The sequence below is a fragment of the Phacochoerus africanus genome, chromosome 4 (assembly GCF_016906955.1).
Source record: "Phacochoerus africanus isolate WHEZ1 chromosome 4, ROS_Pafr_v1, whole genome shotgun sequence".
In the NCBI taxonomy this organism is placed as follows: domain Eukaryota; kingdom Metazoa; phylum Chordata; class Mammalia; order Artiodactyla; family Suidae; genus Phacochoerus; species Phacochoerus africanus.
Genome location: NC_062547.1, coordinates 77,620,486 through 77,745,930, shown reverse-complemented (window position 1 = coordinate 77,745,930; position 125,445 = coordinate 77,620,486). Strand labels below are relative to the sequence as shown.

At 54.4% G+C, this 125,445-nt stretch overlaps 8 protein-coding genes, 2 long non-coding RNA genes and 1 other non-coding gene across 19 annotated transcripts; 6 read left to right on the top strand and 5 right to left on the bottom strand.

The window, feature by feature from the left end:
• Positions 1-31,065: 31,065 nt before the first annotated feature.
• Positions 31,066-33,876, bottom strand: LOC125124305 (uncharacterized). The gene is made up of 2 exons (XR_007134258.1): positions 32,402-33,876; positions 31,066-31,857 (listed from the first exon to the last, which is right to left on the bottom strand). It is a non-coding gene; the product is annotated as an uncharacterized LOC125124305 (long non-coding RNA).
• Positions 33,877-37,434: 3,558 nt separating this feature from the next.
• Positions 37,435-41,637, bottom strand: LOC125125983 (uncharacterized). Its single transcript, XR_007134491.1, has 3 exons — positions 41,089-41,637; positions 39,738-39,851; positions 37,435-37,700 (listed from the first exon to the last, which is right to left on the bottom strand). It is a non-coding gene; the product is annotated as an uncharacterized LOC125125983 (long non-coding RNA).
• A 131-nt stretch (positions 41,638-41,768) lies between these two features.
• PTBP1 (polypyrimidine tract binding protein 1) lies at positions 41,769-53,393 on the top strand. 6 transcript variants are annotated; one of them, XM_047777807.1, is made up of 15 exons: positions 41,770-41,891; positions 44,280-44,310; positions 47,300-47,375; positions 47,581-47,753; positions 47,833-47,979; positions 48,067-48,237; positions 48,317-48,427; positions 48,495-48,669; positions 48,809-48,886; positions 49,519-49,667; positions 50,702-50,735; positions 51,137-51,229; positions 51,355-51,571; positions 51,680-51,757; positions 51,850-53,393. In XM_047777807.1, the coding sequence occupies exons 1-15, from the start codon at positions 41,884-41,886 to the stop codon at positions 51,980-51,982; spliced, it is 1,674 nt and encodes a 557-aa protein (XP_047633763.1). In that variant the 5' UTR covers positions 41,770-41,883; the 3' UTR covers positions 51,983-53,393. The 6 variants fall into 6 exon arrangements, with proteins under 6 accessions (XP_047633766.1, XP_047633763.1, XP_047633765.1 ...); XM_047777805.1 differs by lacking the exon at positions 41,770-41,891 and adding an exon at positions 42,483-42,603; XM_047777810.1 differs by lacking the exon at positions 48,809-48,886 and having other exon boundaries at positions 41,769-41,891.
• Positions 53,394-53,641: 248 nt separating this feature from the next.
• Positions 53,642-66,318, bottom strand: PLPPR3 (phospholipid phosphatase related 3). The gene is made up of 8 exons (XM_047777804.1): positions 66,116-66,318; positions 65,674-65,786; positions 56,199-56,384; positions 55,982-56,123; positions 55,693-55,888; positions 55,538-55,595; positions 55,277-55,450; positions 53,642-55,013 (listed from the first exon to the last, which is right to left on the bottom strand). Exons 2-8 carry the CDS (start codon positions 65,746-65,748, stop codon positions 53,646-53,648), a joined length of 2,199 nt encoding a protein of 732 aa, XP_047633760.1. The 5' UTR covers positions 65,749-65,786; positions 66,116-66,318; the 3' UTR covers positions 53,642-53,645.
• A 5,295-nt stretch (positions 66,319-71,613) lies between these two features.
• Positions 71,614-74,552, top strand: AZU1 (azurocidin 1). The gene is made up of 5 exons (XM_047777803.1): positions 71,614-71,763; positions 71,999-72,155; positions 72,584-72,725; positions 73,361-73,591; positions 74,250-74,552. Exons 1-5 carry the CDS (start codon positions 71,706-71,708, stop codon positions 74,400-74,402), a joined length of 741 nt encoding a protein of 246 aa, XP_047633759.1. The 5' UTR covers positions 71,614-71,705; the 3' UTR covers positions 74,403-74,552.
• Positions 74,553-81,269: 6,717 nt separating this feature from the next.
• Positions 81,270-84,360, top strand: PRTN3 (proteinase 3). The gene is made up of 5 exons (XM_047777801.1): positions 81,270-81,336; positions 82,073-82,238; positions 82,585-82,726; positions 83,365-83,595; positions 84,048-84,360. Exons 1-5 carry the CDS (start codon positions 81,270-81,272, stop codon positions 84,246-84,248), a joined length of 807 nt encoding a protein of 268 aa, XP_047633757.1. The 3' UTR covers positions 84,249-84,360.
• Positions 84,361-88,659: 4,299 nt separating this feature from the next.
• Positions 88,660-90,861, top strand: ELANE (elastase, neutrophil expressed). 2 transcript variants are annotated; one of them, XM_047777800.1, is made up of 5 exons: positions 88,660-88,757; positions 89,090-89,246; positions 89,384-89,525; positions 90,174-90,404; positions 90,561-90,861. In XM_047777800.1, the coding sequence occupies exons 1-5, from the start codon at positions 88,691-88,693 to the stop codon at positions 90,765-90,767; spliced, it is 804 nt and encodes a 267-aa protein (XP_047633756.1). In that variant the 5' UTR covers positions 88,660-88,690; the 3' UTR covers positions 90,768-90,861. The 2 variants fall into 2 exon arrangements, with proteins under 2 accessions (XP_047633756.1, XP_047633755.1); XM_047777799.1 differs by lacking the exon at positions 88,660-88,757 and having other exon boundaries at positions 88,904-89,525.
• Positions 90,862-92,662: 1,801 nt separating this feature from the next.
• On the top strand, positions 92,663-94,861 carry CFD (complement factor D). Its single transcript, XM_047777802.1, has 5 exons — positions 92,663-92,995; positions 93,504-93,660; positions 93,747-93,891; positions 93,974-94,231; positions 94,638-94,861. The coding sequence occupies exons 1-5, from the start codon at positions 92,938-92,940 to the stop codon at positions 94,797-94,799; spliced, it is 780 nt and encodes a 259-aa protein (XP_047633758.1). The 5' UTR covers positions 92,663-92,937; the 3' UTR covers positions 94,800-94,861.
• A 1,804-nt stretch (positions 94,862-96,665) lies between these two features.
• MED16 (mediator complex subunit 16) lies at positions 96,666-113,122 on the bottom strand. 2 transcript variants are annotated; one of them, XM_047777796.1, is made up of 16 exons: positions 113,007-113,122; positions 111,436-111,613; positions 110,764-110,871; positions 110,337-110,506; positions 109,335-109,766; positions 108,611-108,716; positions 106,686-106,841; positions 105,794-106,005; positions 104,980-105,186; positions 103,979-104,189; positions 103,447-103,580; positions 103,115-103,307; positions 102,001-102,217; positions 100,737-100,820; positions 100,240-100,383; positions 96,666-99,153 (listed from the first exon to the last, which is right to left on the bottom strand). In XM_047777796.1, the coding sequence occupies exons 2-15, from the start codon at positions 111,566-111,568 to the stop codon at positions 100,257-100,259; spliced, it is 2,490 nt and encodes an 829-aa protein (XP_047633752.1). In that variant the 5' UTR covers positions 111,569-111,613; positions 113,007-113,122; the 3' UTR covers positions 96,666-99,153; positions 100,240-100,256. The 2 variants fall into 2 exon arrangements, with proteins under 2 accessions (XP_047633752.1, XP_047633753.1); XM_047777797.1 differs by lacking the exon at positions 104,980-105,186.
• Positions 113,123-113,407: 285 nt separating this feature from the next.
• LOC125126631 (U6 spliceosomal RNA) lies at positions 113,408-113,514 on the top strand. The gene has a single exon (XR_007134726.1). It is a non-coding gene; the product is annotated as a U6 spliceosomal RNA (small nuclear RNA).
• A 1,767-nt stretch (positions 113,515-115,281) lies between these two features.
• R3HDM4 (R3H domain containing 4) lies at positions 115,282-125,102 on the bottom strand. Of its 2 annotated transcripts, none has more exons than XM_047777795.1 (8): positions 124,968-125,102; positions 119,230-119,384; positions 118,723-118,847; positions 118,266-118,389; positions 118,021-118,106; positions 117,470-117,555; positions 117,340-117,395; positions 115,282-116,238 (listed from the first exon to the last, which is right to left on the bottom strand). In XM_047777795.1, exons 1-8 carry the CDS (start codon positions 125,045-125,047, stop codon positions 116,135-116,137), a joined length of 816 nt encoding a protein of 271 aa, XP_047633751.1. In that variant the 5' UTR covers positions 125,048-125,102; the 3' UTR covers positions 115,282-116,134. The 2 variants fall into 2 exon arrangements, with proteins under 2 accessions (XP_047633751.1, XP_047633750.1); XM_047777794.1 differs by lacking the exon at positions 124,968-125,102 and adding an exon at positions 122,127-124,810.
• Between the last annotated feature and the right edge of the window lie 343 nt (positions 125,103-125,445).

Sequence of the window (125,445 nt, the reverse complement as noted above, 5' to 3'; positions counted from 1 at the left end):
CTCAGAAGGCCCTTGGGAATGATCCAGGGAGTCTACCATCTACTGGCTTAAAAACATGAGGAGTGTCCCCAAAAGTGCAGTGTCCTTGAAATTCCTGATTCATACCGACTTTCGGTGAGACCAGTGGAAACCTCTTGTTTTGATGACTCACTTTTTGCTGGATTCTACTCCCAGGGCTGTGCCCTTAGAGATTGGAAAGAGAACTCTATCCACCTGCCAGGCTGGCATCCCAGAAGCCGCCGGAGGGAGAGAGGTTTAGATGAATTCTTAGCATGATTCTCAAAGGTGGGAGGGCCGAAGGGTCTGTCTGAACAGAGGGACTTCGGGGCTGTCTCCAAGGACAAAGTGGAGACAGCCACGTTGGCAGGTCCCAAGGCCACTCATTCTTTCCTGGTTTCCTCCCAGATCGGGGTATTATGATCTGGGAGGACAAGGAATTCTTTCGAAGGCCATTAGAAAGGCTGAAATATAAAACGAGTTTCCAGCGGAAAAGCCAGAACCCTTCCTCTCTCTCAGCATCTTTCCCCTACTCCTCTGGCGGCATCGCTCCTACTTAGTTAACTCCTGCAGGACCAGGTAGGGGCCAAAGTCCCAGAGCCAGGCCACCGCTCTGGGCTCTGGTGCTCACGACCTGAGCATATCTGTCATCTTCCTCCATGTGACAACCAGCCCAGCCCTCAGTGTTCCAACTGTACCTGCCAGGAGCTGTGGTCATCCATGGGGATGCTGCTAGCTCTGGGGGACCCCCACTCACTCACACATCTGGATTCAGGGCTGCCATCAGCTGTGGTGGCAGGGGGAGGGTTGTGAGATAAAACTCAGACACCTGGTTACATTTGAAAATCAGGTCATCTGTGAATAATTTTTTCAGTGTTTAAGTATACCCCATGCAATATTTAGGACATACTTAGGCTTTAAAAAAATCTCTCATTGTTGGAGTTCAGGTGGCCTAGTGGCTAGGGATCCACTGTTGTCCCTGCCATGGCACGGGTTCGATCCCTGGCCCGGGAGCTTCTGCCTGCCATGGACGCAGCCCCTAAAAAATCACTCATTGTTTATCTGAAGGACAAAGGTAAGTGGGTGTCCTGCATTTGTGTCTGCTGAGTCTGACTGCCCTGGATGGGGTGCCATGGCCGGGTCTTGGCCAGGCTGGCCGGCTCTTCTGGGAGGAGCTTACAGGAGTCCTGGGCACAGCAGGAGAGGCGGGTTCCAAGCACAGCCTTTTCAGATGCTTGCATCTCACATCATCTTTGCTGCTGTCCCTCCAGCCAGCACCAGGTGTGTGACCAGCCCTGAGTCAGGACAGACAAGGGACTGAGAGGCTGGGCAGCGATGGGCTCAACCTCCAGCTGCAGGGCAGGTGGACCGTGTGTCGTCCTACTCCCTGGAGGCAATGGGCAACATGGAAGACGTTCGGACACCCAGCCCAGAGGCTGCAGGTCCAGCTGTGACGCTTGGGGACATGCCGGTGCTCCTGGACAAGGAGCCTCAGGTGTGAGGGAGAAAAAGGGCAACACCTCCCTGCCTGGTATCAACTCCTCCCTGAGCTTGGGGCACCCAGGCCTTTTGGAAAAGGAGGAGGTCCACCCTGCTGCAGGAGGAATCGTCCTAAGGCCCTGATTGCAGAGGGAAGAGGTCCAGGGCGTGAGTCACAGAGAACTCCACCCACTGTCGTTGGTCACAGCTGGTGATCCTGTTCATAAAGACAGGTCAAGAGTAGTGCTCGTGAGCTCAGCGCAGTTGTGAGCCTGGATGGAGGGATGTGTTCACGTGTAGCTTAAAGATGGGACACCGATTATTGCAGAAAAGAACCTTTGAACAGATTGGCTGAATTAGCGTTTGCTGCAACACAGATGAACCCATCTGGCTGCTTTGAAAACACCCATTTATTTTCCCTTTTCTTTTCAGCCACACCCATGGTATGTGGAAGTTCCTGGGCCAGAGATCATTCTGGTGCCACAGCAGTGACAATGCTGTCGCCCCTCCCTATTTTCCCACAGTTTCTGATGGGTGGAAGGCAAGTACAGTGTGCCTGGGTCCTCTGCTCAGGGTCCTCCGCTCAGTGTCCTCCAGGCTACAATTAAGATATTTGCTGGAGAGTTCCCTGGTGGCACAGTGGATTAAGGATCTGGCATTATCACTGCAGTGGCTTAGGTTGCTGCTGTGGCACAGATTCAATCCCTGGGCCAGGAACTGCCACATGACTCAGGCATGGCCAAGAGAAAAAAAAAAAGATGTTGGCTGGGCTGCCTTCTCATCTGAAGACAGTTGCTTCCAGGCTCTTTCATGGGTTAGCAGAATTATTTTCTTACATTTGTAGGACTAAGGTCCCAGTTACCTTGCTGGCCACCCCCCAGGTCTTTGCCGCAAAGTCCCCTCCACAAGCAGTTCAGCACATGGCTATTTGCCTTAATAAAAGACCTCATCTGATTAGGCCAGGCCCATCCATAATGTTCTCTCTTTTGATCAACTCAAAGTCAGCTGATGTGAGGGCCCTAACTACATCGGAAAAAGCCCTTCACCTTTACTAGGTCCCACCCACACTCAAGGGGGTTACACAAAGTGTGCACAATCCAGAATTATGGCCATTTAGGGGGGACCTAGAGTGGGGTTTAGAGCATGGGTTCTGGTGTGAGCAGTTGGGTCTGAACTTTGTCCCCAGCTCCTTCTCGTCAGGTTATCATGAGTTAAACAGCCGCTGTCTCCCTTCCAATAAAGAAAAAGTAACCTGTTCACCCACAGGCTGGGGGCAGATGAGACAAAAGGTTTGACAATTCTTCGCCCTTGACGTCTCAACAGGCGGCAGGGGGCCAGATTCAGAACACAGGCTCCTCTTGGCCGTCCATGTTTCATTTTTTCTCACTTTTAAGGAATTTGCCAACATTTAAAAATCAGGAAATTCTTATAAAAGTCTGGATCACTCGCTTTTCTTGAGGAAGCCACACACAGCTGAGGATGGGGCAGCTCTGAGCAGATCCTTCAGGGAGAAGCCCTCCCACTGTGTTTCCCCACACGTCCCTGCCCCAAGAGAAGTGGAGAAACTGTAATCGAATAAAAATTAGTGTGGACCTGGAGTTCCCGTCATGACTCAGTGGTTAATGAATCCGACTAGGAACCATAGGGTTGTGGGTTTGATCCCTGGCCTCGCTCAGTGGGTTAAGGATCCGACGTTGCTGTGAGCTAGGGTGTAGTTTGCAGATGCGGCTTGGATCTCACGTTGCTGTGTCTCTGGCATAGGCTGGCAGCTACAGCTCCGATTAGACCCCTGGCCTGGGAACCTCCATATGCTGCGGGTGTGGCCTTAGGGGGGAAAAAAAAAAATTAGTGTGGACTTTGGTGAGAGAAGTTAAAAAAGAAAGAAAAAGGAAATCCTCCTTTACATCTTTTTTAACACTCCAATCCCTGCCACGCTCCCTCCCCACATCTGCCTCTCAGTCTCAGATGGGGCAAGACCTGGACCCAGCAGCAAATTTCCAGCCCGGGCTTTCCAGCAGGACTGAATTCCAGGGTAAAAATCAGGCCTGAGCTCTGAGATTGCAGGGCCCCTGCATCCCACCTTTCTTTTCTTTTTTTTCTTTCTTTCTTTTTTCTTTTTTGCTATTTGGGGCCGCACCCGCGGCATATGGAGGTTCCCAGGCTGGGGTCAAATCGCAGCTGTAGCTGCTGGCCTACACGGCAACCACAGCAAAGCAGGATCCAAGCCACATTGGCAACCTATACCATAGCTCACAGCAATGCCAGATCCTTAACCCATTTATCAAGGCCAGGGATCGAACCCGAGTCCTCATGGATAATAGATTCATTTCTGCTGCACCACAACAGGAACTCCTGCACCACAACAGGAACTCCTGCACCCCACTTTTCAAAGGCAGTTGCTGTTATGGGTTAAATAAGCCCCCACCACAAATTCACCTCCACTAGAAGCTCAGAATGTGACCTCATCCAGAAACAGTGTTTCTGCAGGTGCAATTCATTACACCAGACTCAGTCACTCGTTTGGGTGCGGCCCATGGAAGTTCCCAGGGCTGTAACCGCCGGGCTATGCCATAGCCATAGCAACACCAGATCTGATCCAAGTCTGCGACCTACACCACAGCTCATGGCAATGCCAGATCCTTAACCCAATGAACAGGCCAGGGATCAAACAACGCCTCCACATGGATACTAGTCAGGTTCATTACCACTGAGCCACGATGGTAACTGCAGTCACTCTTTTTGTCTGTGTGTTTGTTTTGTTTTGTCTTGTTTTGGGCTGTGGTGCAGCATGTGGAAGTTCCTGGGCCAGGGATCAAAACCTTGACACAGCAGCAACCTGAGCCGCACCAGTGACAATGCCAGGTCCTCAATCCACTGCACCACCAGGGAACTCCACAAAAACCCTGCAAAGTAACAGTTACAGGCTCCAGAGATTAAATTCTAATATCTTGGGGGCCAGCATTCAGCCTATCATGGTTGTATATGAGGAAAGACACCAAATCCAGCTGTGTGGTAACATTCAACATCCAGGAGTTCCCGTCATGGCTCAGTGGTTAACGAACTTGGCGAGCATCCATGAAGATGCAGGTTCGATCCCTGGCCTTGTTCAGTGGGTTAAGGATCCAGCGTTGACATGAGCTGTGGTGTAGGTCTCAGACACTGCTCCGATCTGGCGTTGCTGAGGCCGTGGCAAAAGCCAGTGACTACAGCTCCAATTCAACACCTAGCCTGGGAACCTCCATAGGCCGTGGGTTCAGCCCTAAAAAGACAAAAGACAAAAAAAAAATTCTAAATCCAAATAAACACAGAAGAGCTTTGTCTGCCCTCGGGATTTAAGTGATAAAGGAGTTCCCGTCGTGGAGCAGTGGTTAACGAATCCGACTGGGAACCATGAGGTTGCAGGTTCGATCCCTGCCCTTGCTCAGTGGGTTAAGGATCCGGTGTTGCCGTGAGCTGTGGTGTAGGTTGCAGACGCGGCTCGGATCCCACGTTGCTGTGGCTCTGGCGTAGGCTGGTGGCTATGGCTCCAATTGGACCCCTAGCTTGGGAACCTCCATATGCTGCAGGAGCGGCCCAAGAAATAGCAAAAAGACAAAAAAAAAGTAAAAGGATTTAAGTGATAAGAAAGCACTTCAGGGAGTTGCCGCTGTGCCACAACAGGTTAAGATCTGGCTTTGTCTCTATGGTTGGATCCCCGGCCCAGTGCAGTGGATTAAAGGATGTGGCCTTGTCTCACCTGCGGTGTAGGTCGCAGGTGAGGCTCGGATTTAATTCCTGGCCCAGGAACTTCCATATGCCAGGGGTGTGGCCATTAAAAAAAAAAAAGGCACTGCATCTAGAGATTAAAATCACAGTGGGTCTTATAATCAGTGACATCTCGGCTTTGGGGAAGTTGGACATCTTGTGTAATCTCTTCAGTCCACAAGGCATTTTTCTGATATGGCCAGGAGAAATCAAGAGAGGTTCAATAACTCTCACAGAGTCAACACCAGTCATTGGCGGCTGTGTTTAGGGCTGAAGATGAACTTGGCAGCGGTCAAGGGCCTTGGGATTGCAAGGAAAAAAAAAAAAAAAAAAAAAAGCAGGCGTTCCCATCGTGGCACAGAGGAAACGAATCTGACTAGGAACTATGAGGTTTCGGGTTCGATCCCTGGCCTCACTCAGTGGGTTGAGGATCTGGTGTTGCTGTGGTGTAGGTCAGCAGCTGTAGCTCTGATTGGACCCTTGACCTGGGAAGCTCTATATGCCATAAGTGCGGCCCTAAAAAAAAAAAAAAGGTGAAGAAAACTCAATTCAAATTGGCAATAGTAGGATATACTGGCTCACATAACTGAATAAAGTAGGACAGCTTCAGGCTCAGCTGGTTCCAGACCCCAAACAGCATTCAAGTCCCAGCTCAAATCTCCTCATCTGGAAGGAGAGGTAGGTAGTCTCAGTGACCCCCCCGCCAAGGTGGGAATGGTTATGAGGGTTAGCAGACCCAGAGCACACAGTCAGTGCTACCTTAATGTTGGTTTCTGTGGCCATTGACCAAGGGCATAAATGAATCCTTGCCAATTGGAGTCAGATGCTGATTTGAGGCTGAAGGGAGCAAATGCATGCTGCCACCAGAGGGCGGCAAAGCATCAACAATGCAGCACCAGGTGTAACCCAGCACAAAAGAAACCTGCCTCTCTCCCCTATAATTGGCAGGCTTTTTCCCAGAGTGCCTTGAGGGCCCAGACTGGAGTAAACACAGCCCCTGAACCAGAGAACGCCCCTAGCATAGTGGAGGTAAGAAAGAGGGGAGCAGTGTGGACAGAGCTGCACTGAGCCATATTAGACAGAGAAAAATTATTGCTTTCTATACGCATGTGTTTTATGTTTTGTTTTGTTTTCTTTTTCAGCTGCACCCATGGCATATGGAAATTCCTGCACTAGGGTTCAAATCTGAGCTGCTTTTGCCAAGTATGCCAGATCACTAACACACTGTGCCATAGCGGGAACTCCATTTTCATTTATTTATTTATTTATTTATTTATTTTGTTGTTGTTGTTGTTGCTATTTCTTGGGCCGCTCCCTCGGCATATGGAGGTTCCCAGGCTAGGGGTTGAATCGAAGCTGTAGCCACCAGCCTATGCCAGAGCCACAGCAACGCGGGATCCGAGCCGCGTCTGCAACCTACACCACAGCTCACGGCAACACCGGATCCTTAACCCACTGAGCAGGGACCGAACCCGCAACCTCATGGTTCCTAGTCGGATTCGTTAACCACTGCGCCACAACGGGAATTCCCTCATTTATTTTTAAATCTCTTTTTTTTTTTTGCTTTTTAGAGCCGCACCCGCGGCATGCGGAGGTTCCCAGGCTAGGGGTCAAATCGGAGCTACAGCTGCCAGCCTATACCACAGCTACAGCAACGCGGGATCTGAGCCGTGTCTGCAATCTACACCACAGCTCACGGGCAATGCCAGATCCTTAACTCACTGAGTGAGGCAAGGGATCAAACCTGAAACCTCATGGTTCCTAGTCAGATTCGTTTCCACTGCACCACAACAGGAACTCCATTTTTAAATCTTTTAATGTTGCTTTTTCCCAGAACACTGAAGTAGCTGAAAAAAAATTAAGAATTGAAAAATAGGAGAGTTCCCATTGTGGCTCAGTGGGTTAAGAACCAGACATAGTGTCCATGAGGATGCAGCAGGTTGGATTCCTGGCCTCCCTCAGTGGGTTAAGGATCCAGAGTTGCCACAAAGCTGTGGTGGAGGTGGCAGATGTGGCTCGGATCTGGTGTTGCGTTGCTGTGCCATAGGCCAGCAACTGGCCATTTGCATTTGACCCCTAGTCTGGGAGCTTCCATGTGCTGCAGGTACGACCATAAAAGTGAAAAAAAGTTGAAAAGTAGGAGTATTAAAGCTCAGCGTTATTTCAAGCTCCCCCCCCCCAATAGTTTAGGCTTAAGTATGCATATTTTATTTCTACTCTAAACAATGTACACTTTTATCCACAGTCCTGCTCCTGCAAAGTGCATTTCCCATCTTGGTTTCCTGCTTGGGATCTGCTAAGTGTCTAGAGAGAAAGCTCATCTGGCAAAGAACCTCTGGCCTCTCCAGAGAATTCAAGGGATGTCAAGGTAATATTTGGAGGGCTCCTGCACAGGTCAACACTGTGGGAACGTTGTCACACGGGGTTCAGAGGGAGGCAGGGTAGGGCTGATCAGGGAGCTTCTGAGAGAGAACCCATGCATCCCTCTCTCCCTCCACAACCTCTAGGGCTCCCTGGGGGCTGGAAGCCAAAGTCCACAAGCAGCACAGCCACCAGGCCATTCATTCATTCGCTTCTTCATTCATTCAAGCCTCCAAGGGCTGGACCAGCGGCAGGAAGTCATAGCAGCTGATCTTTGTGTGTCCTTAAGGGAACCCTTCTAAGACATTGTGATGTTGAGGCCTCAGAAACACAACCCATCCAGTGTTTGCCCCTCTGTAACCCCCAAACAGGATGGATTCCAACACCCCACCCGACCATCGACCCCACCATCCCTCCCCCCCATACCCCCACCATACCCCACCCCCCCGACATTCCTTCCCTTCCACCACTCCCCCAACCCCCACCCTTCCCTGACCAGCGCAGTCAGCTCCTTCCTGCTCTGCCGCTCCGCCCACGGCCTATTCTCCCCCAGAGACACCAGAGGGCGCCCTTGAGCCCTGAGTGGGCTCGTCCAGCACCCCTGGCTCCTGCACTGCTTGCCCTGCGCTCCAAACACGTTCTCCTTCTCCTTCTAGCCCCAAAGCACCTGACCCCGGTGCCTTGCACGTGCTGGGCCCTCCCACTGCACCCTCGTCCTCAAATGCCCCCCTCCACTCAGTTCCTCACTATTATGTGGTAGTTGCCCAGCAGATACTGTTTGAACGACTGAGCCCATGGAGGCCCCACCCTGAGCCAGGGGTGCCCAGGTCTGGTGGGAAGTGCTATAGGACTCCCGTGCACAATCTGGGTGCCCACCCCTAGCTATGTGTCCAGGAGGCCCCCCGGGCGTGAAGGCCCCACTCTGGGCTCAGGTCCTCCCTGCACTGAGCTCCTGGAGTAAAATGAGGCCACTGGTCTCGTTTCACCTCATTTGTCTGTGGCTGTGCCTGTTCTGGACGTTTCCCATCCATGGAATCCCACACTGTGTGTCCTTCTGTGTCTGCTTCTCTCAGTGGGCATCGTGGTCTTGAGTTCTGTCCACATGGCGGAGAGTGTTGGTGCTTCCCACCTCTTCACAGTGATGCTTGCATGTGTGGAGGGTCCTCACTGCTTATTCATCACCCACTGATGGGCATCTGGATTGTGTCCACTCTGGCTGTTGTGAACAGGCGTGGATGAGGGTTTTCCGACATACCTGTTCCAGCCCTTTTGGCCACCTACCCAAGAATGGAAGTGTTAGATCACATGGTAACAGAATTCTTTGAAGAATCTCCAGACTGCTTTCCTCTGTTCGATTTTACAGGTGAGGAAACTCTGCAGCTCAGAGAACTTACAAGCTGCACAGTTGGGACCCCAGACCCTCCTTCTCCATTTTGGTGTCATTTCTGCCTTGTCAACTAGATGGCAGATGCCAAGCACGCAGATAGGGTACAATGGAATATTATTTGGCTATTAAAAAAAAAAAAGTAGGAGTTCCCCTTGTGGCTCAGTAGTTAACGAATCCGATTAGGAACCATGAGGTTGCAGGTTGGATCCCTGGCCTTGCTCAGTGGGTTAAGGATCCAGGGTTGCCGTGAGCTGTTGGTGTAGGTCGCGGTCGCAGCTCAGATCCCGAGTTGCTATGGCCGAGGTGTAGGCTGGCGGCTACAGCTGATTGGCCCCCTAGCCCGGGAACCTCCATATGCTGCGGGTGCGTCCCTAGAAAAGACAAAAAAAAAGAAAAAAGAAAAATTAAAAAAAAGAGTAAGAGGATTTCCCACTGTGGTTCAGCAGTAACAAACCCAACTAGGATCCATGAGGATGCAGATTTGATACCTGGCCTCACTCAATGGGTCGGGAATCAGGCATTGCTGTGAGCCGTGGTGGGGGTCATAGACACGGCTGGGATCCCACATTTCTGTGTTGTAGGCCGGAAGCTGTAGCTCCAATTCTACCCCTAGCCTGGGAAGTTCCACATGCCTCAACTGCCACCCTAAAAAGCAAAAAAAAAAAAAAAAAAAAGAGTAAAGAGTTCCTGCTGTGACACAATGGGATTGGCAGGGTCTTGGAAACACAGGGACACAGGTTCAATCCCCAACCGGGCACAGTGAGTTAAGGATCTGGCATTGCTATAGCTGCGGCTTAGGTCAAGTCTGTGGCTTGGATCTGATCCCTGGCCCAGGAACTCCATATGCCTTGGGGCAGCCTAAAAAGAAAAAAAGAGTGAAACTGATTCTTGTTACCATATGGGTGAACCTTGAAAACATCATGTTGCGTGAAAGAAGCCAGGCACAGAAGGACAAATATTATATGAATCTTTTTTTTCATTTATATTGATTTTTATTTTTTTCCATTATAGCTGGTTTATAGTGTGCTGTCAATTTTCTACTGTACACCAAGGTGACCCAGCTACACATACATGTATAGATTTTTTTTTCCTCACATTATTGTGCTCCAATCATAAGTGACTAGACATAGTTCCCCGTGCTATACACAGGATATCATTGCTAATCCATTCCAAAGGCAACAATTCACATCTATTAACCCCAAATTCCCAATCCATCCCACTCGCTCCCCTGCCCCCTTGGTAACTACAAGTCTGTTCTTTATGTCCATGATTTTCTTTTCAGTAGAAAAATTCATTTGTGCTGTATATTAGAGTCCAGATATAAGTGAAATCGTATGGTACTTGTCTTTCTCTTTCTGACTTACTTCACTTAGTATGAGAGTCTCTAGTTCCATCCATGTTGCTGCAAATGGCATTTTTTTCATGGCTGAGTAGTATTCCATTGTGCATATATACCACACCTTCCTAATCCAATCATCTGTCAATGGACATTGTATGAATCATTTTATTTATTTTTTTAAATTTTTGCATCTTTATTTATTTATTACTCAATGAATTTATCACATCTGTAGTTGTATAATGATCATAACAATCTAATTTCACAGGATTTCCATCCCACAGCCCAGGCACATCCCCTCACCCCCCAAACTGTCTCCTCCGGAGACCATAAGTTTTTCAATGTCTGTGAGTCAGCGTCTGTTCTGCAAAGAAGTTCGGCCTGTCCTTTTTTCAGATTCCACATGTCAGTGAAAGCATTTGATGTTGGTGTCTCATTTTATGGCTGACTTTACTTAGCATGATAATTTCTAGGTCCATCCATGTTGTTAAAAATGCTGGTATTTCGTTCATTTTAATGGCTGAGTAATATTCCATTGTGTATATGTACCACATCTTCCTTAACCACTCTTCTGTCAATGGACATTTAGGTCATTTCCATGTCTTGGCTATTGTAAATAGTGCTGCAATGAACATTGTGGTACATGTGTCTTTGTGAGTCATGGTTTTCTCTGGATAGATGCCCAGGAGTGGGATTGTTGGATCAAATGGTAGTTCTATTTTTAGTTTTCTGAGGAATCTCCACACTGTTTTCCACAGTAGTTGCACCAATTTATAATCCCACCAACAGTGTACTAGGGTTCCTTTTTCTCCACACCCTCTCCAGCACTTATTGTTTGTAGACTTTTGTATGATGGCCATTCTGGCTGGTATAAGGTGGTACCTCAGAGTGGTTTTGATTTGCATTTCTCTAATAATGTGTGATGTTGAACATCTTTTCATGTGTTTTTTGGCCATCTGTATGTCTTCTTTGGAGAACTGTTTAGATCTTCTGCCCATTTTTTGATGTGGTTACTTGTTTTTTTGGTATGGAGCTGCAGAAGGTGTTTATAAATTTGGGAGATTAATCCCTTGTCAGTTGATTCATTTGTAAAGATTTTCTCCCATTCTATGGATTGTCTTTTAGTTTTGTTTAGGGTTTCCTTTGCTGTGCAGAAACTTTTAAGTTTGATTAGGTCTCATTTGTTTATTTTTTGTTTTTACTGTCATTATTCTAAGAGGTAGATCTGAGAAGATGTTGCTGTCATTTACGTCACAGAGTGTTAGGCATATGTTTTCCTCTAAGAGTTTTATAGTGTCTGGTCTTTTTTTTTTTTTTTTTTTGTCTTTTTGCTATTTCTTTGGGCCGCTCCCACAGCATATGGAGGTTCCCAGGCTAGGAGTTGAATCGGAGCTGTAGCCACTGGCCTACGCCAGAGCCACAACAACGCAGGATCCGAGCCGCGTCTGCAACCTACACCACAGCTCACGGCAATGCAGGATCGTTAACCCTCTGAGCAAGGGCAGGGACCGAACCCGCAACCTCATGTTTCCTAGTCGGATTCGTTAACCACTGCGCCACGACGGGAACTCCTATAGTGTCTGGTCTTATATCTAGGTCTTTAATCCATTTTGAGTTTATTTTTGTGTATGGTGTTAGGGAGTAATCTAATTTCATTTTTTTACATGTGGCTGTCCAGTTTTCCCAGCACCATTTATGAACAAGCTGTCTTTTCTCCATTGTATATTCTTGCCTCCTTTGTCATAGATTAGTTGGCTGTAGGTGCGTGGGTGTAATTCTGGGCTTTCTATCCTATTCCACTGATCTACATTTCTGTCTTTGTGCCAGTACCATACAGTTTTGATGACTGTTGCTTTGTAGTATAGTCTGAAGTCCAAGAGCCTGATTCCTCCAGCTCCATTTTGCTTTTTCAGGATGTCTTTGGCTATTCTGGGACTTTTGTGCTTCCAAACAAACTTTATTATTATTTTTTTTGTCTTTTTGCTATTTCTTGGGCTGCTCCCGCGGCATATGGAGGTTCCCAGGCTAGGGGTCGAATCAGAGCTGTAGCCACCGGCCTATGCCAGAGCCACAGCAATGCAGGATCCGAGCTGCATCTGCAACCTACACCACAGCTCACAGCAACGCCGGATCGTTAACCCACTGAGTAAGGGCAGGGACCGAACCCGCAACCTCATAGTTCCTAGTTGGATTCGTTAACCACTGTGCCACGACGGGAACTCCAAACAAACTTTATTTTATTTCTTTATTTATTTATTTTTTGTCTTTCTGCCATTTTTTGGGCCACTCCCGTGGCATATGGAGGATCCCAGGCTTGGGGTCTAATCGGAGCTGTAGCTGCCAGCCTACACCAGAGCCACAGCAACACGGGATCTGAGCCCCGTCTGCAACCTATACCACAGCTCACGGCAATGCTGGATCCTTAACCCACTGAGCAAGGGGCAGGGATCGAACCTGCAACCTCATGGTTCCTAGTCGGATTTGTTAACCACTGCGCCATGATGGGAACTCCCCAAACAAACTTTAAAATATTTTTTTCAAGTTCTGTGAAAAATGTCCTTGGTAATTTGATAGGGATTTCATTGACTCTGTATATTGCCTTAGGTAGTATAGTCATTTTGATAATATTAACTCTTCCAATCCAAGAGCATGGTATGTCTTTCCATCTATTTGTGTCATCTTTGATTTCTTTCATCAGTGGCTTATAGTTTTCAGAGTACAGGTCTTTTGTCTCTTTGGGTAGGTTTACTCCTAGGTATTTTATTCTTTTGGATGCAATGGTAAACAGGATTGCTTCCCTAATTTCTCTTTCTGATCTTCATTGTTAGTGTATAGAAATGCTGTCGATTTCTGTGTATTAATTTTGTATCCTGCAACTTTGCCAAATTCATGGATGAGCTCTAATAGTTTTCTGGTAGAGTCTTTAGGATTCTCTAGGTATAGTATCATGTCATCTGCAAATAGTGATAGTTTTACTTCCTTTCCAATTTGGATTCCATTGTGTGAATTATTTTATATGAAGTTCCTTGAATAGACAGATTCACAGAGGAAGAAAGTAAATAGGGGTCTCCAGGGACAGCAGGAGGGGCAGGGGTGACTGCTTATGGAGATGGGCTTCCTTTTTGGTGGTGGAAATGACCTAGAATCAGACAATGGTAATGGTTGATCTGAATAGACTTAAAACCCCTGGATGATCCACTTTAAAATAACGAGTTTTATTGGGAGTTCCCTTGAGGCTCATCAGGTTAAGGATCCAGTGCTGTCACCGCTGTGGTGCATGACCCAGGAAATTCCTCATGCTGTAATTGTGGCCAAAAAAAAAAAAAAAAAAATATATATATATATATATATATATATATATATATATATATATATATATATATATGGAATGTGATTATATCTTACATCTCAGTTAAAAGACGACACTTTCAAGAGTTCCTGCTGTGGTGCAACAGGATTGGGGCATCTCTGCAGTGCTGGGATGAAGTTTCAATCCCCAGCCTGACACAATGTGTTAAGGATATGGCATTGCCACAACTGTGGCATAGGTCACAACTCTGACTCTGCTCTGATCGCTGGCCTGTGAACTTCATGTGCCATGGGGCCGCCAAAAATGGGAAAAAGAAGAAGAGGAAGGTGCTTCTAGATGTTTGGGTTTTTTTTTTTTTTCTTTTTAGGGCCACAGCTGAGACATGTGGAAGTTCCCAGGCTAGGGGTCTAATTGGAGCTACAGTTGCCTGCCTACACCTACGCCACAGCAATGCCAGATTGGAGCTGGGCCTACACCACAGCTCATGGCAATGCTGGATCCTTAACCCAACTGAGCAAGGCCAGGGATTGAACCCATAACCTCATGTTTCCTAGTCAGATTTGTTTCTGCTTCGCCATGACAGGAACTCCTAGATCTTCTTCTTCTTCTGTTCTTTTAGTTTGTTTGTTTAGGGCTGCACCCGCAGCATATGGAGGTTCCTAGGCTAGGGTCAAATCAAAGCTACGGCTGCTGGCCTACACCACAGCCATAGCAACTCACCAGATCTGAGCCGTGTCTGTGACCTACATCCAGCTCACAGCAACACTGGATCCTTAACCCGCTGAGCGAGGCCAGGGATTGAACCTGCAACCTCATGGTTCCTAGTCGGATTTGTTTCCGCTGCGCCACGACGGGAACTGCCACATTCTTTTTCTTATATTCTTTTCCATCTATCCCAAGAGATTGGATGTGGCTCCCTGTGCTGTATGGTAGGATCTCACTGCTTATCCATTCTAAGTGTAATAGTTTGCATCTATTAACCCCAAACTCCTAGTCCATCCCAATCCTTCTCCCCTCCCTCTTGGAAGCCACAGGTCTGTCCTCTATGTTTGTGAGTCTGTTTCTCTTCTGTAGATAGATTCATTTCTGCCATATTTTAGATTCCACACATTAGTGATCTCATATGATATTTGTCTTTCTGTCTGACTTACTTCACTTAGTATGAGAATCTCTATGTGCATCCATGTTGCTGCAAATGACATTATTTTGGTTTTTGATGGCTGAGTAGTATTTCATTGTGTATATGTACCACACTTCTTAATCCATTCATCTGTTAATGGACATTTATTTTTTTATTTTTATTTTTTTGTCTTTTTGCCTTTTCTAGGGCTGCTCCCGCAGCATATGGAGGTTCCCAGGCTAGGGGTCTGTCTAATCGGAGCTGTAGCCACCGGCCTACGCCAGAGCCACAGCAATGAGGGATCCGAGCCGCGTCTGCGACCTACACCACAGCTCACAGCAACACCGGATCCTTAACCCACTGATCAAGGCCAGGGATCGAACCCACAACCTCGTGGTCCCTAGTCGGATTCATTAACCACTGCGCCATGACAGGAACTTCTGTTAATGGACATTTAGTTTGTTTCCATGTCTTAGCTATTGTTTATAGTGCTGCTATGAATATAAGAGCACATGTATCTTTTCAAATTATGGTTTCGTGTAGATATAGGCCCAGGAGTGGGATTGCTGGATCATATGATGGCTTTTTTTTTTTTTGGTCTTTTTAGGGCCACACCAAGGCATATGGAAATTCCCAGGCTAGGGGTTGAATCAGAGCTGCAGCTACTGGCCTATACTACATCCACAGCAATATGGGATATGAACTGCATCTGCAACCTACACCACAGCTCACGGCAACACCAGATCCTTAACCCACTCAGTGAGGCCAGGGATCGAACCTATATCGTCATGGATACTAGTCAGGTTTGTTACCACTGAGCCATGACCGGAATGCCCATATGGTAGTTCTATATTTAGTTTTTTGAGGCATCTCCATGCTGTTTTCCACAGTGGTTGTACCAATTTACATTCCCACCAACAGTGTAGGAGGGTTCCCTTTTCTCCACACCCTCTCCAGCATTTGTTATTTGTAGACTTGTTAATGATGGCCATTCTGGCCTGTGTGAGGTGGTACCTCATTGTAGTTTTGATTTGCATTTCTCTAATATTCAGTGATGTTGAGCATTTTTTCATGCGCCTCTTGGCTTTTCGTATATCTTCTTTGGAGAAATGTCTGTTTAGATTCCAGACCTTTTTCCAAAGTGGCTTCCCCCTTTCACATTCCCATCCATGACATTAGGAAGTTCCTATTGCTCTGGGTGCTGCCCAGCACTTGGTGTTGTCCATGTTTTTGGTTTCAATGGTCACGGAGTGAGGTGGCCCCTCAGTGGGCTTTTACCCAAGTACGAGTTCATTAGCCATTTGGGTGTCTTCAGGACCTGCCAGGTCAGGTCCTTGGCCCCTTTTGTTCAGTCAGGTTGTTTGGTTTTTTGTCATTGATTAGTGAGAGTTCTTTACATATTCTGGACCCCAGACCTCCATTGGTTTATGCATTTCGAGTATCTTCTCCCAGTCTGTGCTTTGCATTTTGACTCTCCTTGTGGTCTGTTTGGACAAACTAACTTGTTTAAAATTTAAAAAAAAAAACCTAAATGTTTTAATTAGAAATAAATTTTACAGGCAGGGAGGCTCAGCTTGTGAGTCACCAGGGAGAGAGAATGCCAACAGTAGCATCGGCTTTTCCACAAGGGGGCAGAGGGAGTGAGATGGTTCCATTCACAGATAAAGAGACCAGGGTTCCCAGAAGCAACCTGACTGGTCCTGGGTCACCTGGGGCAGCCCCAGCCCTGCACTTCTGCCCCTGATTTGGAAGGGATATTCCCGGACAATACAGATTAGGGGTTTTTTTCTGAGCAGATCTGTAGGTTTGGCATGAAATCCTCAATTTTGAGTCACAAAACCTCATTTCCTGCCAAGTCAGATGGAAAAGGCTGTGGACAGGGAGGCCAGTGTTTATGTCTCGTCCCGTCTGGACAGCAGCCTTGAAAGGTCAGTCATGTAACCACACAGTGTGGAGGGAGGACGTGGCCACCCGCAGGGGGCTCCTGGAGGACCGGGGTGGCCTGGCCTGAACCGGATGCTGCAGCTGGGCCCTAACCCCCACATGGGGCTCCTGTGTCCACTCTGGGTCCTCAGCTCTTCTCATGGGGGTGGTGGGTGCTGGGAGGAGCTGGAGTGGTCAGCCAGGAGCAGGGTGTCCACTTGGTGATCAGTGCCCACCTTCCAGGGCATTAAATAGTGGGGGTCTTGAAGCTCTGTTCCTAGATATTTACCCCGAAATCATTGAAAAGAGGTATTTGAACAAAAGCTGGTACACTCATGTTCATAACAGCAAGATTCATAGCAGCCGAAAGGCAGAAGCAACCCAAATGTCCATCAATAGATGATGGATAGGAGTTCCTGTTGTGGCGCAGTGGTTAACGAATCCGACTAGGAACCATGAGGTTGCGGGTTCCATCTCTGGCCTTGCTCAGTGGGTTAAGGATCCAGCGTTGCTGCGAGCTGTGGTGTAAGTTGCAGACACGGCTCGGATCCCACGTTGCTGTGGCTCTGGTGTAGGCCGGCGGCTACAGCTCCAATTAGACCCCTAACCTGGGAATCTACATATGCTGGGGAAGCAGCCCTAGAAAAGGCACAAAGACCAAAAAAAAAAAAAAAAAAAGATGACGGATAAACAGTGTGAACAGTGTGGTCCCTCCGCACATGGGTGCACCACTCAGCCTGAAGAGGAGAGAGGCACTGACACTCGCTACCACGTGCTTGGACCTGGAGACCACGATGCTCAGTGAGAGAGGCAGACACAGAAGGACATACAGTGTGGGATTCCATGGGTGGGAAACGTCCAGAACAGGCTCATCCACAGACACAGAGAGTGGGTTCCTGGTTGTCACGGGCTGGGGACAGGATGGAGGTAACTGCTGATGAGAACAGGGTTTCCTTTGGGGAGATGGAATGTTCTGGAATTAGAGGTGATGGTTGCACAACGATGTGAATACATTAACTGCCACTGAAATAAACACTTTTATTTATTTATTTATTTATTTATGTATTTATTTATTTATTTATTTATTTTGCTTTGTAGGGGCTGCACCAGTGACATATGGAAGTTCCCAGGCTAGGCGTCAAATCGGAGCTGCTATTGCCGGCCTACACTACAGCGACAGCAACACAGGATCTGAGCCCGGTCTGCAAACTACACCCCAGCTCATCATAACTCCAGATACTTTAACCCACTGAGTGAGGCCAGGGATCAAACCTGCATCCTCATGGATACTACTCAGATTCGTTTTTGCGGTGCCACAATGGGAATACCTAAACCATAGACTTTAAGTGTACTGTTTTATATTATGTGAATTTCATCTCCAATTTTTTTTTTGCTTTTTCTGATTGCTCCACCGACCACTGACAAAGAGAGTCTGGGAGGGTGGCCTGGATCCCCACCCAAGCCTCAGCCCACGTGCTTCCCCACCAGACACATCCCCAGGCCCACCCAGGGCTACGATTTTTCCTTTTTTTTCCTTTTCTTCTTTCTTGCTTTTTTTTAGGGGGGAGGGGGAATTCATATACATTTTTTTTTGCCACCCCTGCAGCATGCAGAAGTTCCCAGGCCCAGGGATCTAACTTGAGCCACTGCAGTGACAACAAGAGCTCCTTAACCTGATGAGCTGCCAGGGAACTCTGAAAATCAGAAAAAATTTTTTGTCTTTTTAGGGCAGCACTCGAGGCACATGGAGGTTCCCAGGCTGGGGTTGAATCAGAGCAGAAGCTGCTGGCCTACACCATAGCCACAGCAACATCAGATCTGAGCCACATCTGCAACCTACTCCACAGCTCATGGCAATGCCGGATCCTTAACCCACTGAGCAAGGCCAGGGATCAAACCTCCATCCTCAAGTGTGCTAGTCAGATTCATTTCCACTGAGCGACAATAGGAATTCCTGAGAATCAGAATTATTATTATTTTTTTTTAGGGCCATATCCGAGGTATATGGTGGTTCCCCGGCTAGGGGTCAAATCAGAGCTACTGCTGCTGGCCTACACCACAACCACAGCAACGCCAGATCTGAGTTGTATCTGTGACCTACTCCACAGCTCATAGCAACGCTGGATCCTTAACCCACTGAGAGAGGCCAGGGATCGAACCAGCATCCTCATGGTTACTAGTCCGGTTTGTTACCTCTGAGCCACAATTGTAACTCCCTCCCTGGATTTTTAAAAATTGTTTAGTTGATTTACAATCTTGTGTTAGTTTCAGGTGTATGACAAAGTGGTTCAGTTATATGTATGTGTAAAAAAAATATCCCTATTCAGGCTATTTTCCATTATAGGTTATTACAAGATATTGAGTATAGTTCTCTGTGCTTAGAATCAGAATTTTGAAATTTCCCTTAGGATTAAATGGCTATGCAAAATGGCTTAACCAACCTCCAGAAAGGCGCAAACTGCAGTGTCCCCCTACCCCCTACTCTCCTGGAGGCCCTGGTCCAGAACCCACCCTTGATCTCACTGCTGATCCTTCCAGAAGAAAGTATGCATGGGCAGAGTTTCTGTCGTGGCACAGAGGAAATGAATCCGACTAGGAACCATGAGGTTGCAGATTGGATCCCTGGACTCGCTCAGTGGGTTAAGGATCCGGCATTGCTGTGAGCTGTGGTGTAGGTCTCAGATGCAGTTCGGGTCCCCTGTTGCTGTGGCTGTGGTGTAGGCTGGTGGCTACAGCTCTGATTAGACCCATAGTCTGGGAACTCCATATGCTGCGGGTGCGGCCCTAAAGAGACAAAAAGACCAAAAAAGAGGAAGAAAGTATGCATGGATGGATATAACACAACTCTAGCTATGACCTGGTTTGGTCCTGATGGCTCTGCTAGCTATCTCTGGCCTCAGAGTCCTGCTGGAACTGGACCATCACCTGCCCTTCCCACAGACATGCCCCTGGGAAGCCAAGGTGAGGGCTGCGATGGGGCAGGTTCAAGGGTCTGGAAGATGCCTAAGTCCATACAAGACCATCTGTGTAGGGTGGTGTGTGACAGCCTGACCCTTGGCAGACTGGTAGAGGGGATTCCGGGTGTCCAGAGTCACTCCTCAGCAGCCATGAATGTTATTGGGCCCCTTCAGGCACCCCTGCTGTGTGGCATCAATGCCACCCACCACCCTGGGCCACTCCAGACCATGGGGCTGTCCCCTCTGCATGCCCGCCTGGCTTCTTGGAGGGCTACCCCATTACCCCAAGGACTTGCTGGCTGCTACCTGAGAATGTGGGGGAGAGGCAAGTCTCCCTGGGGAACCCCCCTCTGCCTGACCCCCCACAGTTACCCCCTATGTTGCCTCCCCCCACCCCCAGTGGCCTCAGTTGGTCTGCCCGTGAAATGGATGAGGTGGAGATGACCTGGGATCACACTATGGCTGCTCTGACAGGGGCCAGGAGGGAAGAAACGGGGATAGGGAGGGGGGACACAGGGGAAATGGGGTCCTGCATCCTCATGGATACTAGTTAGATTTGTTACTACTGACTCACAATGGCAACTCCCTCTATTTTTGACCACTGCATGCAATGGCTTGATGTGGAATCTCAGTTCCCAGACCAGGTATTGAACCCAGGCCACTGCTTTGAAAGCATCAAGTCCTAACCCCTACACCACCAGGGAACTCTCTGATGGTGGCCATACTGACAGGTGGGAGGTGCCATCTCATTGTGGTTTTGATTTGCATTTCTCTAAGGATTAATGATGAGAATGATTTTTTTTTTTTTTGTCTTTTTGCTATTTCTAGGGCCACTCCCGTGTGGCATATGGAGGCTCCCAGGCTAGGGGTCCAGTCGGAGCTGCAGCCGACAGCCTACGCCAGAGCCACAGCAACGCTGGATCCGAGCCGCATCTGCAACCTACACCACAGCTCACGGCAACGCCGGATCCCCAACCCACTGAGCAAGGGCAGGGACCGAACCCGCAACCTCATGGTTCCTAGTCGGATTCGTTAACCACTGCGCCACGACGGGAACTCCATAATTTTTTTTTTTTTTTGAGAATGATTTTAAATACCAGCTGTGTGTCTTCTTTGGGAAAATGTCTACTCAGATCCTCTCCCTATGTTTTAAAAATTGAAGTTTCCGGAGTTCCCGTTGTGGCGCAGTGGTTAACGAATCCGACTAGGAACCATGAGGTTGCGGGTTCCGTCCCTGCCCTTGCTCAGTGGGTTAACGATCCGGCGTTGCCGTGAGCTGTGGTGTAGGTTGCAGACGCGGCTCGGATCCCGCGTTGCTGTGGCTCTGGCGTAGGCCGGTGGCTACAGCTCCGATTCAACCCCTAGCCTGGGAACCTCCATATGCCGCAGGAGCGGCCCAAAAAATAGCAACAACAACAAAAAGACAAAAAAAAAATTTGAAGTTTTCGTGTTTTGGTTTCTTTTTTTTTTTTGGTCTTTTTGCCATTTTTTGGGCTGCTGCCGTGGCATATGGAGGTTCCCAGGCTAGGAATCCAATTGGAGCTGTAGCTGCCAAGCCTACACCAGAGCCACAGCAACATGGGATCCGAGCCGCGTCTGCAACCTACACCACAGCTCAGGGCAACGCCGGATCCTTAACCCACTGAGCAAGGGCAGAGATGGAACCCGCAACCTCATGGTTCCTAGTCGGATTCGTTAACCACTGAGCCATGACAGGAACTCCTGTTTTGGTTTCTTTTGGCCATACCCATGACATGTGGGGGTGTCTGGGCCAGGGATCGAACCCTTGCCACTGCAGCGACTCAAATCACAGTAGTGACAATGCCAGATCCTTAATCCCCTGAGCCATAAGGGAAATCCTGTTTATTGTTTTGTTGTCACATCTGGACCTCCCTTGACCTGCCCTTCCTAGCATCCGCTCCTTTTTTAAAAATAGATTTCAGGAGTTCCCGTCGTGGCACAGGATCGGCCCAAGAAATAGCAAAAAAGACAAAATAAATAAATAAAATAAAATAAAGTATATTTGAAAAAAAATAAAAATAAAAATAGATTTCAGTTTTTGAACTGTTTTAGGTTTACAGAAATATTGAGCAGAAATTGCAGAAAGTTCCCATATACACACGCTCACACTTGTTTCTCTGCTGTTTCCTCCATCCCTTTCACTGCTGTGGCCCAGGTTCAATCCCTGTTCTGGGAACTGAGATCCCACATCAAGCCACTGCATGTCTCTGCCAAAAACAAATAAAATACAAATTGGAGTTCCCTGGTGGCTCAGGGGGTTAAGGATCCAGCATTGTCATTGCAGGGGCTCAGGTCACTGCTGTGGTGTGAGCTCTATCCCTGCCCCTCGAAGCATGTTGTCGTGTAGCCACAAAAAATACAAAAAAACAAACAACAACAACAAAAAAAAACAGTTGCAATCGGTGGGCAACATGGAAACTTTATCATTAACTAAAGCTGTAGCGACACTCAGGTCACTCTTGGTGTCTATGGATTTGGACAAATGTGTACTGACAGCTCTCCACCATTACAGTGTCATACAGAATGCTTTCCTTGCCCTAAACCCATCTGCTCTCTACCTCTTCATTCTCTCCTCACAACTGCGGCACTGCTGATCCTTCTGCTGTCCCTGAGACAGGCTGGGACCTGGGACCTGGCACCGCCCGCCCCTGCCCCCCGCAGTGCTTGCACCTGAACAAACATCTCTTCCAGTGACAAAAGTCAAACTCTAAGGGATTCAAAATAACTGGCCACATGTGCAGTTGATGCAAATTATGGACACAAAGATACAAAGAAACTAAAAAAGCCAGCAGCCACTTCTGAACCGTCAAGAGCAGAAGCAGGAGTTCCTGCCCTAGCGCAGCAGAAACGAATCTGACTGGGACCCATGAGGTTTCATGTTCGATCCCTGACCTCGCTCAGTGGGTTAAGGATCTGGCGTTGCCATGAGCTGTGGTGTAGGTCGCAGACGTGGCTTGGACCGGGTGTGGCTGTGGCTGTGGCTGTGGCGTAGGCTGGTGGCTGTAGCTCTGTAGCTTCGGTTAGACCCCTAGTCTGGGAATCTCCATATGCTGTGGGTGCAGTCCACAGAAGCAAGGTGTGGAAAACAAAGCAGGTATTACGCATGCCCAAAGCGGGTGGGGGAGACCATCTCAGCCACCCCTCTGGACCCACCCTGCCCTCACCACATATAAAGAACCAGCTCCCCTTCCCTTGGGAGCAATGGAGCAAGGGAACATGTTACTTGTTTTGGCTCCCCCCATCACCTCTCCCCCGGCTGCAGGAGGGGACCAAATAAAGCCTCACCTGAGTTTCTTGTCAATTTCTACTGACCTCTTGTCAATTTCTACTGAAGGAAGCCAAGAGCCCTGGAGGTAACATCTCCCGACTTCTGCCTTTCCCAGAATGCCCTGGAGCTGGGTCATAGGGGAACATTCCTTCGTCTGCATGTCCACCAGTTATCTGTCCATCTACCCACTGGAGGGCATCTGGGCTGCCGCCAGTCCAGGCATTTATGGATGAAGCTGCAGGAACCATGTGCAGGTTTCTGTGTGGAAGGCATTGTCACCTTTGCATCCTCAGAGCTCAAGCCATGCTGCAAGGGTCTCCTTGATTTCTGGCGCCCACTGATGTCCACCCCACCAATGCCAAAGTGAGGGGGGGTGGGGAACCTTGGCCTTGCTGCTTCTGTGAGGCCCAGAACTGGAGGCTGGGGTTGGACAACCCTGCTCCGGTTCCCGCCATGGTGAGTGACCTCAGATGCTGCCCTGAGCCTCAGTTTCCCGGCTTCCTGAGGCCTGGAGGGAAGGTCATAGAGGGGTGGCAGGCACCAGCCTCCCCCGCTCCTGTCTCCCCTCCCCTCTCCCTCCGCCTCTTCTCTTGCTCCAGGCAGGAAATGCTGGACAGAAGCCAGTAGGGCAGCCACAGGTGAAGGGACCTCGCCCCCTAGAATCCTCGCTTCTCCAGGATGTGAGCCTCCGGGTTCGGGAAAGTGGGGCGCCCAGCATTCTCCAGCAGGTTTTTCTGGCCCACAGAATCCAAGGTGGTAACTCATCATCAGGCTGCCCGAACTTGTCCCATTTCTCGCCTGTGCACAGAGCTCTCGAATGAGGAAGACTCCTGTGTGGTCTACCTGTACCTTCCCACGCATGCCCAAAGTGGGTGGGGAAGACACGGCCCCAGTGCAGTCTTGGGGCCACCAGGAAAGGCCAAGGTCCAAGGGTCTCATGTTCCTTCCCAAGAGGCAGACTCCTGTTCATTGGTGGGAATGGAGTAAAATGGGGCAGCCGCTGCAGAAAGGAGTCAGCCACCTGTCCCAGTCATGCCATCCCTTGGCCTGTCCCCCAAATAACTGAAAACAGGGGTTCAAACAAAGATGTGGTTCGACTGTTCACAGCAGCAGGCTTAACAGTGGCCCCAAGGTGGGAACAACCCAAGTGCCCATTGATGAGTGAACAGATACACATGCCATGTCCCTCCACCCACAGGAGCATCACTCGGCCATGAAGAGAAGAGAAGCCCCGACACTCCTACCACGTGGACGGACCTGGAGACCGCGATGCTCAGTGAGAGAAGCAGACACAGAAGGACACACGGTGTGGGATTCCATGGATGGGGAATGTCCAGAACAGGCACATCCACAGGGACAGAGAGTAAGTTTGTGGTTGTCAGGGGCTGGTGAGGGGGATGGGCGTGTCACTAAAGGGGATGGGATTTCGTTTTGGGGAAATAAGAATCTTCTGGAATTAGTGGTGATGGTTGCACAGCATTGCAGACGTACTCCACTGAATTGTGCACTTAAAAATGGAATTCTTGGAGTTCCTGTCGTGGCTCAGCAGAAAAGAATCTAGCATCCATGAAGATGCAGGTTCAATCCCTGGCCTTGCTCAGTGGGTTAAGGATCTAGCATTGCTGTGGTTGTGGTGTAGTTCTGACTCTACCCCTAGCCTAGGAACTTCCATCTGCCTCAAGTGTGACCCTAAAAAAAAAAGGCAAAATAAAATAAAATCTCCCTCAATTTTAGGGAGTTTCTACTGTGGTGCAGTAGGTGAAGAATCTGACTGCAGCTGCTTGGGTTGCTGTGGAGGTACGGGTTCAATCCCTGGCCCAACACAGTGGGTTAAAGGTCCAGCATTGCCACCACTGTGGCCTAGGTCTCAGCTGTGGCTTGGATTCACTCCTTGGCCCAGGAACTTCCATATGCTCATTTAAAAAAAAAAAAAATTTCAATTCTAGGAGTTCTCTCATGGCCCAGTGGGTTAAGGATCTAGCATTGTCACTACTCTGTTGTGGGTTTCATCCCTGGTCAGGAAACTTCTGCATGCTGCAGAAGTGGCAAAAAAAAAAAAAAAAAAGTCAATTTTTCATTATGTGAAGTTTATCCCCATTTTTTTTTCTTTTTTTATGGCTAAACCTGGGGCATATGGAAGTTCCCAGACTAGGGGTCTATTTGGAGCTGCAGCTGCCAGCCTATGCCACCATCACAGCAACTTGGAATCCAAGCCACATCTGCAACCTATACCACAGATCAAGGCAATGCCTGATACTTAACCCACTGAGCAAGGCCGGAGATTCAACCCACATCCTCATGGGTACTAGTCGGGTTCTTAATGCACTGAGCCACATTGGGAATGCCCTTAATTTTTTATTTTTATTTATTTTTATTTTTTATGTCTTTTCTAGGGCTGCACCCGCGGCATATGGAGGTTCCCAGGCTAGGGGTCTAATCGGAGCTGTAGCCGCCAGCCTATGCCAGAGCCACAGCAACGCCAGATCCAAGCCACATCTGCGACCTACACCATAGCCCACAGCAACACTGGATCCTTAACCCACTGAGCACAGCCAGGGATGGAACCCCCAACCTCATGGTTCCTAGTCGGATTCGTTAACCACTGCGCCACTATGGGAACGCCAAGGGATGCACTTAATTTTTTTAAAAAAGAAATCTTGGAGTTCCCTAGTGGCCCAGAGGGTTTAGGAGTCAGTGTTGTCACTGCTGTGGCTCAGGTGTGTGTGATCCCTGGCTCTGGAACTTCTGCACGCTGTTGGTATAAATAAATAAGGGATCATTCTCAAAACAACTTCATGTCACTGATCATAAAGTTGATCTTAAAACTAAAACAACTGGTTATTTTACCAGCAAAATGGGTTTGTTTGGAACACAGGTGAGAACAACAGGCAAGTCAGGAAAACAAAGCAGAGGAAATTCTTTTAAAGAGAAGAGGGAGTGGGAAGGAGCTGTTGTAAATTCAGAGCCCACTGGAGGAAAGTGGGAGTTGAGATTTTGGTGGCTTTTCATTGGCTGAGCTGTGAGGGCCTCTCATTGGCTAAACTGGGATGGTCTCTCATTGGCTGGGCTGTTCCTGGGCAGAGAGAAACGCTTCCGCCTCCTTCTGGGTGATGAGCCACCTTGTTCTCAGAGATGCAGAGATAGGTCTCTTCCTGTCTGGGGTTTGCAGCCCACCTGACAGTGAGTGGTAGGGGTGAGGCTCCCATTCGGCCTCCGGACTCCACTTTAAGTGAGGTTTCCTTTGTTCGGTGTCACAGTTCGCTAACTGTGATAGCCCCACTTTGTGCCCGCTCTGGGCCCAGCCGAGTTCGGGGCCCAGGACAGTCATAAAGACACCAAGCAGGGGCACCTTTTACTGTGTGTCCCTGAAGCTGAGCCGAATGCTGAGCCGAAACAGCCCCATTTCAGTTGGGGCCTAGCAGGGCTTATCTGGTTTGGTCTTACTTTTCCTTCCACGAGGAGGTCAAGGCCATATAGACGGGGCTTCTGTCCTCTGCCCCAAGGGCAGCACCTCCCTAAGGTCGAGGGCTTTGCAGACCAGACAACTCTGCTCCACAAGGGGTGAACCTTGCCCCTGTTTTAGAGGCACCACCGCTGAGGTTCAGGGCAATGAAACAGCTGTCAATATCGCCTGTCACCTCCTGGGATCCCACTGTAGCCATCCTGTCATTGTTTGAGCTGCCCACTCTGTGCCAGGTGCTGGAGACAGAATCCTGGACTCAGTTGCAACAGTGAAGGGGCTGCGAGAGCGCCGGGCTGGGTGTGATGTCAGCTAACTGGCATCTGGTCCCCTCCCCAGGTCCGGGCATTGGTGTCTACCACTACTCAGCCTGGCCTGAAAGTGGCTAATCTCCTTTCTACCTGCCTCCCCACGATGGCCAAGTAGGGGTGCCACAGAGGTCCTGGCTGGAGGGCTGGTTCTGATGGTCAGTGGGGTGCAAAGGCGGGTGCCTGGGGTCCTCTGTGCCCTGGGCACACTCAGCTGTAAAATGGCCCACATTGTGGGTATCTGGGGGTGGGGTGGGGTGTTTGGGAGGGTCCTGGAAGGTTCTGCAGTTAGGCCAGGCTGGGGTCTAGTACATATTAAAAGTTCCAGCAGAGGAGTTCCCTTCATGGCTTAGTGATTAATGAACTTAACTAGGAACCATGAAGATGTGGGTTCGATCCCTGGCCTTGCTCAGTGGGTTAAGGATCTGGCAGTTGCTGTGAGCTGTGGTGTAGGTTGCAGATGTGGCTTGGATCCTATGTGGCTGTGGTGTAGGCCGGCAGCTGTAGCTCAGATTCTACCCCTAGCTTGTGAACCTCCATATGCTGCAGGTGCGGCCCTAAAAAAAAAAAAAAAAAGGCAAAAAAAAAGTTCCAGCAGAATCCAGGAGGAGAAAGAAATTCCTGGTGGCCTCTAATTTTTTTAATTAAAATTTTTGGGGGGCATCTAATTTAAAACAAACAAACAAACAATGTGGGAAACAGAGGAGGAATGTTAGGAATGCGGCCAGCCCCCTCCTGGGTGGGGGGATGGGGCCCTGGCCTGACGGCCCATGGACAGAGGCCACCCTGGGGCCCACCGGGGCTCCCCCAGCCTCTGCGCTCCAGGAGCGAACAAAGACAATTATTAACAGACTTGGAAAAGCAATTACAACTGCCCCAAACCCTCCCTCTGTTTTTCTCTCATTCTTGGATTTAATACCTCATTCCCTGCGGAAGTGAAAAGGGAGAAAGTATCAGACAGTCTGGAACCCAAAGGAATTTTCCTTCCTTGACTGGGGTCAGGATCTCAGTACCACTGGCCTCCCTGTAAGGGGACCTGGGCAGAGAGCCCTGGTGGTTTGAATTCTTGAAGGTCTAGGCATGGAAGATTTCAGGGAGAAATAACTATGAACTTTGTGGGCTGTCAAAGGAAGACAAGAATTTAAAAGCTGTATTTCTAAAGCTTTGGCCTGGTCTGTCCCGGCTGTGTCCCTACCACTCTGCCGGAACCCTATACAATATCTGGAAATGACACAAGAACATTCCGGAGCCCAGAGGCCGTGCTTTGGAGATAAATACAAGCCTCTCGGTACGTTTGTTTTTTATTATTGGGACCTGTTTTATCTTCAGCAGAAAAGGAAGTTGCCAAGAAAACAGGGGTGATGGATGTTGGTGGGGCTTTCCTCTGCCCAACGGATTCTAGAATGTTCCTCCAGGAAATGCCCAGGAATTTAAACCCTATTGGCTCCACAGAGAAGCTAAGAGTGGGGGTGCAAAATGTGGTTTCTTTAAAAAAAAAAAAAAGTTGTGGAGAAGGAAAGTCGATCTCTCCAGGCTTTCTGGGTTTTTCTGGTTGTTCGTCCAGCTCTGCTGTTCTGATAGGAAGGCCCATGGCAATGGGCTGGCTGGAGGGTCCTGGTGTGAGGACCTGCAGGAAGTGGTGGCTTGTGCCAGTTCAGAGGGACTGGGGTGGGCCTCCCAGTGGTCAAATGCTGGGACTGGGCTCCAGAGAGCTGGTGTGCTCCCAGCTCCCAGCAGGTCCCAGATGAGTTCAAGGAGACCAGGTCAGTTGCTCACTTGAGGGGCTCGGCCAGGGGCTTCCACTTGTGCAAGTGTGATCCAGCTCTATTTAAAGATGATGTTTATGGAAAGTCCTGTGGATAGACAGCAGGGTTGGCTGTAGAACAATGCTTGACACCATTGAGCTGGGCACTTAAAAGTGATTAAGAGCATTTAGGAGTTCCTGTCGTGGCGCAGTGGAAACGAATCCAACTAGAAACCATGTGGTTGAGGGTTCGATCCCTGGCCTCGTTTAGTGGGTTAAGGATCTGGCGTTGCCGTGAGCAGTGGTGTAGGTTGCAGATGTGGCTTGGATCCTGCATTGCTATGGCTGTAGTGTATAGGCCAGCAGCTACAGCTCTGATTCGACCCCTAGCCTGGGAATTTCCATATGCTGCGGGCGCAGCCCTAAAAAGCAAAAAAAAAAAAGAAAGAAAGAAAGAAAAAGAAAAAAAGAGTGTGCATTTTATGTGATGTCTATTTTACCACCATTAAAATAACAAAAATGATATTACGGGGAGTTCCCTGGTGGCTCAGTGGGTTAAGGGTCTGGTGTCACTACTGTGGTTCATTTTCTATCACTGGCCCAGGAACTTCCACATGCTATGGGAATGGCCAAAAAAACAAAACAAAAACAAACAAAAAAGATGTTTCAAAAGAAATGTTACTATCATCTGGAAAGTCTTAGGGTATAAAATGAGTGAAATAAAAACAGCTCATCTAAACAAGGAAACCTGGGAGTTCCTTTTGTGGCTCAGTGGTTAATGAACCCTACTAGGAACCACAAGGATGCAGGTTCGATCCCTGGCCTTGCTCAGTAGGTTAAGGTCTGGTGTTGCCATGAGCTGTGGTGTAGGTTGCAGACTCTGGCTCGGATCCCGCATTGCTGTGGCTGTGGTGTAGGCTGGCAGCTGTAGCTCCACTTCAACTCTTAGCCTGGGAACTTCCATATGCCGAGGGTGTGGCACAAAAAAAAAAAAAGAAAAAGAAAAAGAAAAAAAAACCCCAAAAAATAAAAAAACAAAAAAATCCCCAAAGAAACCTATCTCTCTGTGGTTAACAGGATAAAGCTATAAAATAATAATTTCAGGAGTTCCCGTCGTGGCGCAGTGGTTAACGAATCCGACTAGGAACCATGAGGTTGCGGGTTCGGTCCCTGCCCTTGCTCAGTGGGTTAACGATCCGGCGTTACCGTGAGCTGTGGTGTAGGTTGCAGACGCGGCTCGGATCCTGCGTTGTTGTGGCTCTGGCGTAGGCCGGTGGCTGCAGCTCTGATTCAACCCCTAGCCTGGGAACCTCCATATGCCGCGGGAGTGGCCCAAGAAATAGCAAAAAAAAAAAAAAAAAAAAAAAAAAGACAAAAAATAAAATAATAATTTCAAAACCTGTTCAATGGTGTTTTTTTTTTGTTGTTGTTGTTTTCTATTTTTGGCCCATGGCATGTGGAGTTCCCAGGCCAGGGGTCAGATCCAGGCCTTAGGTAGTTACAGCCTACACCACAGCTACAGCAATGCTGGATCCTTAACCTACTGTGCTGGCCTGGGGATGGAACCTACGTCCTAGTGTTGAAGCCACCAATCTCTCTAGAACTCCTCAAACCTTTATTATTATTATTACTATTTTTAATGTTTGTCTGCATTTGAGAGACCTGGAGCTGTTTTTTAAATGTATCAAGGAGAGGAACTCCCATTGTAATGCAATGGGATAGGCAGCATCTTGGGAGCATTGGGAGGTGGGTTCCATCCCCCACCTGGCCCAGTGGGTTAGGGATCCTGTGTTACCACAGCTGTGGCTTAGTTCTCTGCTGCAGCTGGTATCTGATCCCTGGCCTGGGAGCCCCCAAACGCTGCAGGGCAGCCAAAAAAAAAAAAAATTGTATCAAGGATAAATGGATACAAAAGGATCATTTGAAAACTGCGGGAGGGCAGCTGTGTAACAGCTGGAAGCAAGGTGCCACTTTATGAAATACAAAAACCACTGTATGCTCCTCACAGATTCTCGGATGTGGAAAATGCCTGAAGGCAAATACTGTGACCTTGGTGCAACAGGAATCTGCCAGGAGCAGGAGAGAAGAGCTTTGAAAGTTTATTTTATATTCTTCTAGGGGTGTGTGAGTTTGTTACAATGACACTTTGTAATTTTAGGCAAGGTTTAAAAGATACTAGCATGATCCTGATTATAAATAGACAGGTGTATATATAAATATGGATATGGTGTTTATATATTATATATAACACAACGTAGAGCTACATGGTCACATGTCCCTATCTGTGTTTACACATGTCTCATACAACAGAAACAGATCTAGGGAGCACTCTCAAGGGAAGACCTATGATGTTAAATGTAGTTATTGCTGACTTCGAAGGCTGGGTGTTACAAATGATTTTTTTTTTTTCCCTAGGGCCGCATCTGCAGCCTATGAAGGTTCCCAGGCTAGGGGTCGAATCGAAGCTGTAGCCGCTGGCCTATGCCACAGCCATAGCAACGCGGGATCCAAGCTGCATCTGCAACCTACACCACAGCTCCCAGTAACGCCGGATCCCTAACCCACTGAGCGAGGCCAGGGATTGAACCTGCAACCTCACGGTTCCTAGTCGGATTCGTCAACCACTGAGCCACAATGGGAACTTCACAAATGATTTTTAGTTTTCTTCTATTTGGTTGTCTGCATAGAATGAGTCTTTTACATACATTTTAAAGTCAATTAAAAAAAATGTACAAAAGGTTCAGGAACAAAGAAAAACCCCGTCCCCATCAGCAGTCACCCCCACACCCTTCCCCAGCCCCTGACAACCAGGAATCCACTCTCTGTCTGTGGATGTGCATCTGTTCTGGATGTTTTCCATCCATGGAATCCCATACTATGTGTGTGTCCTTCTGTGTCTGCCTCTCTCACTGAGCATCGTGGTCTCCAGGTCCATCCATGTGGTAGTGAGTGTCGGGGCTTCTCTCCTTTTCAGGCTGAGTGATGCTCCGTATGTGGAGGGACCACACTGTTTATCCATCATCCACTGTTGGGCACTTGTGTACAAATATTTATGTGGACATGTTTTCATTTTCTTGAAGTGGAATTCCTAGAATGTAATTACTGATCACACAATAGCTCTCTTTACTCTTTGGAGGATCAACCAATGTCTTCCATGGTGGCTACACTGTTTCATCTCCCACTAGCCGTGGACAAGGTTTCCAGTCTCCCACACCCTCGTCTACACTTGTGATCACTGTGTGCACAGTGGCTATCCTAGTGGGTGGGAGGTGACAACCATATGGACAGTGGTTATGCTTGGGTGGGAGGTGACAACTTTGTGTGGACAGCGCCATCCTTGTGGGTGAAGGTCCCAACACAGTGGCCTGACTTGCGTCTCCTCCATGATGCTGAGTGGCTCTTTACGTGCCTGTTGGTTGGTGGTCCATCTTTGCAGAAACGTCTGGGTAGAAATGCACAGGAATTTGGAGCCTGTTGTCTCGGCCCTTTCCTTCCCCTGGCAGGTGCCTCTGTCCAAACCCCTTTGGGAGGGCACCCAAGCAGCACCCTCTTAGCCCATCACAGTGAGAACAAGTCAGGGACATGGTGTCTCCACCCCAGGAAGGGGGGCGACTTCTGTGAAACATGGTGACAACGCCCACTGGTGTGTTCAGACTGAGAGGGTGATACAGGGCCTGTGATGTCCTCAGGGTGGGTCATCAGGAGCCCCCCCACCCTCCCCCGCTGGCGGGTGGCCTGGAGGCCACCTGAGCCAGCTGCCTGCAATGCAGGATCAAGTGTCTGCTTCCCGCTATAAACTATTGATGCTGGTGACGTCACCTGTGGTCTGCGGGTCTCATGTGTTACCTGCCATGGAACCTGAGGGCTGCCCTTCCTCCAACCTTGAGTCTCTCTGCCCGTCTAGGGGAGACTATCCTACCCCTCCTGGATCCTTCCAGAATTAGCTTTCTACCAGGATACCCCACACTGCCAGTGGGAGCCCTGACCTCTGGAGAGCAGGAATCTTTAGTTTAACTGAGTGATATCCGCTGGGTCATTCTCCTGGGGACTGTCCGCCTTAAGGTCCCCTTGGCCCTGGAAAATATACAAAAGCATTAGCAGGTCGGAGCCAGTATCCTCAGCTCTGAGCACCCTCTGTGCAGCCCTGCTGGGCTCTGCAGGGGTGGGGTAGCCTCCCTGGCCCTCCCATTAGATGCCAGGAGGCCCCCCACTGTGACAAAAGCAGCCACCACAGACATCCCCAGCGTCCCCTGTAGCAGAGTTGCCCCAGGTAAGAACAGCTGCTCTATTATGCTGGTTTGGCCTTGAGAGCCAGCCTTATCCCTGCCCAGTTGACAAGCGATTGTCTGGATGGGACAGCCCCAGGTTGGGGGGGTCGCCAGGTGGGGGGACTGGGGTCTCTACTCCTCGGTAGTTGAGGTGGGTCTGCAGTCCCCTCTGTGCCTGCTCTCTGGCAACCCTAACCTGGCTGGTGCCCACAGCCCTGTGACCCCTTGGCCAGGTGGGTGGCGGGTGAGCAGATGGCCTCAGGATTGCTTACAGCCCAGCTCACGTTCCCTCTGGTATGGAGACACTATCCCTTTCATGAATTTTGCAAGCCCTGGAAGCTCTACCCAGCCTCCCAGTTCCCAGAGGCAGAATGAGCTTCCTGTGGCCGATGTCACCCAGAACTCTGGGTGGGGCGATGCAAGGCCACACGCATTTCCTCTCTCACAGTTTGGGGGCTGGAAGGCAGAGGTCCAGGTGCTGGCAGGCCGGCTCCTGTGGCCTCTGAGTGAGGTCTTCCTGGGGTAGCTGGCCACTCTGGTGGCCATATTGCCCCATCTCTGCCTTTGCGTCTCTGGCCTCTCCCTGTGACTCTGTGTCTCCTCTGAGAAGGACACTAGCCACCGTACTAGGGCTGCCCGACTCCAGGGTGACTCATCTTAGCAGGTGATCCACAAAGACCCTGTTTCCAAATAAAGGTGCATTCACGGGTGCCACCAGTCAGGATGTGGACATCTTTGGGGGCCACAATTCAACCCCTGACATGTCTTTGCAAGTCCCTCCTCCACACTCGGGCCAGGTCTCTGAGTGCTGCTGCCACACACACCCACCTCCTTGTGGAAAAGAAGCAACCTCTCAGTGAAGCGCTGGGAGGGCAGGTCAAGAGCAGCAGCAGGGAACCCTGGTGTGACAGGTCGAAAGGGCACTTCCCCTGAGATCCCCACCCACCCCTGTGACCCATCACCCCAGTGTGATCCTGAGAAAACCCTGATACATGCAGCCTGAAGATGCCCAGCCCAGGCTCCTGTGGAGAGATGGCAAGACCGTTACACCCGGGGGTGGAGCAGGGTGGACTCTGGACGTTATGGGGGTCCTAGGGCAGAGAGAGAACATCAGGGGAAAACTGAGGAAATTCAACAACAGACAGGATGCAGACTTCCCGTCGTGGCGCAGTGGTTAAAGAATCCAACTAGGAACCATGAGGTTGCAGGTTCGATCCCTGGCCTCACTCAGTGGGTTAGGGATCTGGCGTTGCCGTGAGCTGTGGTGTAGGTCGCAGACATGGCTTGGATCCTGTGTTGCTGTGGCTGTGGCGTAGGCCGGTGACTACAGCTTCGATTCGACCCCTAGCCTGGGAACCTCCACATGCCGAGGCAGCGGCCCTAGAAAAGGCAAAAAGCCAAAAAAAAAAAAAAAATAGGACGGTAATGTGGAGACGTTGGAGCTCTGGACTACAGGCCGGGGCCATTGAGGACAAGGTCTCGCATTTCCCCCAAAGGTAAAGCTCAGAGTCACCCCTCAACCCAGCACCCCAACTCCTGGGGGCTGGTGTGGGAGCACTGTGTCACACGTACACCCCCCCCCGTTAGATATCCTGCAGTCCTAACCTCCAGGGCCTGTGAATGAGATCACAGGAAACAGTCTTTTCAGAGGTGAGCAAGTGAAAGTCATCAGGATGGGTCCTAATTCAATATGCCTGGTGTCCTTAGAAAAACCCGAGATCAGGGACAGCCAGGGGAGGAAGACACAGGGAGAAGATGGCTACTTACAGACCAAGGATGAGACCAGCCCTGCCGACTCCTTGACCTTGGATTTCTGGCCTCCAGAACTGCAGAGGAATAAATTTCTGTTGTTTCAGCCACTGCTCCACCCACCCACATTTGTGTCATTCATGACTGGAGCCCGTGGAAACTACACAGATTTATCCATGAGAAATGAAAATGTATGACCACACAGAAGCCTGTATACACATGTTCACAACAGCTGAAAAGTCATGTCCATCAACATATGAAGGATGAATCAAATGTCATCCATCCACACACTGGAATATCATACCACTGTGGACAGGAGAGAAATAGAGTTCCCACTGTGGCTCAGCAGTTTAAGAACCCATCTAGTATCCATGAGGATGCAGGTTCAATCCCTAGCCTTGCTCAGTGGGTTAAAGGATCTGGTGTTGCTGCAAGCTACAGATGTGGCTCGGATCCTGCGTTGCTGTTGCTGTGGCGTAGGCTGGTAGTTGTGGCTCCAATTCAACCCCTACTCTGGGAACTTCATATGGCACAAGTGCAGCCATAAAAAGGAAAAAAAAAAAGAGAGAGAAGCACTGACACTCAGTACCACGTGGACAGACCTGGAGACCACGATGCTCAGTGAGAGAGAAACAGATACAGAAGGACACACTGTGTGAGATGCCATGGATGGGAAACGTCCAGAACAGGCACATCCACAGACAGTAGGTTTGTGGTCATCAGAGGTTGGGGAGTGGTTGGGGATGACTGCTGATGGGGAATGGGCTTCCCTTTGGGGTGGTGGGATGTCCCACAGTTGCTTTTGGTAATGGGAGCACACCTTGTGAATGTACTAAAATGAAACTCTGAATTGTGCAGTGTATCTGGTGAATTGTAGTAGCTACCTGGTGGCACAGCATGTTAAGGATCCAGTGTTGTCACTGCTGTGGTGCCAGTTCAATTCCTGGCCTGGGAACTTCCACAGGCCATGGGTGCAGCCAAAAAAAAATTGCATGGTGTATGAATTCCATCTCACTAAAAATGTTAAAAGAACAGCTTTTCTTTGCTGCCTATGAGTTTCAGATCCGGCAGCATACAGAGCAGAAACGAACAAGACGCCCAGACTCAGCGCTGCTGGCGTTGCCCCCCACCCAGGAGCACACTCTCTCCTGAGTCTGCCTGTGCCTGGCATGTTCTCCACTTGCCCCACGGATGCCATGGCCCTGTCCTGAGGGTGTGGCAGCATCACCACTGCCTGTTCCACATCAGGGCGGCTCCAGGGCCCTGCAACGTGTTGGGACACCCCCTCCACTACAGGTGCACTGCCTGGCCGCCCATCCTGGAACCCTATGCCACCCAGCCAGCCCCCACCATGCCTCTAAGACCCTCTACTTCCCTCAATGCTGTTTGCTCCACTCACCCCTTTGGGACCATATCAGACACACCTCTCCCCCAGGAAGCCATCCCTGATCCCCTCTCCGGTCCCTGCAGGGCTCTGCTCCATCCTCCCCCACCTCTCTGGACACGCATGTCCAGCAGTGGTGAAATGATCCACAGTGTGGCCAGATCTCCGCTCTGTGCCCAACTTGGACCACGGCTGCCCACACATGTGGGGCTTTGAGAGGCTACAAGGATTTGGGAAGGGGGTGGGATCTCTCTGGTCCTGCAAAGAGATAGAGCCAAAAGCAATGCACAAACACAGCAGTCCCATTCATTGGAGCTTCCTGTGACCATGGTGTGTGCTGGCTGCTGAGAAAATCTCGGTGTGCGGAATGCTTGAGTTCTGTGTGACAGTCATATGAACGTTTCGTTTTGTTTTCTTGCAATTAACGTAAATTTATATTTAAAACTTTTTTTTGCCATGCTCAAGGCATGAAGAAATTCCCAGACCAGATCAAACCCAAGCCACTGCAGTGGCTTAACGTGCTGTGCCACAAGGGAACTCCAACAGTATTTTCTAAGTAGAAATTTTTTTTTGTTGTCTTTTTGTCTCTTTAGGGCCACACCATGGTATATGGAGGTTCCCAGGCTAGGGGTCATGTCGGAGCTGTAGCTGCTGGCCTACGCCACAGCCATAGGAACACACAATCCGAGCTTCGTCTGCAACCTACACCACAGCTCATGACTACACTGGATCCTCAACCCACTGAGCAATGCCAGGGATTGAACCCGTGTCCTCATGGATGCTAGTTGGGTTCATTAACCGCTGAGGCACAACAAGAACTCCTCTAAGTAGAACTTTTACTGAGCTGCAACCTACACAGAGCAAAGCACCCCAATCACACCGTGTTATGCAAACTGAGCTCTGATGTGTTCCCAGGTCAAGAGATTGTTCCCGGGTCCTCCTGCCAAGCCTACCTGCTAATGTCCCCAGGTCCCCTGACTGAGCTCACCTGACCTCCTCAGCCACTGACCCCCAAGAGTACCCTGTCCTGAATTTCTGGCACCGTTGGTGAATTTTGCCTGATCTTGAACTGCATTTGTGTACTTGGAACAAAGATGTACCTGACCAGTCTCTGCTTCTTCACTGCTATGTTGTATTCCATCAGCCAACTGCACACAGTGTGTTCCTATCTTTTGGGCGGTGATCACATCTGTTATTCCTGATGTTCACCTGATGTGGAAGTTCCTGGGTCAGGGATCCAACCTGTGCCACAGCAGTGACAATGCCAGATCCCTGACTGTTGGCCACTGAGGAACTCCCATTTCATTCTTTTTAAAAGGCTGCTATGGAGATTCTATGGACAAAAGTGCAGGCTGTTGTTGACAACTTCTGCTTGTTTCTTGGTAAACACAAAGGAGCTGAGTGCCTGGCCTGAAGGGAGGTATGCTGGCAGTGTGTTAAGAAACTGCCCAACTGTTTTCAAAGCTGCTGCACCTTTTCCCTCTCCCCAAGCAGTGTTTATAGTTTTGCCTGCCCCATCCTTAGAAGTGCTGGCACTTCCAGTCTTCATCCTAATGATTTCTCAAAAATGGCTTTATCAGCTCTAATTCACATAACCATACATTTACGATGCACGACACAGTGGTTTTCAATATATTCAGAGCTGTGCAACCACCATCACCGGGAAAGAAATGCCAGCTGTTAACATTCCCTCCCGAGCCCCTGACAACCAGAAACCCGCGCTCTGTGTCTGTGGATGCGCCTGTTCTGGATGTTTCCCATCCATGGCATCCCACCCTGTGTGTCCTTCTGTCTGCTTCTCTCACTGAGCGTCGTGGTCTCCAGGTCCGTCCGCATGGTAGCGAGTGTCGGGCTTCTCTCCTTATCAGGCTGAGTGATGCTCTCCTGTGTGGAAGGGCCACATTTGTTTATTTGTTCATCTGTTGAGTCATCTGAGTTGTTTCCACTTTGGGGTGTTGTGGCTTGTGCTGCTGTGAACACGCGTGTGCAGGTTTTGTGTGGGCTGTGTTTCCATTTCTCCTGGGAAAAATGGAAGTAGCATTGCAGGGTCAGTGGTAACTCTGCATTGATCCTTTGAGGACCGGCCAGAGCAGCCCTCCATCCTTAGAGCTCGGCAAAGCTGGAGCAGGTTGGGTAAAGCACAAGGGGGCCTCTTGCAGGCCGAAAGGCTCAGGCTGCTCGCCAGGCCTCTGTGCTTGAGAAAAAGAGACAAAGTGCTTCCTGATCAGAGGATTAAGAGGTAAGCCTGTAGGGAGGTGCCCCCCCCCCCCGCCCCCCGCCACAGGCCCAGCTCCCAGGGGGGAGATGGGGTGGCACTCAGGGTGGAGAGACTGCTCCAGCTGGGGGTAGGGCCTGGGGACACAGTGGTCCTTAGGAGAGAGGCTGGCCTGCTGGTTTGGGCAGATAAGGTTTGCACATTGGCCTGAGGGCCTGGGACTCAGGGAGGGGAGGGAGGGGTTGAGACTGGAATGCAGGATCAGGGTGGGAAGATCCTCGATCATGACAATTCAGGGAAGGGCCTTGGGGACCCTCCCCACCTTGCAGGAACAGGAGTCTGTCTGTCTGGGGCGGGGGGCTGGAGGTTGGGCAGGGCTGGTAGGTGTGGTGGAGGAAGAAGCCTGGGACCCCCTCCTCCCCCAGTTGAGGTGGGGGGGACAAGCAGGGGACCTTGGGGCTGGGGAGTCAGCTGTTCCCTGATGGACCCTGTCAGGGGCCAGAGAAGGGTTCTGATGTGAATATCCTCTGGCCAGAGCAACACCATTTCCCTTCTGAGTTCCGGAGGCTGGGGTGGGGATGGGGTGACCTCTCTGAGCCTCCCACCCCCAGCTCAGTCCAACAGAAATCTGGAAAATGCGTCAGAGAAGCTGGGGGGCCTTTGATGGGAGGAGATGTGGAGCCCCTGTCCTATTATAATCAAGGGAATGAAGAAACAAACACAGGAACAAAGCTTCCCAACTATTAATCCATTTCCATTTGAAACCCTAGGGAAAGCCCTTGGGGAGGAAGGGGACCCTGGCCCAGCCCCTTATTTTGACAGAGGGGTAAACTGAGGCACCCCAGTTAGATCTGAAGAGAGAAATAAGACCCAGCCGCACCCTCCCCACCCCCCAGTGCCTGGGATGCTGGCCTGCTGTCCCATCTTGTTCCCACCCCCTCCCACTCTCTCCTGCCACAGAGAGTATCATTTTCAAAATTCTCCAACAATTGCAAGGTGATCAGACACCCACGTTCACCCTGAATCATTGATGAGGGAGGCAGCTGGCTGGCGAGGCTAGGACCAGAGGGGGGACCAAGCAAGGAGCAGGCAGGGGGCTGCCTGCTCCAATAAACTGGGCATTGATCCAACTGATACTTGTGGCCAGGGGGCTCCCTGGACACCCCACCCCCAGCAGCTTTAGTGACTGGCCCAGGTTTCAGGTGGGGTCTTAAGATGGATGGGTGTCTCCCCAAATGGTGTGTCCCCAAAATGAACCTGAGAGCCCTGGGTTCTGGGGGAACCCTTTACCTGGGGGAAGGGTGGTTGCAGATGTGATTAAGGACCTTGAGATGAGATGAGCCTGGGGGCCTCTAAATCCAATGACAAAGGTCCTTTTTAAAGACACAGGGAGGGACTGAAAAATAGGGAGATGAGGACCATGTGACAGGAGGCGGGGACTGGAGGGATGAGACCACAAGCCAAGGACACCTGGAAACCCTAGAACTGGAAGAGGCAGGTAGGACCTTCCCTGGAGCCTCTGGAGGGAGCATGGTCTTGTCGGTGACTCGGTTTTGTCCTCCAGAACTGAGCAGGAATAATTCTGTGTTGCTTTGCACCACCTGGTTTGTAGCACTTGTGTGGTAACAGTGGTGGATTCTGATCCGGGCAGGGACCGCCTCTAACCCCTCATTTTCCGTGTCCCAGTGTTTTCTAGTGACACTGACCTGACTTCCTGTTATAGCAAGGAGCTCCAGTGAGAAGCAGGAAAGAACTCCTCAGACATTTTAAGGGAGATGTCCCGGGAGGCGTTTTCATGTGGGGGACTTCATGCCAATGCCCTAGCACAGGGAACAAATGAGGGAGTCCTGCAGGTTCAGGCAAGAACCTTCTGGAAGGGAATAGCCTTGCAAAGGAGGCCTGGGTAAATGAGGTCAGAAACTAGAAGGGCGTTTGGATATGTGGGGTCTGGGGTCTACCCGGCCACAGGGTCGAGTTCTGGGCAAGACAGCAGCCCTGGGAGGGTTTTAATACCGTTTAGAGCTGTGGTAGGAACCTGGTGGAGGGTCCACCAATGCGGCTGGGCAGGAGTACTCCCATGTCTCCATCAGCCCTGCCTGCTGTCAAGGGGACCGTTGCTGGCACTAGTCATCGAGGCAACAAATGAGCAGCTGAGTCTGGTGGTACCTAGAGCCTAGGGCCAACACAGTCCTGGAGGCAGCAAATCCCCAGGAATGTGTTGGGGATTCTCCTAAATCCACCAGGACATTCCCGATTAGCCGGTCTTGGACTTCAGATAGCCTTAGGCCAAAGAGAGAACCAAGGACCACTGGGTGGGAGGCCTCTGTGGAAATCAGCAGCCACCTCTAATCCCTGAAAGTCCGCTGGCTCGGGAGTGGCCTACCCCAAGGCTCCTGGGCCCAGTCCAGGCCTGCGCATGGCCCTGAAAGGGGTGCTGTTGCTATGACTCCGCCCAAGCTAAAACCGACCTGAGAGGCAGGAGCAAAAGCCTGATCTCCCTTTAGGGAAATAAGAAACATCATTTCTTCTCCCTCTCTAAAAATTAAAAAAATTCCCTTTTCAGAGTTCTGTTGTGGCGCAGCAATTTAAGGATCCCGGGTTGTTACTGACTGCTGAGACCTGGGTGACAGAGGTTCTATCCCTGGCCCAGGAACATCCACGAAACACAGCTACGGCCAAAAAAATTAAAAATCCAGTTTTCAGCACGAGGTGTATAACAAACAATATTTACGACATTTTCCTCTATTTACTGAAGGTCTGCGAGGCTTCCAAAAGCCTGGGAAAGCGGACCATCACCACCGCCACGGGCCTCCCTGGTTCTGGCCTCTTCGACTTGGTCTGCCCCTCCCCCACTCACCCCATTCAGCGGGCCCTGGTTTCTGCCACTCCTCCCGAGGGCATCCCTACCGCCCAGCCCTGCTCAACTCTTAATTCACCACTCCCCGGGATAAGTTCGGGGTGTTCTGCCGATGAGATGGAGACCCAGTCCATCCTCAACGCCCGACGATGGTGGATCCCGGGCCTCGGTTTCCCACAGTACAGGACGGGCGGAGTTACCGTGCGCCCCGGGCCTCGGTTTCTCCATTCCCGCAGTCAGGGGAGGGGACCCTGGTCGGGCTTCGTTGCTCTGGGGTGAACAAAGGACAGTCGGGACGACCCCTGACCACATCGCGAAGCATGCTTGGTGGCCAGCGGTGGAAAGAGCCCACCCACATCTGGGACGCGTTAGGCCGCCAGATCCCGGCGCGCTAACCCAAGAGGGCCGTCTGAGTTGGAATCAGACAACGGGCAGGTGCCCACAAGCAAGATGGAGCCCTATAGTTTTTCTGCCCAACCTCAAGATGGCGACGCACCTCCCTTTACCCTCGCGCCCTAGGCGGAGGTAGACTATGCCCGTTTGCAAGATGGCGGCAGCCTGGGAGAAGCACGCTTCCCGCCGCCTGACCCGCCACGTACCCACTCTCAAGATGGCTTCTCCCGGAAAGCCCCACGCAGGAGGGCAGCTCGCCCACAGGCACAGGCGCCGTCACGTGGTCTCATCTTGTCTCCCCTCCCCCGACTACACGGGCCGTTTCCGCCTCAAGCTCTGATGTATGGTCGCCTTCTCCAATGGTCGCCTGCAATTCTGTTTGGCCCCACCCCTCGAGCGGCCTTCTAGCCATTGGGAGGCTCTGGCGGGGTCCCGCGGTGCTCGCCCCGCCCATCTGCGCGACGGGAGCCAATGGGCAGAGCGCGCGGGGGACGTGTTCGGGCGTCTCCGCCATTTTGTGAGTCTATAACTCGGAGCCGTTGGGTCGGTTCCTGCTATTCCGGCGCCTCCACTCCGTCCCCCGCGGGTCTCCTGTGTGTGCAATGGACGGGTGAGTCGTGCTTGTCCGCGCTCTCTGCCATCCCTCTCGCTCTCCAGCCTTTCCCCTGGCCGTTGCCGGGGCTTCTTCGGGACGACAGTCCCGGCGCGCCGCTCCGCCTCCACCCTGGGCCCCCGGGCGCTTCTGTCTTCCTTCCCTTCCCCCAGGTCTGGGATGCGGCCCGGGGAGAGGCTGCCGGGGTCGCGAGGGGGCGGGGGACTGGGGGAGGTGGGTGGCCGGCTGAGCCCTGTTGGCTTCCGGTATCCACGCGGCCCGTCCCGAACGCACGCGGCGGCCGCGGGGCCCTTCCCGCTTCACGTCCGGTTTCCGCGCGCACGCGCCGCCCTTGATGCGCGTTGCGTGGCCCTTCCGGCGCCCTGTACGGCCTCCGCTAGCCGCCCTGTGTGGCCCTTCCCGCGCCCCGTACCTCCTGGGCGCGCCGCGTGTGGGCCCCGCGCGTGCGCGGTTCTTCGCACCCCCCCCCCCCGGTGGTTCTGGCGCGCGTGCGCGGCCTTTCCCGCCGCGCGGACTCTGCCCCGGCCTCCCCCGCCCGCCGCGGGCCCGGGCGCGGCCGGAGACGCCGCCCTCCTGCCCAGAAGGGCGCGGGTCCTCCGCCGCCCCCTTTGTTCCCGCCCGGCGTCCCGGGGAGGCGCCCCGGGCGCGTTGCTCCGGGCGCGATGGGGGCGGGGCAGCTGGCGACCCGAGCAACTCCCGGTGTGCCGAGGTGCCGAGGGCCTTTACCAACCTGGGGCGGGGGCGCGCGTGGCGGCCGGGGCTCTTTTCGGGAAAAGGGACAGAACGCGGTGAAGTTGGGTATCTTGTTTGTGAGCTTTGAGCAAGCCCTCCTTCTTGTCAGCCGGACTGGGCGGCAGGCGGGCGACTAAAAATGCCCTGAGGGTCACGTGCTTTGGGTGCTTCGGGTTTGAAATGATAGGTTTCAGACGGAATTAAGGCCAGTCTTTCAGAAAAATTGCTGCTGCGAGAGGAACTTGATCTCCTCGTGGTCTGCCTTGGCTTGGTTTGGGTGGATCTGCCCAGAGAACCCCTTCCCGAGCCAGGGTGCTCAGGAGCCCGCCGGTGGAATCTCGCCGGGAAGTGTTTTCTTGGCGGTCTGGTCGAGTTTTCGAGTTTTGCTTCCTTTCTCAAGAACTGTCCTGGGGAACATCCTTCCCCAGGTGTGATTTGGGGAGCCCAGTCCCATCTGCAGTCTCTTGTCAGTGTTGGGGTGGTGGGGGCTTTCTGTTTGGCCAGCTTTCTCTTTGGAAGGGCTGAAAATCTTTTCCAGAAAGGCCATTTTATGTAAAATAACTTCCTGTGTCCGAGGCCCTCCCCGGGAGTAGGAAGCCATGAGTCGCTCTGGGTTAGCAGTTGGGAAACTGCGTGCTTTTCATTCTTTTTCTGAGAAATTTTTTTCTTGGCTCAGTACGGTTTCTAAAAGTCGTTGGGACTAACCAGTGAGGTGTTTGGAGGTCCCACAGCAGAGGTAGTTGAGGGTGGAGAGAGCCCGGATTAGGGCCAGGTTCTGTCTTTTGAACTGAGGGTTATACGAGCCCACCTTCCTGAGCTTGAGGGACTGGGTAAGGGGATATCATACAATGTCATGGGAGATTTTGTTTGTTTTGTGAGACTACCTGGCCTTGGTGGCCAGATGACCTGGTCGGGGGCATTGCTTAGTAGACTTTAAGTCACTCAGACATTGTCTGTTTCTGTTCAATACGTAGAAACTGGAGCGTTCTGCTGTTGGGTAGCTTAGGCTGGGACACTGCACTCCAGGAGCCCCAGGCCACCCTGCACTCCAGTTCAGCCTTCCCAAGCGGCCTGCCTGCAGGGGGGTGGGGGGAAGTCCAGTCACGGGGAGCCAGGTTGATGAGTAACTTAATTCTCTTTGATCATTTCCATTGTGCGCCCCCCTCCCCTTCATTCCCTTGGGGCCAGAGCTCTAACTTCAGGTCCCCTGAGTTGCCTTTTCACTAGGCGCCCCCCCCCCCTTTTTTTTTTTGAAAACATCTCCCAAGCATTACTAGTTTCTAAGATTTCTAGAAAGCAAACAACAGTACTCAAATATCTTTAGCATCAAGTGTCCTTCCCAGGGCTTTGGAAGGGGGTATCTTTGTGTTTGGACAGGTCGGGAGGCGGGGCCTGGGGTCCTGCTGAGAGGGAGGGGAGCTGGAGGACAATGATGGCTCCTTTTCAAGTGGAGATTAAATGGTGGACGGCTCACTTCCCTGCCCAAGACTTGCTAGTTAGCCAAGGCCTTTGGTGGGGGGCATGTGCTGCCAGAGAGTTGTGCAAAGAGCTGTTCAGGGCACCCCAGGATGTCTGGGGGCAGGGACAGTCCTTCCCGCCTGCTGGGACCCCTGCGGGCACCCCTGGCTAACATCTCCTCTCCTCTCTCCACAGCATCGTCCCAGACATAGCAGTTGGTACAAAGGTAGGTGCTTCTGGACGTGTTTACCTCTTTTTCTCTTTCCTGTTTCTTGGACCCTGATCTCACACTGACCCTGCTGCAGGGCTTGTGTCCCCCGGCAGTGTGGAGGGCAGTGGGCAGAGGGTGTGCAGGCTGGTCCCTGCCAGCACCAGGTCTGGCCAAGATGGTCTGGTGGCTCCTCGCATTCAAGGTGTTGCTGGACTTTTTTCGTGCCCCTTCTCCCCACACCAAAATTCAGAGCTATGGGGTCCTGCTATGGTAACACAGTTCCCAGTTTGGGGGGGGGGGTGTTGCATGATGGGGTGACAGGGCTTCTGTAGTTGGTATTCTGTTGAAAAAGTTGCAATCTCTTTGCACCCCGAGCAGCTTCTAGGGTGGGTGGTGGGATCCGAGGACTCCTGGGGCCCCAGGGTAGTTAGAGGTTGCTTTAATGATGTCCTCGGTTCAGGTAATTTTTGCTCTGAAAAACTCTGTATGACTCTTCTCGAGGTAACGGAAAATGGAGACCAGTCTGTGCGTAGACGCACAGCACCTGGATATTTGAACATACAAGTGGTGCGGAGCTGGCTGGGCGCTCTGTCCCCACAGCAGGGCCTATGAGCACCCCAGAGGAACAGGACCTCTGGGGCTGTGTCCTTTGGCTGGAGTGTCCTCTTCAGGGCCAGATTCTGGGCCTCCTACAGATGGCTCCCATGTCCCCAGCAGGCAGCCAGCTGGTTTTTGGTCGGCCAGCCGTGAGGCCTGGGCCTGGTTTCGGTTTTCCCAAGCGGACTCTTCACACGCTGCCTGTCCCGATCTTCCTGCAGATAAAACCTGTTTGTTTGGTGGCGGGAGGGGGAGAGAGACTTTGATGTGAAGCGTTTGTAACAGTCACAATTCTCCTGCTTCTGTGGGAGCCAATTTCAGCTGGAGAAGCTCTTCCAAGGGATGTTCTCCTATTGTGTTCCCAGGGGACATATGCTTCTAGAGTCAGGCCTAGGATAGAAATAGGATAGAAGCCGTGAGGCTCTACCCCAGTGGAGAGCTCAGGCCTCTGTGCCCCAAGTCAGCGCTGGTTTCAAGCAGTGTTAACAGTGGCACTTCGCTGTTGATAAGGTTTTACAGTAGCAAGCACGCTTAGGGGCCCTTTGCTGTTGATAACTGAGTTGATTCCTGGGCAGTTATGGACAGTGGCTCCACCAGTACTAGTGGGGAAGAGCCGTCACCCCAGTCCACCATGGCATGCCCCCCCCCGCCCCCGCCCCGTGCCGGGGAGTTGGGGGCAGTGTGTTCTTCAGAGTATCTAGCCAAGGGGACATTGCCTGATGAATCACAGGTCACTGCCTGCACCTGGATGCCCCTGTGCTGGGGGGAGGGGGCTATGTCCAGGAGGGAGGTTTGGGGGAGGTGGGGGTGACCAAGTGGGCAGGATTTATTCTGTAGATGTTGGCACACCACACTCTGCCAGGAGAGCATAGTCAGAGCCAGGACTCCCCACTCCCCAGGGAATTTTGGCCCCACCTGTCAAAGACAGGAGCCAAGATGCTCTATTAAAGGTCATGTAGCAAGCATATGGGAGCTCTGTGGTGGGTCTCTGTCTAGCTCGAGCCAGGAAACCGTTGTGTGCCTGAGGGGAGGGGTGGATTAGGGCTCCAAGTTCTGAGATGGGAGGACACATTCCTACCATTTGGACTTGGATGGGGGTACTCTTGCCTGCCCTTGGTGGCAGCAGTGGCTCAGGTGCACTCTGGGTGACTCTGTTCAGGGCTGAGACTGGTCTGGCTGCCCTGAGCCTTGAAGTGCCCAGTTGAGTTCAAGTTGAGACAGGTCATGTCAGCTTGTTCTGGTTGGTGATTTTTAATGTTTTACTTTGTTAATATCACACCCCAGTTCATGAGCAGCCTGCATTGCTATCCTTTTTTGGACTCAGATAGGGCCTGAGTTGCCTAGCTCTGAGCCTTTGCAACTTCTCTCAGTGGGCCTTGGGCCCTGGGGGCGGCATCATGTGGAGGCCTTTGCATGATTGTCCAACCTGGGGTCTGGGCTCAGAATCACAGCCATAGTAGGAGCCTCACCATGCCTGTTTTTTGTCCTGAGGGGCAGATCGGCATCTCTTTGGTTTACTGCACCCTCTTTGGAGGGGACAGGCCTGGGGGTGAGGTTTCTGAGGAGTTCTAGGGCATCTTGGCCCTGGACCAAGGGAAGGTAGGGTGACCACCTGGACAAGTAAGTGGCAACTACTTTGGCAGTTTGGGGGAGGGGCAGAGATAAGGTGTCCTTGTTGAAGGGGCGAGGCCCAGGCCTGCTGGTCTTTCCTGTTCCCACAAGTGGGGCCTCAGGGGGAGGGCGCCAAGGGCCTTGAAATCCTCCAGAGGCTGTTTGGGGAGGGGCTCAGTTCCTGATGGGGAGCCCCTGTACCACGGGAGGACTTGGTCCTTAAGTCTGTGGTGGGGTTCTGCCCTCCCAGGGTCCACATGATGTGGTTCTGGGGAACTGGCTTATCGGATGGAGACCAGTGAGTGAGCCTCTTGTTTTTGGAGGCTAGTGGACAGATGCAGGGAGCCCACCTGCAGGGGCACTTCCTCACCTGGGAGTCACCCAAGTGCCTGCCACTGGGAGAGCTAGTGTTTCCAGCTTGGGTTTCCTCAGACCGGAAAATAGGACAGGCTCTTGCAGCTGAGCGGTGGCTGCAGCATGACAAGGGGGCTTTGTCCTTGTGGGCTTCTAGCATCTGTGTCACTATCTTGCTATGGGTAGGGCTCAGCCTGTGGCCTAGGCCTGCTATGGGGTGGCCAGCCCAAGCCCTGTGCAGACTGGGGGTGGGGGCACAGAAGGTTGAGAGGCCTGTGACATGCAGTGCCCCACTGGGGCCTCTCAGGTGGGGTGAGGAGCTGTGTCTTGAGGTGAAGGACCAGAGGCCCTTGGGGGTGGGGAGGAGGGAGGGTCAGGGTGTGCCAGGGCGGGGGTGTGCTGTGGCAAGGACACTCCATTCCAGCCAGGTCATCTCTTATAGCGGGGATCTGACGAGCTCTTCTCTGCCTGTGTCACTAACGGACCCTTTATCATGAGCAGCAACTCGGCCTCCACAGGTAACTCTGACCCCAGCCCAAGCCCTGCCTGTGAACCTGTCCCCCCATGGGTCCATGGCCTTTGACTTTGAGCCTCACTTCCCCGGGGTCCAGGCAGGTGGACCCTGGGCATGGGGAGAAGCCATCCTGGCTGCAGGGAGGGTGTGGGTGCCAGGAGAGGGGGCCCAGAGAGCATTTGGTACCATGCAGCCCACCCCTTTTCTAGCAAATGGAAATGACAGCAAGAAATTCAAGGGGGACAACAGAAGTGCAGGGGTGCCGTCCAGAGTGATCCACATCCGGAAGCTCCCCAGCGATGTCACTGAGGGGGAGGTCATATCCCTGGGACTGCCTTTCGGCAAGGTCACCAATCTCCTGATGCTGAAAGGGAAAAACCAGGTAGGAGGCGCCCTCAGTAAGGCCCCAGGCCCAGGGGTGGCTGGTCTAGGCCTGGCTCATGTGCTCCCCCTGCCTGCAGGCCTTCATCGAGATGAACACTGAGGAGGCCGCCAACACCATGGTGAACTACTACACGTCAGTGACCCCTGTGCTGCGTGGCCAGCCCATCTACATCCAGTTTTCCAACCATAAGGAGCTCAAGACAGACAGCTCTCCCAATCAGGCGGTGAGGCCGCTGCCCTCAGGTGTGGGTGGGAGCAGGGGAGCTACCTAGGGGTTGAGGACTCTAACGGCTGTGTCCCCCACCCCACAGCGGGCCCAGGCAGCCCTGCAGGCAGTGAACTCAGTCCAGTCAGGAAATCTGGCCCTGGCTGCCTCGGCTGCAGCAGTAGATGCAGGAATGGCAATGGCCGGCCAGAGCCCGGTGCTCAGGATCATTGTAGAGAACCTCTTCTACCCGGTGACCCTGGACGTGCTGCACCAGGTGAGGTGGTCGCACTGGCCCTTGGCTATGGGGTGGGTGGTCTGGCTGCTGGATGAGGCTGACTATCGTCCTTCCACAGATTTTCTCCAAGTTTGGCACTGTCCTGAAAATCATCACCTTCACCAAGAACAACCAGTTCCAGGCACTGCTGCAGTACGCCGACCCTGTGAGCGCCCAGCACGCCAAGCTGGTGAGTGGCCCCTGGGGCAGCCGCCCAGCCACCCCACTGGCACCTGCTCATGGCCTTTTCCCCACAGTCACTGGACGGGCAGAATATCTACAATGCCTGCTGCACCCTGCGCATCGATTTCTCCAAGCTCACCAGCCTTAATGTCAAGTACAACAACGACAAGAGCCGTGACTACACTCGCCCCGACCTGCCTTCTGGTGACAACCAGCCCTCACTGGACCAAACCATGGCTGCTGCCTTCGGTAAGGTCCAGGCCATCGCCTGGAGGCAGGACACACTAGCTCAGTCTAGGCGCCTGGCTCTGCGCAGAGCCCAGGGAGGTCGGCACCTGTGTCCTGGACGCCCGCTGGGTTCCATGATTAGTGTCTCGTTTGTTTCTAGGTGCGCCTGGTATAATGTCAGCCTCCCCGTATGCAGGAGCTGGTTTCCCTCCCACCTTTGCAATTCCTCAAGCCGCAGGTACTCAAACACTCGTCCCGCTCCCACTGCCGTCTGCATGCCCGCACCTCTCCAGTAGCTCTGCTTCCATGGCAGCTGGCGTGGGCGCAGTCACGGGGGGAGCCCACCTTCTTGGGTGCGGGCCTGGGTTCCCCAAGGAGCCTGGACAGGGCAGTCATAGGACAGGGCCATGTAGAGCCCACTAACTCCGCAGTTTCTGGTCTGGTTCCTTTCAAGCGCCCAGTGAGGACCAGCGCACACTGGTTGGTGGGATGTGCCCCTAGTAGATGCATTTAGTAGCCTGGTAAAGCAGAGTGGCCTGAGCCGGGCAGGCACACCTGAGCATCCCTCCTGGGGGCTGGGCACCTGCCCACATGACGACCCGCCCAGCCTGCCGTCTGCATGGTGATGGTCACCTGCAAGTACGTGCAGCAAGGCTCGGCTCGGTGCTGTGTTTCCAGGAGCTCATAAGCTCTGTGTGCTGTTGGGCGCATGTAGACGGTCTTTGCCATGTGGAGAGGTGGAGCCGGCAGGCACATGGCCAGGCATGGGGCCGAGGGTGACCTTTTGCATGAGGACAGGCAGGACCTTCGTTTCCCTCTTGGTGGGCAACATGGGCACTACCGCTCATCTGATCATCTCTTCCTCTCTAGGCCTCTCTGTCCCTAACGTGCATGGGGCCCTGGCTCCTCTGGCTATCCCGTCAGCGGCGGCAGCGGCGGCAGCAGCAGGCCGGATCGCCATTCCAGGTCTGGCAGGGGCAGGAAATTCCGTCCTGCTGGTCAGCAACCTCAATCCCGAGGTACGTGGCTCTTGTAGGCTGTCCCCCCGAAAGTACAGGTGCAGGGGAATAGTGCTCTCTGGGCCAAACGTGGACCGGTCCCCTCCCCCAGGCAGGCAGAGTCACAGAATCCCTGGAGCAGGTCCCCTGGCCGTCCTCTGTGCACAGTCCCCACGCCGCCTCCTCTCCCGCAGCCCTTGAAGTTCTCCTTGTTTCCCTTAACATCTCAGTTTACATTTCTGGTTCCGTGATGTTGAGAGTTGAAGCACCTGGTATATGAGAGCAATTTTGAAATTTACAGCCCAACAGGCCCCAGTCTGCAGGGGCCTGCTGGGCACTTCTGGGGAGGGGGCACCAGTCAACAGCGGTCAGCCGGGCCTGCTCTTTTCTCAGGGACCAAATTGCTCTCAGGGAGCTGGGGTGGAATGATAAAAGGCTCCAAGTAATAAACTCTGTAGATGGAATTCCAGCTTCACGAGCTGTTTTCTTGCTGTCTGACCATTGCTGTGACCGCCCCCCGGCTCCTAGGGAAGTGCTCCAGTAGGAGCCAAGGAGGAAGGCAGTTCGCAAGGGCCTGGTTCTGGGGGAGCGAGTGGGCCGGTGGGCACTGTGTCCTGCTCCCCGAGGCGGCTCTCCTGCTGTCCCGGCCTGTGGCTGTAATGTGTGTGGTCTTGACTGATGGGACACCGCGTGTTTCTTATGTATTTACTGACCTGTGTTTTTGCTACTTTTTTTCTTTTCTCCCCTTCCCCTTTCCCAATTTTTTTTCTTGCCCTGATCCGGAATTTCTTTGCCAACTGACTGCACGGTACTTCTGCTTCCTGTTGTTGCTTGAAACAAAACAAAACCATAAATAAATAAAAAAAAAAAAATTCCCCCTCAAACCCTGCTCTCCGGAAACCAACCTGCCCTTGAATATTAACATCCTGACAACTTCATCATCCATCAACCTGCACGCCTGCGGGGCTGCCTCCTCGTGGTGGACGATTGGCAACTGCCCCCTGACCTCTCCCTTTCCCTGTCCCTCCGCTGCCTTGCTCTGCTGTCCTCTAAAGAGAGTCACACCCCAAAGCCTCTTTATTCTTTTCGGTATGTTATTGTTCACACTTTTATTACCTTGTTTTCATGTAATTGAGGTGGTTGTTACGCCCTGAGATGTATGATGCGTGCGGTCTGGGCTGCGGTTTGCGGATTTATTTGGACTCTAGAGCATGGTTTATTGCCCCGCATGCTGTTGGCCGAGTAAATGTGTCGGTAGCATGCTACAGGATGGTTCTTGGCAATTGACCTTTCCTGGATTTTATGGCTTCTTTGCTGAAGGTAGCCCTCCCAGTAACGTCCCCTGTAACTAGCCGCAGGTGCCCAGAGCAGAATAAGCAAACCTCCGGGGGAGAGCCAGCTCTGTGCGGGTGTGCGGGTCGCGGGGGCTGGCGGGGAGGCAGCAGTGGGCCCTCTGGTGGCTCAGCACCCCCCCCCCTGTGCTCTTGAAGGCGTATACGGTGATGTGCAGCGGGTGAAGATCCTGTTCAACAAGAAGGAGAATGCCCTGGTGCAGATGGCAGACGGGAGCCAGGCTCAGCTGGGTGAGGGGCCGCTGGAAGACCAGACCTGGCGGGGGTGGGGGTGGGGGGGCGGCAGGGCTGTAGGGGAAGTGTGGGGTGCTGGGGGGCCCTGCCTCACTTGTGTGTTGCCCCCACTTCCTTCCCAGCCATGAGCCACCTCAATGGGCACAAGCTGCATGGAAAGCCTGTGCGCATCACGCTCTCCAAGCACCAGAACGTGCAGCTGCCTCGTGAGGGCCAGGAGGACCAGGGCCTCACGAAGGACTATGGCAACTCGCCCTTGCACCGTTTCAAGAAGCCGGGCTCCAAGAACTTCCAGAACATCTTCCCACCCTCGGCCACCTTGCACCTCTCCAATATCCCGTGAGTGCCAGTGGACTGGGAGAGCGCCCTTGCTGCATGTAGCTGTTTCTGCTAGGCCTTTCCCTTCCTCATACTGGACACGCAGCTCAGTCTTTCCCCTCCCCACAGGCCCTCCATCTCTGAGGAAGATCTCAAGATTCTCTTCTCCAGCAACGGTGGTATCGTCAAAGGGTTCAAGTTCTTCCAGTGAGCAGAGGCCCTGCCCCTCCCTCCTTGCCCCAGGGCACTTCCCACCCCTTAGCCCTCACCACTCACCCTTTCCTGTGTCCCACCCATAGGAAGGACCGCAAGATGGCACTGATCCAGATGGGCTCTGTGGAGGAAGCCATCCAGGCACTCATTGACCTGCACAACCACGACCTGGGTGAGAACCACCACCTGCGCGTGTCTTTCTCCAAGTCCACCATCTAGGCCACTGTGGACCAGCCTGCCGGGCACCCGGCAACAACTTCCATCATTCCAGAAAAAAAGCCACTTTAAACGCAGCTGAAGTGACCTTAAAAGACCAGAGATTTTATTTTTTTAAAAGAAATCAGTTTACCTGTTTTTAAAAAATTAAATCTAAATCTTTTGTTCACTTGGGGAGATGGGGTGCTGGCCTCAGGCCCTTGGTGACAGTCAGCACAGCCCGCTCCCAGCCCCTCGCCTGTGCCTTCTGCAGCCTGCGGGCGGGCGCTCCCAAACCTCCACTCGGCTCTCTTGTGCCTTAAACCCGCTGCTCTGGCAGGGCCTTGTTGGGGTGATAGACGCGTAGGGGTTTGGGGGCCCAAGGACTCCACCTCCCGTGGGATCATGTGCCTGGTATTGTGGGAGGCTGCGGGCGGCTAAGTCTGGCCGACACCCCTAATCCTTTAATCAAGTGTGTGATTTCCCCCTCCCCAGCCCCAAGGGCCTTCCTTGGTTGGGTGAGACCCCAGGGTGTGTCCCTGTGCTTCTTCAGCTCTGTTTCCACTGTAATCTCTGTATTATGCTTTGATGCAGCTGCAGACGTCGTGCCTAGCAATATTTCCAGTTGACCAAATATTCTAATCTTTTTCATTTATATGCAAAAGAAATAGTTTTAAGTAACTTTTTATATAGCAAGATGATAAAAATTGTATGAGTGTAACCTAAATTTTCTCCTTGTGCTATGACCTTGTATACTGTACTTTTATTTTATTCCTTGGCAGTAAGTTGCAGGGCAGGTTCTAGTTTCCAGGGCAGACACAGCGGGGCCGGCTAGGCGCCGGGGCGCGGAGCCCAGGCTCTGTCTGAGACCTCCAGATGCCTTACACCCAGCTGTCCTCTAGTGAGGACAGGCGCTCTTAAACTTTCAGGGTTTCTTTTTTTCCTGAAAATTTTGGACCAAAGTTTTGTTTCTGCTTCATGTCTGCCTCTATTGCTGGGACCCCAGGAGGTGGGGCAGCTGCCCTTCCGTCTTAGTGCCTCGTCCTGCATCCAGGTCCAGGGGGCTCCCTGTGCAGACCTTGTGCTGGTCAGCTCCCCCCTTTGGGGCCTGGACCTCCAATTTCCGTGTGGGGTGGAACAAGGGTGTAAATATTTATAATTTTTTATACCTGTTGTAAGACGTGAGAGGCAGCAGCAAATGCGGTTTTTTACGGTGACACAGATGTATATTTTGATAACAGCAATTACAGGCCCAGTATTGTACGGAGCATGGCAGTCCACTGCCCACCGCCGGCTTGTAATGCAGAGAGAACTGAATTAAAGCAATTTTATAACAACTCCTACCTTTTCTGTAGGCTCTTTTTTCCTGTCCACATTGTAGAAGATGGTTTGGCCAGTCTGTACCGGACTTTGAATAAACTCTCTGTACCCTGCACTTGATTTTCCCTCTTTATTGGGCCTGTTTGTTTCAATGCTGTCTCTGCAAATTCAGCCCATCTGTCTCCTTCACTCTTCCCTTGGGGCTTTTGGTGGGGGGGACCCTGTCCCACTGTGCAGCCCCCCCCAGTTGACAAATGACAAAGCCACACTGCAGCACCCCCTTTTATTATCCAGTGGGGAAAAGGCACCCACACCCTCCACCCACCTGCACTGCCCTCCCCAACACCCACCCACCCCCCCCAACCCCTCAGTCCTTGAACCTGCGGGCTGCCTGCAGCTTGCGATAGTAGCCTTCTGCCTCTGCCTCCATGGCCTCGCGCTCACCTAGTGCCAAGCTGCCTGCTTTACGCCGCAGCGTTGACTCCCGGCTTGCTGGCCCCAGTGCCCCATCAGCCATGCCCAGGGGAGGCAGCCCCTCTCCAGTGGCCAGGTTGACAGTGGCCACGGCCCCAAACCGTGGCTCTTCCTGATCCACATCACTAACCGATGATCCTGGGGACACCCCTGAAGGCTTGGGCCCCCCACGGAAGCCCCGGGCCAGGTCCCCCAGCTCATAGGTGCCCTCGCCCTCTGCCCCCTTGGCCCCGCCACCTGCTGCCTTCCACTCCCAGGGCCCATTACCCGCAGACAAGTGGACCACAGGGTGGTGGGGAGCGTGCGCATCGATGGTGACAATGCTGGCTGAGTCGCGGTCTGAAGGTGACCTGTACTGGGAAGAGTCAGAGCTAGCACTGGAGGATGAGGCCGTCTCAGCCACCTTGGGGCCAGGCCCACCTGGCGCCTTGGACATGGCAATGACCTGAAGCAGCCGGGGTGGGTTGGCCACGCGAGGCTGGGTAGAAGCTGCGGCCATCGGGGCTCCACTCTTCTCAGCCATCATGAGCCACTTGGCACGCACCGCTGCACTGCTCTTCGGGGACAGGCTGGCTGCAGCCTGGGCCCCCTCCTCAGGGATGTGCACCAGTGGCTGTGGACCAGCCCTTGGAGGGAGAATGACCCTGGGCCCAAGCCCTGGCCGGGCCTGGACAGTAGGGTAGAGTGAAGGTGGGGCCGGACCGCCTTCCTCTCCCTCCTCCTCCTCCTCCTCCTCCTCCTCGTCCTCCTCTTCTTCTTCCTCCTCCTCCTCTGCCATGGGCTCAGCGGGTGCTCGGAGGTGCCCAGGGCTGGCCTCATCTGGAAGCCCCAAGCCACGGCCCTCCAGTGACTTCTGCTTCCACTCGCTGATGAGCTGTTTGGAGCGTGAGGCATCGAGGGGCACGTGGATGGTCATGTGGCGGCGGGCTGGGTCGTCCAGCGAGGGTGTACTGACACGGGGCAGCGTGTGGCTGAAGGTCACCATGTTTTCTTTGCCCATGGGGCTGCGAGGGGCCAGCAGGTCCACGTCCACACTGGCCCGCTTCAGGCTGCCCAGTGAGGTCTTGTCACGGGCCACGGGCCGGGGTACACCCTCCAGCCGCCCAGGCGGGCCCAGCTCATCTGTGCTCACTGACTTGTTCTGCTGGTACACCGAGTCGTGGCCCCGCTGGGTCAGTACCCGCAGTGCATCCTTGGCAGGCGCCAGGGCCACTGGCTTCTCTGAGGGTGGGGCCTGGAAGTTGCCCACTGCATGGCAAGCCTGGGGGTGAGATGAGGGGGGGGGGGGTGAGGCCAGAGTGCCTGCTAGGGGATCAACTTGCCACGAGGAGTCAGTGAGGGGAAGTCCATCTCCTTCCCAGTTGGCCAAATTCTGGCCTCCGGGCAGTCCCTCTGCATGTCTAGCAAGTCTGGGTTGTTGAGATTCAGACTGGAGCGTCCAAGGAACAAAACTGGCAGTCGCCCCAGAAGGGCCTGCCCTCCCCCCCACCCCTTGAGAGCCTGTGCCTCCCCTCAGCCCCTCACCAGGTAGGCAGCGATGCCAGCACCAATGAGGAAGCCGGCGTACACATCCACAGGGTGGCTCCGGTACTGTGTGATCTGGGTGAGGCCACAGACACCCGCCGCAATGGCAAAGGAGAACACCAGGCTGGGCTTCAGCAGCTTGGTGGTGTCTGAGATGACAGAGTTGAAGTACATCTGCAGTGGGCAGAGCGGGTGGGGCGGTCAGGGCCTCTGGTCACCACGGGGGCAGCCAGGGTGCCAGGAAGGGCGGCCAGGACTCACCGACACATAGACGGCTGCAAAGGCAGACAGGGTGGCGTGCTGGGATGGGAAGGTCTTCCTGCAAGAGGCATCCAAGGTGAGCCCCGTGGCTCTGGGACCACACTGTGCCTCCGTTCCCCTGCATGCTGCACAGGCCTGGGGCTGGACACACTCACCGAGCAGACAGGATGGCGTTGGCATCATGGCCGGAGCAGATATCCTGCGTGATGTAGGGGTTGGCCTCACACGATGTGCCCAGCAGGGTGTAGTTGGGTTTGCAGACGGTCAGGAAGAAGGGTGCATGGTAGCCCGTGGCCAGCTGGATGACGTCAGTCACCAGGGCCGTGGCACACAAGCCAAATACGTGGACCCCTGCGGGGCGGGAGGGTCAAGGCCAAGGTGTGGGAGCAGGGGCCAGACCTGCCTGCCAGCTTCAGGGCAGGTTTCCATGAGGGGGCAACTCACCCACAAAGCGCACCGTCCGCCGAAGGAAGGAGTTGAAGTTGCAACCGCCAGCATGGATGCTGCCCTCGGCCCCACCTGGGCCCCCACCGCGGCCCCACAGCCGGGACTGCAGGCAGTACAGCACGCCCTCGCCCACCATGATCTGCCAGACAGGGAGGCGCTCAGCCGGGCTCCCAGCTGCAGCGCCCCCACTGCCCCAGCCCCGTGCCAGACTCACCGAGGCTGCCGGCGCGGCAAAGGCCAAGCTGAGGAGCATGAGCAGCGGGATAAGCTCCTCGCTGGTCTCCACGTAGGGCATGGAGAGCGTGCGGTCGTAGCACTGGAAACCCACCTTGGCCGGCTTGAAGAGGTCAGTCAGCTCCAGGAAGTAGAGAGACACGATGGAGGATGCCACTATGGGCAGCTGCAGAAAAGCAGACAACCAGCCAGGGTGAGCCCACACTCATTCAGCAAGTCATCCACCCATGAATTCAGTCCCGTCACTGATTCCCCTACTCATCAGCTCATTCAAAACCCAGTGACACCCACCTGTATAACACCCATAGGTCTATCCAACAAACCATTCCTACATAAGATTCATGCAGCAGTCCACTGATGAACCCATTCACCAACATTCTTTTTCTTTTTTTTTTTTTTTTTTTTTTGGCTTTTTAGGGCCGCACCTGTGACATGTGGAAGTTCCCAGGCTAGGGGTTGAATCGCAGCTACAGCTGCTGGCCACAGCCCCACAGCCACCTGGGATCCAAGCCGCATCTCTGACCTACACCACAGCTTACAAGCAATGCTGAATCCTTAACCCACTGAACAAGGTCAGGGATTGAACCCATATTCCCATGGGTGCTAGTTGGGCTGATTATAACCACTGAGCCACAAGAGGAACTCCCCCATTCATCAACACTCTAACCATCTGTCTATCCATCATCCATACACCCCGTGCTTCTCTCCCTCCTTCCATCCATCTACACATCACCTATCCATCAGGATTCCTTCCATCATCCATCTATCCACCTCCCCCCTTCCTTCCCTCCTTCCATCATCCATTCATCCACTCATGCTTCCTTCCTTCTATTCATCTACCCACCTACACATCCCTTCTTCCATTTCTTCCACTCACCCACCCTCATTTTCCATCACCTATCTAGCAATTCACCATCCATCCACCTGCCCATTCACCCATCCATTCATATCCATCATCCAACCATCTACCTGTGCCTCCTTTCTTCCATCCATCCATGCACCCCAATCGTCCATCATCTTTCATCATCCATCCATCAATCCACCACCCAACTCATCCACCCATTCATCTTAACATCATCATCCATCCACCCATCATCCATGCTTCTACCTACCCATCCTTCCTTCCATCATCCATTCATCCATATAACTATCCTTCTATCAACTTCCTACATCCATCTACTTTCTACCTATCCCACCATTCACTGACATAACCATCCATCCACACACCCTCTCTTCCATCCATCTGCCTCTCCATCCATCATCTTCCATCATCCGTCCAATTCATCCTCTTACCCGTCCATCATTCATCTATCAATCTACCATCCATTCATCCATTTGTTCATGTTTTCTTCCATCTCTCAATCCATCCACCCATCCATCATCCATCTTCCCTCCCAAAACACATCCATCAGGAGCTCCTGTTGTGGCTCAGCAGGTTAAGAATCCAACTACTGGAGTTCCTGTCACAGTGCAGTAGAAAGGAATCTGACTAGCAACCATGAGTTTACGGGTTCGATCCCTGGCCTCACTCAGTGGGTTAAGGATCCAGTGTTGCCATGAGCTGTAGTGTAGGTTGCAGATTCGGCTCCAATCCCGTGTGGCTGTGGCTGTGGTGTAGGCCAGCAGCTGTGGCTCCGACTGGACCCCTAGCCTGAGAACCTCCATGTGCCGTGGGTGCAGCCCTTTAAAAAAAAAAAAAAAAAAAAAAAGAATCCAACTAGTATCCATGAGTATAAGGGTTTGATCCTGGCCTTACTCAGTGGGTTAAGGATACAGTGTTGCTGCAAGCTGTGGCATAGACCACAGATGTGGCTCGGATCTGGCATTGCTGTGGTTGTGGAGTAGGCCAGGAGCTGCAGCTCCAATTTGACTCCTAGCCTGGAAACTTCCATATGCCACAGATGTGACTCTAAAACAAAAATAAAAACAAAATACATTCATCAATGCCACCACACATCCATCTACTTATTCACTCATCAATCATCCATTCATCCAAACACCCATCCATCCATCCACCAATTTCCAATATCGATCTATCCAATCACTCATTTTCTATCTGTCCAACCACCCACCTACTTATCCAGTCCATCCACTTCATCCTCACTCCCATCTACCCATTTATTTTATTTATTTATTGTCTTTTTGCCATTTCTTGGGCCACTTCTGCAGCATATGGAGGTTCCCAGGCTAGGGGTCCAATCAGAGCTGTAGCCACCAGCCTACGCCACAGCCACAGCAACGTGGGATCCAAGCCACGTCTGGAACCTACACCACAGCTCACGGCAATGCCGGATCCCTAACCCACTGAGCAAGGCCAGGGATCGAACCCACAACCTCATGGTTCTTAGTCAGATTCGTTAACCACTGAGCCACGATGGGAAGTCCCAACCCATTCATTTATCTATTCATCCATCATCTTCCATCATTCCACATCCATCCATCCATCATTCTACCCACCTGCCCACGCATTCTTCATCATGTATCCATCAATCTACTGTCTTTTTTTTTTTTTTTTTTTTTGGTTTTTAGGGCCACACCTGCGGCATATGGAGGTTACGGGCTAGGGGTCGAATCAGAGCTACACCTGCTGGCATATGCCACAGCCACAGCAATGCAGGATCGAGCCACATCTTCAACCTACACCACAGCTCATGGCAATGCCGGATCCTTAACCCACTGAGCGAGGCCAGGGATGGAACCCACAATGTCATGGTTACTTGTCAGATTCGTTTCCACTGCACCACAACAGGAACTTCCTACCGTCTATTTATTCATTCACAAGTGCTTCCTTCCTTCTCTTCAACTGTCCATTCACCTAGCCATCGACCCACCCTCCCAAAATACATCCATCAATCCTCCATCCATCCACTCACTCATACACCCACTCATCCATCCACTCATTCATCCATCAAACTATCTGTCATCTTCCATCATCTATCCATTAATCCACCATCCACCCATCAACCCACCCATTCATCTGGAATTCTGTGGTTAAGAATCCAGCATTTTCAGTGCAGCAGCTTGGACCGCTGCTATAGCAGGGGTTCAATCCCCGGCCTGGTAAATTCCGCATGCCACTGGAGTTGCCGGGAAAAAAAAAAAGGTCTCATTCATTCATCCCAACACCCATCCCTCTGTCCATCATCAACTTTCCAACATTTATCTATTTATCCACCCATCCCACCACCCACCCATTCATTCTTCCCTCCATGCATCATCTTCTATCACCCATCCATCCACTCATGCTTCCTTCCTTCTGTTCATCCATCCACCTGCCATCTCCCATCTATCCATCATCTCCCATCATCCATCAAGCTACCAACCATCCACCTACCCATTTTCCTTTCTCCCACACTTCCTTCACTCCATCCATCATTCAACCAGCTACCCATGCTTCTTTCCTTCCATCCACTCACCAATCTACCATCTTTCATTAACCATCCAACCACTCACTCTTCCATCTATCCATTCACCCATCCATCCACCCATTAATCTTACATCATTCATCCACCCATCTACCCACACACCCACCCATCCATTCATAAATCCACCATCCATCAACCCAACCATCCACTCATCCATCAGTCATCCATTCATCCAAACACCCATCCCTCCATTAACTTCCAACATCCATCTATCCATTTATTCATTTTCCACCTATGTGACCGCTCACCTGCCCATTCTCTCTCCCAGAATACATCAATCCATCATGCACCATCACCCATCCATCTCCCCATCCTTCCTTTCTTCCATCCTCCCTCCATCCGCTCATCCTTCCTTCCTTCCACTCACCTACCCTTCCACCATCCATCCTCCCTCCCAAAATATAACCATCAATCCATCATCCACCCACTTATCCATCCAACTCTCCACCAACCCACCCATCCATCCTCCCTTCTTCCCATTCATCTACCTATCATCCACCTACACATCCTTCCTTCCCTCCTTCCACTCACCCATCATCTTCCATCATCCATTAATCCACCATCCATCCATCCGCCCATCTGTTCATCCACCTAGCCATTATCCATTCACCCATGCTTCATTCCATCCATCCACCCAACTCACCCATCTATCCATCATCCAACCATCCACCCATGCTTCCTTTTTCCTTCCATCCATCCACCAATCTATCACCCATCTATAAACTCATCATCCATCAACCCATAAATCCACCATTCATCCACAAACCCACCCATCCAACAATCATTTTGTCTTTTTGCCTTTTCTAGGGCCGCTCCCACGGCATCCACCAATCATTCTTCATCTAAACACCCATCCCTCCATCAACTTCCAACATCCAACCATCCATTTATTCACTATACATTCATCCAACCACCCATCACCCATTCATCCACCTATCCATCATCTTCCATCACTCATGCTCACTGGCTTCCTTCCATCTACCCATCAAGATACCCACACATCCATTTGACCACCGTCATCTATCCTCCTTCCCAAAACTACATCCATCAATCCACCATGCATCCATCTACTTACTCATCCATCCACTAATTCATTCTTCAACCCATCCACCCATTCACCCACCTATCCATCATCTTCCATCATCCATCCATCAATCCTCCATCCATTCATCCACTCACTCATGCTTCCTTTCTTCCTTCCACCCGTCCACCCACCTTCCCAAAATACATCCATCAATCCACCATCCATCCACTTACTCATCCATCCATATTAAACTACCCATCCATCATCTTCTCTCATCCATCCATAAATCCATCATCCATCCATTAACCCACCCATCCACTCATCTATTCACCTGGACTTCTCCTGTGGCACAATGGGTTAAGGATCCAGTCTTGCAACTGCAGTGGCTCGGGTCACTGCTGTTCAAGCTCCATCCCTGGTCCAGGAACTTCTGTATGCCACTGGAGTGGCCAAAAAACCTCACCCATTCCTCCAAACACCCATCCCTCTGTCCATTAACTTCCAGCATACATCTACCCCTTATCCATTTTCTATTCACCTAACCACACACTCACCCATCCATCCCTCTTCCATCATCTATCCATCAATCCACCATCCACTCATCCACCCACTCATCTATCCATCTTTCCTTCCTTCCATCTACCCACTTCATGCATTTCTTTCTTCCTGCCACCCTTGCTGTCTTGAACAACCTAGAAACAACAGACAGGTTCCTGCTTCTGCACCCTTCCTCTCAGGGATGGATGGATGCACTTACACCTCTGGGGTCCTGGCCCTCCTCAGAGACACCCTTCCTGGCACCAGTCTCTCCATCCCTTGTGCTACTTTATTTCCTCTGGACCCCCACACCCCTAAAGTGCCAACTTCACACTCAGCCTCAAGAACACGGATGTCTGGCCCATGGCAGGTGCTGAATGAATAAACGAATGAGTTGGCTGAGTTCATGCAACCATCCTTCTGCACACCCAGGTCATGTGACCCCAGGAGCTAGGCACACACCTGCTCACACCAGGTGTAAGGAATGGGCAGAAGGTTGAGGGTCAGGAAAGCTGAGCTTCCCTTGACCAAGCTGCAGATGTGGAGCCCAAGGAAGGTGGGAGGGCAAGATCTACACCTTACTCACACACTCACTCATGCTGTCAAGAGCTATTGGGGACCTTCTGATGGAAGCCACCCTCCCAGTGTCCCATGCCTCCCCCTCTGGTCCAAGGGTCTCAGACTCAAAACACTCACAGGGGCCAAGTAGGGCTGGCACATCTGGGGCCCAGCAGCCTTGGGAAGCCTCCACCTCTACTCCCGACTTGTACAGCAACTTGAGAGGGGCCTTGGCCCTCCATGCAGCCCTGGGCTGGGGGGTCCCAGAGGGAAAACACCAAAGTTGAGTTTGCGGGCCGGGCTGCTGTCCGAGAAGCAATTATTGAGCACCTAAAGCATGTAGGCATGAGGCCCAAGGCAGGTGAGTGAAGTGGTTCATAGCCACCTGCCTGGGTCCGGATCCTGGCTCCACCTCTTCCCGTGCCTCATTTTCCCCAGGTGAAAATGGAAAGGATAAAGTGGCCTTCCCCCAGGGCTTCAAGGGGACAACTGGATGAGTAGATTATAAAAGTCCTTAGTGCAGTTCCCGCCATGGCACAGTGGGTTAAGAATCTGACTGCAGTGGCTCTGGTCACCGTGGAAGCGAGCACTTGATCCCCGGCCTCGGGCACAGTGGGTTAAGGATCCAGCGTTGCTGTGGCTGTGGTATAGGCCAATAGCTGCAGCTCCAAATCGACCCCTAGCCTGGGAACTTCCATATGCTTCGGGTGTGGCCCTAAAAAGACAAAAAAAAAAAAGGAAAATCATTCACATACACTCATCATGTCGTGTCAGTGTGCCAGATTTGGGCGTGCTATGTTTTTTGTTTGTTTGTTTGTTTTAGGGCCGCACCCACGGCATATGGACGTTCCCAGGCTAGGGGCCAAATGAGAGCCACAGCCTCCCGGCCTACATCACAGCAATGCAGGATTCGAGCTGCGTCTGCGAACTACACCACAGCTCATGGAAACACCAGATATTCAACCCACTGAGCGAGGCCAGGGATCGAACCTGCAACCTCATGGTTCCTAGTCAGATTCGTTTCCGCTGCACCACGATGGGAACTCCTGTTTTTGTTTTTGTTTTTTACTGTGCCTGTGGCATGCAGAAATTCAGGGATCAAACCTGCATCACAGCAGCAACCCAAGCCACTGTAGTAACACCACCAGATCCTTAACCTGCTGATCCACAAGAGATCTCCGGGGTAGGGATCTTTAAAAAAACAAATGTGGGGAAGTTCCCACTGTGGTGCAACAGAATCGGCGGCATCTCTGCAATGCTAAAGACGCAAGTTCAATCCTGGCCAGCACAGTGGGTTAAAGGAGCCTGCATTGCCACAGCTGCAGCATATGTCACAACTGCGACTCCATATGCTGCGAGGCAGCCAAAAAAAATAAATAAAAGAATGTAGGAGTTCCCTCTGTGGCTCATTGGTTTAAGAATCCAACTGCAGGAGTTCCCGTCGTGGCGCAGTGGTTAACGAATCCGACTAGGAATCATGAGGTTGCGGGTTCGGTCCCTGCCCTTGCTCAGTGGGTTGACGATCCGGCATTGCCGTGAGCTGTGGTGTAGGTTGCAGACGCAGCTCGGATCCCGCGTTGCTGTGACTCTGGCGTGGGCTGGTGGCTACAGCTCCGATTCGACCCCTAGCCTGGGAACCTCCATATGCCGCAAGAGCGGCCCAAAGAAATAGCAAAAAAAAAAAAAAAAAAAAAAAAAAAGAATCCAACTGCAGCAGCTCAGTCACTGGGGAGGCACAAGTTTGATCCCTGGCGCAGTGGGTTAAAGGATCTGGATCTGGTATTGCCACAGCTGTGGCTCAGATTCAACCCCTGGCCCGGGAACTTCTATCAACCACTTGTGTGGCCATAAAATTCAAAAAAAGAAGAATTTATTACTGGCAGTAAAGGAAATGCAGACCTGAGCTTGGACTCGGTCATGCGCCAATCAGGTTGGTCAAAATCCAAAACTCCACTAACACTCAGTGCCGGCACAACTGTGGGGAAACAGGCATAGGCATGCAGGTGTGTGAGGGGACAATGCTGTGGCCTCTGTGTGAGGAATCTGGTGTCTTTCACCAGTGACCACAGCCTCTGCCCAGGGAGGGATCTTGCCAAAAAACTCACCCCTGTGTGGAGTGTTGTAGGTAGAGCTTAAAGAGCTGCCTTACAGGAACGTGCAACAAAAAGGCTAGGAAGAATCCCCGTGTCTAGCTCCCTGCAGTTGGTTCCCTCAGTTCCAGAGTACTATGCAACAGGGAAAAAGGATGACCCACCCTTACGTGGGATGATGGTAAACAAAGATCTCTGCTATAAGAAAGCCAAGGGGAGTTCTCACTGTGGCACAGTGAGTTAAGAACCTGACTGCAGCAGCTTGAGTCACTGTGGAGGCTTGGGTTCCATCCCTGGCCCAGTGCAGTGGGTTAAAGGATCTGGTGTTGCCACAGCTGTGGCTGGGATTTAATCCCTGGCCGAGGAACTTCCATGTGCTGTGAGTGCAGCCATTAAAAAGAAAAGAAAAACGCCAAGAGCAGGAACTTGTTTTTTTTGTGGGTTTGTCTTTTTTATTTTTATTTTTCGTCTTTTTCCGAGGCTGCACCAGCGGCATATGGAGGTTCCCAGGCAGGGGTCGAATCGGAGCTGTAGCCGCTGGCCTATGCCAGAGCCACAGCAATGCAGGCTCTGAGCCGTGTCTGCGACATACACCCCAGCCCACGGCAACGCCGGATCCTTAACCCACTCATCAAGGCCAGGGATCAAACCCACAACCTCATGGTTCCCAGTCAGATTTGTTAACCACTGAGCCTAGGTTTGTCTTTTTAAAGCTGCTCCCAAGGCATATGGAAATTCCTAGGCTAGGGTTTGAATGGGAGCTGTAGTCACTGGCCTATACCACAGCCACAGCAATGCAGGAACTGAGCCTCATCTGCGATCTACACCACAGCGTGGGATCCTTAACCCACTGAGTGAGGCCAGGGATTGAACCCCCATCCTCATGGGTACTAGTCAGATTCATTACCACTGAGCCTCATCAGAACTCCAGAATTTGTGTTTTAAAAGGTGGGTGTGGGGGGGTAAGGGCTACATCTTGTGGACTTAAAAGGGTGTGAAACCATTTCTGGAAGGACACAGGTGAGCGTGTTGGGGAAGTGGTGGTGAGAGGGCCTCGGGGCACAATGCCTTTAGAACACTGAGAAGGGATAACAAATGGTAACGAGGATTCAAATGCAAATTTGAAAAATAATCAGGTTTTCTGCCCTTGGGGACGTGCCCACCGGCCTGGGTGACCCTGCAAGGAGTGGGGTGGGTGTGCAGTTTGCTCTGGCCTGGCGGCCACCCCCTCCCCCACCCACTCTATGCCTGCGCCGCTCTGGAGCTGGGTTTTCCCTGCGTGTCAAGTAGGGGGCGCTGTGGCCAACCCAGTTGCCAAGCATCCAAGTACGGATAAACGTCACCTGCACCAGGTGGCTTGCATTTACTCTTTCATTTTTTTTTTTAAACATTCGTAAGGCCCTCACTACGTGCTGGGCCTGTTCTAACAGAGTTTGGGGAAGTGCACCAGCTGCACCATTAGCAGAAGAGAGATTTCAATTCACTCTCAGGCCTCCACCCCAAAGGCTGAAGGAAGACCCTACATTCACACCCAGCGCCCCCTCCAAGGCCGCCCCACACTTTGCTCCAGCCCCTCCGCCTGAGATTCTGACCTGGACCTCAGACTGAAGGTCCCGTCTCGCAACATTGGCCCAGAACACCCTTCTGCGCCTCTGGAACTCCTACTCGTCCCGCAGAGCCCAAGTGTTCGGACCTCCCCCCATTACCACCCCTAGGCACCCTGGCTGTGCCCCAACCGGAGAAAGACGCGAGCTGTGAGGGTCCCCGAGAACTGAGGCCTCTGCCCCGCTCCCACCCAGCGCAAACCCACACCCCACTCACCTCCACGAAATAGAAGCAGGGCAGAAGCGTCATGCTGTCCTTCGGGGTTTTATTCTTCTCCTTGGTCGAGATCATGGTGCCGCGGAGGCCGTGTTGGAGGGGACAAAGCCGCGCTGGAGGAGCAGAGGCACAGATTGAGCCCTGGGGGGAAAGCCCGTGCCCGGCGCCCGCGGGGAGGGGCGGGCGAGACGCGGAGGAACCGCTCTGGGAAACTGAGGCTGGGGAGGGGGGACTGCCCGCGGCCTCCCCCCGCACACTGCGGCCCTACCAGACAAGCTGCTGCCGCTCGGGTGGGGGTCGGGAGGGGGCTCGGCAGAGAGGACAGGGCCGGCCTGGCCTCCGGGCCAGGCCCGTTGCGCGCGTCGGGGCGGGGGCCTCCAGAACCACGGAGCCGGGGCCGGAGAAGAGGTGGGGTCCAGCCCTCCGCCCGCAGGCCCCTCACCTGGCACGCCGGCGCCCGGAGGGCGGAGCTGGTGGAGCTGGCGGCGGCGGCAGCGGGGGCTGCGGCGCGGCGAGCACAAAGCCGGCACCTCCCCTACGGGGGCGGAGGGGAGGCGGGGAGAGAGGGACCCCGCCCGGTCCGAGACCCCGCGCCCGGCGGCCTACATGCGGCGCGAGGGGCGGGGGTTCTTTGTCTCCGCGCGTCGGGGGCGCAGCGCGCGTCCGTCGCCGGCCCGGCCCCGGGCGTGCCGTCCCCGCCTCCCCGGCTCCCGCGCCCTCCGTCTCTGGGTCTCACAAGTCTCCGTCTCCCGTGTGGGCGGGCACGGGCCGGGGTCTGCGGGCTTCTCCCCTCCCGGGCCTCTCTGATGGCTCTAGGAAGCCCCATCGAGGCTGGGCGTGGGCGGGGGGGTCTGGGTCTCCGGGTCTCTCGCCTCCGTGTCCCCCTCCCTGGCGCCCGCCGCTCGGCTGAGCGCGTTTCCATGGCGAGCTCCCTGGGCGCCCGGGAGACAAAAGAAGCTGGAGGGCGGCCCTCGCTCCTGGGCTGCCGCCCCGCCCACCTCCCCCCTGCGCCCTTGCGCCCCCCACCCCACAGTCCACCCTCCGCTGGGCTGGTCCAGGCACCCAGCGGCCAGGTCGCACGGCTGGGGATGCGGGGTGGGCGGAAGGGCCCTCGTGGTGAATTCACGTGAGGCTCACTTAGGCAGCGCTTGCTGTTTGCAGGTGTTCCTCTTTTCCACACTCAGCCCTGCCAGGTAGGGACCAGATGACCCTCATTTTAGGAATGGGGATACAATTGGAATCTCTGCCCAAGGTCGCCGGACCCCAAATGGCAGGATTTTATTCCGTTCATTTCTTCACAGTCTCCTGAACACCTACTGTAACCCTGGCCCTGTACAGTCACGGGGGAGCCACTGAGAACTGGGACAGACCCTCCCAAAAATAAGTGCCGCAGTTAAGCCTCCAGTTAGGGTCAGAGGTGAGGACTGCACTAAACCCAGTGTTTGCAGCCACTGGCCTTTTTCCCCGTTAAGACGTTCACATGTCAGCCCCTTCCTGGCTGTGGCTTTTTTTTTTTTTGTCTTTTTGCTTTTTGCCTTTTCTAGAGCCGCTCTGGCGGCATATGGAGGTTCCCAGGCTAGGGGTTCAATCGGAGTTGTAGCCGCCAGCCTTCACCACAGCGTGGGATCCTTAACCCACTGAGTGAGGCCAGGGATCAAACCTCCATCCTCAGGGATACTAGTCAGATTCGATTCAGCTGAGCCACAAGGGGAACTCAGTGTTTTTTAAATGGCTGCACCCGCAGGATATGGACGTTCTCACGACTCATGCCTCAGCTGGAGCAGTGCGGGATCCTTAACCTGCCACACCACAATGGGAACTCCTCCATGTGTTTGCAAAGGTGATTATGTGTGTGGTTGAGGTTGAGGTCCAGAGGGTTTGAATCCCACAGGGGCTTCAGTTTCCTTACCTGGTAATGGACACAAAGCCACTTCTTGCGGAGGGTACACCAGGGCTGTCTCTACTGCCTCCCCAGGCCTGATGCCGACCAGCCTCAGTTTCCCAGCCAGCAAGGGGTGGAGCGAGGGGTGGGCAGCCGTTGGGAATCCCAGTGTTGAAAGGTGACCACAAACGCTCTCTCGGGAGGTGGGAGGAGGGGGAATGGGGCAATCACCCTAGGGCGCCTCCTGGGGGAAGTGTCCTGGGGACCCTCCTGACAGTTCGGGTGACTGGGAGGGGGTCTGGAGGAATATCAGGATCATGGTGGGGTCCTTCTCCTGGTCTGTCCCCAGTGATGAAGATGAGGCAAGGCTGGCTGTGATGGCACCTTCCCAGCAGGAGGCCTGGGCCTAATTCTGGGCACTCAGGAGCCATGGAGAGTTCAGAGCAGCAGGAGGGACTGAGCCCCAGGCGCTGCTCAAAAACTGCACATATTAACCCCACCCCCACCCCGAGGTGCTCACCACGGGGCAGGGGGAGGGGGGCTGTTCATGTCCTTGTGCGGAGACAGGGAAACTGAGGCCCAGAAAGGGGATCCTGAGGCCACCTGACTGGGAAGGGGTAGACCTGTGGACTCCAGACTTGACCCCCTCTCCAGCTGTGATCTGGTCGCATGGCCAGCCTTGTCCATGGGAGCAGAGGTTGGGCGGCAAGGTGGGGCCTCAGGGGGGAGGATGCACAAGTGGGATCCGGAGAGGGTGGCGATGGGGAGCAGGCTTGGGGGGAACGTTAGACTGAGGCAGAGGTGGAGGGGGCCAGGTGGGGGACACTGGCAAGTAGCAGGATTGAGCCCCAGGCTCCCACATTCGGGCTGGTCAGGGGACCCCAAGTATACCATGATCTCCACTTCCTACATCCTCCCCAGTCCTGCCTGGAAGAGCGCCCCCAAAGCCCAAGACACAAATAGGTGTCCTGAGATGTGAGGGTCCACCACCAGCCCCAACCTCGTGGTGTCACTTTGGAAATCTTATTTTTAAAAATTGAGGTGGAGTCCCCACTGTGGCACAAGGGGATCAGTGGCCTCTCTGGAGCACTGGGATGCAGGTTTGATCCCCAGCCCTACACAGTGGGTTAAGGATCCAGCATACCCCCTTACACCAGCCAGAATGGCCATCATCAAAAAGCCTACAAACAATAAGTGCTGGAGAAAAAGGAACTCTAGTACACTGTTGGTGGGATTGTAAATTAGTGCAAACAGTATGGAGGTTCCTCAGAAAACTAAAAATAGAACTACCATTTGATCCAACAATCCCACTCCTGGGCATCTATCCAGAGAAAACCATGACTCACAAAGACACATGTACCACAATGTTCATTGCAGCACTATTTACAATAGCCAAGACATGGAAATGACCTAAATGTCCACTGACAGAAGAGTGGTTAAGGAAGATGTGGTACATATACACAATGGAATATTACTCAGCCATTAAAATGAACGAAATACCAGCATTTTTAACAACATGGATGGATCTAGAAATTATCATGCTAAGTGAAGTCAGCCATACAATGAGACACCAACATCAAATGCTTTCACTGACATGTGGAATCTGAAAAAAGGACAGACGGAACTTCTTTGCAGAACAGACGCTGACTCACAGACTTTGAAAAACTATGGTCTCCAAAGGAGACAGTTCGGGGGGATGGGGGAGTGCGCTGGGGTTGTGGGATGGAAATCCTATAAAACTGGATTGTGATGATCATTGTACAACTATAAATGTAATAAAATCATTGAGTAAAAAAAAAAAAAAAAGGATCCAGCCCGGGTCAAAACTGTGGCTAGGATCTGATCCCTGACCTGGGAACATCCATAGGCTTTAGGACAACCAACCAACCAAACAACAACAAAAGAGGTGGAAAAAATAAAAATAAATAATAAATTGAAGTCCACATAACATAAACCAGCCATCTTCAAGTATACCCACCATTGTTTTCTGGAACATTCACAGAATTGTGCAACCATCCCCAGTCTAATTCTAGAACATTCCATCTCCTCCAGAGAAATCCCATTTCCTTCATCCATTATCCTCCTAACCGCCCCCCCACCCCCCGTCCCCAAGAGCAGGCACCCCCATCCCTCCCAGCCCCTGACAACCAGGAACCTACCCTCTGTCTCTGTGGATGTGTCTGTTCTGGACGTTTCCTATCCGTGGAATCCCACACTGTGTGTCCTTCTGCGTCTGCTTCTCTCACTGAGCATCGTGGTCTCCAGGTCCGTCCACATGGTAGCAAGTGTCGGGTCTTTTGTCTTTTTCAGCCTGAGTGATGCTCCGTGAGAGGGGGACACATCTGTCTGTTGCAGAACTTTTGGGTTGTGTCCATGTTTTGGCCACTGTGAGCATGTACGTGCAGCATTTCGAGGCTCTCTTTTCAGTCCTCTTGGGCACGCACCTAGGAGGGGGATGTGGAGTGATGTGATAATTCAGTGTTGACGGCTTTGAGGAGCTGCCAGACTTTCCACAGAGGCTTCACGACTTTACAGTTCCCCCAGCCATGGATGAATTTCCAGTTTCTCCACCTCCTTGCCAACACTGTATTTGTTCTGCCTTTTTGTTGGCGCCATCCTAGAGAGTGTGAAGTGGTGTCTCACTCTGGTTTTGGGTTGCATTTCCCTGATGAGTAATCATTTTGCGCATCTTTTCATGGCACATTGGCCATCTGTGTATCTTTGGGCAAATGTCTATTCAAACCCTTTGCCAATTTGTAATTGGTTTGTCTTTTTGTTGTTGAGTTGGAAAAATTCTTTACATATTTTAGACACTTCAGCCTTGTTTTCCTTTCTCCTTGGCCTCATCTCTTGCCCAGGTCCTCGGCGCCTGAAACTTCTGAGGACCCTACTTTGAGAATGGGGAAGGGGCAATAACCTGTCAAGCACCATGTGGCTCCAGGGACTCCTTGGCCATGCCTGCCCACTTTACAGATGCACAGACTGAGGGCAGGCACCCACAGACAAAAATCCTGGCGGAGATGGAGTTCCCATTGCAGCTCAGTGGGTTAAGAACCTGACTAGTATCCGTGAAGATTCGGGTTCGAACCCTGGCCCCGCTCAGTGGGTTAAGGATCTGGCGTTGCTGTGGCTGTGGTGTAGGCGGGCAGCTACAGCTCCAATTCCATCCCTAGCCTGGGAACCTCCATATGCTGCAGGTGTGGCCCTAAAGAGCAAAAAACCCCACCAAAATCATGGAGGTGAAAAGCTGGACACGAAAGGCCACACAGCCCATGATTCCATTTATGGGAAATGTCCAGAACAGGCACATCCACAGACACAGAGGGGGGGTTCCTGGTTGTCGGGGGAGGGAGGGGAGGGATGACTGCTGATGGGAACAGGGCTCCCTTTTGGGGAGATGGGATGTTCTAACATTATGGTGATGGCTGCAAAACTCTGTGGAGATACTAAAAACCACTGACTTGCATCCTTTAGATGGGTGAATTATATGCCAATAAGGCTGTTTTAAAAACATAAAAAATAGGAGTTCCCATCGTGGCGCAGTGGTTAACGAATCCAACTAGGAACCATGAGGTTGCGGGTTCGGTCCCTGCCCTTGCTCAGTGGGTTAAGGATCCGGCGTTGCCCTGAGCTGTGGTGTAGGTTGCAGATGCGGCTTGGATCCCATGTTGCTGTGGCTCTGGTGTAGGCCGGTGGCTACAGCTCCGATTCGACCCCCAGCCTGGGAACCTCCATATGCCACAGGAGCGGCCCAAGAAATAGCAAAAAGACAAAAATAATAATAATAATAATAAAACACACACCCAAAAGCCAGCAGGACTCACCGCCAGGCCCAGTGGGCAGTGGTGGGGCCCAGGCGCTCAGGCGGGGAAGGGGAACCAAGCTAGCATTGTGAGTAATGCTCATGTTCTGCTGCGCGGCTGTGTGTCACCCATACCTGAGGCCTGGCTCCCCTGGACAGAGTGGGGGACAGGGCCCGGATGGGCAGTTGGAGGTGTCCAGGCCCAACCCAGGAGCAGTTGGCTCTGGAGGCCTTGGGCAACTTCCCTTTCCCCACTGGGAGGGCCTGGCCCCTGGGAGGGTGTGGGTGCCAACGGCTGAGACTGGGTATAAGGCACCACCATCCCAGCTGCCCCCTGCTGTTCCCATCATGCCAGCACTCAGATTCCTGGCCCTGCTGGCCAGCCTGCTGGCAACCTCCAGGGTTGGTGAGTGCCTGCCCCAGCTGGTGGCCCCCATCTATGCGGCAGTCCAGCTGCAGGGGAGAGACCAGGGTGGAGGGACCAGCCAACCTCAGCCCCTGTTTCCCTGGACTCAAGACTCAGGGAGGGAAAGGCCCTGGAAGGGTGCATACCTGTCCTTTTAGGGACTGGGGGAAGGGAGGCCAGGGTCTCCCCAGGGATGGGGCTGAGACTAGGGGAGCTGCAATGTCCCCTTCCCCAGGCTTGGCCACCCTGGCAGACATCGTGGGCGGCAGGAGGGCCCAGCCGCAGGAGTTCCCGTTTCTGGCCTCCATTCAGAAACAAGGGAGGCCCTTTTGCGCCGGCGCCCTGATCCATCCCCGCTTCGTCCTGACAGCGGCCAGCTGCTTCCGTGGCAAGTGAGGAGGGGTGCCTCGAGGTCGGAGGAGGCCTCAGAGAGGGAGAGAGCTCAGGAGATAACTAGGGGGTGGACTGGTAGGTTGGGGGGGGGGCTTGGCAAAGAGGAGGGGACCTTGGAAAGGGTTGAAGGGCTTGGAAAGGGAAATGGGGGGGCCCAAGAGGGGAAGAGCCTGCCCCCATGAGGGTCTCAATCTGAAAACGGGGGTGGAGAGGAGTTCCCTGGAGGCCTAGCAAGTTAAGGACCTGGCCTTGTCACTGCTGTGGCTCCAGTTCAATCCTAGGCCCGGGAACGTCCACATGCCAGGGGCGCAGCCAAAGAAAAAGCTGAAAACAGAGGGGAAATGTGGCTGTGAAAGGGCAGGGTCTTCCCCACAAGCTCCCAGGGCTGCCCCAGCCTGGTGTGTCCCCCCACCCCCCACCCACTTAGGAACAGTGGAAGTGCCTCTGTGGTGCTGGGGGCCTATGACCTGAGGCAGCAGGAGCAGTCCCGGCAGACATTCTCCATCAGGAGCATCAGCCAGAACGGCTATGACCCCCGGCAGAATCTGAACGATGTGCTGCTGCTGCAGGTGGGTACAGGGTGATGTGGGGCCAGGGGCTGGCGACGGCCTGAAGGGCTAAGGAGGGATGAGCCAAGGTTAAGGAGCCTGGTGGTTAAATCAAAGGGCAAAGGGCACAGTCCCTTCATCTTGCCTCCACTGGGGGAAAAGCAAATTGTTACCAGGTGTTTCTCTTAGGGCAGAAGCATAATGAGCTGCTTTGTACATATTTCTTTGCAAAAGTTGAGACAACTTGCACACCGCCCCCCAACAGAATTTTAACCTACCCATTTATCCACATCTTTTCTGACACTGGGTATTACGATTTAAAAAAAATTTTTTTTGGCCATTCTGATGCTGGGGAAGGGGGGAGTATGGTACCTCGTTTTATGTGCATCTCCTGGTCAAGCTCTTCACTTTCAGGATCTCTCAACCACTTCACAGTAGGAATGCTTGATCCTTCTCTTTCTATAGTGGAGGAACTAGAGGCCCAGGGAGGTAAAGTCACTTGGCGAGGATCCCACAGCAGGTTACTAAGCTGGGATTTGAAACCAGACTACTTTATAGACCAAAATTCATGTTGCTGCCATTCTGGCTCCCAGCATGACTCCAAGAGGCTCTGATCCCCAGTTCCACCCTCTCCTGACTCAATTTTCCCTCCCCAGCTGGACCGTGAGGCCAGACTCACCCCCAGTGTGGCCCTGGTACCACTGCCCCCGCAGAACGCCACAGTGGAAGCTGGCACCAACTGCCAAGTTGCGGGCTGGGGGACCCAGCGGCTTAGGAGGCTTTTCTCCCGCTTCCCAAGGGTGCTCAATGTCACCGTGACCTCAAACCCGTGTCTCCCCAGAGACATGTGCATTGGTGTCTTCAGCCGCAGGGGCCGCATCAGCCAGGTAGGAGCCGTGTGGAGAGGTCGTGAGCTCCTGGTGGGAGAAAGGCAGTCCAAGACAGGGCCCTGGGATTAAGTGTGGAGTTAGAATCAGCTGTTTCAAACACTGAGCATTTTAACAGCCTGAGAGACACTATGAAACACTGCAAGCCAAGCCCTGGTGGGGGCTGGAGACACAACAGGGAAGTGAACAAAGCCTGCCCTTCTGGAGCCAGGAGTTCCCAGACCTTGTGGTTGGGGGGAGTCAGACAGGTAGCAAGGTGACAGGAGACGTGCAGAAGTTCCCCCATGATGTAGTCCCAGCTCCAGGACGCAGGTTCGATCCCCTGGTTTGCATAGTGGGTTAAAGGATCCCTCATTGCCCCAACTGCAGCATAGGTTGCAACTGTGGCCCATGGGGCCGCCCGAAAAGAAAGGGGGGGGGCATGCACAGGACAGGCCCAGCCTGGAGTGTCAGGAAGTTCCTGGGAGCGTCGGAGATCTGAGCTTCGAGTAAGCCCAGCAAAGGTGAGGGAAGAGCATGCAGGGAGAGGGAACAGCACGTGCAAACCACCAGGGGTTGGAACAGGACGTGGGCTGCAGAAGCACGAAAGGGCTCTGTCGGAGCCGGGGTTCTGGCGGGAGTGGAGGGAGGGGCGCCCTGACTGGTGCCGCCCCTGCAGGGAGACAGAGGCACCCCCCTCGTCTGCAACGGCCTGGCGCAGGGCGTGGCCTCCTTCCTCCGGAGGCGTTTCCGCAGGAGCTCCAGCTTCTTCACCCGCGTGGCGCTCTTTAGAAACTGGATTGATTCAATTCTCAACAACCCGCCGGCCTGAAGGGTCCCCTCGCCGAGCCCGTGGGAGGGGGGCCTGTTAGCCCCCTGGAGCCCTGCCCCCACCGCCACACCTCCCGCGCTGCGTGTCCCATCCCAAAGCCCCATCCTGGACCGCTCTGTCGAGGCTCTAATAAAGAAGCTGTTCCCATTCTCTCCGCAGCCCCTGATATTTGCTTTGCGGGGGCGGACAGGGGCTGGGGGGCCGAGTGCATGAACATCTACCCGCATTAATGGCACCCACCCCGTGGGGCTTCCACTCACTGAATTCACCCCAAGAACCAGGGGCTCTTGTGATCTGCACCCACAGAGGCGGCACCAGGGCTCAGAGATGTTGGGTGGCTCACCTGAGGTCACAGAGCCAGAGTGGGCTTTGAACCCAAATCTGAGAGATTCCAGGCCCCCTTAACCTTCTCCCATTTTGGTGGAGAATATAGTCACCCCTCAGTGTCTGCAGGGGCTTGGCTTCAGGCGCCCCATCGAAAACCAAAATCCACCATGCTCAAGACCCTTATGTGTAATATTTGCCCATAACTTGCATACATCCTTCTGGACTAGATGACTTACAATACCGGATACAGTGCAAATACTGTGCAAATAGTTGCCTGCGCAGCAAATTCAAGTCTTGCTTTTTAGAACTTCCTGGACTTTTTTTTTTTCAAATATTTTTGATCTGTGAATGAATCTGACTAGTAACCATGAGATTGCAGGTTTGATCCCTGGCCTCATTCAGTGGGTTAAGGATCTAGAATTGCTGCGCACTGTGGTGTAGGTCACAGGCATGGCTCAGATCCTGTGTTGCTGTGGCTGTGGTGTAGGCTGGCAGCTGTAGCTCCAATTCCTGGCTTGGGAACCTCCATATGCCACGAGTGTGGCCCTAAAAAGCAAGAAACAAACAAACAAAATATTTTCAATCTGAGGTTGCTTGAATCCAAGCATGTGTAACCCCAGGATAGAGGCCTAACTACATATTGTGCATCAAAGTCAAAAGACCACAGGAAACTGGCTTTAGATGATTTGCCACTTGAAACACAGGTTAAAGAGCCATGTGGAAAGAACTAAAATATATATATTAAGTAATACACAAAGTTATATAAATAATAGATAAGACAATAAAAATGTATAGATAACAAAACATGAACATAATTGAATAAATGATATATAAAATAATGAACATGGGAGCTCCCATTGTGGTGCAGCGGAAACGAATCCGACTAGGAACCATGAGGTTGCAGTTTCCATCCCTCGCCTTGCTCAGTGGGTTAAGGATCTGGTGTTGCTGTGACTGTGGTGTAGGCCAGCAGCTGTAGCTCCGATTAGACCCCTAACCTGGAACCTCCATATGCCACGGGTGCGGCCCTAAAAAGGACAGAAAAAAAAGACAAATAAAAATAAAAATAAAAAAATAATGTATATAATAGTCTATTAAACTGAATAAAATTGTTTTATTAAAATAAAAATGGGGACTTCCCCTGTGGAGCAGTGTTAAAGGATCTGATGTTGCTGCAGCTGCGGCTCAGATTCAATCCCTGGCTCAGGAACTTCCATATGCCACAGGTGTGGGCATAAAAAATAAATAAATAAATAAATTTTTGGTCTTTTTTTGTCTTTCTAAGGCCGCACTCGCGGCATATGGAGGTTCCCAGGTTAGGGGTCTAATCGGAGCTACAGCTGCTGGCCTATGCCACAGCCACAGCAATGATGGATCCTTAACCCACTGAGCAAGGCCAGGGATCGAACCCGCAACCTCATGGTTCCTAGTCGGATTCGTTAACCACTGAGCCACGACGGGGAACTCCAATAAAAAATAAAAATTAAATCACTCATTACATTATATGCTAGTATTTATTACATATTATATAGGTATTTTTAAAATACATGATAACAATAAAATGTAATTATAGCAAATCCGTTGTGTGAATATTATACTTAATATTCATAGTATATACATATTTTTATTTTATGTGCTTATAATAGAATATATATAACGGGCATCTAAAATCGATAAGATAAAAAACAAGAGCCCAGTAGTAAACAAAACAAAACAACCGTGTAAAGGAGGTAGACAGTTCACCACAAAGAAACAGGTTTTTGAAGATGTGGAAACACCCTCCCTCTGCCCCCACCATTGAAACGCCAGCTCGCCCCCTGGGCGGGCGATTTTTAAGCGCGGAGTGAGCGCAAGGCCTGCGGTCCAGACGGAGCGAGGACCCCGCGGGGTCGCCTCTGCTTCGGGGGGTAGGGCTGCGACGGGTCCGGGCATTTGAACCAGGCGCCGCTCTGAGGGCTGCCCACCTGTCACCTGGCTCGGGATCAGGGACAGTTCCTGCCACATGGCCAGAAGGAAAGAGGAGGCCAACCACCGCGGGAGGGGAGAAGGGAAACCGCAGACTCCCCCGGGGGGGAGAACACAAAGCCCAGCCGCTAAGAGGCACGTCCCGTCGGCCTGGAAACGGGATCGCGCAGCTCCGCCCTTCTCCTCTCCCCACCCCCCAACCCCTGCTGCCGCCCCGCACACCGGTGAGGAGAGGGGCTCGGAGGGGTCAGAGGTCCGCCCCGGCTGGGTTGTGTGCGGCTCCGTGGAGCCCCGAGCCCCCTGCCCTGACCCCGGCGCCTCCCATTCCGCCCCCGCCCCCGCTGCCTCCAGAAGCCCTAGGTGGTCGCCCAGAATGACCTGCCACCAAGGTTGGTCGTGTTGCTATCAAGCCGTTTTACAGGAGGGGAAAGTGAGGCCCAGAGAACTGCCATCCTCGTGGTGGTGCTGAGGCTCACTGCGTACCAGCTGTGTACCTGGCCTTCCTTCCACAGTCCTGGTCCAAGGGACTGGGGTTTTTTGTTTCAATAATTTATTGAGGTGAAAAAAAAAACAAACAAAAATAATTTATTGAGGTAAAATTCACATAATGGAAAATTAATTTGTTTTTTGGTTTTGGGTTTTTTTGTTTTTTTTGCCTCCTCAGTGGCATCCGGAAGTTCCCTAGCCAGGGGTGGAAACTGCCACAGCAGTGACAACACAGGATCCTTAAACCACTATGCTGTGCCCAGGAATTGAACCTGCACCTCCCCACAAAGACAGTGCTGGCTGCACCACAGTGGGAACTCCAAAATTCTTTTTTTTTTTTTTTTTGCTTTTTAGAGCTGCTCGTGTGGCACATGAAATTTCCCAGGCTAGGAGTCCAATTGGAGCTGCAGCTGCCACTCTACACCACAGCCACGTAGGATCTGGCCACATCTGCAACCTAAACCACAGTGCATAGCAAAGCTGGATCCTTAACCCACTGAGCAAGGCCAGGGATCCAACTGGCATCCTCATGGATACCAGTCAGGTTCGTTACTGCTGAGCCACAAGGGAACTTCCATATGCCGGCCCTGAAAAAAAAAAGACAAAAAAAATAATAAAGTGTACAATTCAGTGGTTTTTAGAGAACTCACTATGTTGTGCAACCATCACCTCTAATTCCAGACGTTTCTTCTCCCCAAAAGGAAGCCCCATCCACATGAGCAGTCACTCCCACCCCCTGACAACGTGGAACCCACTCTCTGTGACTGTGCCTGTTCTGGACTTTTCCCATCCATGGCACCCCATGCCGTGTGTCCTTCTCTCCCTGAGCATAGTGGTCTCCAGGTCCGTCCATGTGATAGGAGTGTCGATGCTTCTCTCCTTTTCAGGCTGAGTGATGCTCCCGTGCAAGGAGGACATGTGAGTTTTGTTTGAACCCCAATGTTCAATGTTCTGCACATGTACCCAAAAGTGGAATTGTAGGTTCATAATGGGTCCTGTTTTGCAAGGGGAAACTGAGGCCCGGAGAGGAACGTCCATGGCTCAGAAGCCTAGAATGGTCCAGGGACCCCACCTGGACTTAGGTCAAGTTACCATCTGCCCATTGTTCCGAAGGTGAGGCTGAGGCCCCAGGGGGCTTGGGTCCAAGGGCATATGGTCCCAGCAGGTAGCCCCAAACACGGCACCCTTGAGAAAGAAGAGGGAAAGAGAAAGAGACACCAAGTTCAGCCTCTCCCACTATCCTCCCCTCCAAGCTGGGCGGGTCCACTTAAGCCCTGCTTGGCCCCCTCCCCGCCCCATTCCCAGCTGGGCCTGAGGCCGTTGCCTGTTGCGCCACCTACGGTTGGGGCGGGAAGGGGCCAAGGCTGCAGCTCCAGCCCCACTTCCCCTCCACCGGCCAGCCGACCCCCAGAGGCCCCAGAAGATTCCCTCCCAGTCACACCCCAGGGCACCCCACGACCCCTAGCTCCCCACCCAGAACCATGCAAGCCTCCACCTTCAGGCAGCTCCCCATCCCTGCACTCCCCCACTCCAGGCCAGGTGACCAACCCCAGGAGCAGAGAGGGGACCTGGGGCCATCCTCCTGCCTTCGCTGATGCCATGATCCCCCAGGGAAGCTCCTGGCTCCAAGCCAGTGGGCAGTTATTCTAGCAAGCTTGTATTCGAGTGTTTCTTCTTCTTTTTTGGTTAAAGTTTTATTGACATGTACTTCAGATATCGAACAACTCACCCATTTAAGTTCGGTGGTATCTGGTAGCCGCAGGGTTGTACAACCACCACAGCTATTTCCAGAACATTCCATCACCCTAAAAAAAGTCCCATCTTCATCATCAGTAGTCACCCCCAGACCACGCCCCTCAGCTCCTGACAAATAGGAACCCACTCTCTGTCTCTGGATGTGCCTGTTCTGGACGTTTCCCGTCCATGGAGCCACACACTGTGTGTCCTTCTGTGTCTGCTTCTCTCTCTGAGCATCGTGGTCTCAGAGTCCATCCACGTGGTAGGAATGTCGGGGCTTCTCTCCTTTTCATGGCTGAGTCTGTGTCCCCTTTCAACAGCTGAGGGTTAATTGAGCCCTTTTTTTCTTTTTTTGGCTGCCCAGCTGCATATGGAAGTTCCTGGGCCAGGGATCAGATCTGAGCTGCAGCTGCAACCTATGCCACAGCTGTGGCAACGCCAGATCCTTTAACCCACTGTGTTGGGCTGGGGGTCGAACCTGCATCCTGGCACTGCAGAGATGCCACTGATCCCACTGCACCAGAGAGGGAACTCCTTAATTGAGCTCTTACCTGTATCAGGTAGGTTAACCCCTGAGATGGGGATGTTCCCATCGCTGCCATTATTAACAGATGGGGAAACCAAAGCCCAGAGAGGTGGCATTTCCCGCCCAGAATCACAAAGCACAGCAGAAATTTGAGCCCAGGCAAGCGGCTCCGGAGCCTGGAGTGTAACCGCCCGTTGCTTGCTCCCAGAGGAGCCTGGGTCTGAGGAAGTCGCGGGTTGACCCAGCCCAGGTGCTGAGTGGACTAAGCAGAGACTGCAGAGAGGCATGGCAGTAAAGGTAAGGGTGTGACAGGGTGACAGTGACAGTTCCCAGTACCCAGGCTGGCACATGCACTGCCCTTGCCCTCACTGTGTGCCCAGCACCTTCCAGAGACCTGACGGATAGACTCCTCCCACGGTCGCCTGGGAGGGTGGACCACCCCACTGTACAGGTTGGGAAACTGAGGCACCAAGCAGCCTGCCCTCCCTGGGTTGGTTGCAAAGATGTTCTCAGCCAATGAGAAAAACCAGTTCTGAAACTCAACAGCAACTCAGGGTTTCTGTGGGTGCCTGTTGGGCGCTGACTGGGGGCCTAGGGGCCATTTCCAAGTGCTCGCCTGAGGAGCAGGGGAGCAGAGGAGCAGGGATAGGGAGCCGGTGGGCGCCGCTACTGGCAGGAGTCCTCAGGGGCAGAATGCAGGTCAGGCTGTTCTTGGCTCAGAAGATCCCCCAGAAGATCCTCATGGATCCCAGGGGGGAAAAGGTCACTTGGTGACAGAGGGACCCGGAGTCTGCACGCTTCCTATCAAGGACAGAGACCCCCTTTAGCGTGGGGGCCCTTCCCAGGACCCCTCCCAGTCCTCCGCCAAAGAAAGGGCCCGAGGAACAGAGCTCCAATGCCAGGAGACGTAAGGGGGTCCTGGTTGTGCACTGCAGAGGCCTGTGGAGGGGACCCATGTGGCCCCGGGGAAGCTGGGGCTGCAAATCCGGGAATCCTGTGGATTTCTGTAAACATGAAATGACCTCAAAAGAAAAAGTTGAAACACTTGTTTTTTGGCCTCCAATTCAGTGAGCTCTTCTATCTATGTTTCTGTAGGTCAACGTTTTTCATGATAATGAGGCAGTTATGAATAAGTCCATAAATAAATGCATGTCTCCTCTGCACCAGAACCCCTGCCTCACCACCACTCCCACTGACACGGGGCTAGAGCATCCTCTATGCCAGGCAGTCCTGGGCTCTGAGGGGTGAGCCAGCATCACTGCCCCCACCACGTGATGCCAGGAGCCCCCTGACGGCGCCGTGATAACTACAGGTGTCCCTGTCTGTCCGCTGGGGGAGGAACCGCCCCCAGTGAGAGCTCTGCCTTAGAGGGAAAAGCAAATGCCCCAGACAGAGTCAGAACAGATGCTCCTGTGGGTCTCAGGAGGCCCCTGGCTGAGACCCCTCCCTTTCTGGCTTGCTGAGTGGACTCCCTCCAGACCCTGCAATTGCCGGCAACATCCTGCCTTGCTGGGGCTGTGGGGACCTGAGGGGGGAGGCAGTGTCCCCTGGGAAGTGGGGGCCTGTGTCACTCTGAGGGCTGCAGCCCCCTGCCCTGCCGGCCCCAGGACTGCTTGCATGAGGTAGGTGGCCACCACCTAGCTTCCCACACCTCTCTGAGGGGCCAGAGCCCAGAGCCTGAAGCCCCTCGTCCTTCCTGGGGTGCAGCTCTGACCCCAGAGCTGGAAGAAGGAAGTGGGGATGCCCGGCCCCAGTGTGGGGCAACCCAACGGCCTCCTGAATCAGGGCTATAAGAGGGGGCAGCCAGCAGGGGGAATTGTCCGACCATGACCCGAAGCCGTAGACCTTCCAGCCCTGCCCTCGCCCCTGTCCTGCTGGCCCTGCTGCTGGGTGGTGAGTGGGGTCCGTGTCCGTCTGTCCCATTGCCTAGGCCCATCGGATTAAGGGGAGTGTCCACCCACACCAGCCAGTCCAATGCCCCCCACAGCTCAGATGGGGAGACCGAGGTAGGCCGAGCAGGCCTCCGCTGGCTGCTCAGGATGAAGCAGAGGGGAGCATGAGAGCAAGGCGAGCCCTGGGCTATTCAGCTCCGTTTCCCCATCTGCAAACTGGACGAAACCTAGACCTCCCCCAACCCCTGCCCTGGGGAGGTGTCCTAGGGCAGAACTCCAGGACAGTGCCTGGCACACACAAGCTCAGTAAGTGTGCATGCACGAATAAGTGTGTCAGAGGATGAATGCTGCCGGCGTCGAGGAAGAATAGAAGTTAGAGAGCCCCTCTGCCCTCACCCCCGATGACGCTTTTCCAGGCCTTAGTTTGTTCATCTGGAAAATGTGCAGCTCCCCACCCCAGCTCCTTAAAAACCTTCTGACCTCCAGGCTGGGGAACCTTCAGGAATAATAATGATAATGACCACTGGGCTCTCTGGCCCCAGTGCTAACTGTCCCGAAGCACAGCCCCGTTTCCTCCAGCAGACCCCAGCCTCTCTCTGGGATCCACAATTTGCAGATGGGGAAACAGAGGCTCGGAGGGGTCCTGGGCCTGGGGGTCCCACTGCAGCTCTGCTCTCCCCCACTGGGTGCCCTGGGTCGGCAGGTCAGGTGAGGGCTGCTGACCCAGGTATCCCCAGGTGCAGCTCGGGCCGTGGAGATCGTGGGTGGGCAGGAAGCCCAGCCCCACTCACGCCCCTATGTGGCATCGCTGCAACTGCCCTGGCCCCCCAACAGCCACTTCTGTGGGGGCACCTTGATCCACCCAAGCTTCGTGCTGACCGCAGCCCACTGCCTGAACACCGTGTGAGTGCGCCTGCATGGGGGCGGGGCGGGGTGGGGTGGCCCTGGTCCAGGGTGAGCCCCCACCTCACCTGGTCTCACCCTTTCCATCTGCCCAACCCTCCCATTCCAAATGGGGCAGCACCTCCCCTGCTCTCCCACCTGCCACGCCCCCCTCCCCTGCCATGCCCCAGGAGCGTGAGGCTCAAGTCAGGGGTCCAACCCCTGGGGCGCGATGCCGAGGGGGCAGTGGGGTCTCCCTGGGGCCGCGGTGGGGAGGCACTGAGGGGCTGCATCCTCAGGAAGGGGTGGGGGGGTGCAGGTGGGGCTCAGGGGCTAAGGGACAAACAATGAGCGCCCTGACCCGCAGGAACCCCACACGGGTGAATGTGGTGCTGGGGGCCCACAACCTGCAGACCCCAGAGCCCACCCAGCAGATTTTCAGGATCGCCCGCCTATTTGAGAACAACTATGACCCACAGCAAAAGCTCAACGATGTCCTCCTCCTGCAGGTGGGTGGGTGGGGCCAGCAGGGCCTCGAGGTCGCAGTCGGTTCCTGCTGTGCCCCGGGGGTGTGGGACATGGCTGGGATACCGATGGCCTGCTGGGGAGACAGCCATTTGCCACTTTTCAGCATGTGGGACACCTGCTGCCTCCCCACTTCTGCCCAGCTGTGTCCCCGCACCCCAGCCTTGGTACAAACTTGGCTTCTCGGGGAGGCCTCCCCTCCCCCAATACTTGAGTGATAGCTGCCCCCGCCCCCGATTCACTGTTCACCCAGGTCTATATCTTCCTTGACTATACCCCCTACCACCCCAAAAGAGTAGCTTCTCAGGGCTTGGCACAGGACCAAGCATACAGTTGGTACTCAATAAATGCTGTGTAAGTGAATGAATGCAACAGTGACCAAAGCTGCCAAGGGGAGGCTCATGGTCTCAGAAGGCAAAACTGAACCCTGGAAGGTTTGGAGAAGGACCAGGGCAGACTCTCTGGAGGAGGTGACCACCGAGGTAGAGCCTGAGGCAGGGGAGGGGCCAGGCAGAAGGAAGAGCAGGCGCAAAGACCCGTGGAAGCACTTTGAGCTGGTCAGTGGGTGGAGGAGGCTCCTGGAGCTGGGGGCTCACTACCTACCTACCACCCTCTGCCCTAGCTGGACCGCCCGGCCACCCTCAACACCCAGGTCGCTGTGGCCCAGCTCCCCCAGCAGGACCAGCTGCTGCCCCATGGCACCCGGTGCCTGGCCATGGGCTGGGGCCGCCTGGGCACCCTTGAGCCACTGCCCCGGGTCCTGCAGGAGCTCAATGTTACCGTGGTCACTTTCCTGTGCCGGCCACAGAACGTGTGCACATTTGTGCCCCAACGCAGTGCTGGCATCTGCTTCGTATGTACCTGCAGGGGGCTCCAGGGCCCACCAGGGGAGGGAGTGGGCGGACAGCTGGGCCCAATCCTGCCTTCTCCTCACTGAGCTGTGGCAGGCTGGGCTCGGGGCCCCCATCTGGAAGGTGGGCACACTCTCAGCGAGGGTTTGCAGGGTGACCTGTGGAACTGCCTCAGCCCAGTGTGGGTGCTCCTGTCGAACCTGGGGGAGGTGTGGGTTTACCCATCCAGCCTTGCTCTAGGGGCCACACCCAGAATCCTGGGATCCAGGTATACAGCAAGGGGCCAATAAATGCCCACTCTCCCCCACAGGGGCCTCATTTCCCTCTCACCCATGTGCCTTAAAGGAAACCTCACACTGAAAAGGTTTCGTCCTTAAATGGCCCCTTCCCTTGAGGGAGCCCCGTTGATGCTGGGCCCGAGGCTGGGTGAATGACCGACCTGCCCCCTCCCCAGGGGGACTCGGGTGGCCCCTTGATCTGCGACGGCGTCCTCCAAGGCGTGGACTCTTTCGTCATCCGGGGATGCGCCACTGGCCAGTTCCCAGACTTCTTTGCCCGGGTTGCTCTCTACGTGAACTGGATCCACTCTGTGCTGAGGAGCGTGGGGGGCGAGGACGGCCCTGGAGCCCCCAACCAGAACCCCCACAGGCGCTGAGGCCGAGCTGTGGACAGAGGCGGCAGGTCTGCTTCTGATCCTGTGACCACCCCCTGAACCCCCATGCCCTTGGCTCCAGCCCCACTGAGCTGTCAATAAAAGCTGAAATGCCCCCTGACTCCTGTGTGTCCTTCCCACAGGAAGATGTGGGGGAGAGGGCCCAGGGTCCTCAGCATCCCAGTCCCCAAACCCTGAACACAGGGTGGGGGTTGGAACAGAGGCCTGGAGGCTGGAGGAGGCCCCAGGTCACAGTGAAGCCCACTCCCCAGATGCCCAAAAATGTGGGGTCTAACCCAGCCCTGCCAGTGTGACCCTGGGCAAGTTACTGCCATCTCTGTGCCTCAGTTTCCACATCTGGAAAATGGAGTCACCCTAGACATTTCCTAGAAGTGTCCAAGGAGCCCCACCCTGGCCTTGGGGCTGGGGGTGTCCTGTCTGGCTCTGTGTCCCCCAGCTCTGCAGCTGCTTGAGGACCAAGCTGTCATAACATGGGATGTGCCCAGGGCCTGTGGGGCTCCTGAGCCAGCCAGGAAGCAGAAAGGCTATCAGGGAGGCAACCTGGAGGGGGCAGCAACGCCTGAGCTGACCCCTAATGTGAGAACAGGAACGAAAGGAGAAGGCTTGCCAGGCAAGGCACAGGCAGTGCAAGGGCCCTGTGTCAGGGCAAACTTGGGGATGTGGGGGACAGCAAGGCAAGGTGTGTGAGGGAGGTGGCAGGTCAGGAAGGGGTGGGCCAGGGCAGGCAGGGCTCTGGAATGAACTGTCTAGAGGAGAGGGCTAAGGCCAGGCAGAGGTAGGGGTCATTGGCCAGCTGCGGAGAAGACAAGTGGCTGGGGAATGCAGCAACTGAGTTTCAGGGAGAAGGACCCCACCCACCAGCTCACAGGAGGGACACAGCAGAGCTGGAAGGCAGCTCTTTTGTTATAGATTTACTCTGCTGCCACCTGGTGGCAGCGTGCAAATTCAAGCAAGAGCCAGAATTCCCTGGCCTGTGACACCTCAGCTAACCACCCCAGGGGAGGAGCTGAGACTGATTTACAGCACCATCAGGAGCTAGCATGTGTTGAGATGAGGGACAAGTCCGAATCCTGGGAAGTGTATGCCAATCAGTGTTGGGGAATGCTGGGAATTCCCCACATTTCCCAGGGGCTTAAGGAGGGAAGTGATAGCTATAAAAAGCCCAGGGGGACTTCTGGTGCCCAGCATTGGAGGTAAATGAGGTTTGCTGGAGGGAATGTTGGATTGAGGCCATTGATGGGAACTCAAAGACTCAGACAAAACAGCCCTGGGTGTTTTCTATTTTCCATCAGCGTGTGTGTGTGTGTGTGTGTGTGTGAGAGAGAGAGAGAGAGAGAGAATGATGAGTCAGGAAAGTTCTGCCCAGCAAAGATGTGCGTGCGTGCGTGTGTGCTTGTGTGTGTGTGTGTGAGAGAGAGAAAGAGAATATGATGAGTCAGAGGAAAAGTTCTGTCCAGCAAAGATCAGACCCAAGGAGTTCCTGCCATGGCACAGTGGGTTAAGAAGCTGATGACAGTGGCTGGGGCAGCTGCTGAGGCATGGGTTCAGATCCCCTGCACAGTGGGTTAAGGATCTGGCATGCAGCTGTGGCTTGGATTCAATCCCTGGCCGGGAAACTTCCGTATGCCCCAGGTGGGGCCACAAAAATAAAAAAGATCACACCCAAGAAGGGGAGCTAAGGTTGGGGGCTCTGGAGCCACGGGTGGATTTGCTGGGGTTGTGCAGATTCAGGGAAGGACAAACCCACAGAAATAATAAATAGAAATAATAAACAGGAGTTCCCTCATGGCGCAGCGGAAACAAATCCAACTAGGAACTATGAGGTTGCGGGTTTGATCCCTGGCCTTGCTCAGTGGGTTAAGGATCCGACGTTGCCATGAGCTGTGTGCGTGATGTTGGTCACAGACACGGTTCAGACATGACGTTGCTGTGGCTGTGGTGTAGGCCGGCAGCTGTAGCTTCAATTAGACCCCTAGCCTGGGAACCTCCATATGCCACGGGTGCAGCCCTAAAAATCAAAAAAAAAAAAGAAAGAAAAAAATAATAAACAGGATGTTTGGGGAGAGCAGGGCCACTCCCCACAGCTCCGGGGTCTCCTGGCCTCCAGCAGTGGGAAGGACACTCAGAGTGTCGTTTTCCTTTAACAAAGATCAAGCGAGGTGCCGCTGCCTCGTCATCACACTCTGATGGTGAATCAGGCTCCCCCAGATGCCTGGCCCTGCCCTCCAGGGGGTGGTTAATGGTTAACAGACCCTCAAGGACCTCACTTTCTTACTGAAGAACTTCACAAAAGTTCATTCATTTAATCCTGGGACAATCCTGTGAGTTGGCGACTGATTATCATCACTTCTGTTTTACTTTTTTTTTTTTTTTTTTTTTTGCTTTTCAGGGCTGCACCTACAGCATATAGAAGTTTCCAGGCTAAAAAGCTGAATCAGAGCTGCAGCTGCCAACCTATGCCACAGTCACAGCAACACGGGATCTGAACTGTGTCTATGACCTACACCACAGCTCAGAGCAACACCGGATCCTCAACCCACTGAAGGGGGTCAGGGATGGAACCCGCGTCCTCATGGATACTAGTCGGGTTCGTTACGACTGAGCCACACCAGGAAGTCCTATCACCACTTTCATTTTACAGATGAGGAAACCAAGGCACGGAGTTGTTTGTAGCATGAAGTCATGGTGGGCAAGTGGCCACGCCACCCTCTGAACCCAGAAGCCAGGTGCTTAATCTCTATAACCACTGAGAATGGAGTATACAGGTGGTGCTCAATAGAAGCAGCTTTGGTTAAATCTCCCTGCCTGAGGCACATCCCCCAAAGACTGGACCTCCTCCATCCTGCCCCACCCCAAGACTGGAAACAGGTTGTGTATGCAGCAGGCATTTAACAAGTGCTGTATGGGATCCTGCTGTATAGCACTGGGAATTATATCTAGCCACTTACGATGGAGCATGATAATGAGAAAAAAGTATGTATATATGTTATGTGTGAGTGTCAACTTGATGTACAGTAGAAAATTGACAGGACACTGTAAACCAGCTATGATGGAAAAAATAAAAATCATCATTGAAAAAAATAAATAACATGTGCTCTATGGTGGCTGTAACTCAATCGAGAAGGAAGGGAGCTGAGACGGGCTGATGTGCCTCAGCCCAGGGGAGGGACGAAGGGTGGACACTGAGCGTCTGCTGTGTACTGGAGAGAGATAGGGGTTCACCTGCCTGTGGCCACACACCAAGGGGGCCCAGGGACAAACTGGACTTCAGCCCCAGCCTGCTTCTGGGCATCCCTGGGTGCCCCCCGCCTGCCTGCTTCTGCAGATGGATCCGTTGGTTCCCTCCCCTGAACCCTGCTCCAAGCCAGGAGAACGTTGCTTCTTGCGACAGCCTTGGCTATGGCCGTTGCAGCTGGAGCAGCCGCCGGGGGGAGGTGGGAAGGGGAACAGGGGCCCCTGGGCTGGGAACTGGCCCTGACGGACCCCATCTCTACTGTTGGCTTAAGTTCTTCCAAGGTCTGGCCAAAGCTCTCAAACTTGGATGGAGAGCCATGGTCCAGCTGCCAGGCCTGGGTGGGAATTTTTTTCCACTGCCTCAGGCTGGAAGTGGCTTCAGAGAAGCTCAAAGCAGGGGGGGGGAGGTGTCCCAGAACCTCTGAGGGCCACCAGAGACTGAGCCTTGGGTGGCAATGAGTTCCCTGTTAGGAGCCACAACCAAAGAAAAGGTGGAAATCAGGCCCCAAGAGAGAGACCCAAGGCTGGAAGAAGAGGTAGCAAGTTACCTTCCTGCTGTGACCTGTGGACATCTGAGTTTGAACCCCAGCTCCCCCACCACATCACTGGGTAGGTGGTTTGCAGGGGCGGAGGGGGTGGGGGTGGTGGCTCACTGTGCCTCAGTTTCCCCCTCTTAAATGGGGACCCAGCAGGCCCTGCCATGCCTTCCAAATGTCAGGACAGTGCTGGGGGGCTGCCATTATTACAGGGACCTGGGTAAACCGAGGCACGTGGGCATCCCAGCCAAGTCCTTTGGGCCTAGGTTGGGGAGATTTAGCAAAAACACAGGAAGCTCATTAATTCTGAATGTTGGAAAGATAAAGACTGACTTTATATAGATCAGTATATGCTGTGCAATATTTGGGATATACTTACACTTAAAAAAGTTTATCTGACATTCCAATTGTATTGTGCGTCCTGAGTTTTATCTGGTGACCTTCTGGAGCCAGCCTGGCCCCCTGCTCCTGTCCTCCTCCCGGATTCTTCCCACCACTCCCTCATCCCCCACATCCCCTGCACTGGGAGAGGGCAGAGAGGAAGTGGGGGCACCTGGCCCCACCATGGGGCAACCTCAACGGCCTCGGGGCAGGGGGGTTATAAGAGGGGCAAGGGGACTCCAAGAGCAGAGTCACTGCTGCCCCAGCCCAATCATGACCCAGAGCTGCAGACCCTCCAGCCCTGCCCTGGCCCCGGTCCTACTGACCCTGCTGCTGGGCGGTGAGTGGGGGCCATGCGGGTCTCCCAAGGGCATCCAGTCCTGCCTCTCCTCTTATTCTGCACCTTCTTTGTCCCTCATCCTCATGGGGAGTGACAGTTGGGGTGAGGGGGAGATAGGTTCTGAGTCGTGAGGTGGGAAGGTGGGGATCTCTAGGCACCCTCCGGGGACTTGAAGTGGGTGAAGTCTAAAGCTCTAGCTGCACCCTGCAGGGGGACCATGCAGGCCACTCCCCTCTAGGGACAGGGTGGCTGCCTTGTGGGGGTTCACTGGCTGACTGACCTTGGCGGGGCTCCTCCGCGCGGCTCACCGCCCCCACCGCCTGCGCCCCCAGGCCCCGCACTGGCCTCGGAGATTGTGGGGGGCCGGCCGGCCCGGCCACACGCATGGCCCTTCATGGCGTCCCTGCAGCGGCGCGGAAGCCACTTCTGCGGCGGCACCCTCATAGCGCGGAACTTCGTCCTGTCAGCCGCGCACTGTCTGAACGGCTTGTGAGTGTCCCCCCACCCCGCAACCTCAGTTTCCAGTTTTCGCGGGGCCGGGGGTGGGGGCCTCGGCCGAGGTGTGCGGCTCTACGGGACGCCTGCGCCCGCACGGGTGGCGACCCAATCGCCTCCTCTTGCCCCAGAAACTTTCGGTCCGTGCGCGTGGTGCTGGGGGCACATAACCTGCGACGGGGCGAGTCCACCCGGCAGAAGTTCAGAATCCAGCGGGTCTTTGAAAACGGCTTCGACCCCATGACCCTGCGGAACGACATTGTGGTTCTCCAGGTGCGAGGCGGGGGTGGGGAAGAACTGGCAGGAGCAAAGGCTCGTGTTAGTTTGGGGAGGGCGGAGCACGGGCAGGAGACTGGGGACACGGTGAGGACAGGCCTGGTGTCCCCCCATCTCTCTGTGCTTCAGTCTTCCCCTCTGTGAGACGGAAATAAGTCAGATGCCAGGACAGCAGGGAAGCTCTGAGCAACTGTCAATCAATAAGGATAGTATTTCTGGAGCCCACAGGGATGAGGTGCAGGGACCTCTTGGTCCGTGGAAATGGGGTCAAAATTCTCCACGTTCATGTGAATAGGAGATGAGGGAGAGAACTGTCCTTCCCCACTGCTTGAATAGCTATGGTTATTTTCTGTAAAGTTCTAGAACAATGGCTTTATTGCTGGTGGTGTTACCCATAGTTTTGTTTTCTTGAGTACCTACTGTTTACTGGACTCAAAACATGTCTGGGGATGCCCTGGGTCACAGTGGCTGCTCGCACTTTACAGACAGGAAAGGGTGGGAACCATCCTGCAGGGTGGGTATCTGGCTCTCAGATATCCCAGGACCATGATGGAGCCCTGGGTGGGGGAAAACTTGGGGCCCAGAAAGATGAAGGTTGTTCACTGCCTCCTGTGACCTGCCACTGCTCTGTACAACCTGCTGCAGCTCAACAGATTTGCCTTCATCAATAGCAACGTGCAGGTGGCCCAGCTACCTGCTCAGGACCGAGGCGTGGGGGAAGGGGTGCGATGTCTGGCCATGGGCTGGGGCCAGCTGGGCACGAACCGGCCACCGCCCCGAGTCCTGCAGCAGCTCAATGTGACTGTGGTGACAGCCCTCTGCCGCCCCACCAATGTGTGCACCCTGGTACCAGGCCGGCAGGCTGGCATCTGCTTTGTACGTATCTTGCGTTCCCACAACCCACCCCTTGCTCCCACCCAGGCTGCAGCAACCAAGACCCCTGGAAGAACTTCCAGCTCCTGAAGGGCAGTGGGTGGGGATGTTAGGGTGGGGCCTGAAAGCCCAGCCTCCCAAACTTGTCTGCTTCCACAGGGGGACTCCGGCGGGCCCTTGGTCTGCAACGGGCTGGTCCAGGGGATAGATTCCTTCATCCGGGGGGGCTGTGGCTCTGGGCTCTTCCCAGACACCTTTGCCTCCACCGCCAAGTTTGCAGACTGGATCAACTCCATTATCCGACGCTATGGTGATAATGACAGCCCGCCTCTCCACCCCAGGATCCCTGTGGGCAGGACCCTCTAGAAAGGCGGCCCCTGTTACCCCACTCCCCCCGACTGGGCTCTTCCCATGCAGCATCATGCAGCATCTGACACAATAAAAACCCTGTTTTGTAGAATGTGCCTGGGTGTTTGTTGGTTGTGCAACTGAGTGTCAGAAGTCCTCAGGTGAATGTCTTGAGCATGTCATGAGTACGCTGCTACCAAGTAGCAGCAAATTTAGTGCACCAAGATAAAAAGTCCCTTCCTCATACTTCACTAAAGGATACCAGTAGCCATTTCTGGCTTCCCCTCCTATAAAATGTCATTAGACTCTTGTTGCAGGTGGCAAGAATGCAAAGCACTATAGCAGGTGTTCATTCTGAGTCACAAGGATCATTCTGAGTCTTTGCAAGTCTTCACTCATCTGTTTCTGGCTCCAGCCCCTAATGTAGTTCTTATATAAGTGCCTTGTATTATAGGCGAGGAAGTGGAGATGCAAAGAACTGTAAAGTCATGCTCCAGAGCCTGGGTTCGAGTCCCAGCTCTGTGACTTTGGGCAAATTGCTCACTGTTTCTCTGATTCTCAGTTCCCCATGGGGAAGACTGAGGCGCTGTCTGGGGAGGACCCAGTCAGGGGTTGGGGTCCAGGCCAGTCTCGGCCTCACTGGGTATGGAAACAATCCTTCCTCCACTTCCCCAACCTTTTGCCTTGGGACACCTCAGGGTCTTAACTAGTGCTATTCCCTCTGCCTTCCAGCTTCTCCCTAAGGTTGTCCTCAGAACACCTCTCCCCACAAGGGCCAGCTGCTCAGGCAGGTGACCCACTGCCCTACAACTGCTCTTTCCACTTAATACGATATCTTGGTGGTCTTTCCATGTCAACAAAGCATCCCAGGATCTGCAGGGTTATTTACTGAACCATTCTGTCTTTTTGGATAATTTCCAAATTTTGCTGCAATTTCCAATCCTTTTACTTACATAATCTGCACTCCACATTCCAATGGGCTTTTGTTTTAGAGTTTCTGATTTGAGCAAGGAAACATTTTAGGGTCTAACAAATTGCATTTGTTATGCTGTTTTCTATTTTTCTCTGTATGTGTGAAATGGTCCACCATGAAGAAAAAAGAAGGAAAGGAGAAAATACCATGCACTGTTCCCCCTGGGGACGTTCACGGTCCTCCCCACCCTTGTGGTTACACACAGCATCTCCCCCAAATAGGTTCATGAGATGTTGACCCACCATCCCCAGCTTACAGAGAACCATGTGACCCAGGTTCTGCTCATCAGAACTTGCCAACCCACAATGGCTGCTTTAGGGGCATGAGATCCAAACTCAACCAATCAGAGGCAGCCTTGAGATGCTGGCTAGAGTGATGGGGAATTGGCAGAGGGAATAACTGGGCCATTGGTCTGAGTCTAGGGCCCCTGAGGCCACAACAGGGGAGACTGGTGAGGAGAAAACCCATCAAGGAGGAAAAAAAGAACCAAAACATTGTTCAGGTGCCTGGATTAAGCTACACCTGAAGGTAGACCCATAAACTTTCCATTTAAATTTTCTTGTTGAAGGTTCCACCCCATTCCACTCCATTTTTCTGTCACTTGTATACAACAATCTTTCCAGCTGTCCCTACTCATCAACAATATTCTACTTAAAGGGTGTCAAGCCCCAGAGTCACAGCAATGGGGACAAGGGTGTTGGATGACCTTCCCCCCCACCCAACCTCAGCTCCAAGTTGCAGGAGGAAGGGAAAGAAGGGAGGGGCAGAAAATGAGGAAGTGGGTTGTTTACAAACTGGGCTTGCTCTCCAGCTGCTGTTGCGAAACTCTGGGGCTGGAAGGGCACTCTGGGAGACTGGGCTGGGGGTCAGGGGGGGGTGGGTGGGTGGGTCCATCCCTCTGCTCTGCCCACCGCCCATCCTGAGGGGCTGTTCCCACAGAATGACAGAGGTGGCAGGCAGGTCCAGCAGCCCATCTACTCTTGGTACAAAGTCCAGGGGAAGATAATCACAGCACTGTGGCGGGGGAGGCGGGGGTGGGGGGGTGGGGGGGTGGAGAAGGGCGTGGACTGTTTCCCTTTGTTCAGCTGGGCCACTGCCCACTTGGCAGATAGGACCTGTGGGAGCTCCCGCCCCCCCCCCCCCCCCCCCCGTTCCACCCTCATAAAAGAACCCCAGAGCCCTGCCCTGGGCCATTGTTGAGGCCACAGCAGCATCATGGCAGACCGCTCCGGGCACCTGGCAGCCCTGATCCTCCTCGGAGCAGCTGTATGTGGTGAGTGGACCCAGGACTGGGGTGCCAGCTGGGGGCCCCTGGCCTGCAGCGCAGTCAGCCATGGACCCCTCCGCTCAAGAGGATGGCCCTCCAGCCCCACTAGGTGGGCAGAGAGGGGGCAGGGTCCACATGAACAGAAGGCTCTGAAAACCAAGCAATTCTCAAAACTTTGAATCTAGTGAGTTCAGAGAGCCTCTGGTTCTACAACAGAAAGCCCAGGCTGGGAGCAAACGGCTGGCAGGATGTTGGGTCTGATCAGCCCCACTTGTCTGTGCCTATATTGAAGTTCTAGGGCCCAGTGTGTAGGTACGCGGAGTCTGCCCCAGACTGTCACTCCCCACCTCCCGGTCTGTCTTCTTCAGCATCCCTCCCTGGGCCCCCAGCGTTTGCAACTCTGTGGGGAGGATCCCAAGGAAGGAATTTTAGTCTGAGGGTGCCAGAGCCGCTCTCTTAGAGGGAATCTGAGGTCTGGGCTGCGGTCACCCTCACGCGGACCTGCATCCTCCAGTGGCACAGCCCCGTGGCCGGATCCTGGGTGGCCAGGAGGCCAAGTCCCACGAGAGGCCCTACATGGCATCGGTGCAGGTGAATGGCAAGCACGTGTGCGGAGGCTTCCTGGTGTCTGACCAGTGGGTGCTGAGTGCAGCACACTGCCTGGAGGACGTGTGAGTGGCCCAGGACCAAGAGTGGAATGGGGGAATTGGGGGTCGGGTGGGGACATGGCTCTGATGTGAGCCCACTCCACTTCCAGGGCCGAGGGGAAGCTGCAGGTTCTCCTGGGTGCGCACTCCCTGTCGCAGCCCGAGCCCTCGAAGCGCCTGTACGATGTGCTCCGCGCCGTGCCCCACCCAGACAGCCAGCCTGAGACCATCGACCACGATCTCCTCCTGCTGAAGGTCTGCTAAGTCTAGCCGCAGTCCCTCCAGCTGCACTGGGGGCTGCGCTGCCCCTAACGCTCGCTTCCGCCCCCACTCTCAGCTCTCCGAGAAGGCCGAGCTGGGCCCTGCCGTGCAGCCCCTTGCCTGGCAACGAGAGGACCACGAGGTTCCAGCCGGCACGCTCTGCGACGTGGCCGGCTGGGGAGTGGTCAGTCACACTGGCCGCCGGCCTGACCGTCTGCAGCACCTGCTCCTACCGGTGCTGGACCGCACCACCTGCAACCTGCGCACGTACCACGATGGCACCATCACCGAGCGCATGATGTGCGCGGAGAGCAACCGTCGGGACAGCTGCAAGGTGCGAGGGCGGGAGGGCCGAGAGGGGGCGGGCATGTGGGGAGCTTAGAGAGTGGCCAGGCTCTACAGCGTGAGCGTGGCCTGAGAAGTGAGGGCTGGGTGGGCGTGGCAGAGTTGAGAGGGGAGGTGGGATCTGGGAGAGGGTGCAGATAAAGACAAAGCCAGGGCGAGAATGGAGAGGGCTAGGAATGGGGCAGGGTCGGAGGCGGGGGCTGCTGAACTCGGACAAAGGGCAGAGTAAAGCTTGAGGGGCAGAGCTGAAAGTTGGGAGGCGGCGCCTTGATGGGCTGGGCCTGGGAAGATTGCTGAGCGAGAGAGCCGGTTGGGGCTGTAGGGATGAGCGGAATTGCAGCAGGTTCAGGTGGAGCCTGACCTGGACCCAGCTCTCAAGCCCCCGCCCCACGCAGGGCGACTCCGGAGGCCCGCTGGTGTGCGGGGGTGTGGCCGAGGGCGTGGTTACCTCAGGCTCCCGAGTCTGCGGCAACCGCAAGAAACCCGGCATCTACACGCGCTTGGCGAGCTACGTGGCCTGGATCGACGGAGTGATGGCTGACAGCACAGCCGCCTAAGGAGGACCTAAGGGACAGGGCGGTGGTCACCAGGCTTAGCAATAAAGTCATCCATTCCTGCATCTGAACCTTTTATTTTTTTTTTAATGGCCACGCCAGTGGCGTATGGAAGTTCCCTAGCCAGGGACTAAATCCAAGCTGCAGCTGGCAACAACCCACTGAGCCAGGTATAGAACCTGCACCTCAGCAGTGACCCAAGTGGCTACAGTCAGATTCTTAACCCACTGCACCACAGCGGGAACTCCCTGATCACCTTCATTACTTTCACATTGCCTGTGGGAGCACACAAAGTGGACAGTCCAAAAGGACTGCGGAAAATAGCAAACGAAACCTTTTTTTTCCCCCCCAACCTTTTAGGGCCACACCTGTGGCATATGGAGATTCCCAGGCTAGGGGTCGAATCAAAGCTACAGCTGCCAGCCTACACCACAGCCACAGCAACGCAGGACCCAAGCCACCTCTGCAACCTACACCTCAGCTCACAGCAATGCCTGGATCTGTAACCCACTGAGCAAAGCCAGGGAAAGAATCCGTAACCTCATGGTTCCTAGTCGGATTCATTACCACTGTGCCAGAACGGGAACTCCACAAACAAAAACCTTTACCTTGGTAGCAGTGGCAGGAGATGAGGGAAAGGCGTGCCTTGGGGTGGGGACCCTCGGGGGTCAAAAGCCTGGCTGGAGCTGCCAGGAGTAGCTTCATGTCTGGGCCACAGGGTGGCACCCTTACTCTTTCCTGGAAATAGAAGAGGCACCCCAAAACGCAGAAGCCTGGGTGGGGATGGGCGGGGTTCTCCAGGTCTGGCTAACATCCAACTGCCCCTTTGCTTCTTAAGTGGAACGTGAGGGCCTACTGTGTCCAAGACCCTGCTCTGGGCTGAGATTTAGGTATGCAGAGAAGTTGTGTTCTTATGACCCATGTCCCAAATCTGGAAACAGGCTCAGAGAGACCCTGCGACTCTCCTAGGGCCACACAGAAGCTCCTAAGCAAAGGCTGGAACTGAGCCCAGAGCCACGGCCCCTGTGTTCATAGGCCAACCCCAGGGGCCGAGAGGTCACTGACAGGGAAGTTGATAGGTACCCCCGAGCAGTCACGCTGTCCAGGTTGACACTGAGGTGCACTCCTGTGAGGTGACTGAGGACAGAACCCAGGTCCTGAGGCACTGTGCCTTTTCTCCCACTTGGATGAGGGGTCTTTGAGGCCTAGCACCTACTAGGCTCCAGGTTTTGGGGGGGTTTTTTTGGCGGCACGTGGAAGTTCCTGAGTCAAGGATCAAACCTACACCACAGCAGAAACAAAGACAGACTGATCCTTATCTTGCTGTACCACAAGACAACTCCTAGGCTCCAAGTATCAAGCCTGGTCCACAAAGGGGGTCTCTGACGTCCCGTTGGTTGAAAAAGAGACTGAAGGTCTGAGAGATGAAGTCATCCATGAGCACCTGTTGAGCTCCCACTGTGTACCAGCCCCGGGCGGGTACTACGGACACAGCTAAGACCCAGCCTGGCTCACTGGAACCTGGTCAGATGTCCCCTTGCGGGGGAGGGGACTCACCCAGTCACTGTGACCACAAACCTGGGATCCTGCTCAGTGTATTCATGGATCCCGCGTGTGATTTGAGAAGCTGAACACATTTAACTGAGAGGGAAGTGGGAACATAAGTGCTGGTCATTCAGCCGTCAGACTCACTCATCCAGTAGGTATTTCCTGAATGAGACGATGTCACCAGGGAGTGGCTCTGAAACGATCCAGGTGGCAGTGGGTGGTGGTGCAGGGAGATTACCAGGTTCAGCAAATAAAAATGCAGGATGTCCAGTTAAGTGGGAATTTCAGAAAAACAATATACTTTTCTAAGTATACCTCATGTAATTTTGGGGACAGATTTATTCTAGAAATGTATTCAGTGTACACCTGAAATTCAAATTTAACTTCGTGCCCTGCATTTTACCTGGCAGTGGGTACAGATGAAGAGACTGGCCCTGTGGGTGAGCTGGAGCTTGACTCTCCCAGCCTGGAGGGTGAGTGCAGGACCAGTTGGAGTGGGTGAGACAGGCAGAGGGGGAGGCTCCAGGGGCTTCCAGGCAGGAGACACAGGCTGGATGCCTTCCACAAATCGGGGGTCTTTGAGAACCCTGCGACTGCAGGGCCTCTTCTAGCAATCCCCTCAGTGCTTGTGGTGGGGCAAAGGGACAACCCTGAGCTACAGGGGAGGGCAGGACTAATGCAGGGTGCAGAGAGGGTGGCCTGTGGCTATGTCCCCACCACCGCAGAAGGGACCCCACCTGCCATAGGGAGTAAAGGGCTGCTTCCCGCTTCTGTTTCCAGAGGACGGTGGCTTCGGCTTCCTCATCTACCACAGGTACCCATGTCCCTGGCTCTGAGAGGCTGAGGGCCCAGGGGACATGCAGCTCAATGGAATGAACTGCCTGTGTCACAACACCACTTGCGTCATTGACACCATGTGGACCCGTGTGGACACATGGTGGGGACAGGGAATGTCATCACCCACAAACCCCGCCCCCAGCCCAGAAGAACATTCCAGCAGGGCCCACAGCAGGTGCCACCCCACCCCAGGAGCCTGATGCTCCTGGACAGCCAGGCACATTTATGCCCACTGGGCTCATCATAACAGTTCCTGAATGTTCTGTTACCACTGCTGCATCAGAGACCGCCCCAGACTTGGTGTTCACCCATCATTGTGCTCGGCTGTGTCAGGGTCACACGGGCACAGGGCTCGTCCTCACTCCACCACCTAGGTGACCTGAGGCTCCAGGATGAGGGCCCAGGAGCCAGGCCAGGCCCCACCAGCCTCAGGGTCACATGGGCCACTTCTATGCGCAGGACAGATCACAACAGCTGCCAGTCCCCAGACCCTGGGGGAGAGGACATGGACCCATCAAAAGGTGGTGGCCAGGTGTAAAACCCTCAGTTTAACCTTAAGCCCATCAAATATGAGTGCAAGAAACAAGCTCATTTTCCTAAAACAATTAACTAGTTTAAAGACTTCAGAGTGTCTTGAAAAAGGCAAATTTCTTTAAAAATATATGGTCAAATGAGGTAAAAAGCTGAGAAAAAAATACGCAGGACTCAGAAGAAAGGCCTCCTCCAGGCTGTGGCACCGAGGGGAAGGTCAGGGAGGGCTGGGAGGGCCGCCCGGAGCTCTCCTTCCTCTCCTGCATGGGGGAGGCCACCCTGAGGGGACAGAGTTGCCAAGGCCATCAAGTGCACACTTGCGGTGGGAAAGCGGCAAACGAGGCCCCCCGACCCAGGTAATGGGGCCCCCGGGGCACCACCATGCCCTGAAAGCCCAACACAGCGCCCACATGGCCTGCCCCCTGCCAGCCTCCAGGAGGAAAACAAGAACCAATTACCACTTAACAGGCTGCACTGAGCCTCAAGGCCTGCGGGGAGCCGGCCTTAATCAGTCCAAGTGGTTCAGGCAGAGGGAGGACCCCTGGGGACAAGGCCTGAGCTCCCAGAATCCTGGAGGAGGAGGGCAGGGAAGAAAGAGACAGAGATGCTGGGAGGTGGGGGGAGCACGTCCACCGCCACTTCCAGTCCATGGCCCCGCAGGAACCCCTGTGCCTCACATACACGAGGTGCTCAATATGTGCTGACAGAGTGAGAGAGCAACACGCAGGGGCAGAACCACAGCCTGGGGAGGGGGAGGGAGGCACCAAAGGAGGGGGCTGCTGGGGTGGCACCTGGATGCTGGGAAGACACCTGCAATCCAGTGTGGACATTTGCTGGACCTGCCCAGCCCACAGACCGCGGGACACAAGCACACAGCACAGACAGGTACAGTTGAGGAGACCGAGGCAGGGCTCGGCTGGTGTCACTGCCAACAAGCAGTCACTGTGCCCAGGAGGTTCATGGGGGACTTTCTAAAGGACAAGGGCCTGGACTGTCCAGAATCCTCCGAGCTGGGACCGGAGGCATCCAGAGAGGTCACTGGGCTCGCCGGGGGGCAGTCTGGGAGCTGTGGCTCTGCCCAGGGCAGAGAGGTCTTGTCACCAGTTGGCATGGTGGCCATGCAGCCAGGCCCTCCTCCTGAATCCCTGGGATCCACCACTAGGCTCCGAGGAAGAAAGAGGAGTGCCCGCTGGGCTGAGGACACCAACTGGAGGCTTCAGGTTGGGTCCTCACCTACCCCGTTGGTCACGGGGCACTAACTGTGCCTGAAAAGATTTCCAAAGCACAGTTCAAGGTGGCGTTGTCTAACGCACCCGCTGAAGGTCCAGAGTATGCAGCTGCTCTGCCACTGGCGAGGGGACAGCGTGGCCAGCTTTAAATCCATCAGGAACTCACTTACATTTTGCACAGCAAAGGAAACCATAAACAACCAAAAGACAACCTACAGAATGGGAGAGAACATTTGCAAATGACACGACAGACAAGGGATTCATCTCCAAAACATACACACAAAATATACACACAGCTCCTACGGCTCAATGATAAAAAAACCCCAAATAATCCAATCAAAAAATGGACAAAAGACCTAAAGAGACATTTCTCCAAAGAATAAACATGGATGGCCAGTAGGCACACGAAAAAATGTTCAACATCACTAATTATTAGAGACATGCAAACCAAAACTACCATGAGGTACCACTTCATACCAGTTAGAACAGCCATCATCAAGTCTACAAATAACAAAAGCAGGTGTGGAGAAAGGAAGCCCTCCTACACTGTTGGTGGGAATGTAAATTGGTGTAGCCATTATGGAAAACAGTGCAGAGGTTCCTCAAAAAACGAAGAATAACCATGTGATCCTGCAATCCCACTCCTGGGCATCTATCCAGAAAAAACTACAATTCAAAAAGTTACATGCAACCCTATGTTCACTGCAGCACTACTCACAACAGTCAAAACATGGAAGCAATCTAAAGACCATCGACATGAGTGGATTAAGAAGATGTGTGTGTACATAATGAAATATTATTCAGCCATGAAAGAGAATGAAATAACACCATTTGCAGCAACATGAATGAACCCAGAGAGTCTCATACTCAGCGAAGTTAAGTCAGAAAGAGAAAGACAAATACCATATGATCTCACTTACGTGGAGAATCTAAAATATGACACAAATGAACTTACTTACAAAACGGAGTCACAAATGGAGAAAGCAAGCTTATGGTTACCAAAGAGGGTGAGGGAGAGAGAAACTAGGAGTTTGGGACTAGCAGATAGAGACTACTATATATATAAGCAGAGGTCCTAGGGCACAGCAGAGGAACTACATTCAATATGCTGTAGTAAACCATATAGAAAAGAATCTAAGAACGTCTATATACTATAACTGAATCACTGTGCTGTAATCTGAAACTAACACAACACTATAAATCAACTACGCTTTAAAACCATGTGAAAAAAAAATCATCCAACTAATATTTAAAACTATATTAAGCAGGGGAAAAAAGGAAAAAAAGAATCTACTTACACAGGGCTGGGCCCCGGTCAGGGGTAGCTGAGAGGCAGTCGCCGCCAAAGCCCTCCACACAGGCAGTTCTTGATCCAGCGCTGCTCCCACTGTTTGACAGCTGTCGTCTTATTGGGCGACTTGAGCATGGTGACGCAGCCGCACCTGTGGGCAGAGCCACGCAAGCGGGGCACTGGGTGGGGCTGGGCTCCCACCTGCCACAGGGCCTCTGCACACGCTGTTCTGCCCCAGGAATGCTGTTCCCTGCACCACCACCACCTACACAGAGCTAACGCCTCCACACCCTTTCATCCCAGCTCAGATATCGCCCCCTCCTGTCCCTGAGTAGAGGGAAGAGGGGCTGGGGGTCCAAGTCCCGACTCGGCCCGTCCTTAGTGGTGTCATTCTGGGGCCTGTTTGCCAAGCACAGCCCTCGTCAGGTGCAGACAGGGAAACAGAGGCATGAGGTGGCCCGGTGTGGGGACAGCGCTGGTCGCAGCACCGAGGGCGACGCTCACCTGGTGCAGGCCTTGCACTCCTCTGTGGGGTAGGCGCCCAGGTGCAGTCTCCTCAGGTGGTCCATCTTGGGCTGGCCCGGCGCCCTGACCAGAGAGCTCATGAGAGCAGGGGCACGCACGCGCATGCAGGGCCCCCCCACGCACACACGTGCATGCACGTAGGCATGTACACGCCCACACGCACATGCACGCAGGCCCACCCACACACGTGGGTACAGCTCCATCTCCCAGACACAAAATGTGTGTGATGCGCACACATGTGGGGGAACCAGGAGCTTCTGTGAGTGGGGCTGGTACACGCCCACCCTCTGCCCACAGACCCTGCCCAGGCCCGGCACCTCGGTGACACCGGAGAGCCTGATGGGAGCCCCTGGGGGGGGGGACCTGGGGCGGGACTGCCTATGATACTTGTATTACACGTTTGAAAACTTATGAAAGAGTGTAAAACCCCTTTTGTGACCAGCCACCTTTTCCTGAAACCCAAGCACAAACCACGGTGTGTGACTCATCAGGCCGTTCCTCCCACGACAAGACCAGGAGGAAAATGCTGAAGGTTGGAAGCTGAAGGAGCAAAGCCCAGAGCTGGAGCGGGGTGGTGGGGACACCAGCTCCTTCCTAGTGACGGCCTGGCAGGAATTCATTCTGTGAGTGCCTGCCAGGCGAGACAGCCCGTGGAGTCCTAAGTTTGGATCATGGCCCAGCTGCTTTCTGACTGCACCTTTGAGGCTCAGTGTACTTGCCTAGAAAGGGGGACAAACCCCAGCCCATGCCGTGGGGGCACTATAGGGTTAATACAGCAGGCACGCTTCCAGGTCATCTCTAGGCCCTAGAAAGGTTAGGATTCCCAGGGGCCTTGGGCCTGGCCATGCAGTCGGTGTGGCAGGCCGTCCGATTTATGGTGGGGGATGGGGGATGGGGGAGGGTGTCATGTATCAGCGTGAGCCGGGAGGGGACTGGAGCCCGAGTATCCAAGGTCAGCCACATGGGCCCTTCATGCAGGTGATGACAGACCACAGGGAGGATGATGTCACCCAGACAAGTGAGAGCACAAGTCAGTACAGGCCAAGGTCACTAGACGGAGGGAAGTGACGTGGGGGGGGGGTGCCTGAGGGACAGCATTTAGGTCAAGCTGGAAGGAAGCAGCAAGCACAGCATGTGCAAAGGCCCTGAGGCAGGCCTGAGGGAGGAAGTCAGGTGGGTTTTGGGGAGATCCTTCAATAAGGAAGGTCCGTGCAAAGGCACCAGGGCAGAGATGGGCACGCACCTGATGAGGCCATCCAGCTGCAAGGTCGTGGCGCTGCCAGGCAGAGTGGGAGCCTTGCCGAAATGCAGACGCAGGGGCTGCTTGGGCTGCAGGCGGCTGACGAGGCCATCACTGACGGGCAGCCAGTCAAGGTTAGGGATGAGCAGCTGGCTGGGCAGAAGACAGCACTCATCCACCAGTGCCTCATCTGGCTCACTCGTGGGGCCTTCATCACGGCCTGCAGGGAAGGGACCGTGGGGATGCCGTGCTCAGTGGCTCTTCCAGAGCACTGCCCCCCAGGAGGCACCATGGCCTCCTTGGGGCTCAGAGAGCACCAGGTGCAGGCTGCAGCCCTGCCCTGACTTCCTGGGTGGCTCTGGGAAGCTTCTACCCCCTCTCTGGCCCCAGGCTTCTCCTCTGTAAAACGGGAAGTCATTCATTTTAAAAATACACAGGAATGGGAGTTCCCATCGTTGCTCAGTGGTTAACGAATCCGACTAGGAACCACGAGGTTGCGGGTTCGATCCCTGGCCTTGCTCAGTGGGTTAAGGATCTGGCGTTGCTGTGAGCTATGGTGTAGGTTGCAGACGTGGCTTGGATCCCACGTTGCTGTGGCTGTGGCATAGGCTGGTGGCTACAGCTCCAATTGGACCCCTAGCCTGGGAACCTCCATATGCCACAGGAGCGGCCCAAGAAATGGCAAAAAGACAAAACAAACAAACAAACAAACAAAAAACACACAGGAGTTCCTGTTGTGGCTCAGTGGTTAACGAATCTGACTAGGAACCATGAGGTTGCAGGTTCAATCCCTGGCCTCGCTCAGTGGGTTAAGGATCCAGCGTTGCTGTGAACTATGGTGTAGGCCAGTGGCTACAGCTCCAATTAGACCCCTAGCCTGGGAACCTCCATATGCCGCAAGTGTGGCCCTAAAAAAGACAAAAGACAGAAAAAGAAAAAAAAAAAAAGAATGGCTGATATTTAATGAGCTCCTATACTGTGCCTGGACCCGTGCTGGGAAACAATGGGGACCAAAATAGCCAGTTTGACCTGTGGGAGCTTATATTCTGCTGTGGGAGAGATGCAACAGGGCTTGTATTGTGGTGGGGGAACAGGGGAAGAGAGCTGGGTGTCTTACAGCAGATCCAGAGCTTCGTGAGCAGGCGGAAAAGCAGGGACATGCTGTCCTGGGTGTCTGAGGTGGCCGTATACACAGGCAGGCAGCTGGGCTTCAGCAGGCCCCAGATGCGGATGACGACCATCAGCTCACGCAGCATGCCCAGCGAGGTGCCGTCCCTCAGGAAGCTGTGGCCTGGTCGCAGTGGGGAGCCCTGTGGGAGGAGCCCTTGGTCTGTGTATTCAGGTGTGAGGCATCCTGAGACCTCAGTAGGTCCTAGGGGAGGGGGCTTCGGGGTGGGGTCAGGGCTTCAGGAGGGGCAGGGGCAGAGGAGGTAGGGCTTCTAGGCGCACCTGGTTGGGCAGGCTGGCCAACAGGTAGAGCACAAAGTCTCCCACCCACTGCAGGAGCTGCTGTAGTGCCTGGAGTGTGTTCATGTCCAGGACAAACTCTTCCGTCTTGAGGTTGATCATGACCTTGTCAATGTCTGAGAGGGGACAGGCAGTCAGGGGCGGCTGGGACCTCCCTGGACAGGCCGACACCATCATGAACAAGTAAATGAGGGCTCTGCATGGCTAAGCCCAGGACACCTGGAGGGAAGGGCCAGACAGAGGGGCTCCAGATGTCCCCCTTGGCCTTCAGAACGCCTACCTGCCCCTTGGACCCCTTGTGCCAGGCACCCTGCAGCTAACGGGAGCCTCTAGGCCTCCGCACAGGCAGTGCCTGCATGGATACCTTCCCCCAGGCTGGATCACTTTGCTCCCATTTTCACCTGCCACAGTGTGTCCCCACACTTGGCATATACAAGATGCCCAAGGGGCCCTCTTTGGTGAGCTTAGGAGGGTCCTCTTTGGCCACCAGGACAGCCTGCAGTGTGGGACCCACCAACGTCTGTGATCTTGGTGCAGATCTCGGTCAGCCGGTCACCAGGACTCTTGTCGGGCGTGTTGAGGACATGAGGGCGCAGCAGCGATTTGAGCGTGGAGCTGATGGCAATAAGGAAGAGCTTGGCATGGTAGTCGCACACCCGTGTCACCGTGCAGGGTGAGAGCTTGCAGAGTGAGGCTTTCATGGCCAGGATCCGGGTGGAGAGGACCTGGGGGGGGCAGGCACTGTGAGTAGGCTGGGTATTCACCTCAGGGGCAGGAGAGCATGAGGTGCGGGACCCGAGGGACAAGTAGCTAAGCCTCTCTGGGCCTCACCCCCCTTATGGCAGAATCAGGTAACATTCAGGCTGTCAACCTGGATGTGGGTCTGCCCACATCAGAAAACTCTGGGTGGTCTTGACTGGGGGCCCCTGGCACAAAGTGGGCGGGGCCAGGATGCTGTCGCACCCTGTTCCTGGATGTCTGGATGTTCCCAGAGGATGACCCAATGCGGCATTTCCCCCACATAACCGAAAAACGTGAAGCATAAAAATGTACACACACAGTATGGCTCGATAAGCGAGTGATTTGATCATTCCTGGCCCAGAGCCGTTTCCTGGTCCACACAGCAGTCTCATGTCTTATCAGGCTGCTGGGAACCGGACCTTTCTTTCCTGTTTCATCTTCTGACTGGTTACCGCTGGCACAGAGGCCACCTTCATTCACACTCTTAAAAGTGCTGATCTCCGCAGCCGCTACACTGAACTCAGGGAGCCTCTGGGTTTTCCAGGTACACAGCCGTGTCCTCTGAACCATCATTTTCTATCCGGCTCTCCCATCTTTAACCCCTGGTTTACTGCCCTTGTCGCCGGGGCTAAGGCCTCAAAGGCCACCCAGAGTCGGGGAGCATCAGGCCCACAACCACCCACTCTCTGACTGAGGCAGCCACTCAGGAAGAGCTGGGCGTCTGACCTGCAGGTCACCCAATAGAAGCCTAGGCAGCAGCAGAGGGGTGCGCACCTGCTGCAGCTCAGCCTTCTGGCGTGTGTACTCCTCATGCAGCTTCTCCACCAGGCTCTGCACCATGCCAGGCTGCACGTGCAACAGGATGTCCCACCAGTCGTAGCCGGTCACCATGCAGTACTCCAGCAGGAAGAGCAGGTGCCGCAGGGCCAGTCCCACGTCCAGAGCGTGGCCCAGGGAGGGCGAGATGCGCAACATGCTCAGCTGCCAGGAGAGGCGGAGCCGTGAGGGGGAGGGCAGGGCCTGGTGGGCAGGGAGGGCTGGGACCACAGGGGTCCAGGCCTGCCAGGTCTGGTGGAAGGGCTGTGGCGCCCTGGCCCGTGGCAAGCCCGAGGTTTCTGTGGCAAATTCCACAGCACACAACAGCCACTCATGGGAGCCCATTTCTAGAGAGTGGGCAGGGAGGGGCAAGAGGTGTGAGTATGTACACAGATGTGCATGAATGTGGGTGTGCAAACACGTGTGGGGTGTGAATGAGTGTGTAAGCGAGAGTAAAGTGAGCAAGAAGATGGCCCACCGTCCGGCCAGGCTGTGGACAGGTTCCTCTGGGGACGAGAAGACAATGCTCATGGAGCACCCACTATGCCAGGCTGTGGAAGGCTCACCTCTGCCCTCACCCAGGACTCCTTGCAGAGCAACCACACGAAAGACTTCCTGAGCTCCTCCTGCACCCGAGCAACTCACCCAGCCACAGCGACCCCAGGGCTGGGGACCCTCCCTAGATCCCCCCTGAAGGCACACTTCCTCACTCACTCCCTCCCAGGCCACCCCAGCAGGCAGGGGCTGTGGATGCATCCAGAACAGCACTTACTCGGCCGTGGTTGTCGATGCCCACAAGGGCCAGGGAGGTCCAGGAGAGCTGCATGGCCTTGAAATGGACGGCGGGGCCTGTGGTCCGCGGACGCTTGATGGCTGGCTCATCCATGGAGCGTGGGGCTGCAGAACTGTAGAAAATGGCCATGGACTGCAGCGAGAGCCGGTGCACGATGTGGACACTGCCGTCGTGAAAGGCCAGGGCCAGTCCTGTAGGCACATGGGGTCACACACACCGCAGGGCCTGGAACACACCCGTGGGGCCCACACCCAGCTCTGGACAAAGGGAAGTGGCTGCCCTACCCAGCAGAGGCTGCCCTATGGAGGGGCGAGCCCCAAGCCACCAGAGCCCTCCACGCCGGTGCCCGGTAGCCGCCCCCGACACCCCGGTATCTTGCTAACAGCCCAGGGGCATCAAAGTAAGCAGCCTTGCTTCCCGGGTACATTTCCGCCACTCCCCTGCAAGAGCCAACATGCAACTTCCAGGGGACAAATGGAGGGGTGGGCAGAGTGGACAGCAGATGCAAAGGCCCTGGGCCCAGGCATGGCATGCAAAGGGTGAAACAGAGGTCAGCGTGGTCAGGGGCTCTTAGAGCCTGAGGCCTAAAATCCCGAGCAGGCTGGGGGTGTATAGTGCCAGCCTCCAGGGACCAAACCCACAACCAACATCTCAGCTACTAAGGCCCGGCCTGGGGCCCTGAGCTGGAAAGTTTGTCCCGAGTTCCCTCCTCCCCCTTACTGATTTCTAAGAGCCCTCTACATATTAAAGAGCACTGCTTCTCAGTGGCCTCACAGCCCTTTGTGCTTATCTGACCCTGAATTTGGTGTTTACATCCGGGAGGCTGAGCCCAGAGTCCACCTCCCCCTGGGAACCCTGGAGACGGCCCTACCCAGGCCGGGGTAGAACTGGGTGTCGCTGGCCACCTTCAGGTCAGTGTTGGTGAGCGAGATGGGCAGCTTGGGCAGTGCCACGGCGGACACACGGTCCAGGTCGTTGGTGGCTGACAGGATCCGCCATTTGAGAATCATGGGCTGTTTGTCACCAACTGAAAGGGGACCGGGGGACACACAGCAACAAGGTGAGGACAAGGCTGAAACACAACAGGGTGGCCCTGACCCAGCACCCTGCCTCTCTGGGGCCCCAGCCAGCCGACTGGCTTAGGATGAGCACGTGACCTGCAGGGTGGCCCCTAGGACATGGGGGTGGGAGGAGGCACTTGTCTGGGTCAAGAGGCTATCAGCTGGTAGGGACATCACCCTTGCCCCCAAGAAAAAGCACTGAAAAGTGGAACTTACCCCCCAAATTCCCCTCATGACTCAGTCTGCTTACACTTGGTTTTCTGTCCCTCTGATCTGAGGGGCCTGGGATGGAACGCCAGCTCTCCCCACAAAGCCTGAGCTGGACAGACAAGTGGCCAAGATGGACCCCTCCCTGCACCCACAGTCTCAGCATGATGAGAAAGTCTCCCATTGAGAGGTGGGGTGGATCCCTCAATCTGGGCTTGGCCCATGGGATCCACATCCCCAGCTGCCCCAGGCGCACAGCAGGTACCGGGGACCAGGATGGAGCAATGGAGGGAGCCCAGGCCAGCACCATCTGGGCTGTGGGTTTTGAGCCAGAGCTCGCAGGGGTGTCACATGGCAAAGCTGGCTCTGACATAGCTCTTCTCTGCCCATCCGTCCCAAGAGGTCTGCTGAGGACAGCCACACATGAGGGGACTCTTGGCAAATGTCGTGCCCTGGGGACACTGAGACCCAGAGAGGGGTGACACTGCCTGAGGCCACAGTGGACTAATGACGACACAGCAGGGCTGTAACGGTAACAAGCACAGCAAGGCCCGAAGAAGGAGCACATGCAGGCCAGTCAGCACCCAGCATCCCACACCTGACCTTGGGCGTTTCTAGGTTTCAGAGGGGAGCGTCTAGGTTACAAAGGGGACCCCTAAGGTCGAAGGTGGAGCTGCTTGCAGAGCTCAACCTGAACCCAAGAGTCTACTCAGCCCTCAACCATGGGCCGGACTGTGGCCGGCAGAGCGGGTGCCTGAGGTGGAGATGGGGAGGATGAGTGCGCCGGGCAGGGGACCAGTGTGGGCAAAGGCAGGGAATGAGAGCAGAAGAGGCAGGTCCAAGAGCGGCAGGGGACTGTGGGGCTGGAATGTGCGGTGGGGGGCATGTGAGTGCAGCAGCGAGCACTTCCAGCATCTGGACGCCTGTGTGAGGACCAGACTATTGGGCGATGGGAGGCCCTTCCACGTGAAACAGGGTCCTGCTTGTGACATGGTCCCAGGGCTGAGCAGGAGGAAGTGAGGTGTTCAGGGGGGCAGGCAGCTGGGATGACAGGTCCCAGGGCTGGGAGCAGCCTGACAGGAGAGCCTGAGGCTGCCTCAAGGACAGACTAGGGGACTTGGGAAGGGCCTAGACTCCGTGCAGCCCTGCCCGCCCTGCGAGGCCACTCAGGAGAGGCAGCATGACCCTCTTGGCATTTAAATCCTCCACAACCACCTGTGGGTGGTGGGAGCCGAGCAGAGCTTCTTGACTCAGCTCCTCAGCCACTCCAGGGCCATTAGCTCGTCCATCAGCGGGAACACAGCCCTGTGTGCAAGGCAGAGGCGCAGGAGAACCAGGGTGGTGGGTGGCTTTCTGGCTTCCCGGCTGTGCCAGGTGTGTGTGTGTGGCAGGGAGGGTGGTCTTGGTGGGGGACTCTGTGCTCCGGGGATGGGCAGTTCACAGCCCTGCACCCTGCTCTGAACCAGGGCTTCCGAGGACTCTGCCAGGGGGCTGCGCATGGGTGCCAGGCTGGCTGAGTGGGACTCACCCGCGGGCGAGAGCTGCTGGAAGATGTTGTTCACAGGCAGCCCCTCCTTCCGCAGTGACCAGCACTCCACCACGCTGGTCGTCTGGCTGGATGCGCAGAGCAGCACCTGGTGGGGAGCGGCTGGGTGAGGGCGCCTCTCCGGGGCTCACACCACAGCCACCTCACATCCTCACAGGGGATTCAAACTAGGCCCACCTGTCCTGCATTTGCATCTGCCCCCCCACCTCTCATGGGGAGGGCCGAGTCACCCCATGGTGCCCCCAGCAGAAAGTGCGCAGGGGGCCAGGGACATGAGCTGGAGCTTCTCAGTGTGAGGTTACCAGGGGGAACCCTGGGTAACCTGCTATGGCTGCCTGACCCTCATCCCCATAAACGTCTCCAACCTGGTCCCAGAACCTGCAGTGGTGTCACTTCATGTGACAGAGACTTTGCAGGTGGGGTTAAGGCCCCTGGGATGGGGATGGTCCTGGATTCCCCAGGGGCCCAGTGTCATCACCAGGTCCTCATAAGAGGGAGGCGGGAGGGTCAGAGGCAGAGAGACGGGAGATGCTGCGCTGCTGGCTGTGAGGATGGAGGAAGGGGCCGCGAGCCAGGGATGCGGCGCCTCCAGAAGCTGGAAAAGGAGGAAACGACTCTCCCCTGGAGCCCCGGGAAGGACCAGCTCTGCCAGCACCTGGGTTAGCCCCATGGGGCCTGGCCTGACAATGCAGGGCAGTGGGCTCACCTGCTCCGACATGTCGCGGGCCAGGAACTTGAGGTGGGTGATGGCGGGGACGCGGTCCCTGCGGTTGAGGTCAGTGGTGCAGCGCATGAAGAGGGAGGGCAGGATCTCAGTGTCGATGCGGCACTTCTCACTAACCACGCTCACGCACACCTTGTAGAACTGTACTGGGGATGCGCTGCTGCCGTCCGCTGTGGCCACCACGATGTTGCCGCCGCCCGTGAAGGCGATGTCAGCCAGGGCCACACGGCCACGCAGCCGGCACAGGCTCTCTGTGGAGGTCAGCACCTGCCCGCTGGGCTTGAGCAGGGACACAGTGACCAGGCCACTGACCGTCACGGCAATCCAGCCCTCCATGGGCTTGCCCCCAAACAGCGTGAGCGAGGGTGAAAACTTGACACGAGAGAACTTCTCGCCAAAGCTGGAGGCGGCCGACTGTGGGGGAGGAGCAGGGTCAGCTCCGGCCGCTGCATGATGCACTGCAGCCATGGGCAAATGGTCACCGTCCCGGGCCTGGCACTAGGCATGAGGAAGGAACAGGAGAAAAGGTCCCTCTCCACAGCATCAATCCAGGAGGGCCTCCTGGCTCTAGGACAAGCAAGCCATGTGAACCCGTGGCAGCTATGGGCCCTCATCTCTCACCAGCTGCAAGCCCAGCCCTGTCACACCTGCTCGCACTCACCCCTTGCCATGACCTGCTGTCAGCCCCGTCTGATGATGAGGGATCTGAGCTCCCCCGACCCAGGCAGCTCCCTCTGAATGAGATGCTGGGCTGAATCAGAGAATCTGGAGAGGAATTCTAGGATACTGCTAATTCAAAAGGTAGGCTGGATTTTAAGGACAGTAGCCATCAGTTAAATGGGCGGCCTACTGAAAACACAGGTGCTAACAGCTTGATGGTGGGTGTGAGGTGGGCCCAGGTGAGAAAGACCAGGAGGAGCAAAAGGCGTGAGAGGGGGAGCCAGCCTGAAGCACCACACCTGCTCGCTCAGGCTGGACACCCACCTTTTCCACGTGCAGGGCCAGCTTCACACCATTGTGCAGCCAGGACAAGGCCACGATGGGGTCCCCCTCCACCAGGCTGCCCACTGGGCTCTCCCAGCTGTTGGCCAGGTGGTCTGCCATGGTCCAGCACTTGATCTGCCCATCAGCATCGGCTGACAGCAGCCGGGAGCCTGCAGGGGAAGAGGGGGGCAAGCCTGTGCCACAAAGCACCCCCCCAGTACATCTGAGGCCTGGGATGGGAGACAAGCAAGGGCATGGCACACATGTCTCCCAGGAACGACTCTGGTCACCAAAAATGGGAGGAGAAGGAGCCGAAAAGCCACAAGTCCAGGGCTTGCATCCTAGTTCTGGACAGTGGGGACATGACCAGGAAAAGACAGAACAAGTAAGCTTGGGATTTGAGATCAAGGGTGAGCCCCATCCTCACCTGACTGGTCCCACTCGAGGCAGGTGATGGCCTCGCTGTGCTCCGAGTTGATGGAGTGCACGTCCCAGGGGTGCTCCGTATCCAGGATGTGGATCATGCGGGTCAGGTCTGCAAAGGAGGGCCAGATCAGCGGCAACAATGGCAGGGCCTCGAGTGCCTGATGACCCCAGGGGTAATGGGAGCAGGCCCGTGACTCTGCCTCCAGAGAGGCTACAACCACTTTCAAAAGAGACATAGAAAATGGAACTGGAAAAAAACAAACCCAAAATGCTAACAGAGAGTGGCTCTCTGGGGAAGGTAATGCCTTTTTTTCTTCCCCTCATCCAAAATGTTTGTGTTTTTCTCCTTTCCTCTAAGGAGCATGTGTCACTCAACAATAGCGAGAACACAGGCCCAGCAGGCAGGCTGCAGCTCAGCAGGCAGGCTGCAGCTCAGAGGCAGTGATATATAAGGTCTGGAAAACTCAGGCAGGAGCCTCAGCAGGGGCTGGGGACCACCCTCCTCTGGACAGGTCCATCCCCTGGGGGTGATTCCAGTGCCCCCTGGTGCCAGGTGCCCTCTGGGCCCTCACCACCCCTCATCACACATGAGGGAACCCTGAGAGACTGGACAGGCCTGGAGGCCCATGGGCACTGGGGCACAAGCCCATGCGGGGGGCAGGAGGGGGCGCACCCTGGTCGTCGTTTCGGAGATCCGTGGTAAAGGCGATGAGGTTGCGGCAGGACCAGGCACAGGCCAGGGGCACCGAAGGGCAGTGCGTGCTCTTGGGCCATTTCTCCCACTCACAGACGTACGCCAGGTCCATGGTGCCCGGCTGCCAAGGTCATACACAGAGGGCGGTCACCAGCTTCTGAGGGAGGGAGGACCAGCTTGTCACAGACGTTCATGCAGGGCCTCAGGGCCCAGAGCGCAGTGCTGGATGGTGGGTCGCTGCAGGGACCCAAAGACTCAATCCCTGCCCTATGTATGTCAGGGGAGCTATATCTGACACATGGATGGCCAGGGAGGCCTCCCAGTGTAGAAGTGAGGGATCCAGGAAAGCAGCCTGGAGGAAGGATATCCCAGGCAGGGGGAACAGCCAGTGCAAAGGCCCAGAAGCTGGACCAAGCCCAGGGTCATCAAGGAGTGGCAGGGGGGGCCCATGTTGCTGGAACTGAGTGAGAGGAAGGAAGGGGTAAGGTGAGGGTGGGGTGGGTCATGCTGGGCCTGGGCTTTCACCCTGAGTGAGGTGGGAGCCCCAGGGGAGCTGAGACCTTCTTATGTTTCACACACCCCTCTGGCTGTCTGGAGAGAAAGGCTTAGGGACAGGGTGGGGGTGACCATGCCAGTCCAGGTGAACAATGATGGGGACCATGAAGCAGTGAGGAGAGGTGGGACTGCTCTATCCTTAAAGAGAAGCCTTTGGCAGAGGCAAGGAGGCAGGATGGGGGGCAGGCAGCAGCTTGGTGCAGCACTTCAAAGGTAACAACAGCAACGGAAACAATGAACGTTTCCACCTGCTGTCTATGTGCCGGGCATTGATTACGGTTATTTTCACCGTTACCAGAACCCAGTGAGACTGTATGATCAACCCATCTTTCTCAATCACTTCCCCCACGCCTCCCGCTTCCTCAAGCCCTGGCCAGGAACCCCAAGGCCCTGCCCAGAGGCCCCTTCAGCAGTCTTTAAGCTCTGCCCTCAAAGCTCTCCAGCCCCGCCCCCTACAATATTTGCTTTCCAGACCCCAGTCCCAATTTGCCCCTTGTGTTCCCAGGGATAGCTTAAATTTGTTCTCTCCCCAGGGTCTCCCAAACAACTCGCTTCCCTATAACCACCTCCAAATTCCCAACCCTCCAAGTCCCGCCTCTTTTTGCCACTTCAGGCTCCACCCCAGGGACCACTACCCAATAGCCAGGTGCTGGTCTCCAGTGCCCGCCTTCCAGCGCACCAGAATCCCCAGGCCCCTCCCCAGGAAAATACAACCTTAGACCTCCCAACCCCTGATCAGGTTCCAGGCCCAGCCCCGATTTCCCCCAGCTCGGGGTGCCCGGATTCCCAGACGCCTCAGGCTTCCCCCCAAGTTTCCGCCGCGACCCCCCCCCTCATCCCGCCCAACGTGCTCACGGGCGCGTACCCAGCACCCCTTGCTCTCCAGGCCCGCCCTCTAACCCTACAGGCCCCGCCCCCGGCCCGCTAGTCGCCGCCGCGGCCGTAGGCACCGTCCCGAGGCCGGCCGAACGCCCAAGTCCCCAATCCTCGCTCACCGGGACGGCCTGTGCTCCCAGCCGAGCGGACGGCCGCGGCCTGCACTCCACCTAACGCCGCGGCTACGGCACCGCCATCTTCCCCGGATCAACGAGTCGCCAGTGTAGCGCGGCCGTTTCCCTGAGACTTCTGGGACAGCAGCGGCTCCGGCCCCGCCCCACTACCGATATAATTTGCATACATACATTGATAGTTTCCTAACAGCCACCCGAATTATATTTGGTGAAAGAACACTTTCTCAACTTCAGTGAGTAGCCTCATTCTGTTAAGCTATTGTTGCACTGATATCATAAAAGAAGAAACAAATTACTGAATATTTTTCTTCTAAACGGAATTCACCCTTAGCGTAAAGTATTTTATACTCTGCCCTATAAATAGCGGTCGGGTTAGCCGCTATATCGTGCTCGCTTCGGCAGCACATATACTAAAATTGGAACGATACAGAGAAGATTAGCATGGCCCCTGCGCAAGGATGACACGCAAATTCGTGAAGCGTTCCATATTTTGCTTTTCCTTGCTTCTTTTCCCCGTAAGCAAGACGACTTAACCAGTCGTGGGTTTCTCTGGGTTCACTCGCCTCCCGCAATCAAAAGCTGGTTCTGGAGTTCCCGTCGTGGCGCAGTGGTTAACGAATCCGACTAGTGAACCATGAGGTTGCGGGTTCGGTCCCTGCCCTTGCTCAGTGGGTTAACGATCCGGCGTTGCCGTGAGCTGTGGTGTAGGTTGCAGACGCGGCTCGGATCCTGCGCTGCTGTGGCTCTGGCGTAGGCCGGCGGTTACAGCTCCGATTCAACCCCTAGCCTGGGAACCTCCATATGGAAATAGCAAAGAGACAAAAAAAGAAAAAAAAAAAAAGCTGGTTCTTTTTCTGTCGGGATCTCCCCAGTTGGGAAAGTCTTTTCTAGGAAGACCTCCTGATATTTCGGGGAAGGTGCACCGGGCGGCAGGTAGCGCCTGGGCAAAGGTATGGGGACCGGGCTCAGGGAAGCGGAGTGGGGAGAAAACAGCCAGCTAGGGGCAGCCGCAGGACCGAGTGTGTGTGTCAGTGCAGGAGGCCTGTGGAGTCCCCTAGAGCCACCACATCCGCGCCCTGAAGCCCAGACTGGCCTCCAGGCACTGGAAATTCTGTCCCCTTCACAGGTGGGAGCCTCCAAGCTGGTTAATCCAGTATCTCCTGATGTCCTCTGAGCCATTTGGATTTCCATTATTTAGCATCTGTGTTTAAAACTTTTTAAAATGCCTGTTAAAATGGAACGCAGCACACTTAGCACCCAGTTCTTGGTTTCTAAACGTTGCCCCAGTGAAAGGAACCGGGCTCCTGGGCGAAATGCCTGGTTCTAGAAGGCAGCACAAATATGCAGAAGAGCCCGGTGCTCAAATAAATAAATACCCCGCGATGATGAGGGTGCCTCAGTGAGACAGGAATCACTGAAAGAGCTCCCAGCAGCCAAACCTGGAACAATCTGAGCAACAAAATGAAAGAATATTGTGTTGTAACCCAAACAAGAAAGCGAATGTCCAGGCGTCTGTACTGATATAAACAGTTAAATAAATAAATACACAGGGGGAAAGAGACAAATGTCACCTGCAGGATTCCCAGTAATTGAGGCAGATAATCCACCTTCAGGGAAACGGAGATCAGGGTGGGGTTCAACAGTGAGGAGCCCTGTGGACAGCAGGGACCCCTGATTGGGGCCAGGTGAGAAGGGCATTCAGGATAAAAGCAGATAACCCAGGGTGACACACACAAATTAAAGACACAGGGAGGAGGCCACATAAAGATGTAGGCAGAGGCTGGAGGGATGTGGCCAAGAGCCAAGAGAAGCCAGAGCCCCCAGAATCTGGAAGAGATGGGGAATATCCTCCCCTCGTGCCCCCAGAGGGAGCTCAGCCCTAAGTCTCCTTGATCTTGGCCTCCAGAACTGGAAGAGGCTAAATTCCTGTGGTTTTAAACTGCAGTGTGGTGTACTTTGTTCCAGCCACCCAGGAAGCTCACATGAGTGATCTTTTTGGAGGTCACAAAGCTGGGAAGTGGTGGAGCTGAGGTCTGAGCCCGGGCACCCAGGAGGGATTGAGCCACACAGCAGAGCCAAAATGACCCTCTCAGTGATATCTGCCCTCCCTCCCACACCCCACACACCTGCCTCTACATGAGGTGTCACTCGGTGCCAAGCCTCATACCCTGAGGCCTGCATCCCTTGATGACCAGGATCCAAGGGCACTGTGAGCATTCACGCATCCAGCCCTGCCCCAAAGGAAAACCCTGCAACTGGAGACCAGAGCACCAGAAATTTATTGAACTCTCCACTTTTTCCAAAGCACAACTAGCCACACACACAAGGCTGTGGGGGCGGGGGCAGCCTCCCAGCTCTGCACTCACACGCTAGGTCAGGGGGACCCGCATGAGGACACCCAGAGCCAGGCTGGGGGGCGGTACATGAGGGGACATGGAAAGGGGAACAAGACAGTCTGAGGGCGGAGGCTTCTGGCTGGAAGTCCCAGACCCCCAGTATGAAGGTAGGGGGTATCTCAGGGACACAGGACCCCAAGGGCCACCACAGCATGCCCAGGAAGACAGCACACAGTCCAAAAAAGGGGGTGAAACCAGCTCTAAGACGCAGCCTCTGTCCTGGGTCACATGGCACACGCACACACACGCACACACACAAAAAAACGTAATGCCCCTGGGGCAAGGGACAGGGCCCCAGAGACCCCCACCCATGCCACATATTGGGAGGGGGTCAAGCAAGGACTGGAATGAAGCCCCTCGAGTTATCACTTGGGGCAAGTTCTTTGTTTTTTTTCTCAAAAGGGAAATTTAAAAATCTACAACAAATCACGCCAAATTCATTAAAAATGATAAAAATCCAGCCTCTCCCTCCTCGCGTAAGCTCAGAAGGGGCCAAAAATGCTGACTGAGGAAGGGACATGGAAGTGGCCCAGCCGGGGAGTTCGGGGAGGCCCAGCCACCAACACATCTGGGAAGATGGGCTGGGACGGGGTGACCCCAAGGGGAGGAGCATGTTTCCAAGGGAAAATTCTAAAAATAATAAAGGTATTTCAGCAGGTGGTATGGGAGGTCTTGGCGCCAGGGAGACGGGGCTGCGGGAGCACCGCGGGGCCACCATCAGCTGCGCTGTTCCAGGTATGCGGACAAGAGCAGCCCCGGGGGCAGGAAGTCCAGGTGCCGATTGCTGACCTTCATCTGCCGCTTGCCCTCCAGGTCGGCACCTGCAGAGGGGACAGCCAAGAAGGGAAGAAGGCGAGGGTTATGGCACAGCCGGGCCCTCTGCCCTCCCTGCCAGAGATGCCCATGAGCCGGGCCTTGGGTCTGGCTGTCCTGACCCCCAGGTCCCAGGTGTGGCACCAACCCAGCTCGTCTGCATGCCGTGCCCTCCTCTCCTGTTACTTATCCCGTGTCCTACAGACATGGGGGAGGCCAAGGGGACTGAACTGGGGCCCCACTCCCCCACCCCCCAGTCTCCCTGCTACCTCCCTGTCCTCAGAGGGGACTGGGAAGCTCCAAGGCCCCCCCACCAACCTCTCTCCCCAGCCCTCATCATGCCCAAATCTGAACCAGAGCCATGCACAACCCAATCTGGGCCCACCTTGGGGCATCTGCCTAGGCTTTTCCCTCTCCCCTGCTCCCCATCTGGCCAGGGCCCCCCTCCTGAGTTCAGGCAGAAAACATCCCCAGCCCAGCCCCTCCACCCCAAGTCTGTAGGAACCAAAGTAGGCATAGGGGCTGCAGCTCCCTCCCCCATGGGGCGGGGGGGAAGAGGGAGAGGGAAGGGGGGGGAGAGGGGGAGAGAGAGAGAGAAACCATCCTGGGGTTGCCATGGAAACCATATCCTCAGCAACTCCAGGCAGAGAGATGGACTTGGGGAGTGAGGACCCTGTGGGACACAGAGGGCCTGAGAGAACCCTGCCGGGGGTGGGGGGATCAGGAGGCTGTATCCCAAGACCTCCTCTATTGTAAAAGGAGAACACAGGCCCAAGGAGGGAGTGGACTTGCCAGACATCACACGGGCGGCCCTGTGGAGGGGGCTACAGATAAATGAGAACTCTGCTGACACTGGGGTCCCCTCATCTTAGGGTCATCACCCCACATGGGCCCCAACCCCCCAGCCCGGAAGACGAGATGGAGGATCTTCGTCCGCAGCAGCACCAAGGTGGGGCCACAGGCAGGAGAGCCGGCGAGGAGTGAGCACAGCATCCCACGGCCACCTCTGTGATCACAGTTCCCTCCTCACCCAGATGCCTGACCCCACCTGGCCTTGGTTCTTAGAACTGATGGGCCAACTAGGGGCCTGGGGGCCGCCAGGCACTTACTGGCTGAGATGAGGTCCATGTACTGGCAGACAGCGTGAAGCAGGAGCCTCTCAAAGCTGCAGAGGAAGGGGTGGTGAGTGGCCAGAGCTGGACACCATGGGCGCTCACCGCGCCTACCCCACCCAGTCACCTGTTGTCCAGCATGGCCGTGTACACGGCCTGCGGGGACACAGAGAAGAACCTCAGCAGCCGCTCCTCCCAGGTCTCCAGGGTTTCCTGCAGGAGAGATGAGCCCAGGGATCAGGCCAACAGTGGGACCCTGGCCAAGCTGTCCAGGCCCCCTAAGCCCATGGCAGCCTCTGGAGCCCAAAGCTCTGGGTTCAAATGTGGCCTCTGACCACCTACATGAGGCCGCTTAACTGTTTCCAAGGAAACCAGGCACTTAGACATATCCACACATTTGAATGCCTGAGCCTTCTGCCTGGTGAATTCCTATACATCCTTCTGTACCCACCCGCATTGCCCCTGCCCCTCCCACTCTCGAGGAAAGCCCTTGCCCAGCCCTGGGTCCTGCACTCTGATCACACTGGTCTGTAGCCTGTCCTGTGCCTATTACACAACGTTCTGTTTACGGGGTTACTGGTCTCCCCTCACTCTGCCTCCGATTGCAAAGCTGAGAAAAAAGGCCCTCAAAAAAAGAGCAGGCAAGTGGAAAGAGACGAGGCCAGGGCTGGTACTCACCATGGGGATGCGGCTTCGCTTGAGAACGGCTCGCAGACGCCGGCTGATGCGCTGGAAGCACTCTCGGGGCGTGTAGGCTGGGTCCTCTGCAAGAGTCCATGGGTTGGGGCCAGTGCTGGAGGGAGCAGCAGGTCCCCGCTGCCCTCACACACCAGGCTCCTCCCACCTGGCCCTGGCCCCGCCCACAACTGTAGGTCTGGCCCCCACCAGACTTCTGGGCCCTGGCACCCCACACCCTGGCCCACCTCTCCGCCGGTCTTCTCCGCGGCCAGGCCCCCTCCTCCGCGCCTTACTTTTGCCCTCATCCTCCAGGTAGCGGAGAACCCGCTCCTGCTCCTCCCCAGAGCGGTTCATGAAGTCGTTCCAGACCTGGAAGAGAGGCAGGCAGGCCCTGAGCCAATGACTGGGGAGGTCCCAGCCTCAGTTTCCCCATGGAGGGCCACTAGGTGCTTGGTAATATTCCTCATGGGCACAGTGGGCCACAGGGCCGGCCAATAGTCCATGCAGGCACCTGCAACCCACCTGTAGCCGGAGGAGGGGACATCGACATGGCCCCAGTACACCCCATTACATCAGCAATTCCAAGTGTGACAAGCAGATAAACCACAGGTGCTGGAAGGTCTGGGGTGGGTTTCCCTCTCTGGAGGGGTTGGCGCTCTGGGAAACGGGACACAGAGCTCAGGGGGAGACGTGGAGCCCCACCTCGATGTAGGTCTCATTGCTGCAGGCCTCTGCGAAGATGCTGGGGGCCGCAGGGGGTGCCAGGTCCCCATCCTCCAGGCCAGGTGTGCCTCCTTCTGTCTCCAGCAGGGTAAGGAGGAACTGGGCTAGTTGGAAACAAATGGTCTCTGGGCTGAGGCCCCAAGGCTCCAGAGGAACAAAGGACCATCTTTCCTCCCCTCCCCCCACCTCTCTATTTCAGGCGTTTACTTTCTGGCTCAGACCAGCCTCCCCTCCAGCACACTCCAGCTGTCTTTCCCAAAAGGCACAGAAACCATCCAGCCTCCAGAACTCCTCCTACTTTGCCCTAGCTGGGCTTGATGAACTCCTACACCTCCTTTAAAGCCCCAGCTCCAACACCCCGAGATCCCTCTCATCGTGCAGCTCAGGGCTAGACTCAGGGTAAGGGCAGCTAATAATGCCAACATGCACACCGCTCTTGTCTGAGGCCTAGGAGCCCCCAGGAGGCGCCCCTCGACCCCTGCTCACTGTTCTCGAGGCGCTGGAGGCTCTTCCGCCCCTTGGCCTTGGGCACGAGGTCTGAGTTCCGCACAGCCTGGTTGATGAAGTGTTGCTTCCGCTTGGAGGCCGAGAGCCTCTTCACCTGGGAGCTGGCTAGAGCAGGCAGGCAGCCCGGAAGGGGCCTGTGGGCCGGGGTTGGGGGGGGCAGTCCTCAGGGCCGAGGCTGGCCAGGACCCCCAGGCAGATCCCTACCATAGCCACTCTCTCACAGCCACCCCTGTTTGGTTTCCGTCAGCAATGGGAGGCTTACCCCGTCCCATGGATCCTTAAAATTTCATTCTGGGAGTTCCCGTGGTGGCTCAGCAGAAATGAATCTGACTAGTACCCATGAGGACACAGGTTCAAACCCTAGCCTTGCTCAGTGAGTTAAGGATCTGGCATTGCCGTAAGCTGTGGTGTAAGTCACAGATGCTGCTAGGATCTGGTGTTGCTGCTGTGGCATAGGCCGACAGCTATAGCTCCTATTGGACCCCTAGCCTGGGAACCTCCATATGCTGTGGGGTGCAGTCCTAAAAAGACAAAAAAAAAAAATTTCATTCTGTCTCATCGTCATGTTACCCAGGAGGCAGGTACAGTTGAGGACGGATCAGCAAAGCCAGACTCAGAGAAGGGAAGCCACCCATGAGGTGGGTGGCCGGGAAAAGTGCTCCTAGCTCCCCCAGGCTGCCAGGTTTTAGCTATAAGCCAGGAGGTCCAGAAGCTCCCTGGTCTGGGAATTTCTCGAGAGACTTGATCTGCCAGAGCAGCCCTACCTGCAGCAGCAGGTGAACCCAGGGCCAGTCCCCAGAAACTAAGGAGATGGCCCAGAGCCCGTGTGCTGTGAGCTCAGGGGCCTGGATGGGGAGTGCAGCTGGACAGGCCCCCGCTGAGCACAGGGCACTAATCCTGGAAACAGATTAGCAGCCTGGGCAGGCTTCCTGCAGGGACCTGAGGGCCAAGCCAGTCAGCAGGCAGCCACATGAGGGAGAGGGGGATATTGAATGGAAACTTCTAGCAAGAGGCAAGACGCTCTTCTTCTTGGTCAGCCCCTGATCGCGGGCTGACAGGATGGCCCCAACAGCTCAGACGCCCTCATGCTGAGGGGTCCACGGTAGATTCCCCGGGCCAGTGACCAAATCCACACCATAGCAGCCACCCAAGCCGCAGCAGTGACAATGCCAGATCTTTAACCCACTGCACCACCAGGGAACTCCTGGTGGTGGACTCTGACCCTCAGCAGGTCTGGGGTGCCAGGATGGCCCTTCCTCAGCACCCAATTCCCTTGCCCACTCATTCTGCTCCAAGCCAGCAGGCAGCCCCACTCCAGGCCTTTGCCAGGCTGTGCCCCCACCAGGTGAACATGCCCTTGGTTCGGGGTCTCGCTCCCATCTCCTTTTGGCTTCTGTTCGAACCTCCTCAGAGGGACCCAACCCCTCACTGCTTTGTTCTCCTGACGGCTGCCAATTCTATCTCACTGCCCACCGTGCGGCCAGGCAGGGCTTGGTGCCCACAGAGCCCCCAGCGTGGGCAGCCACACTCGGCAGAGAGTAGGTGCTCAAAAAAATAACTGCCGAACCAGTTCTCTGACAAAATCCCACAATTCCAGGACTGAGTGGAACCCAGAGTCCAAAATTCCACCCAGACTTTCCCGTGTTCAAAGTTCCCTAGACACACGTTAAAAACAGAAGTGTGACCCCTCCCCCACCAGCATCTCTGGAAAACGTCCTGAAACCCTAGGACAGTGGGACAAGGGGCCTCAAAAAGGCTAGGAGAGACACTATAAAACTCCTAGAAGAGAACATTGGCAAAACATTCTCTGACATCAACCGTATAAATGTTTTCTTAGGTCAGTCTCTCAAGGTGACAGAAATAAAAGCAAAAATAAACCAAGGGGACCTAATCAAACTGACAAGCTTTTGCACAGCAGAGGAAACCATAAAAAAAACCAAAAAGACAACCTACGGAATGGGAGAAAATAGTTTCGAATGATGCAACTGATAAGGGCTTAATCTCTAAAATATGCAAACAACTTAACTCCACAGCAAAAAAAAACCCAGCAACCCAATTGAAAAAAAGGGCAAAAGACCTGAATAGACATTTCTCCAAAGAAGACATACAGATGGCCAACAGGCACATGAAAAAATGCTCAAAATCACTAATTATTAGAGAAATGCAAATCAAAACTACTATGAGGTACCACCTCACACCAGTCAGATTGGCCATCATTAACAAGTCTGCAAATATCAAATGCTGGAGAGGGTGTGAAAAAAGGGAACCCTCCTGCACTGCTGGTGGGAATGTAAATTGGTACAACCACTGTGGAAAACAGCATGGAGATACCTCAGAAAACTAAATACAGAACTACCATATGACCCAGCCATCCCACTCTTGGGGCTGTATCTGGACAAAACTTTCACTAAAAAAGATACATGCACCTGTATGTTCACTGCAGCACTACTCACAGTAGCCAAGATCCTTAACCCACTGAGCGAGGTCAGGAATCTAACCTGCATTCTCATGGATACTTTTCAGGTTCGTTACCACTGAGCCACAATGGGAACTCCAAGGAGGCTGTTGCATCTTCAATCACAAAGCAAATAGGCGGATGAGCCCAGCCCTGTCTGAGGTCTGGGTGGGGCAGCTCCATGGATGACACCTGAGGCAAAGATCTATGAACACTGATGGGTAAATGCATGTCCCATGGATGGGACGCCCACAGGCAGAGGCAGGGGTCGCACCTGGAATCTTAGCCCTGATTCAAACCCCGGCTACAATACTTCACTGTGTGACATGGAGCCTCTGCAAACTGGGGATGAGACTGGTCCCCGCCAGTGCCTGTGAGTCCAAGAGGAGCACTCAGAGCCAAGAGGAACCAGGACACACACCTTCCCCCGCAAGCTGCCACTTGCTTGGTTTCCTCCTGTGACAGGGAGCTCGCCCAAGCCACACCACTGATTGCAGCGATCCCCTTCACCATCACCCCAGGAGCCAAAGGCTATTTTTCTGACGCCCATTACACAGACCTGCAAACCGAGGGACAAAGTCATTGTCCCAAGATCCCACAGGTGCAGAGGGCAACTGGACAGGACGGAGCAAATCAAGTCGGCACAGGACCAACACCTCTGAGGCTGGACACAACCTTCCTGAGGCCTAGGGAACCCCACTACGGGCTCCAGAGCCTGTGTCTCCGCCCCAGCTTCTGGATGGCGTCCAGGACAGTGGCCTGGTGGGGGCTGATAACAAGGCCACATCCGGGGGGAGCTGTAGAAGAACCTCAGAGCAGGGTGGAATGCAGGGAGGGAGCCTGGGCCCTCAGAATAATGGGACTCCAAGAGATGGGGCTTCCGTCCCCTGGGGACCAGGACAGAACCAGGATTTGAAACTGGTCTGATAAAGGGACACTCCCCTGATCCGTCCAGCCTCCTGCTTCCCTCCTGGGGCCACAGCCGTCTGAAGGGCTCAAACCCAGAGGCCCGAACACCTGGCTAGGACCCAGCTGCTCCCTGCCCTGCTCCTCCACCACGCATGGCTCCCCATGGCACTGCAGTGCCACCACTGGTCCCACAGGCTACAGTCTCATGAACCTCCCGGGCCGAATTGAGAACTGAAATTTGAGTCCTGCCACCAGCTCAAGCTTGCTGGCTCTAACCAGACCCCAGCAGGAGCCTTGGGGCTGACTGCAGGGTTGGAGCCCCCCACCTCAAAAAGGGAGAGGGCAGGGTGCAGGGTGCAGCAGACAAAAAACCAACCAGTCAGATTTGTAATGAACGCTGGGGAAGCGGGGTGGACACCAGCCTAACCTTTGATAAAATACACCCATATCAGAACAGCAATGCTGGTCCATCTCTCTCCCTCTCACTCCTGCTCCAGGCACAGGCCCTTTTCACTTCATCTCAAACAGGTCAGGGACAGCCTGCCTCAGGGCCTTTGCATGTGCTCAGCCTCCTGCCTAAAGCACCCTTTCTTGGGCTCAACACCTCCTGGGAGAAGCTACCCTGCCTCCCAAGGGGACCAATCAGCCCATTTCCAGCTTCACCAGTTGCACAGGAAACCAGCTGGTCCTAGTTGTTTACTCCTGCTTCTCATCTCCTTCACTAGCCCAGAATGATAAGGACAGGGTCCTCTTGGGCCCTGCTGTATCCCCAGCACCTGGCCCATAGAGGGTGCTCAACAGCTGTTTGTTGAATGAATATCAGAACTTGTTTACCACACTCACCCAAGGGCCAGTTCATTGGCTTCCCCTACCCAGCCCCCCTAAGAGACCACTTTACAGATGGGAAACTGAGGACCCAGACAGGGCCCTGAAGCTTCCTGGACCCAGCAGGCCTTGGGAAGTGTCTACAGGGTGGCAGTGGCCAGCATCCACGGGGGTGGGGGGGGGAACAGGCCCACCTGTGGGACAGCTGTGAGGACAGGTTTGAGGAGAACAGGTTCTTTCATCCTCTCAGGGATGCTCCCCACGGGTTTGACACCCACTCCTCTGGGCAAAAATACACCTGCTCTGCCACCGGCCCCTCCCCCAGGAACAGGCCAGAGAGGAACCAATTTCCTGGTACAGGAAATCAAGGAGGGCTCAGAGCGGAGGTGACTCAGGCTGGGGTGGGGCCGACTCAGGGGGCAGAGGCCACCTCGCCTCCCAGGACATGGAAGTGAGGAGACCTGGGGGCAGGTCAGAGGGACCCACTTGGTAGGTAAATACCCACTTTGGGTGGTTAAGCCCCCTCAAAAGGGGTAAATACCCACATCTGTGGAGCCCGGTAGGGCCTCTGCCTAAAGATCCAGGTTGAGATAATAACAAAAAAGTAATAACAAGTGTAATAAAGCAATAATAAAATAGTAAAATGACAGTCTTCTTAAATAGTAATAAAAGATCCCAAACAGTAAGATATTTAAGATAATTATTAAGAAATGGATGCTCCCCTTTGCTGGGCACCTCCAAGTGCAGGATCACTGACCCCAGCCACTCTGGCAGGGGCACTATTATTTCATTTTGCAGATGGGGAAACTGAGGGATGGAAGGGGTAATAACCCACCCAGGCCACTTGGACAGGCACACTGGAGGAGGCAGAACTGGAACCCAAGCAGTCAGGGTGGCCCACCCAGGTATCCACATAAATACCCAGGTTAGAAAGAAATCAGTGACGACGGGGGACATAACCATACGGGGCCGCCCCACCTTCCCGTCTGCCTCCCGCGACAGACGCGACGGGGCTGTTAAGTCCCTCTTTAACTGGGATATCTATCTGGAGAAAAACAAAGGGCCTGTCCACCAGGAGGTGGGGGGCTGACAATCCCGAGGGGTACACAGGACTGGCTGGGAGGCGAATAAACACCTGGCTGGGAGACAGCAACAGCGGCAAGTGGCTAAATACCCAGAACAACACCAGCACGGTTTCCGGGTACACCGCGCGCAACGGCACCACCTCACCCAAGCTCGCAACCCAGCGCCCGGGACCCTCGAAGCCCGGAGGCTGCAGCACCTGGGGGTGTTTAAGGGAGACATGGATGTGTCTCCCTGCGTCCCGGCAAATGCCCGGCGTGACAGGGATGGGGCTCCCTCGGTAAACGGCATTAACAATAAAGCCCCCCCGCGCCGCTCCCCTCTGCGTGGGGGAGCCCCAAGGAGAAGGGGCGGGGCGGGCCCGGGGCTGCCGCCGGGGAGGGGGACAAGGGAGGGGGCCCCGGAGCCAAGGAGCGTGCCCCGCCCGCCTGCCCGCTGCACTCACAGCGTCCGCCGCCCGCCGGGGGAGACCCCCGCCGCCGCCGCCACCTCCGGGCCGCCCTCCGGGTTCTCCAACGCTACCATAGCTCGGACACCGCGGTGCCTGCCGCCGCCCGACAGGGCCTTCACGGGGCCGGGCAGGAAGTGACGGGCGCCCCGGGGCGGGCCGGGGCGGAGCCTGGAGGCTGGAGGCGCCGGGCGGGGACGGTGGCCCGGTCCTTGCCAGACCCGGGCTGCGGGCAGAGTACGTCCAGCGCCGGGCACCGACGAGGACCCTGAGACGGGGCTCAGGGACCGTAGCCACCCGGCCGGACCCGAGCTGCTGGGGATGGGAGGAGCGGGCGAAGGACACCCAACCCCGGGGGACAGGGACCACTACTACATCCCCGCCAAACCCGGGCTGCGGGGGTGAAGGGAAGACACGCAGACCCGGGAACGGTCGGGGACAATGAGATAGAAGGCCGCGGCTGTCCCTGCGCCCA

Bases quoted from the DNA above. Each gene is read 5' to 3' on its own strand.
- PTBP1 (XM_047777805.1), top strand. From the start codon at position 42,557: ATGGGGGCGGGGCAGCTGGCGACCCGAGCAACTCCCGGTGTGCCGAG. The intron at 48,238-48,316 runs GTGAGGTGGTCG...GTCCTTCCACAG, and splicing joins CCCTGGACGTGCTGCACCAG to ATTTTCTCCAAGTTTGGCAC. The intron at 48,887-49,518 runs GTACTCAAACAC...CTTCCTCTCTAG, and splicing joins TGCAATTCCTCAAGCCGCAG to GCCTCTCTGTCCCTAACGTG.
- PLPPR3 (XM_047777804.1), bottom strand. From the start codon at position 65,748: ATGATCTCGACCAAGGAGAAGAATAAAACCCCGAAGGACAGCATGACG. The intron at 56,385-65,673 runs GTGAGTGGGGTG...GCTTTTCTGCAG, and splicing joins CCTGCTTCTATTTCGTGGAG to CTGCCCATAGTGGCATCCTC. The intron at 56,124-56,198 runs GTGAGTCTGGCA...CCTGTCTGGCAG, and splicing joins TTGCCGCGCCGGCAGCCTCG to ATCATGGTGGGCGAGGGCGT.
- AZU1 (XM_047777803.1), top strand. From the start codon at position 71,706: ATGCCAGCACTCAGATTCCTGGCCCTGCTGGCCAGCCTGCTGGCAACC. The intron at 71,764-71,998 runs GTGAGTGCCTGC...CCCCTTCCCCAG, and splicing joins GCTGGCAACCTCCAGGGTTG to GCTTGGCCACCCTGGCAGAC. The intron at 72,156-72,583 runs GTGAGGAGGGGT...CCACCCACTTAG, and splicing joins GCCAGCTGCTTCCGTGGCAA to GAACAGTGGAAGTGCCTCTG.
- PRTN3 (XM_047777801.1), top strand. From the start codon at position 81,270: ATGACCCGAAGCCGTAGACCTTCCAGCCCTGCCCTCGCCCCTGTCCTG. The intron at 81,337-82,072 runs GTGAGTGGGGTC...AGGTATCCCCAG, and splicing joins GCTGGCCCTGCTGCTGGGTG to GTGCAGCTCGGGCCGTGGAG. The intron at 82,727-83,364 runs GTGGGTGGGTGG...CCTCTGCCCTAG, and splicing joins ACGATGTCCTCCTCCTGCAG to CTGGACCGCCCGGCCACCCT.
- ELANE (XM_047777799.1), top strand. From the start codon at position 89,142: ATGGCCCTTCATGGCGTCCCTGCAGCGGCGCGGAAGCCACTTCTGCGG. The intron at 89,526-90,173 runs GTGCGAGGCGGG...AACCTGCTGCAG, and splicing joins ACGACATTGTGGTTCTCCAG to CTCAACAGATTTGCCTTCAT. The intron at 90,405-90,560 runs GTACGTATCTTG...CTGCTTCCACAG, and splicing joins GGCAGGCTGGCATCTGCTTT to GGGGACTCCGGCGGGCCCTT.
- CFD (XM_047777802.1), top strand. From the start codon at position 92,938: ATGGCAGACCGCTCCGGGCACCTGGCAGCCCTGATCCTCCTCGGAGCA. The intron at 92,996-93,503 runs GTGAGTGGACCC...TGCATCCTCCAG, and splicing joins CCTCGGAGCAGCTGTATGTG to TGGCACAGCCCCGTGGCCGG. The intron at 94,232-94,637 runs GTGCGAGGGCGG...CGCCCCACGCAG, and splicing joins ACCGTCGGGACAGCTGCAAG to GGCGACTCCGGAGGCCCGCT.
- MED16 (XM_047777796.1), bottom strand. From the start codon at position 111,568: ATGGACCTGGCGTACGTCTGTGAGTGGGAGAAATGGCCCAAGAGCACG. The intron at 104,190-104,979 runs GTGCGCACCCCT...TGCCCCCCCCAG, and splicing joins AGAAGGCTGAGCTGCAGCAG to GTCCTCTCCACCCGGATCCT. The intron at 103,581-103,978 runs GTGGGTCCCACA...GTCCCCTCTCAG, and splicing joins CACCAAGATCACAGACGTTG to ACATTGACAAGGTCATGATC.
- R3HDM4 (XM_047777794.1), bottom strand. From the start codon at position 122,218: ATGGTGAAGGGGATCGCTGCAATCAGTGGTGTGGCTTGGGCGAGCTCC. The intron at 117,396-117,469 runs GTGACTGGGTGG...CTTCCTCTGCAG, and splicing joins ACGGCCATGCTGGACAACAG to CTTTGAGAGGCTCCTGCTTC. The intron at 116,239-117,339 runs GTAAGTGCCTGG...TCCCCTCTGCAG, and splicing joins CATGGACCTCATCTCAGCCA to GTGCCGACCTGGAGGGCAAG.